This window comes from Seriola aureovittata, chromosome 2 (genome assembly GCF_021018895.1).
Source record: "Seriola aureovittata isolate HTS-2021-v1 ecotype China chromosome 2, ASM2101889v1, whole genome shotgun sequence".
Classification (NCBI taxonomy): Eukaryota; Metazoa; Chordata; class Actinopteri; order Carangiformes; family Carangidae; genus Seriola; species Seriola aureovittata.
Genome location: NC_079365.1, coordinates 12,760,783 through 12,904,961, shown reverse-complemented (window position 1 = coordinate 12,904,961; position 144,179 = coordinate 12,760,783). Strand labels below are relative to the sequence as shown.

The 144,179-nt window shown below is 42.8% G+C and overlaps 6 protein-coding genes across 14 annotated transcripts in view; 1 reads left to right on the top strand and 5 right to left on the bottom strand.

Annotated features, from left to right (window-relative positions):
* The window catches only part of mapkapk2a (MAPK activated protein kinase 2a), a 25,305-nt gene extending 20,809 nt beyond the window's left edge, over nt 1-4,496 (bottom strand). Inside the window, exon 1 of the mRNA XM_056403352.1 lies at nt 3,733-4,496. Within this exon, the coding sequence (XP_056259327.1) occupies nt 3,733-3,972 (240 nt within the window). The 5' untranslated portion in view covers nt 3,973-4,496. The remainder of the gene's footprint in view (nt 1-3,732) is intronic.
* A 16,506-nt stretch (nt 4,497-21,002) lies between these two features.
* On the bottom strand, nt 21,003-31,622 carry dyrk3 (dual specificity tyrosine phosphorylation regulated kinase 3). Its single transcript, XM_056400501.1, has 6 exons — nt 30,720-31,622; nt 28,582-28,691; nt 24,844-25,049; nt 24,438-24,744; nt 23,883-24,299; nt 21,003-23,781 (listed from the first exon to the last, which is right to left on the bottom strand). The coding sequence occupies exons 1-6, from the start codon at nt 30,760-30,762 to the stop codon at nt 23,050-23,052; spliced, it is 1,815 nt and encodes a 604-aa protein (XP_056256476.1). The 5' UTR covers nt 30,763-31,622; the 3' UTR covers nt 21,003-23,049.
* A 2,328-nt stretch (nt 31,623-33,950) lies between these two features.
* On the bottom strand, nt 33,951-61,604 carry rassf5 (Ras association domain family member 5). Of its 4 annotated transcripts, none has more exons than XM_056400384.1 (6): nt 60,717-61,604; nt 47,087-47,214; nt 37,874-37,984; nt 36,929-37,217; nt 36,727-36,842; nt 33,951-36,555 (listed from the first exon to the last, which is right to left on the bottom strand). In XM_056400384.1, exons 1-6 carry the CDS (start codon nt 61,501-61,503, stop codon nt 36,412-36,414), a joined length of 1,575 nt encoding a protein of 524 aa, XP_056256359.1. In that variant the 5' UTR covers nt 61,504-61,604; the 3' UTR covers nt 33,951-36,411. The 4 variants fall into 4 exon arrangements, with proteins under 4 accessions (XP_056256359.1, XP_056256358.1, XP_056256361.1 ...); XM_056400383.1 differs by having other exon boundaries at nt 37,874-37,987; nt 60,717-61,601; XM_056400386.1 differs by lacking the exon at nt 60,717-61,604 and adding an exon at nt 55,112-55,663 and having other exon boundaries at nt 37,874-37,987.
* A 2,033-nt stretch (nt 61,605-63,637) lies between these two features.
* On the bottom strand, nt 63,638-73,594 carry ikbke (inhibitor of nuclear factor kappa B kinase subunit epsilon). 2 transcript variants are annotated; one of them, XM_056365335.1, is made up of 21 exons: nt 73,361-73,594; nt 72,688-72,787; nt 72,299-72,436; nt 71,785-71,914; nt 71,525-71,706; nt 70,128-70,288; nt 69,395-69,505; nt 69,052-69,231; nt 68,160-68,356; nt 67,800-67,858; nt 67,558-67,649; nt 67,338-67,439; nt 66,951-67,008; nt 66,025-66,137; nt 65,863-65,939; nt 65,717-65,756; nt 65,498-65,599; nt 64,715-64,811; nt 64,435-64,529; nt 64,288-64,359; nt 63,638-64,181 (listed from the first exon to the last, which is right to left on the bottom strand). In XM_056365335.1, exons 1-21 carry the CDS (start codon nt 73,549-73,551, stop codon nt 64,118-64,120), a joined length of 2,361 nt encoding a protein of 786 aa, XP_056221310.1. In that variant the 5' UTR covers nt 73,552-73,594; the 3' UTR covers nt 63,638-64,117. The 2 variants fall into 2 exon arrangements, with proteins under 2 accessions (XP_056221310.1, XP_056221316.1); XM_056365341.1 differs by having other exon boundaries at nt 73,143-73,498.
* A 1,039-nt stretch (nt 73,595-74,633) lies between these two features.
* Nucleotides 74,634-127,925, bottom strand: srgap2 (SLIT-ROBO Rho GTPase activating protein 2). Of its 4 annotated transcripts, none has more exons than XM_056395531.1 (23): nt 127,391-127,925; nt 98,850-99,042; nt 93,768-93,930; nt 90,686-90,748; nt 88,919-89,134; nt 88,394-88,522; nt 87,065-87,286; nt 86,879-86,980; nt 86,551-86,748; nt 86,309-86,393; nt 85,706-85,733; nt 85,422-85,452; nt 84,635-84,695; nt 84,362-84,439; nt 84,031-84,165; nt 83,796-83,901; nt 81,075-81,299; nt 80,166-80,245; nt 79,610-79,808; nt 78,513-78,650; nt 78,099-78,312; nt 77,898-78,008; nt 74,634-77,811 (listed from the first exon to the last, which is right to left on the bottom strand). In XM_056395531.1, exons 1-23 carry the CDS (start codon nt 127,455-127,457, stop codon nt 77,257-77,259), a joined length of 3,399 nt encoding a protein of 1,132 aa, XP_056251506.1. In that variant the 5' UTR covers nt 127,458-127,925; the 3' UTR covers nt 74,634-77,256. The 4 variants fall into 4 exon arrangements, with proteins under 4 accessions (XP_056251506.1, XP_056251515.1, XP_056251489.1 ...); XM_056395540.1 differs by having other exon boundaries at nt 79,610-79,790; XM_056395514.1 differs by lacking the exon at nt 127,391-127,925 and adding an exon at nt 100,021-100,200.
* A 1,041-nt stretch (nt 127,926-128,966) lies between these two features.
* Nucleotides 128,967-131,195, top strand: fam72a (family with sequence similarity 72 member A). Of its 2 annotated transcripts, XM_056364622.1 has the most exons (4): nt 128,968-129,582; nt 129,817-129,894; nt 130,437-130,561; nt 130,654-131,195. In XM_056364622.1, the coding sequence occupies exons 1-4, from the start codon at nt 129,431-129,433 to the stop codon at nt 130,746-130,748; spliced, it is 450 nt and encodes a 149-aa protein (XP_056220597.1). In that variant the 5' UTR covers nt 128,968-129,430; the 3' UTR covers nt 130,749-131,195. The 2 variants fall into 2 exon arrangements, with proteins under 2 accessions (XP_056220600.1, XP_056220597.1); XM_056364625.1 differs by lacking the exon at nt 129,817-129,894 and having other exon boundaries at nt 128,967-129,582.
* The last annotated feature ends 12,984 nt before the right edge of the window (nt 131,196-144,179 follow it).

The following is a 144,179-nucleotide window of genomic DNA, read 5'->3' as shown; positions in this document are numbered from 1 at the left end:
TAATAGGCATGACAGTCTCAATACAAAATTCCAAAGGATTTATAGTATGTGGGTGTTGGGTGTCAAAGAAAAGACACTACTTTTTAAATACACCATTTAGGTGGAGTCGTGGTTCTTCTGCTCTACAATAGTCCAAGAGGAAATTTCAAAAATCGAAACCCCATAAACGGGAAAAAAAACTTCCATTTGAACTGGCCAGTGGTTCCAGTTCCTCTTTTCTCAGCCAACCCCTCGACAGGTGTGTTTACTTCACCACAGAGACTTGCACATCTTTCCAAATGTCAGGAAGTGCAACTTCAACGACTCAGAAAATGTGGCCAAAATATTTAGTCACTGTGTATGATTGCATCATCTTAACGACACACAGTTCACTGAGCTCCTTTCCAGATGAAGAAAACTACGCTTAAGGAGTCAGTGGTTAACCCATACTTTCTAATAAAGACTAAAATCTCTTTTTTAAAACACTTTGTTGGCGATCACTTCAACACGTGTTTGTTTGTGAGCCAAACTCACTACAATTTCTTGATGTGTTGATTGCATTTATATTACTAATAAACTGGTTATGTCCAGGGTTGTGCAACAAACCAGTTACCTTCCAAATCCTTTAAACAAAAATGTTATGTAATAAGTTAGAAATTAAGCTGCCCTGAGTCCATACACTGCTCAACCTTTGCCGCGGCACAATGCAACATTATCAGGCAACATAGTCTGTGGCGTTCAAGTGCAGCGTGAAGACAGGAAACCTTGTAACATGAACTGTATGATTCTGTTACTGTTTTTTGATTGAGACATTCCAAAGTTGTAAAATCACGCAGTGTATTGGCATCTGGTATGCCTTCAAACTAAGGGGTGTACTTTCAAACTGAACTTTATGAAATAACTTCCTTCCCATATGCTGTAGCCAAGGGGGTGACAAAAAACACAGTACTGCGTTTTTTTTTTTAAACACAGTGCTATTTGCAGTCAGAATGTGGCCATAACCTGATTGCTCCCAATAACCTGGTTTCTTGTGTGCATACAATTTTAGTCACTGTAAGATGATACCTGCAGATGCTTCACAACCTTTGAGAGTATGCAGGAGACTTAAAAGCAGACCAGTCAACACAGAGAGGTACATAGCTTTGTCTCAAAAACCACAAAGTAAAAGCTATTGATTATGTGACAGGCTGCATTAAGTATAATGCAGTACAAGGTAGTAAAATATAAATGTTTATGACTTTCGAGACTTTATGGTTCCTCCATTTCTCTGCAACAGTCTCTCTCCCACAAACACAGACACTCACTTATTCAGCTGCACTGTTAGCGTAAAACTTGTTCCAAGACACAGGTAAAAGTTTCACAAGGTGATGTCACCTTGGGCCAGGCTGGCAGATTCCTAGTGCTGGCATCTAATGCAACCCTAATGAATAAAAAAGATGCGATAGGGCTGACTCAGCTGACATCAGTGACGGGAACACGAAGGGCATTAGTTCATTAGTTCATTCAGTGAAGACATCAATCTGTTTGCCTACAGTCTGCTGAAAGACCATGAGAAGAAAGTGGTGAAGCTAGCATCTTACATTGCAGCTCCAAAGTGCTACAAGTTTTAAGAGTACAAGGAGCAATAGGAGGGAATTTATGTAAGTATACAGGCACATTATACAATCAAATCACTTGGTGGCCTTTAAATCAAGTGTGTATTTGTATATATTTGCATCTGACACAGAGATTTATTCCAGCACTGACAGAGGGGAAGCTCACAGATGCCATCTGTGCTCAAATATTCACCACACATTATTACGTGCGGTTATGCTGTATATCTAAATAGTGCAACATTTTCCTGCTGCTTTGCTATCATGATGGGATTTGTATTGTTTCTAAGGAACCAATGTCTTTTCTGTCCACACACATGGAGTCAGTCATTTTGCCCTGTTGTTTCAACAGTGCTATTTATTCGTCAATTTCGGGGGTTTCTCTGTGAGACAGAGGCAGTAATCATAAGTAGCAAGAATAGTCTTACATCTACAGTTGTTTGTTTATGAAAAACCTGTCTCCATAAGCACAGCCAAGCATACAGGTTTTACAATAATGACTGAGAAGTACAGTTAAGCAGCACCAAGTTTCTATGAGAAGTTTATGTTATGTGATTTAGAGACTAAACTTTAATTCCAGTTGCTTGTAGTTAATTATTCCACATTAAAACTTACACCATTTTAGTAGTGACATTTTTAGTAATTACAACTTATTTTTGCCTTTGCAGTGTCAACTCTTAATATTGATTAAACTCTCTGTCATTGTCAATATTTAATTATGGCATATGTTCATAAATCATTTCAAATTATACACAAAAGGACTGTCACAACTTTGAAAATTCGGGGTGCATTACTCAACATGCAGATTCCCTCGTGTTAATCTTCGTATACTGCTTTATACCCCACTGGAGTTGGACAGCAAAGACATAAAAACTCCCTTCATAAGCCATATCCACATCTATCTGCAATTATAAAATGATATTACACACAAACATTATTACCAGCTGCAACCTCCTATAATATGTAAAGTGCAACATGACTATGTTTAATCCTACTTATATATGGCTTACCAACACATAGCCCAACATGATGCCAAACAGGTTTGAGTAAAAGCGTGTCGGTGTGCTTACTCTACGTTTAATATGCACACACTAGTGCAGAGAGCTGTGACCCGGTTATTTAAGCTAAATTTCGGTTTGAACCACCACACAGGATGCTCCTGGACTGTGATTCAATTGGGGAAGCTTTTGTTTAGCACTCATTTGACCAAACTTTACACAATCTCTTCTATAATGAGCTTTTTCTAATTTACAGGTTACTGTGGCATAACTTAATTTAAATCAAAAACACGAACAGAGGGCTGCGTCCAACCAATATTTGCTTGTCACTGTTTTATCTTAACACAGTGACTGGCAATGGACAAAACAATTACAGCACATGATGCAGAAAGGCTTGAGCAGATTGAGAAATAATTTAAACATCACATAGCCTGCCCAGCAACATGCTTCAGACTCCACTGGACACAGCACTCTGCAACACCTGTGATAAGGGGCAGCACATCACAGCTGAGATGCTAGTGTACCCGTTATAGATTCATTCATTGGTTGCATTTAAAATACCCTTTGTTTCAACTTCATATACGAGTTTAAACTACAGATGTCCTGCTAATATCTGACAAACAAACATGCAGTTGTTTTTATGTTAGAGTAATTAAGACCATACATGAGAAACGCTAAAAAGGTGGGTAGACCAGTATCTTTCAAAAGCTGCTGTCTTTAGGGTTCTTGTTTTGAGTGACCAGCAGGCAGAAGTAAAAAGGCAGAGTACTAAAAAGGAGTGAATATTCACATTTAAAATTTTGAAAACAATGACTTGAATTGCATTTTTAATAATAATAAAAATAATTAAGTTAGCAAATGAGTTAAGCATTTAATCAGCTATCAACATGTTGAAGATGAATTTTCTGTCCATGAGTTCTATTTATTTCTATTAAAATTTGTTATTTGTTTTAGCCTCAAAAGCGGAGTTTAGATAGTTTGGACTGCGTCACTGTCATCGCAAGTGGTGACAACTCCAGAAACAGCTGGGCACAAAACGTCCACTAGAGTCAGTCAAAGTATTATTTTCTTCCAGAGTAGACTGATTTCCTGGCTATGCCTCTGTTCCGCAGTGACTTCACAGCCTTGACCTTTACCCAGTTTATTTGTCAAATATTACCTACCTTCAGCGCATACTTGTCTCCAGTCTTCTTCTGGAAGATTTCAAGCACCTTGCCATTGATGCCCAGCCCCAGCACCTGGCTGGTTACCTTGTAGTCGTCTGTTATGGCGTTCTTCTTGATCTGTAAGGAGGGTCTGGCGTGGAAGGGGAGGAACTGGCCCGTGGGGTTCTGCTGCCCGCCCGGGTTCTGTTGCCCCGCCGGGTTAGGAAACAGTGGCTGGTTCTGTGCGTTGGACAGCATGCTCTTGGTCTGGGCTGAGAGATGAACAACAGCCCCCTCTCAACAGTACTCCTCTGCCTTTTCCTTGTCACACAAACCGAGTCTTCTTACGGGGTTAGCTGGCCTCTGATAAACTATTCACTGTGTAGCAGCAAGGCCCGAGGAGGAACCGACAGTAGTTTTGACGTTACAGGTTAACAAGTCACTTAGTTAGCCGATAAAATGCTAAATTAGCTAGCTCTTAGCATGCTAGCTCGATCCTATTCTTGACCTATGATTCTCGGCTAACAACTCAGCTATCGGTTAGCTTATCCATCTCCGGTGGTGTCCGCCGTCCACCGGTTCCTCAAAGAGCACTTCAGGAACTTTCCTAAATAATCCCATAAAGCGACTACAGAACTGGCTTTTTGATTAAACCACGTAAAACCTGGCGAGCAACGTTACAAAACGACAAAAACACTCAACGAAACACAGAGGGAAAACTCCGATTCCAGTAGCACTAGCACGCCAAACTCACTTCACTCCCGGACAGACAGACACCCAGCCGGAGCAGGTTTTACTGCTGACGTCAAAGCTGGGGCTTTTTCGGCGCTTAAAGGAGAAGTAGCCTAAGACTGAAGAAACGACTGGATTTAAATAACAGCAGAAACTGACAGGACAGTCAGTTTACACATGTACATACAAATGAAAGAAAGGTAAGACATCAGTATTGTAATTTAGTCACAAGTAACCAACACCTGTTGGTATTGAAATTAATGCAATATGTTGTATGTTGTTGTAACTTCTGCCTTACATTAGTATTTTCTTTTCATGCTACTTTATGTTTCTACTTACACTTCAGAGGGAAAATTTATTTAGCAGCTATACATAGTGGTTACTTTACAATTTAAGATTTTACATTGGCAATAAAACTTATGAAATAAAAAACCTTAGAGCTGAAACTATTAGCTTTTCAGGAAATTAACAAACTTTTTTTTTTTTAACAATTAACAATTCTTCATGCAAAATTGCCAGCTTCTCATATCTGACGATTTTCTGTGTTTTCTTTGTGATTATTTTAATAATTACAATTACAAGACTATTGGTTGACAAAACAAGACATTTGAAGTTGGCACTTTGGGTAATTGTGATATGCATTTATCACTATTTTCAAAATCAATCAAGAAAATAACCAGCAGATTAATGAAATAATAAAATAATGAAAATATTTGTACTTAACTTATTGTTAAAGTAGTTAAAAGCCCAATCTCAACCAGCTGCAAAAGTAAAATGCTCTTTACATATTAATGTATCAGTAATAATAATCCAATATTATAATATTTAATAGTATAACAGTCACAGGGGCCATTTTCTACAGTGAGTACTTTTACTTTGATACTTTAAGCACATCTTCCTGATTATATACAGTCAGTGCAGTATTAGTGCTTTTAAAGGATCTGAATACTTTCTCCAACACTGTATCACCCTGCAAGCCTTAAGGAAGGGAAATCCAATTCATCACACTGGGGACCTGAAGTCAGTGGATTAAACCTCTCTGCTGTTCTGAAGAGACCCACTTGCAATGTTTTGATAGTAAAAGGGAAGGGGATAAAAACAGACCCAGTAAGCTCCAGTGTTTTTCTGCCTGCTTATAATTAAAACAGAATTCACCAATTTATGTCTAAATATGGTTTTGTTCGACATTCTTTCAATTTCTTTTCAGTTTAGTGTCAGTGCCGACAGCCCAAAAGGCAAGACTCTCTATTTCTAATGCAAAACACGGATACCTGAACCTCTTGTATATTTATTTTCTGGCCTAAAAGTAGTCTAAAAATACTGCCATTAGCCCATGAAAAAGTGCATGTATACATTTTGCCTGTAATCCCAGGTTGATAAAAACTCCAAATGGCCATGCAAAAATTCCAAAGACTTGACCTAAATATCATTGGTAACTGAGCCTGAGCAGTTCTGTGAATGTATTTATTAAATCATAGCACACATCATGGCTAGATTTTTGTCCCATTAACAAAATGCTCTAACTATTTTAAGATCATTTAGACTCTGAACGCACCATCCTTAGTCAAGTGATTACTGATTACTCTATCAATCTGCATTCACGTACAGAAATAAAATAGCCAATATATTGTTAATTGATTATGAATAATGGCTGTTTGGTGTGCTTGATTAAAGCTAGATTTTCAAGATAGTGGAGCAGCCAAACACTACACCTGGATGTCAATTTCTTGATCTGACATGACATGACATGAATCATATGTCCCTTTAGCAGTTCATGTTGTCACAGGTTTAATGGAGAACAATTCTGTCACATGTTTGTTTTCATGAATCTAAATTTGAGTCATCAAGTATAAAGCTGTAGCTACCATTGACAGTGAATAAATATCCTGAGTCTCTGCCTTTTATTTTCTAAATGTTCATCTTTAAACAAGGATTTGCATGAGGGCTATGAGAGGTCATTTATAAGGTGTTGTCTACCATGTTCACCATGAAATAATCTTAGGTTGCAATTATCACAGTAATCTCATATGAATACAGTCCATTTTAATCTTATCTTATCTCACACACCTGATATTCTGTGTTGTTCACTCTGACCTCACATGCTCAGCCTCTATATCTTGAGTTCATTGGCTGAGTCCATGTGGAACTTAAATGCAGTGCCTCTTCTGACCACTAGATGACAGACCAGCCTTAATTTTTATTAGAACGTTTTCCATACTTTCAGTAACATCAGAGGTAAATGGGTGTTTTTAAATCAACATGAAGCAGATGAAAAGGGTTAGCCACACAGGACAACACAGTGTCAAGTGAAGTCAAGTCAATTTTTATTTGTATAGTGCCAATTAACAACAGGAGTTATCTCAAGGCATTTTTCAAATACAGCAGGTCTCGACCTCCTTTCTACTATTTTATTTACAGAGACCCCGACAATTCCCACCAAGAGCAATCACTTGGCGACAGTGTCAAGGAAAAACTTCAGTGTGAGTCACATAATCACAAAAATTGTTTTAGATTGATTATCAGTGACCAGTTGTCTCACACTGAACCTGAATTGAATTGTCATGCCGCAACACACTCCAAACACCTCATTCTCAATCGAAATGGTGAGACGTTTGAAAACACTCCTGACCCTGTGAGATTGTTGGTAAAAACTTAATTGTCTTGATGGTGCTTAGCATTCATTGTTGAAATGCCTCTGCATGTAGGGTAATAAGACAGTTGTGTAGGTCAAGCTGTTGCCAGCAGTATCTGGAAAAATGTGAAAAATGTGTGCTACCCTCATTTCCCAACAATGCATATGCCTTGGTTTCTGTTGTCTGTCGTCTGCTAAGCAGTGCACCCAGCTAACCTCTGTTTATTTGTACAGTTGTCCTTAATCATATTGGCCTTCTCAAAGGGCTTTAGATCAGCTACATAATGCACCATTAGAGGATAATCACACCATTAAGAGAACAAGTAAATGTTTACAGAATTCACAATGCAAGCAAAATAAAGACATGTCATGAAATTGTCACAGGCCATCCTATGCTCCCACTCTACACACTAGTCTTGTGTAATACAATGTAAAAAATAGGATGGAGGGGCCAAGACCCAGCTCGCCAATTGCACTTCCACCTATAGGAACACACTTTACTTTTCTCCCAGTAATATCAGTGATAAAGTGACTAGCGAATGCCTGTGTCTGTAGATCAAAAAAACATTTATGGGCTCACTGCTCAATTCCAGTGATACAGTTTAGGCTTTTAGAGTGGATAACATTATTCAATACTTATCAATTAAACTGTATTCTAGAAATAGGCCATACATGAAATATATCTTACATAAACAGGTACTATAATGCTTGTCATTTACCACTGATGTGGCTAATGAGACCAGGAACTGTCTCTGTTTTATTTTAAAGGGGTAATCAATAGCAATTTAGTGCACTTAACTACACTTAAATAAAAATTATATTAATAAGGTTTGTGGACTCTCAAGAGTCATAATGGTCACAACCGATGTAACAAAGGCAGAGATATGCTGACTTTTAGTTCCAAGTATGCGTCAAGATCCAAAAATGCAACACAGTAAAATTCCCACAATGCAATTTGATAGCATCCAAGCTGAGCACCAGCTGATAAAATAACCCTGATGACGCCATCAGGGTTATTTTATCAGACTTTAAAGAGCTCCTCCAGAGCAGCAGAAGACATTATATAACTGTTTCTGTATTCCACATGACATGTAAACTGATCTTGACGTGCAGTGCTCCTATAATAACTTTTTTCTTAAAAAATGTTATGTATCATTGCTGAGTGGACTGTCAAGAATAGTTTCCCATGTAGTGCAGTGCAGCAACAGCTTGCTGAATACATACATAGGCCAGACTGACACCAAGAGAATGAGAAAGTATTCCTGAAATACTGTGTTGCTTGGCAGCTAGAAAAAAACAGATGCACATAAATATGGTTGATACAGTTTGTCCATAACAATGCAGATATTGCTCCTTCTGTGCTAGCATCCATTATGCACACATAACTTGACACGATCTGATAATTTCCTGTAAATTTGAGATATGCTGATATAATCTTTTGTTACACCTCTAATCCAACAGGTAATCCCCAGTTTTTCAATTAATGACCGTAATAATTACTGATCTTTAGGATAATAAATTCCTGTGTATATTTGATAAAATAATGTAGTATAAGGATAGTATATAATTTTCCTAACTTCCCAATCAATAGAAAGTTTCGCCAGCAGAGCATGAAGGAGTGACACGGTCCTTATGCCTAGGTTCCACTTGGATTTCACTGTTATTATCCTCAGTTACGTAAGAGAATCACATCACATGTCCTCATAAATTCCATATATAAACACAGAGTACACCTTTTAAAACACCTATAGACACACACACACACACACACAGTCTATGTGAGAGAGGAGTCTGAAATTGGAGACTGTTGCTTGAGCTTTGACAGCTTTGTGTTGATGAATTAACACAAGGTACAGAGTTACAGTAACTTTGCATAGCTCCGGGCGTACTTATAACTGCTCCCAGAAACTCAGGACGACGTGTTCCTTATGGTGTTCTCCTTGGGGAAAGTGTCGTGGCTCCAACCTTTATTCTCTTTATTTATTATTGGAGTGACCAGAATGCTTATATCACACCAACCATACATAGAGGATCTCTGCCCCTAACTGATGGGTTATTTGTCAGTGTCCCAAAGTTTGTCCTGGTCTACAAGGATCAGGAATGCATGGCCTGTGCACAGAGCTGCAGAATCTGGCATGCTGACATTTTCCTTTTCTCCACTCCTTCCCAGAATGCTCTCCTGACACTCTCTCTTGTTTCACCGCACTTCTTTTAACTTCCTGACAGGAAGGAAATCTCAGGGGCAAGAGGTGCATCTCCCTTCGCCTTTCCCTCTCCTCCCTCTGCTCTTCATTAGTGCGCGAAAGTCAGAGCGAGTTTGGATCAGTTATTTCAGGCTGGCCAGAACCCGTCTTTCTCAGAATAATCCTCCATCAGCGCCCGGGCTGAAACCCTAGCCGGCTCTTGATATAGACCCATGGTCAGCACTGGCTCTGATATAGGATTCTAGCACCTGAACACTCGCAAGCCTCCCACCCAACATGGGACCTGTTGAACCTGCTCACCCCTCTGATGCACGCAGATACCCCTGATGATCCCCTCGTATGATCTCTCACTTGCTCTTTTCTCTTTGTCTCTCCATCTCTCTCTAATTGCTAAGTAGAGCACCAAGACCCCATATTTACATATGATCTCATTTTACCCTGCTTTATCTGCATCCTTCAACCACTGCAATGCATTTGTTTACACATGGCCTTTCTTAACTTAGCCTTAAAAGAGACTGCAGAAACTAGAACTAGAAACTAGAAACTTTGTCTGTAAGTCAGTCAGTCTGTCTGTCTGTCTGCCTGTTTACTTGTTGGTCTATTTGTATCATGATCTGCCCCTGGCCTGGTTTACTTCAGTGAACCATGGTAAAACTCTTCGAAGACAGAAGAGGTGGTTTCCCCATTCTGCTTTCATTTGAGACGGATGTGCAGTTCGTCAGAGACAACAGCTCTTAAGGGCAGTGGCTGACTAAGATCCCTCTTCTTCTACTTCCTGCACTCTTTTCTCACATTCCCGCTCTCTTTCCCATTTTCACACACGTGCTCAGGGTCGAGGAGTCACGGATGTGATCAGCTCCAAGGCAATCCAGTCTTGTGATGGAGAGATACAGAGTGTGCAAAGTCACTTCCAATCACGGCTCTGCAACACAGGCCTCTGGAGGTGGAAGTGCACCATGGCCTGCAGGAGAATACTGTGTTTGTGTTTGTGTGTGTGTGTGTGTGTGTGTGTGTGTGTGTGTGTGTGTGTGTGAGTGTGTGTGTGTGTGTGTGTGTGTGTGTGTGCGTGTGTGCATGCGTGGGTGTGCTGAAGGATATTGAATATAATTTATTAATACTTCTCATATATTTTTAAGTACAACTGCAATAGTGGTTCATTCACATTATTCTCATGGAACACTTTTGCCTGCTAGTGCTTTGCACTTAAAAGCCTTGAGGACCAAGAACAAACGTGTTCATTTCTCTCTCTCTCTCTCTCTCTCTCTCTCTCTCTCTCTCTCTCTCTCTCTCTCTCTCTCTCTCTCTCACTCACAAACACATAAACACCTACACATGTGAAACCAAACATGAAAAGGCACACGTCCTGCACAGGTTGCCTTTAACAGAAGAACTGCACAATGCCATAGAAATCTGCACATGCATCCACACAAAGGAAACCATGTATGGTTTGTCATCCATGAAATGGCTGGCCTCCTCTATAGCCCCGCAGGGAGCATGTGACCGCCACTGGAATCCCCCTTTCATCTATGAACAGAGACTGAACCACATATGTCCCTGCAGAGGCATGAGGGCCCTCAGTGGTCTTGTGTGCAGGCCTTTTTCAAACTGACCCCAGGCCTGCTCTGGAGCTGGGAACAGAGAGAAAGTTTTGGATGACTGAAAGAGAAACAGAGATAGAGGGGAAATGTGAAAGTAATTGCAGTAACAACGAACAAAGCGCCTTGAAAATGAAACTGAAAATTGGTTTAATAGACTAGAAACATAAAAAAAACACCTTTCTCTCTCTCTCTCCTTCTTTCTTGCTGCTTTAGTGGGACAGCAAGTGGTGTGTGCGAGCAGTTGCTCTCACGTTTTTGTCACATGGACATTCCTGTGTCCCCCCTATAAACGAGAGACTGTTTAATGATAGGCGACGATGATTTAGCCTACTTCTGTTGCCAGCTTGTCTTCTGCCCTACTCAGCTGTAAAGAATGCCCTAATTTCACATCCACCTAACAAACAACCACACACACACACTCACGCCCACCTCTCTCTTTCACTCACACACTTGTCGCTCTGTCTCTCTTCTCACATGCACACATACGCACAGATACACAGGTCTGATTCCGCTGACCCAGTGATATGGGCTAGCGGGATGCTCCAGTTATCCTGCACAGAGAGAGTCTCTGCACTTATTGGTGCTTTGGCAAAACACCGACTTCCTCACAAACATAACAATGTCATGTTGCCTTTTCTCCCCATGATTCACTCCAGGCCGCTGACCCACTCTTGGAGGGAAGATACACACTGATACACTCATAGAGACACTGAATGTGTTTGTTTAGGCACTTGGACAGACACAAACACATAAATTCAGTCACAGACCTGCTATGATGACCTGATGGCCTTAGCTTATAAGGTGCATTTCATGGATAATGAGAGACTGTACATATACTGTTTGCAACTGTGTCTATCCTTGACATACTGTTTTTCATGTTGCTATTCTTTAGTTTACATCCATATCAAAAACAAAGAAGCTGGACTTGAGAAGATCAACATTAAGAAACCAGGGATAACCTTGCTTGCAATAGTGAAAAATATTGATCAAAGCCTCTGATGGGCAAAATGCCCACCCTGGGCACAAACATGAGTGGCTGAAATATGCCAATAGGTAAAGGCAACTTGTCAACCTTAGCACCCTTCTTCAGGCAGCAATAAAGCAATATGCAGACCATCGCGATGCAGACTCATGATCAGTAGACTCTAGCTACAGATCATGTCATCAGGCTCCCCACTTAGGGGCGTTTTGGGTCAACACCAGTGCACTCTATGGTGTCTTTATGGGAGGATTAAGGGGGTTTATAGTTGTCATTGCAAAATATGCCAATATGAGGCGCCACCAGGGGCACCTTTTCCCCTCGGGTGCCCCAAGCATTTGCCTGGTTTGCCTTTCCTGATGGTGCGCCTCTGGACATATGTGAATCGGTAAAAGAGTAATACTATTAATAATATCAATATGTAATACTACCTTTTCTTAATATAGTAATACATGTTTCCTGTGTTCTCCAAGTGTAAATTTTAGCTATCCTTTTTTTTTCTCTGTCTGTCTCTCCCTCCTTTGAGGAGGCTCTTGTAATCCAATAATCCATCTTAATCTAAACTGAGATTACATGAGGTGAAAGAGCCACTTTGTGCATGAGATTATCCTTCAATCAAATCAGTTTGTGTATGTTGTATGTACACACACTGGCATGTTTATATATATATATTTATTTATTTATATATGCATATGTGTGTATGTGTTGGGGAGGAGGAGTTAAAGTATATAATAGTACGTGCTGGTCCTTCTCTAATGAGCAGCTGTTCCTGTGGCCTCCCATTAGTTCTTCATCCCTCTCCTCTGTTCTGTGCATTAGTAGAGGTCAGTCCAGTGCTCTTTAATCCTGCCAGTCTGATCCCCATCACGTTTCACCTCCTACTCTCAACCTACTGCCCCACTGCCCCTGCATGTCTGCTCGGCTCACTTCGCCACAGACTCCATAGTCCTCAGTTTACAAGTTTTGTGATACCTGTAACACATACCTACCTAACATACCCATAACATCAGCACTAAACAGCAAACCGTGCACTTCTAGCAGTGTCTTATTTTTTAAGACAGACGACTCAGATAGAGCCATATTAGAAAACTCAGTTTAATCATCCTCCTCTCTTGTCTTATCAGTCATCACAAAGCTGAGAGAAACCCACTGTGAATTACTACTGGACTGGCGGTCATGTGTTCCTCGAGTCCCGTGCAATTGCAATCCTCCACTCCGCACTATTTTTAAGCTGCCCATCTGGCACTACCACCCCATCACTCCCTCCCCTCCACCACCACAGATGCACACACGCACACACCCACATAGATGTGTGTGCATGTGCCCGGCCCGTACGATGGTGCTCTGCCTCTACTATGCCCTTGTACGGTTGTATTACCCACAGACTAGCATGCCCCGCTGGTGTGGATTTCCATTCCTGGAGCCCACTCCTCAAACATATATTTCCCTCAGCCAATATCACGTCCTGTCATGCCTTATGCCTGCTAGCTGCCCTACTCCTGACATACATATACAGTATGTCCATGGGGACATGCAGCACATACACACCTGCTTAGCTATAAGACGTGAAACCATGTCATTTTCACATAAGAGACATAAATAGACGTCATTATGGACCTTTAGTTTATATTGCCCATACTGTATATACATAATGCTGCACTGCCTGCCTCACGTTTCCAGTGTATGTTTCACAAGGACAGGATTAGTAACATTAAGCCCTGAACTCTTGAACTCGGGACTTAATGTAGCCAGAGAACATAGAGGGTGGACTACCACTGTTCAATCCTGCAGGCCTCCCACTGTTTTGTTTTGTATGTCCATGTATGTGTGTGTGTGTGTGTGTGTGTGTGTGTGTGTGTGTGTCTGTGTGTTTGTATCTTAGCCAATATGTTGACTCTGACCTTGACTGTGTGCACTATGCAGCCACCATGAGCAAAGTTTCACCCTCCCCATGCATGGACACAGGTGTCCAGGCATATGTGGGACAACGATTGGTGTTAGCAAAAGCAAAAGTTAGATATTTTAGGAAATACGCTCATTTGCTTTCTGGCAGAGAGTTAGGCGCACGTAATTAATCCATTAACTTCAAAGCTACAGCAAATAGCCAGTTAGCTTAATTTAGCATAAAGACTGGAAACAGAGGAAAAACATCTAGCCTGGCTCTCGCCACAGGAAACAAAATCTGGGGGTTTCTGTGCTGGACTGTTTCCTGGCTCTGACCAGAGCTGTTCCTTGGCAACCAGCTCCCATCCCTTAGAACAGTTAGTCTGTCACATAACCCTAAATGTCAATGTTTGGATTTTGTATGAATTAAACAAACAACATATAATGTGTTAATTGCTGTCTTTGTGCTAAGCTAAGCTAACCGTGGCCACTGGCTGTGGCCTTGTGCTGAGGTAAAAGCCATCATGCCCCCCAAATGCACCTGCTATTCTTATAGCACTTCCAAAAATGTTGTTGCCTGTAACACTCTCAGCAGTTTTGTGATGTTGCCCCTCAACACTGCACTTCAGGTCTTAATATAGCACAGAGTTTTTGTGTTCAGCCACTAGTGAAACATAAACATTAACGCAGTGCAGAATGACTGAATTATTGATGCCCAGCTGATGGGCTGTGTTCAAACATTTCCCCAGTCTCCTTCTGTGTGTGTGTGTGTGTGTGTGTGTGTGTGTGTGTGTGTGTGTGTGTGTGCATGTGTGTGTGCGTGCGTGAGTGTGTGTGTGTGTGTGCCAGACAGAAAAACAGAGGGGAAGACAGACAAAAAAAAAAAAGAGAGAGTCTACCAAGCAAAGTGCAATCGTCATTTTGGCTGCTGAGGGAAACTCTTCTCCTCTCCTCTCCTCAGTAGGTCACCGTGTTTCCTGTCAGAAGCAGACGGAAACTGGCACTCCACACTGCTATGGAAAAAGCTCTCAACAATTCTCCCAGCAGCTGCTACAAGGGAGTTCGAGATGGATGAGAGACAGAGGACATCAGAGAGAATGAGGCCAATTGCCCCCCACCCCTACCCAACACACAAACATATAAACATATATGCATACACAGCCTTTTCCATGTGCACTGCTGGTGCCATCCTGTCTTGCAAACACTGCCATATAATGTACTGCTTAATAACTTCAGGGAACCTTTCAATGGAGCTTTTGTCCCTTGTGACAAAGCAATGCAGTGTGTCGCCTTCTTCAAACTAGATTTACTATAATTAGCACATTCAAAGTACAGATGTCCTGACTGAGGCGCATGGAATTGTTGTTCTTGTTGACCAGCAGTGGCACAGAATGACAATTTTACAGAATTGTTTGTTCTTGTTGAATGATACTGGCATAAACTGAATTAATACTTGGAAAGCAGTTCAGTAGAAGTACAAACAAGACGGAGCATGTGACAGAAACCAGTGAGTATGTGTTTACTCTCTGTGCATCCGAAGATGCAAACACAGCACATGAGCCTGTGCTGTGTACATACACACATACAACCACAAACTTGGAGGGACGGGTAATTGCATGTTCTTTTTGCTTCATCTTTTTTTGCTTTACAAATGCAATTGCCCCTGATTTACAAATACCTAGAAACTGGGTCGATTAATGTGAAGTAACCTGAATACTAGTGGTGATCCAAGACCAAGAAGGAGAGATAAATTAAAGGTAGCTTAGCAACACGTGCCAAGGTTCACACCAGCAGATGACTGTCTCCCAAACTCCAAAAATTCCCTGGTAAAGGTTGTCCTGTCTTCTCTGTGAAACCTGAAACCAACCATAAATATCCCATTTACCCAGCAACAGAAAGGTTGTGACAACAGTGTCCAGATTGTAGGTGCCTTACCAGACAATAGGAGTGTACAGCTTCACCACAGATAACCTCCCTGTACCATTCTGTGGGTGACAGCCACACATCTAGTTCAACAAAGCTTCTGTCGCATCACACTGACATGTTTAAAGTGGACAGTCTTGGGTCACCATGCTTATCAGAACAGTGTGTGTGTGTGTGTGTGTGTGTGTGTGTGTGTGTGTGTGTGTGTATGAATGAGGGAGAGAGTGGGAGAAAAACAAATGGCAAGAAATAATAAAGAGGAGCCAAAGTATTATCTGAATTGTGTTTAATGACATCTTCTGAGGACAGTAGTTTGACACTGCTGGATGAAGGAGGGAGGGAGTGACGCACATATGAGGATATACACTCTCCTTTCACCTTTTACCCTTTCATCACAGAGGTCGTGGAACATATAGAGTATTGGCATAGAAATACAGTACAGATGGGAGGATATAGATTCCCTTAATCACGGTTTCTGTCTTTTAAAATGCGGCTTAAATATTTCCTGTTTGACATACAGTGCGTCCATGCCTTTTATTAAATTAAATGTAAAACTAACCATTCATGTTCTACTGCAGTGCAACTGTACTATAATGTTTATTCACCAGTTTCACTTATTTATGTCACACTGTATGTCGCGTTGCCATTATAATTGCCATGTTGTTGAAAGATGCGATACAAGTAAACTTGTCTTCTGTAATTCTCCAGTAGATGGAAAAAAATATAGGTAATAGAGCATGTGAAGAAACAGTGGAAAAAGAGAGATGAATCAGATGTTATAAATTAATATTTGTTTATGGCTCTGAAAGGAAAAAGAAATGAGCCAATGGTTGCACTGTTTTTGTACAGTATAGTAGGATATTAATGAAAGACCAGGTGCAAAAATGCGGGGGCACTAGTCCTGAGTCATAACGATCCAATACTTTGAAAAGTCACAAAAATAAAACTCCAAACTACATGTTTTACACAAATATATTCACCTGCCTCTTCATTTATACACTCCAACAAGACCAGACCGTGAAAAACCTCCGTGGAGCTTTTGCGGAGGTGGCTTCACAGATATTGTGTCAAAACGGTTTCTTTGATGTGTGTGAGAGCTTCTTCTCAGAGTGTTGCTATGCAGACCTGCTACCTTGAGGCTATAAGAGAACTGGAAAGACACAAACATAAAAACACATGCAATCTTACACACAAGGACGCACATATAGAGAAACAGACAGACAGTCAGATTCATCTCTGTAGACAGGGGATGAGTCATCCTCTATTCCAGTCCCAACTGTGACCCAGCCGGGTCATGTAAACAAGACAAGGAAACTGAAAACCTAAATATGGGGGCTGCATTTGCAGGCAGCAAGTACAGTAACTGTAGGCACAGACGGAGAGCGGTTAAGTTTCAACCAGTAAGAAGAAGTTAAAGGTCTGAGTTAAAATGCCTTTTGCAGAAAAATCACATAGCATGCAAACGTGCACAGCTCCTCTACCCTGCAGTCAGTGTGGAATGTAGATTGGTGGGTTGGGTGGGCAAATGTTCCTGGAGCACAACCCCACCTCTCCCAACGATCTGCATCTGTTCAGCCTGTATAGACATGTGCTCAGCTGTGCATTTGTGTGTGTGTGTGTGTGTGTGTGTGTGACTAGTGGTAGCTCAGCTGTGAGTGTGTCATTGTGTGTGTATGAGTAAGGAACAGTAGGCCGAAGTCTGTGTGTGTGTGTGTGTGTGTGTGTTGGTGCAACAGAGGGACTAATGTGACATTCTCCTGCTGCTTCCATCGCCTGGTTCGTACCTCAGCTGTCCCAGTGGGCCGAGGCCAGACAACACACATAGCTCTGGTGTGTGTCTGCACTCTGTGACCCAGGACTGTGTGTGTGTGTGTGTGTGTGTGTGTGTGTGTGTGTGTGTGTGTGTGTGTGTGTGTGTATTGTCCGTTCCAACTTCAAGCAAAACTATGGAGGAGTGAAGTACAGAGGACGCTCTGGAGCGCAGTGGAGACATGAGTTACTGTTCTGGAGTTGGTCAGGTGGATCACAACAGAGCTCACAGTTACATAAAAAAATATTATAACGCAAATGAGTGAGCAAACAAATCATTATATAAGCACTGAGTCCCTTAGGGCAACCCTTAAAAGTTTGTCAAGACATATCAGTCACTGTCATATCCCTAATTACAGGTTAAACAAGTCTTCTGTCACGGAGAATTTACAAGGAAAATGAAGAAAAACTCTAGTTAGGATATTTTTGACACACACCTTTATGGTACAAGCAAATGTGCCTTAAAATATGTAAAGCAAAGTTAAGTAAATATCATGCAAATTTGTCTTCAAACTGTAAGATTAAAGACGTTTTCGAGGCAAAATGTGAAAGTTATACCCAGTAGTTTAGGTAAACTTGGTAAAACAGATAAAATGAAAGGGTTAGTTCACCTGAATTACTAAAAAAAAACATCTTTCCTCATTTACCTCGCTTGGTATCTAGTGATGAGGACAGTTTTGGTTTTATTCTCTTTGGTTGTGACATATCCGCTCTGGATAATCTACAGAACACACTTTCAGCTCTTTTCATAGAGATTGTTGCTTTGGTAAGAAGCTGCTCCAATGAGCACAGGGACATCTCTGTCTTAAACGGTGTAACTGGGACATTGTCTTTAACATGACTATTCAAGTGTTTAAATGCATTTTGTAATACTGTGAGACCCACAAACAAAATTCCATGAGCTTCTATTTTATTGGGTCTGAGGCGGAGATCTCAGACACGTACAATCACATCTTAAAACCTGGACAAATAAAACCAAAACATGGCTAGATACAGCTGCAGTGAGGTGAGAATTATCTTTTTATGTAACTTGGCTGAATTGACCCGTAAAACAAAAAATGGAGCTCTTGTTGTCTTGTTGGCCGGTGATATATTTCAAATGTTGTCTCGTCAAGAAATAACTAATCACATCACTCTATGTGATGTGATTAGAGATGTGATGTGATTAGAGCAACAGGCAGAGAAACACGCATATGTTTACACTTTGAGCCAAACATAGAGCCACAAGCAGGTCAAGATTTCCCAACCTGTACAGTAATCAGAGATGCCCCATCCACCCCCCACCCTCAGACCCACCCCCCTCCTCATCCACCTTCTTGTACACATTCACCACAAGCAGTCATGCTAAGGCTACATATGGTCTGCAGGCTTATACTTGTTGAGTCTTGCTCGTATAAAGGAGAAGAGGAGAGGAGAGGAGAGGACGGACACCCTCTCTCTACCATCTCCCTGTGTGTGATTCAGAGAATAAAAGTCAGTGTGCCAAAAGGACGAAGGAGCTTTAGACCATATGGTCAGAAGGTGACTGGGTTGGTGTCTAATGGGATTGATCTAATCTGCTTTTACATTAATAGAGAAGGAGAGAGAAAGACAGAATCATTTGCATTTAGAAAACAACTTACTGTAAAGTAGTTCACATGATTTTGAGAAGAAGTCGTATAATTGAAAAGGAAAATCTCGAATATAGAATATAGGAGGAACATGGCATTGGTAAAACATGCTCTTTTACATATATATAAACCAATTCCAAAACATTAATGTGCCACAGAGCAAGTAATGTCAGAACAGTACAACTACTGTATGAAGACAGATGAATAGGACAGGACAAAGACACATCTAAGATGATGTTGCATTAAGCTCATCAAAATAAAATCATCTGTCTTCTGTGTTTTACCCGATGTCATAGTCATTGGAATTAACAGGATAATGAGGGCGCTCTGACTTGCGGTAGAAGGAAACTCTGAGCCTCGCCCAGGCTAGTGGGAAATAACGATACCTACGTCATTTTACCATGGAGTGTCCTACTTTCAAAATCAGCTGGCATTAAACACCTGTGTCAACTTCCTGTACACATGCCCAACCACCACTCACCACTCACCACCTCTCTCTCGTATTATTCAGTAGGTGATGTTGCTCAACCGGTTCCTCCTCCTCCTCCTGCTGCTTATATACCTGACTTTTTTTTTCCTCCCCCACGAGACCAGTCTGCAAGTGTAAACATCCATGAATCATCAGTGTTACATGAGATGATCGGTCTATCGTCATTATTACCAGATAGTCATCCTCTTTTCCCACTTTCTTCTTCACAGGAGTATTTCTGGTGGTGCTGTGCATCTGTTCTGTGATCCATCCAGATGGGACACAAGGCGGATAGTTTGGCACATCAGGCACATAATGAGGAGGTGCAAAGTACTTTTAACAGATAGATACTAAAAACAGTTTTGGTGAAAACAAGATAAATATGGCCCGTGGTAGGACACTAGACTAACTCAACTGCAAGCAACCACCTTAAAATATGTGAATGTGGACCTCAGGCTGAGTTAAAGAGTTAATGAACTGCACAGGGTATCAACCAGTGGCAGAACCGTCACAATGGATGCAGGAAATTTCCTAGAGTTACAACACTGAGGACCTGAACTGGAAGTGGCATCACCACTCACCCAACAGACCTGTTTCATATATCACAGCAGGGCAGTCGCAGCTGCAGCTATAACTCAATAATACCAAATACTGTCATAAACAAACCTATACCCATCATTAAATGTACTGGCTGTAGCTGCTCTGGCACCTTTGTAAAAACTACAGAACAAAAGCATCGCTGTAGTAACATATCCTGTCCTAACTAATCATTAAGCGCTGTGTAAGGAAGAGTCAATTGAAGCTGTTGACGTAATACTCTTAGATAATATCTTATGACTAAATAGCTGAAAATCTTTACAAACGCATGTTACACGCTTTGTTGAGCCTGTTCTGTGTTTTTCCATGACTATCATGGAAGGGCATAATAACAAGGCAGTGTCAGTATCACACTCTGCCTTGAAGCTGTGTCACAGGCCACTGACTCACCAGTGTCCCAGTGTTCACCGAATCTGTAACCTTATCACTGACTGAAATCCTGTTCACTTTATAGTGAGTGACTACAGCGACTGAACCGCTGGGCCGTCCGGAGATACACTTTTGTTTCATAACACAGGCCCAAGGTATCACCTGGCAAACACTGGTTACCACTGGTTACAGGAGCTTCAGGTTAGGTGACAAATGAGAATTTACATTCCTTTTCATCTATTGTCTCACTATCTCTGCAGATCTCTCCAGAGAACAGAGCTTTCCCCAGAAATGAAGAGAAAATCAGATTAGAAAAAAAAAAAAAAATCTTTAGGATTCATGGGCAAGGGTTCTTATCTGGCTCTTGGTGGACAGTACTTACTGGATTTTGCAGGTCTTGGAAACTCCGGCCTGTTAAATAGATACATTTCTGCTTTTACAATGTAAGCTAGCCAAACCAGAAATCACCCGACAGCAGCACATTTCAGTTAATAATCATTTTTATTTTCTTTAGAAAAAGAAACTATCACAACTTCATTTGGTTACTGTACAGTTTCTCTTCTCATAGTCACTCAGTCTGATAACAGGTTGTGATTTCATTTCATGCTGGAACACCAAACACCCTCCTACTAACGCACACCACTAGAACAACATGACAGTATACAATTTTCTCTTTTTCCACTTTTTGCTTTTTACATCCTCTGATATTCTGGAGTGAATAGCAATAGAAACCACTTCTATAAAAAATGGAGACAGAGTAGAAATCCCTGACAGTTTCACTGAGAAAACACGGGACAAGAGAAAGAAGTCTTTGAGCGGTGTGGTCCATACCAACATGCACCGGGCGTGTCTGTGTGTGCGTGTCTGTGTGCGCGCGTTTTGGACAGCACCATAATTCACTATATATGTGTAAGTTTAAGAGGTTCCCTGCCCTACATGAGACAGAGTGGGAAAACCGAGAGAGAAAGAGGTGGTGGGGGAGGAGTGAGAATCTAGGTCAGATTGTGGAGCATGCAGACCCCCTTTGCAGACTCACTCGTGTCTGCATTCTCTCGCTCTCAGTGGACAGAACTGCATGCATGTTCATCTATAGTCGGGACAGAGGACTGTAAGTGGAACACAGTTAATATAAGATTAAGGGATGTATCAAGTATGTCTCCCTGAGAAACACGTCTTTCTGCAGTACCATAAAACCCCGCCTTTATCACTGGCCTGTCCTGTCAACTCATCTACACCTCCCCCAGAGAAAAAAAAAAAAAAAAGATCTTGGCTCATATTAAACATACTGCCCTTCATTTTACCCCATGATCCTTCTCGCCCTGCACCATTCTTCCATTAGGATTAATGCGCCACTGCCAACAATCACAGCAGCCAGTTAGGGGCATGGGCAAGTGACATTCATACAAACTTTAACTTTCCAATGCAACTTTCCTGTCAATCACCCCACAGGTGTGTATGTGCAATGACTTGCAGCTCTCCATCGCTCTGCCTCACACAACAGTCTCACGCAAACCAGTTTGTGAAGTACCGACTGTGACGTTGACACCTCTGTGACAGAGTTCGAGTGGAACTACTGTGCCCACCCCCCCACCCCGTTCCACTCAAACGGGGGAGTTGGGGGGAGGAGGGGGCTGTAAATAGGTTGTCCCAGGCCCTCTCAATGTCTCCCACAGTAGCACCACAAAGCTAAAGCACACACACATACTAACGTCACATATTGAGCTGACATGCAAGCACCAGGGTTCAGGAAAGGTAGAAAAAGAGCAAAATTAGAAACATGAGGAAGTGAAGACTTATTGCTAAAAAAATGTTTTCATAATTATTCACTACATAATGCCGATCCCCCCATTACCTGTGTGAAGGCATTTATGTTATATAAATACATGAGGGATAACTTTGTCAGTGTGTCAGGGCCTAAACACTAGAGCATGATTCTTTTTTTTTCTATTAACTGATGTTGGCTGAATAAATCTTTGTTTGCTAACTCTAACCTGATAAGAGTGATCTCTGTAGCCCTTTTCAAGTGTCACTCACATAAACGATTCCCCAGAAAGGGTGGCGTCCTATGAGTGTTAAGAGTGTGAAGTGAGGCAAGTGACAGTGTGCTTGAGTGTTTTTTACTAAAACACAACACTCACGTGACAACACACGCAGATTAAAAACATTTGCTCATTTATGAAGCTGTCCACTCACACAAGGAAGATTTTAAAAAGCATTATCTAAATCAAACCTCATCAGTTGGCTGTATACAGAAACTCCACAGCCGCTCAAGGAAATCCTCTGTATAAAAACCTTTTTTCAGAGTGTTTCTTTTATTGTCTCTCTGTCTGTATTCAGCTAATATTAAAAACCAGGAACTGGGGTGTCGACACCTCTCAGTAAAAAACAAATAAAAGAACAGCCAAACAAGTTTTAAAACCTAGGCTCCTCTTTCCCCTACACTCTGACTCCTCCTGAGAAGTGCAGAGGAGGAGGGAGTGGAGGGAGAGAGGAGATAAGAGGACTCTCTCTCTCTCTCTTTGCCTCCCCCTAAGAGACAAGTTTGGGAAGGACCGTGCGAAGAGGTATGGCCTCCCCTGAATCTACCATCATGTTGCTCCTCAGTTTGTTGTTGGCAGCTGTAGTGCCTAAGCCAGGCCCCCCTTTGGCCAGGATAGAGGGGAAGGAGGTGCTGTGGTGCTCAGGGAGTCGTTTTACTGTGGCCCCTTGACTCTTCTCTGTCCCTGGTAGGGGCTTGGGCAGCCTGCGATACAGCCAAGGGTGCCTGAGGGCCTGGCTAGGGGTGAGACGAGATGAGGGGTCCCAGTCCAAACACTTCTTTATGAAGTCAGTAAAGGTGGGGTCCTCGCAGCCCTTGAGGGCAGCACTCCACTCCTTGCTACCAGGAGGGCCTCTCATCTTGCCACGGCGGGAGCGAGACCCCGTCAGCACAGTGGCCCCCGTGGGCAGGGTGTTGGCTCCGCAGTAGCGAGGGTGGCCTTTGGAGTTGATGAAGTTCTTTGCTCTTTTGGCCTGCTCCAGAACCTTCTGTGGAGGCATGCCCAGCAGCTCCATGACACAGGCCAGCTGGTCACCCTCATCCTCGCCGGGGAACAGGGGGTAGCCAGTCAGCAGCTCTGCCAGTATGCAGCCGAAGCTCCACATATCAATAGGAAGGCCATAACGTGAACCAAGAATCACCTCTGGAGCCCGATAGAAACGGGACTGGATGTAGGTGTACACTCGCTGGTGTTCAAAACAGCTGGAGCCAAAGTCAATCACCTGGTACACACAGGAATAGAGAGATCAGTATGAGTGAACATCAACATTAGATGTACACATGCAGTTTCACAAGACATTCATGAATGTACCAGGTGTCTTACCTTGATGCCGCTACGTCCCTGCTGCTTGAGCAGGATGTTTTCTGGCTTGAGGTCACAGTGGATGATTCTGTGTCTGCTCAGGGCCTCAAGGCACTGCAGGATGGAGTGTGCAAACTTCCTGACCAGTGGCAGGCTGAAGCCCTGGAACTTGTTGCGCTTGATAAGCTCATATAGGTTCATGCTCAGCAGCTCAAAGGTCATGCAGATATGGTTGCGGAACGTGAAGTTTTCAAGCATGTGCACAACATTCATGGTGCCGTTACGATCCTGTTTGCGCAAGTGCTCCAGGATGCGGATCTCCTCCTGCGCCTGCCGGTGGAAACGCTTCTCATTACGCACCATTTTCAGAGCCAGGTGCTGCTGCAGTTTGTGGTCGTATACCTTTGCCACCTGGCCAAAGCTACCCTTACCGATAATCTGAAAAGCCAAAAGAGGGAGATAAAAATTTGGGGTGAGCAAAAAAAAAAAATCAAACATTATTAGCTTTACAGGCACTCGGTGTTATTGTAATAGTCTTTAAACACTTCACAGTATCAAAATATAAATGTGTCTGACCTTGAGAAACTCATAGCGGTAAGCCAGGTGGTCATGGGGTACGTGAATGTAACCGCCCTGCTCATCATCATAGCCACAGTTGTTGTTGCCTCCAGCAACGGCAGGCCTCTTCTTGGCATTGGGTCCCACAAAGTAGATATCTGGGTAGGAGTGGATCTCTGTCTGCTCCAGGGTGGTCAGTTGAGATCGGTACAGTCTCAGAGCCTGGTCAGGAGTGAGTGGGCCACACAGCTTCCCACTGTTCCCTCCACTCCCAACTCCATGTGTGCCGGAGGATTCAGTGGAGGAGCCCTTACTGGATTCAGTGCTGTGGCAAACGAGCAAGTGGTGTTACTGGTGCATCTAAGCATGCTTTGAGAGGTCTCTCTAAGATCCGAAGTTGTCTTTGTGTGTGCATCTTTCTCACCTTTCTACACTGTGCTCCTTGGACAGGCTGGAGACTGGGGCAGGTTTACTGGGCGTATGACCAGTGGTCCCACTGTTCTGAGTGGTTGCTGTAGTTATGGCATTGATCTTTCGATTATTGGTGGCGTCTTCATACAGGTACTTGACCTTCAGCTGGCCACCTCGCACAGTTACCTGATCCCTCATTACAGCCTTGTTACTGACAACCTATAAAGACGAGAGAAAAACAGACAATGGACAAAAAGAAGAAAATTAGAAAATCCACTTGGTAAACACTCCAATGTAGTGTATTCGGTCTTTGAACAGGGTGTAGATGTTGTACTTTATTGTGTAGAAGAAGTGAATATATTAATATTATATATTAGGGTTAGGGTAGAGTTAAGAGAGGATCTCTCTCCGAGTATGTGTTTAACTACAAACTAGTGCTACATTATGTAAAACGGGGCTTTCCTCAAGTCTGCGAGAACTCAAGTGAAAGGTCGCTGAACACAATCATGCACAATACATTCCTTTGTTGGATGGAATTTTATCAATATTTCATATATATATAACAAAACAGAAAATAGAGTAATTGCAATTTTCATGCTCATCTTACAAGCTAAAGTGTGTGTGTGTGTGTGGGGGGGGGGGGGGGGGCAGTGGCTTCCTCTGGATCTATCTATTTACATATCACCACCACACACTAAACGGTACTTCAGTAGAAGTGATTTAAATATGGCCAGAGAAGAAAAGATACCACAGAAAGAGTAATGATTCACAATGAACTCATGATTCACTGTGCAAACAAAGTTAAAATGCAGGAGATCTAATACAAGCTTTTGTTTTGCTACATACAGGATGAAATATTAACTGCTAGCTTCAAAGTCATGGGCAGTAAGCCCCTAGCAGGGATGCAGCTAGCAGTGGATGAACCAGCACAACAGGAATTTCAAGAGAACAACAGGCCCACCTCCAACCAATACACATGCAAAACAACCTATACCCCTGCCTACTTGTTTGTTTGCTAGTTGCTAACAATTTGGTAAAAAAGTATATGTAATCTTTGGCTGAGCATTGCAAAAATTCTTAAACTTCGTGAAGTCCAGCATTTAACTTCTTGAAAGAATTTGAATAGTTATATGGGGTTCAATATGACTGCAAATGGTGGCTAGCCATTGTTACTCAAACCTACCACTCAGTTGTTATAAATTAGCACAAATTTTGAACATATTTGCCCATAAACTTTAAAAGTGTCTGACCGACCTTTGCTTAAGAGGACCTGAAAGGTTAGAAGAGTTTATGGAAAGCTCTAGACTCTTGCTCTCGCCTGCCAGTAAACAGCTTCGTTTCAGCAACCCCAGGAATTCATTCCTCCTCACTCTGTCTCTCCCTCTTTTCTCTCTCGCACAGCGGAAAGAACCTTCCACAAGATTATGGAGCACAAGGGAAATGACAGTCATTAAAGTTAGATTATACTCTTAAACTGTAGAAGCAGTGTGGCTGTTAATAAGACACGCTGACATAAACTCAGCACGGCCTTCCTATATGCAGACACACTGGAGAGGCATATTGACTGAGTCTTTCTGACTGTCTCGCTTTCACATGAACACTTTCATTTTAATGGCAGAGTGGTTTCACCCATCTGAGGGAGGGGCTTAATGTTTTTGTCCTGTGGAGCTCCTGACTTCAAGCTTGTACACACAGCTGGGCAGGTCTATGGCTGAACCCATGTCAGCTGATAAAGACAACACAACATGGAAACATACATTAAAAGTAGGTGTTGACATGTTCTACTGAGAGAGGACTCAGCTTGGGTTGTGTTTGTGTTGTAAGTTTGAGTCCTAAAATAGAGGTGGAATGCAGGATGGGTTTCCATACATGTAACCATATAGTCTAAACTTATTACAACAGCCCTGCTGCTGACCCAGGGTTTCATGCAGCTGTTGTCCCAAGGCTGTGCTACAAACACAGTGAATGTCATTGATTGAGCCCCTTCACCCACACACAAACGCTGGCATAAAAAAAAAAAATCAAAGTTTTCTACATGTGGAGCACCAACTGTGCTGGATTATTGATTGACCGTGCAGGGGGCGCTATCAGAAAAGAAAACATTTTTAAAAGTGGCTAATGATGGGTATAAAAACAAGAGTGTGTAAATCTTCTTTAACAGTGGAGGTGGAGAGTCCTCTGTGTGTGCAAATCTGCATGGTGCAACAGATGGAGAAGAGCTAATCTCTTTGCTGTCAGAGAGAAACTAAGTATGCTTTTCCCTGTCTCTCAAGCGCACGCACACACACGCACGCACACACACCTCAACGCATGCAGGAGACATGCAGACTTTTGTCACACATCAGCAAATCATGCTCATGCAGAGACAGACGTTGGGTAACAGACATAAAATGATCTAGGGTGGTATCAGTTGCAGTGTTGAGCTGGACCAGGAAGTGCTACTACAATATATTTTATTAGTTTGTCCCTTCATCTTACAGAGAACCGGGATGACATCACTTTATTACTCTAATAGAGCACGAGGCAACTCTCTGAGCTCTGTACATGGTGAACTGGGGCGAGTTACTGTCAGTCACATTCAACAGAGGATATTACCTCTGCGAGCGTGACAGAAAATACAAAGGAAGAAGGACAGGACTAGAATAGAAAACTAGGCCTAACCTCTGTACAAGCCCAGTGATAGAGAATTACAAGAGACAGAAGAAGGGGAGGAGGGGGAGAATGTTGATTGGCGATTTTGTTTGTGGGTCACATTTTCAAGCCCAATAAATCTTTACAATATATCAAACCAGCCTTTTTTCCTCTGCTGGTGTGAGAGGACATGGTGTATCATTGTCTGTGTTTGTCCATTTTCTGCCAAAGGGGCTTTCAAGAAAGGCTAACATAGCAGGGAGATACCCCACTAGAGCTTTAACAATCATCTATTTTCAGTATTGGAAAAAAAGAAAACACTAATCGATCTATTAACGTTAAACATGTTGAAATAGACAAATGCCCACCATAAATTGTTACCAGATCTCAAAGGCATGTCCTTGTCTGGCCAACAGCCCAAACAGGTAATCAAAGTTATGAAACTTTAAAAGCAGCAACTATAACTATGAATCCATTGACTAAAGCATATAAACTGCATTTTATCAAAGCATGTATTATATCTGCACATCAAAAATGGTTTATGGCTGGTTCTTCTGTTATTTGTCTGACCAGATGACAATGATCATGTATGAAGCAACTGGAGACCATACAGTTACATAATGTACATTGGTGAATTAACAGCCTGTGAACTGTAAAATGCATTGTTATTAAATGATTTGCATGTTCAAATAACAAATGTCCACAGGCACAAATTGCTGTTTGATCTCTGCATTTACGTAAGCTTGACACAAAATGGCTACTTCACTTCAGCTAATGTGATACAGTCATGGAGAACTGCCCGCTGCAACACACATTCTTGTACTCCCCCCAGGCAGTCTATCAATATTACTCACATGATTACATTATTCTCACTGAATGGTATAAAACTTGACTGAATTACACAGGTTAGAGAAAAAAAGATAAGACAAGAGATAAGCTATTGATGCAGCAAAGCAAGACTGAGGAGAGGAGGAGGAATGCAAATGGGATGAACAGGAAGAGGGCTGAGTGGGGAATATCTCTCTGAGGAACAGGATGTCTGGAGACAGAGTGTGCTTCGGCACAGGAAATAGGGCTTTGCTGGCTTTGTGTGTATGTTTGTGTTTTTGTGTATACTTACTGTGTGTTTGGGCATTGGGGGCAGCCCAGACGGACTGTTTGTATCTGCCTCCTCCTTAAGGATGTGGTCTGTCCTCATGTACGAGTCATAGAGGCCGTCACCGTGGCGTGCTGAGAGGACAAAGATGAACAAATGAATTAGTGTGATAGTGTGGAATCGTCAAATCTGCAACACAAGACACACTCAGGGATAAAAGCAATCTAATCTCACTCCTCAGGGGCAGAAAATCCCTTGTTTGTTCAAACCAGGCAAAGTCTCATTGATTATTTCATCAATCGACCTACCAGTTCCAATAACTACCTTGAGACGCAAACAAATGATTTGGTTCGGCCCAACAAATCCCTAGAGTGAGCCTCAGCAGGACAGCCGACTGCAGACCAGTGGGGATGCATATTGTCTGCCACAACATCCTAACCCACATTTACTGTGAAAAGGCCATTATTAGCAGATACACCATTGAATCTATTGTGTCCAATACATTGTATCCAAGGCCAGGGCTCCGACCTGACCAGCTTAGATAGGGCTTAGGGTCTCAGATCGCTAGCGCTGCAAGTGGTATTATTGGCCTAATGGGGGTAACAGATGCCACTGTGACGACAGCATCTTTCCGTCTGCCCATCTGTCCATTCAGGCCGAGTCATGTAGTGCACACACCAGGTGTGCTCAGAAATAGAGCTCATATGGAAGGATGCGGGTGCCTGTCATTCAATAGTGCTGTGTATGCGTGTTCACCTCTGTGGCATCAAGCCAAGCACCTAATGTGACAAGATACAGACAAGAGTAGATGGATGAGAGGAGCAGTTACTGTAGGAGGAAGCCAGTTACTCAAATGGCAACCCCCCCCCCCCCCCCATCAGCCTGCTGTTCATCTCAACAGTCATTTAATGTAAATAACAAGTTGCCTGTAAAAGCTGCCAGAATAACCGCCGATAGCTTGAAATTAGGTTGTACGCCATTTACGGTTATTGTTTTGGGTTAACTCATAAGCAAAGGGTTGGTGTTCTCTCTAACCAGCCCCTGAGAGTGTTGCAGCCATGTGCAGGTGCGTCAGAGCCCATGTCCCTTGCGCTGGCTCGTCAACAGACCAGCTCCGGGACAGATTAGACCTGCTGCCTGGATACAGACGCATTAGACCTGCACAGCACAGCAAACAGAGGCATTAGGGCTCTACATACACACACACAATATTAGGCAAGCACAGACCCCATTAGCCCTCTGCAAACTCCTAATCACTCAGTGGGGGCTCAGCACTCTCTGTACAGCATCTGACTTTGTCGTCCAGGCAAACTTTCCGGGGACATTTTTTTTTTTTTTAAAGAGTCCAAACTTCTATGTAACCAAACATCCAGCCTACTACGTGCAGCTGGCGCTGAGCTCTCCGCACTGTGAAAATCCGCCTCTGTACAGCAAAGGGTGGAGAACAAGGTTCAAGCAAACAGACATACAGCTAATCATGTGTCATAAAACGTGTCAGTGGGGGTGTAGTGGGGTTTTTTGTCCTCCTCTTCCTGGTATCTCCTTACAGACAATATGTACATTATATAGCATAGGGTATGACTGAGGCTTGAGAGCAATGTAACAAAGATTTAAAAATTACTCGTGCCCCAAAACACAGGACACACAGACAAACAAAACTGAAGTCAGTGCCAATGTACTAATAAAACCATAACAACGATGGCAGTCATGGTGCAAATTACAAAACAGTTGTAAAAGAAGTAGCTGACAGACATGGAGCTTATCAAATCTTCCAAAAACATTCACAGGCACAAGTCTCGTGATTGATAAGGAGTCGCAAAGCAAAAGACAACATGTTTACAACCCGCGTCTTGTGAAATGCCCATGGCAGTGTGACATCAGCTACATCTGTCTGTTCTCCGTCCTCTGAATGATTTAAGCCAGGGGAGCCAAGAGAAAATTTTGTTAATCAGACATTTTAGGCACAAAGTATTTCTGTAAATGCCAAGAGCTGCTTGAGGATGAAACTAATGCCACAACATGACACTTAAAACACTTACTAATTTTTGTACAGTTAAAACAAGTCTGCATTAAACAAAAACAAGGCAAAAATACTTTGACAACGAAGGAAAACAAGAAAACAAAAGCTTCTGACAAAGAATGCAACTCTTTGTTGTGGTTACCTGTTGCTATTGGGCCCTCTGGTTTTCTGCTTATTATCATCATGATTGCAATTAATATGTGATGCCAGCATCCGAAGTGGAAAAAATCCCGAACAAAAAAGTGCAAAACAAAGGTTCAAACTAGAGTCACGTAGCAAACTTAGCTAACCTCATTTACAACTTTGCCGTGTTTGCTAATGAGTGGAGTCCCAGTACCTTTGAGCTGCGGTTTCGATTCAACTAACTCAAGTTATTTTCTCCTTGGGGTTACCTAGGTTTTTCTTGGCTTCGTGTGTAATTTATCCTTGTTTTATTAAAACCACCGAGTTGTGAATTCAGTGTGCTACTCTCACACTCGCCCTTGCTGACATGAGCCTTGGAAGCCGTTTGAAAAACCTGAGCAGGCGGTGGGGGTCGTTTCCCTCGGCTAGCTAGCCAGCTAGCTTGCACAGCCACAAAAACACTCGTCCGCCCGAGAGCCGCTCCCTCTGTTAAAAATAGTCTGAGTCCAAATATTACAGCTTGGTGGTCTGACCCGGGTGCCCCTCGCCTTTCTCTGTCGGTGCAGTGAGTCGATCCAGAGCACCATTCCCGTGCTTATTCCCGGTTAGCTGACTTTGTAGCTAGCAAATAGCGATGCTACCACTCGATGGACCCTCAGGATCGTGTCCTCCTTCGGGACAGCTTGGGGCTGCTTTCGCTCGTCTTCGGGGATGGCTAGCCAAAATAGGCTAGCTCGCTAGCTAGACTGATGCCCCATGTTAACTGCAGAAACAACCGGCGCATCCCCTCGCAGGAAAGCTTCACCTGTAGTCAGTGCAATAAAGTGGCAGTGTTTAATCCTTCTTTTCTGCCGTCGGAGTATCTTATTCGACTCAGCTGTGTGTTGTTGCTAAGGGCGTCTTCACTAAGCCTGGAGTCAGCAGGCACACAGAGTAGGGAGGGCGCAGGGCGGCGCTTAGCGTCGAGACAACAAGCAGAAGGGCGCCCCGCAGCGGCCAACAGGAGCACTGCAGAGGAGCCAATATGGATGTACTCAAGGTGCAATAATACACCGTACCTACTGTACTATAAAGCAAGAATTATGTATGAATTTTATTAGGTGCATACACCCAACAAAAAACACTAATGCAGTCTAATACAACAGCCAACCTTATAATGTTCAGTTTATAATATGGTTAATACGTTTACTTATCGGTTGTAAGCAATTAATGAGACCTGACTAATGAATCAAGTCGTTAATAGTCGCTATTTACATTATAAAGCATTAGATTTTCATAGATTTATTATTATCGTTATTATTATTATTATTAACAACATATTATTATAACACCATTAGTTACTAACTTATGAACCTTTTAAAAGTGTTCTTTTTAAGAAAGTGATGCCATATATATATATATATATATTCAGCTGTTTGCACACATGCCAACTATTCTTCATGTTCATGTTTTTCAAAGTGCAAAGCTTGAGACTGAAGGAGCTAGGTAGGACAAACAATTGATTGACTAATAAAGTAGTTGATCAGTATGCAACTATTTTTTTGTGGTTTAACTGTTTAGGTCCTTTTTTATGCAAAAGGGCTAAAGAAAAATTCACTAGTTCTGACTTCTATTTGCTGGTGTTCTTAGTTCTCTATTGTAGTAAATTGAGTATCTTAAGGCTTTCCAGTGCTGGTCAGACAAACAGACAATTTAAGATGTCAGCTTGGCCTTTAGGATATTGTGATGAGCAATTTTTTGACATTTTATAAACTGGACAAAGAGTCAGTTAATCAAGAAAATAATCTGCAGATTAATTGATGATGAAAACATCAGCCCTAGGGCTGGGAAGACCTCTCCTCAGGCCCTCAAAGTGCTGTTGGTCATTCGCTTTGCATACCCTGTGAGGAAAGCTGAACCGTAGATTGAAACTGGAGAGGATATGCCGATCTATACAGGTCTAGATATAGTTAGGGGCAGGGCAGAGGACAGACGAAGTGAGACCAGGCAGGCATGAGCAGGGGAACAGGCTAAATTCAGACAGTGATACATGCTGGGCAGAGGGTGATGCTAATCTTAGCTCTTTCTCAGAGGTGAGAAGAGGGGCCTGTCTATATTTGCTGCCATAAATAAGCATACTGACACAGTTTTAGGTGGTCCTCTGGGCAGCAGCCAGCCATTAAGGCCAGCTCGGCCATGCAGCTTATTCTTAGATGGTGCTGCATAAAGAGAGTAGGTGGACAATGCCTAAAAATTGATCTGCTTATTGCATTTTCCTTTCAAAGTAGAGTTCAAGGTATAAGTGTGTGAATTCTAATCACAACCAGTAAATTTACAACCACAGCATGAAACAGGACCAGGTGCAAAGCTACCTATAGGTCCTTGTGGAGGTTGGGGGCTGTAGCTGTATTTGGTCTGAGTGTCTGTGACAGACACGGACACCTGTGGGTTTATTGGTCTAGCAGCTTATTTTGAATGCCCTTTGAAAACAGAATCAGACTAAAAACAGTGATATCAGGATAAGAATTGAAGAAACTGTGAGTGTCACAGCAAAACCTAAATGCCTTATCATGTGTAGCATATCAGAGCATATGAGAACAAAATCACAACCACCTCTATTTGGGTATTAACACGCATGTCTTACCATCTGCATGGTGACTATTGCACTTACAGTTCAGATGAAGTATTGCCACCTGCTGGTGAGTTGAAAGCAATACAAGTTGGTGTAGAAAAGGAGACGAGAGACTCGGCACTTCCTACTTAGGTCATGTTTGGACAACACCCAAACAGTGGTGGAGATCAGTCCCTCTTAAGAAAAGCAAACAAATAAATAAATCTTATTCAACCAGCACTTAAATCCTGATTCTACTGTCTTCAATATCATGATGACATGCACATTGTAACTGTAATAAAAGTTAATGATATTATTTAATTTTCATTTATTTATTTTTAAAGACAACACACTTGAATCAATATTTCTGTAATGACTAGTTTGTTAAAGTAACTGAGAGGCATCTCTCTGGGCTTTCCTCTTGGATACAGTCTGCAGTTTATAACTTTCTGAGAATGACAGTTTCTGTGTGTGAAAATATTTTGTGTGATGTGATAGGCCATTCTGTGCCTCATGATGTACAGAGAAATACTGAAATATGAGACAATTAAAAATACAAAACTAAAAATCCTCTCACTGCCATAACTTCAAGTAATGTTTTCTAGTGCTGTAAGGCCTTAAGTGAAACCATGTACCTGAACACATGAGAAAATATAGACGTTTTCAATAAAGGGACGACCTTTTTATTTCATTTTGAAGTTCTGTACAGTTCTACTGGTATATTTATACACACCTCTTCAAATAAAACAAAATAAATTGCAAAAAAAGCATTAAGTCTCAACATCCTTCACATAATATCATGTGGATGGTGTGAACCATGAAATAAATAACACGCACGCACGCATACACACTCACGCACAGAGGGTTTGCTGGACAGACACATGAATGATAAGAATAGGGGACAGAAGAAAAGATACAACACCACCCAAGAAACGCATGCAAAAACACCCATACGTACACTCAGGCACCTGTGTGTTGAAACACACCTTACATAAATACACGGGGGCACGCGAAACAAAAGGCACTGCCAGCAGGAACAGCTTGGGCTTTGGGTGGTGATGTTAGAAAATTAACAGGTTTGGGTTTACTGAGAAGCATGTGCTTATGGACAATAGGCCTCATTTATCAGTATGTACATGGAATAAATGAAGAAACATAAGGATGTGTGAAAGTTTTTTTTTTTAAATGATTAAATGCATTTGTTTTATGATATATGCATGCCAAATACTGTTTCCAACACAACCTCATTTGCAGTTGTAATGTGTTATATTAAATGTGCACTCAGTGTATTTGATACTTGATAAGTGAGGCCCAATCAGGGAGCGCTGATTACACACAGACTCTTACTATAAAACGCTATTCACATTTTCCTCACTGCCCTAGAAGAGCGTGCGCACAGACACACACACACACACACACACGCACGCACGCACGCACGCACGCACGCGTACGCACGCACGCACGCACATACACACACACACACACGCACGCACGCACGCACGCACGCACACACACACACACCAGTAGGAATGATACCAAAAGAATATTAATATTTGTAATAACAACAAAGTTAAACCTTGTCACTCTTTTTCCAGTGTCTACATAATACATATGCATTGCAAACACATCATTGGTACATCATAGCGATTATCATGAATTTTATATATTTTCTGTTTCTTCTTTTTTTGGGTGGAAGGTGGGGAGATAAAAGAAAACAAAAACAGAAATGCATGCCCAGCCCCAGAGGTGTGGGCCATTCAGTGTGACCTGCATCAATATGTGCAAAACAGAAGCTGGTTTAATTTTTACATACACCACCTTCAATTTAAACTTCCAAATGTCTCTTTTCCCTTTAAAATAGTCTAAAAACAGATCTGTCCCTCTTAAAGCTTTGGTGTAAAAAACAAAACAAAAAGAAAGCCCTCTCACATTCAAATGCAACCCATATACCATAGGTGAATTGCTTCCCTCAATAGGCTTTATTTGCATGTAGAGTTCATGCACAGTTGGTTAGATCGCGATTTAAGGTGGGAAAAATGGGAATGAAATCACAGTTATCATCTGAGAAGAGGTTAGGATTGTGTGTTTGTTTGGAGAAGCAAGGAGAGAGGTGGTAACTGGGTCGGATTGAAGCTCTCTCTGTCGAGTGAGTTGCCTGACAGCATCATCACACTAGTCTATCATTTGGCGTTTAAATGGGCGAATAAGAACAGATAAAAGTGTTCTAAAATAGGGTGGGAAAGGTGGAAGAGGGTTTTCTTTCCTCCTTTAAGTTCTTTCTTTGCTCAACACATGCTCCCTGAGAAAAATCAGAGAATGGATCTCACTTTTTTGCTTTCTTGTCCTTCCACTCCTTCTTGTTCTAAGCACTTAAAACAAACCCAGCCTTCTGCTTCCTGCCATTACTTCAGGAGAAGCACCGATAGCCAGTGCTTCAGCCCTGTCCCTAGACACCTCTCTCACTAATTCACACGCGTTATATTCCAGCAACAAAAATAAAACATCTGGTGATAAACCTATACATCAAGTCCAAGGGAAAAAAGAGAAAAAGAAACACACAGTATGATTGTCCTTCCATCCCAAAGAGATGCAGAAAAAAGTAATCATGCCTTCTGTTTCTATTCTAACTCTATGTGCAGGGGGATGAGCTGAAAGAGACTCATGCATAAGTAACACTTGCAGTAGCAGCAGCAGCAGTAGCAGAAGAAGACGGAATCTTTAAAAACACCATTGATTCACATCAGTCCCAAATGAGATCTCAAGTTGGAGTTTCAGATCTTTCTGTGTGTGTCCTTGGCAATGAAAACGCTACTTGTCCAATCAGTTAGCGGACCACACACCCTGTAGCCTTTCACGCCGCTTTCAACCCCTGATTCTCTCCTCAGGGAGTGGACGTATGGATGGTGGGGTGGGGTTGGGGTGGGAGTGGGGTCTTGTTTGTGTCCTGAGAAAGGGTATGCATCTGTGTGTGGATGTACAGTGTGTTTGTGTGTATATGTGGAGGGTGGAGACAAGTTCAGCTCTGGCTCCAGTCTCTGAATAGATCATGGGGTCTGGAGGGGTCAGTGTTCAGAGGGGCAGTCTCTCCCTGGGTTGAGGTCATAAGGTAACAGGTGAGGGGTCAGGGGTCATGTTGTTGTAGGGCCTGCTGTAGTTTCTGTCGGTACATGGTATATTTTTGCTTCACTGCCCGCACGCGCTCCGCCTCCTCTTTCTCCAGGATTACCAGGAAGTTTTGTAGCTCAGGGACAGAGAATGCATGCCACTGTTACAGGAAGAGAGAAAACGAGAGGAACAGATTAATAGGCTATTGCAGATTATTATTTTATAAATGTTTCCCAAAACAGCCAATTGCCTTCTACAGATACACAGTATCTTCCTGCAAATCGTAAGTGTGTGTATATGTGTGTTTGCGTATGTTTCCGTGCTTTCTCACCTCCACCTCTCCAGTCTCGTTTTCCTTGAGGACAAAGCTGAGTTGTTGTGGGTCAGGCCCGGCAATCAACCTCAGAAGAAGAGGACGCTCAGGCAGAGGAAGCTTCTGAAACAGATCTGCACACGAAAAGAAAAACAAGATTATTCAATGCTGTTTACTTGAATTCTGAAGATGAGCTGGTTACCAGGTGTCATTTCCTCACCCTGCCCGTCGCGGTGTGTCTGCCTGTACAATGCAAACTTGCGGGGATTGTCCAACACCATGAACTTCTTCAGCAAGCCCTGGATGACCTCTCTGGTGGTGGTCAGAGAGCTGATGTGGAGTTGCTTCACACATTCGCGTGGTATGTAGAAGGATGATCTCTTTTCACTCTGCTCGCAGTCCGTCCCCTCCTGATCCTCTGAGCCCGACAAATCCACAGCGGGGACTGTGACTGGTCGACTGAGCCTCAGGTGGACCTTAATGAAACCTGTGTAGGATCCGTCCGAAGCCTGGAAAAGAGGGAGATATATAAGGACACAGTAAGAGAGTGGAGGCACATTTTAGTGTTTGTTTGCACTATAGCAGGGATAGAGAGCAGTATTGTATGTGGTTCTCTAAAGAAATCTTTTGTCTTTCAGACATGAAAGTGCTATCGATCTTCTCATCTACAGTAAGTAGTAATGAAAAAGTGTATTTCTTAGAATATTTCTATTTCTTTAAAGTCACAACAACATGGAAACTGTTTTTGTTTTTTCATTTTTTTCTCCTTTGCCAGTGCCCAAGTTATTACATATATAATAATTACAACATATATATATATAATTAGCAGAACATATACGTATAATTAGCAACAAAAAACAACAAATATAAAAATCAATTTTCTTCTCTATTGTAGAACAGTTACTTTATGTCATGAAATCATGCATCTTTAATGGTTATTTCACAGTTAAATCACTTAAATTCACTTTACGCCATGTTATTCTTTTCTCTTTCTAATCAATTTCCTACTTTTGGTCTAACATTTGTATGATTACTTTGTCCAAGCTGAACTTCCTGTTCTTATTGTCTAAAGTAAGAAAGAAAGGAAGTTCTAAAAGTCCACTTTCATTGTTGGTCTGACATTAAACAGTACGTTCACCAGCTCCAAAAAGTTCTCAAAACTCACCAGTTTCATGCCATTTTCAGTGACTTGAGAGTTATACGCTTTTATCCTGGTCTGCACCTCTTTCTCTGACAGGTCTTTTGTCCCTCTGGCCTCCTCCTCTTTCGTCTCATTCTGCTGTAGCATGAAAGAAAGAGAAAATGTCAGCCTTGCAATATTAGAGTACTAGTTTGTTTTATTTTTACCAGCAGATGGTGCTAAGTCCTGTAAAAAACAAATGGTTTATCTTGCTTTGCTCAAGTTTATGAATAGATATCTGAACACACCAGAGTCAAGTTAACTGAATCCGCCCTGCACCAATTTAAAAAAAAAAAAAAAAGTGGAGTGACTGATTCGCAGGCATGTTGGTCATCACATTTAGTTGAAAAAGACTAAACAGCATCTAGGCTTCCTGCTTTGTGTGGCCTCTCTCAACAACAATATCTCTTAACAACCTCTAAAGATAACACTTCCCTTTTCCATCCTCCGTTCTCAGAAAGAAAAGCTACTGCCCTGATTTTAGGAAATGAGGATTCTCATTGACACTTCACTCGCTCTTCCTTCTCAATTCTGCAGCTCTACATGGGGACAGGAAATATTGTGAATGGAGCAAATCACACATTCAGCATCACAGTCTCTCTCTCTCTCACAGTTACTCATTTCCCTCTGTGACTAGGAGAGAGAGAGAGAAAGAGAGAGAGAGAGAGAGAGAGAGAGAGAGAGAGAGGGAGAGAGAGAGAGAGAGAGGGAAGAAGCAATGAAAGGAGGAAGGGAGGGAAGAAGTGAGGAGAGGGTGTCATGAAGGGGGAGGCAGTGAAAGAAGCGAGTAAGGGGTAAGGACTGATGAAAGAGTGGCTGCTGAGCCAGCCTTAGCAACACAGAGTTTGACTAGGTTATTTATAGTACAGTGGGATGCATCCTCTCTATCTCACAATAGCTTTTTTTCCCCCATTCTCCTGTTTGTGTGCATTTTCTGGGGCAGAGACAGAGAGAGAGACAGAGAGAGAGAGAGATAGGGTGTGTGTGTTTGAGAGAGAGAGAGAGCGAATGCAGGGCAGGAATGGTTTTCTGTAGGGGAGTCCTCAGGTTGTGTGATGAAGTCACTGTTTCATTCAATACAGATGCAGTGTACACACACTGCAAGTGCATGCGTTTCTCTGTGTGCTCAAGCGTATAGATTGAGGCACATTGTGGAAATAAACTACACACACACACATACACACACAGAGCACGAGTGTAGCTTCGCTCATCCTGGAGGACAGTCAGCAAAAAGAGGAGATAACATTATAACATTTGAAATTCAAGGCTGGCGTTCGGAAATATGTGTCCGTTTGTGAAGAGAAACAATCTGGAACATGGGGATTTTGCTGATCACATAACTCATTCATGTTGTTGCAGCCTTTATCTCTCTTCAACACTTATCATCAGCCACTCCTCTGTGCAATGTAGTCCTGCTATCATGGTAAATACTCACACTGCAGTGAAACAGCAGTGAGAGAAGCTGATGCTATTATGGTTACTGCATGTCACAAATAATTGCCTTCTAATTAGGACAAAAACCAGATTTAAATGTAAGAGTTATCAGGCCTGGTTCTGTATCTGTGCACGCAAGATCTAATCACATTGATATATGAATAAAATGAAAAGCCACACATTTAATGAAACTCTGTTGGATAAACAAGTGTGAATGGTGGAATCTAGGGTTAAGAAAAGAATCTGAGGGACATGGAGGAGTTGTGGAGGAGACTTGTATCTAAAATTCCTCCCAGTCTAAATCAACAAAGTGGAAAGAACCTTGCAGGAATTCCTGCGTTTGTATGCAAGTTTCTAAATGTATCAGAGGCAGTGCCCTGCCCTCCCTTTCTGCATACCAGTGAGAGTGGTCAGAGGACAATAGAGAGGGACAATAGTGCAGTTTCCGCCCCTGAGAGTTCCACAAAGTCCTGGGACACTGCCCTGAATGGACCTGGTCATGATGAGGGGGCCAATGACCGGCAAGACACAGAAACAGAGAGATGTGAAGAGGCTCGAGATGTCTGCACTGTGGTTACTAGAAAACTACTAGGACTCTGGGGGGACTTCCTAGGTTTTCTTTTCACTCATTAGTATACACTGGGTGATACAGTAGCTATGAATATGCAAAGTAATACCACTGACCTTATGGTTTGCTAGCACATTCATAGATATACTAACACTATATCATTGATTCAGTGTGAGTGATGCAGCCAGGTTAATCTTCTGAAATATTCTTGGTACTTTACAGTCTTTGAGACTACATGTATAGTCTTCCATTGCCCACTGTGCTCACACCATGCGTTTATTTTATGATAATTTGTCCAAGATTTTCCAATCTCATACGCAAAACGGTCACATTTTGCTGAATGGCATTTTAACATTTTATCTATTCGCTATTCATCTTTAGTTTTCTTACGAGTTCTTGTTTTTGCACTTTTGAGCTCACACTTTATTGCTATCTTTTGTGTTAGTTTACTTCAAAATACACGGTGGCATTGAGCTCCACAGAAACAATGTAACTTAACTACAAATATTTAGTTTATACTGAATGAATATGACAATGAAAGGTCAATTTGATCCATTAACTTCTGGCTGTAACAATTGCCTGATAACAGCCTTGATAATAACAATAATGTTGCAGGTGAAATAGGCTGGACCAGACCATGCTTTCCAGTTTAATGGTGTCATTCAGGAAGATGCTAGGCATCTTAAATGTGTAAGATATCTAGGACTGTTACATAAGGGTCCCACACACACACACACACACACACACACACACACACACACACACATGTATACATGCCATCTAGATACACATAACCCTCAGGGTGACAATGGAAAAGTGTTGATGCTCTCACTCTGATGAGATCAGACAAGAGAGGTCATGTGACTGCTTGAAATGTCACTGTAAAGTACTTAGTGTTAAAACCTTGTGACAAACCTGTCTGTGCATGTGTGTGTTTCACCTGATCACCTTTTCCTTAACCTGAACCTGCTCTTGACTTTGTCAGTCAAACCTGTACCTGTGTGTTTGTGTGTGTGTGTGTGTGTGTGTGTGTGTGTGTGTGTGTGTGTGTGTGTGTGTGTGTGTGTGTGTGCCATTGACATCATGATCTTCAGCAAACACTAGACTCTTGGATCTATTACAACTGGCCTGTAAGTCAGAGGACATGATGAGCTCTGCCAGAATTAATCTAGCAACAGTCAAATAATAAAAGCCAAAAAGATGTGGACAGAATTCAACAATCACACATCAACATGCACACCACACACACACACACACACACACACACACTGCTAACAGCATGTGCTAGCATAACGCCTTTACTGGGTCAAGTGTTGAGAAGAAGAGGCACGATTGAGAACACACACGCTGATTCTATTTCACAGTTCAGAGACTGCTGCATGCCAGCACTGCCAGCAGGACACACATACAAGTGTACACACACACCAAACACACACATGCATACACAACAGTGAAAATATTCAAACAATTTGCCTATTTAAAATGAGCGTAGTACACTGTATAATACAAGATCACAAGTACAGGTCCTGCATTCAAAGTTTCATATACCTGTGAAACATAAGTCATTATCAAAAGTAAGTGTACTCTTAATAAAGAATAAAGCATCAATTCAGCAACTTATTTACTATAGTGTTGCCAAGCAGAGTTATGCATCATGTTTTAGAGTTTATAATATGTTTTGTACAAACAATCTATATCTGTGACATAACTAACTATTCCCAAAAAAAAGCAGTGGAGTAAATATATCATATTTGCACCTGAACTGTGGTGGTATGGAGGTGTAAAGTTGTACAAAATAGAAATATTCATGTTAAGTATCCCTACTTCAAAACGGCACAGTACATGATAAGTACTGTGCATAAGACAGCGACAAAACTGCACAAACCCCTACGCTCTACAGTGGTACACCCACGTATGTGCACGCACGCACACACCCACGCGCACACACCCACGCACACACACACACACACACACACACACACACACACACACACACACACACACATATATACACAAGACACATAAAAGCTGGCTGGCTTATCTGGAGCAAAAGGCTCAGCTCTGGAAATAATTCATAAAGAAAAGAAGATCTGACCTCCCCTTCCACTGTTTGATGAATGTAAATATCTCCCCATGTGTCTGTGTACATAAATGCATGGATGGAAAAAGACTTAACACATTGACACATATTGAATGCCTGTACAAAAAAAAACACGATGTCTGTATTCACAGGATGCCACACAGATCTTTGCATATCTCATTTCCATATTCAAACACAGGAAAGTCGAGGGCTCTTTCTGGGAAAATGCAGCACACCACAGGGCTACTTTGGGTGCCTACAATTACTATTGTCGATGTAGAGCAATTCTCTCTCATGTTCACTGGCTAATAGTCCAGCTTTATTGTTTTTCACACCATATTTATCTGGCTGTGTGGTGCCAGAGAAATCAGTCGCCATCAGCTGGCAGCCTCTGCGCTGACAGCCCAGACAAGCTAACCCCAATACCCTTGTGTCTCAGCATGGCAGCAATCCTAACTCCACGCGCTGACAACACAGCTGGTCAATTATTCAGAGATTATACCTTCTCCAAGTCAGACACCAAAAGCACTGCCAGGATAAGGACAGTAAGAATATAATGGGGCAGAATATGTTTTGCATGAGTGAAAATGTCTGTGTAGAATTCCATCTCCAGGTTTATTGTGCAGCCAGAAACACAGTCTCACTCTTCTCTCCTTCTTTTGCTTTAGAAAATCAATCAATCACCTAATGTGCATCAAGACCCAACGACAAACAAGCAGCACCTGACACCCTGCAGAGCCAGCAGCGTACAGTGTATACTGTAGTTAGAGGCCTGTATATGACACACTTCTGTGTGAAGTATTTGAATGTACAGTAGACCAAAACAAATTCTCAGGAAGTGCTCAGAGGGAGCCAACAAAACCATGAGTTGCTATGGTAACTAGGAAAATGGTTTTGCTACAGTGGGTAAGTAGTTGTCCTGCATACACACACACACACACACACACTCTCTCTCTCGTTCAAGTGCAAAAGTACTTGCTTTGTTTCTACGGAAACCTCTCCCACGCAGCGTAGAGAAGAAGCCTCTATGGAATCTGTAAGCTAACATCGTTAGCTCAGTATTTCTGCTAAAACACAGCACACACTTGAGCTCTGTCGACTGCTGCAGGATGAAACCACCCTGCAGTACGTCTTCAGTCTCCAAACAGTGTTTTCAGACTGTGATGCTAAATCTATGCTAGCCATTCACATGATAAACGAGCTGCCAAAAGGCATCAAGGCTGATGAACAAGGCTGACAGGACGACAGATCAATGTTGCACAACACATGGCTGACAGTAACCCCTTCCTACACTCTCACATACATTCACACACACCTAGAGGCCTACTTAAGCATGCACAAACACTACCACTTCCTCTCCACACTTCTGCTTTTTTGGGTGTATGTTTTTGATATAAATGGCAGTTTGATTCCCAGCCCAACTAAAACATCAACCATCTGACCCATCTGAGCTTGTCTAACTCTCACAATCTCATCTATCAGTGTTAATCTGATTCTGTACCTTCGGCGCAGGCCTGGGCTTGCGGAAGAACGAGGTCTTGGCTGTGAAGAAATTGAAGTCTTCGCACTCATCGTCCAGGCTGCAGTACCCGCTGCTCATACTGTTACTGCTGGTCATGGGGGAGGTCAGCACTGTATTGACAGTCATGGAGAGGTCCAGAGATGGGCACCGGCACAAGAACAGCACCACAGCAGCACGTTGGCGGCTTGAGGAAGTGCTGGTTTATCTCGAAAGGCAGGGCTGATGTGACACTCAGCCACAATCAGAGTCTACAAGCATCTAACTGTTCTTTACTCATCCAAGAAACGTCAGTGCTCCTCTGCTGATGCATCCAGGGAGCTGAAGTCCCACCTGTGAGGGTGAGACAGGTGAACTCGGCTCAGATTCGGCGCTTTGCCTGCCACCGGAGAGGGGACCAGGAAATTCGAGAGCAAGCACAGACGTGTCACTTCCTCCTGACGTGTGTCTGCGCGTTTGTGTGTGTGGGCTCTGACACCAGTGTCACAAACACGTACAGACCATACAGTATGTGCACCTGGTCATTTGCAGCTAAACATACACATATGTACACACTCTTACACAACAACTAACTGTGTCACATAAACACACGCACACATAGGCACACACTGGTGTCACGGAGTCGGTTTACAGGTTGGTTTCAAGTTAACCCCGCTCACCTGAGAGCACCTGTTATACCCGCAAACTAACACTCGTAAAAGCATGCACGCAATACCACATCCTGCTTTGATCTCGCTCTGTGTCTCGGTGAGGAGCCACTACAGTGCTGTAGGTTCAGTTCAAGTCCTGGTTGCAGCAGCAGCTCAATTATCCTGTCGTTTATGTGTGTGAGCATCCATCCCTCTCTTGAGTCCAGAGTCAACAGTAGCAGAACATCTCTTGGCTGCAGCTACAAGACGTTCACAGACCATATACCACCTCCTCTCTCCTCTTCTCTCCGTTGCTTTGGCAATACTACCAGAGAGACGGATGCCTCCCACTCAGCCTCTCTCGATTTCTTACTCCCTCCTTCTCCTCTCTCTCTCTCTCTCTCTCTCTGTCTGTCTTTGTGCCCGCTTTGCTCGCTCACTCTCTTGCAGTCTTGCTCAACCATCTGTGGTTGAGTGTGTTATCAGCCTGCAAGCACCCTCCCCCTTCTCCCTCCACTCTCTCTCTTCCTGCAAACGACTGCACCCTGCAGAGCACAGCCACTTCCTCTTACACAGAGAGAGAGAGACAGAGAGAGAGAGAAAGAGACAGAGAGAGAGAGAGAGAGAAATAGAGAGAGAGAGAGAGAGAGATAGGCATGGTTAAAAAGAAAGAGAAATGATGCTGAGTGAGAGATATGAAGCCTTGCAGCTCCTGTTTTACATACGTAAGAGCAACGGTGACAGGAAGCAGCTCAGAGGCTGAAGAAGATGGCTGCTTTGCTACTGACATTATAATGAAGCATGCAAAGGAATAGAAACCACTACAACCACTGTAAACATGTAGCACTTTTATGTACGTTTATGTAGGAACACAAAATAATTAGTACTTGCTCATCAACAACCAAATCAATCGGGGAAAGATAGGGTATAACAAAACTGAGAAGCAGCTGCACTACCAACGCTGAGTTGTTGGTGGAGGGGTGGGCTCACAGTGCTTAAAGTGAGATTAAGAAAATAATGAATGATTACCATCAGGATAGGGATTACTGTGACCTCTAACCCTCCACTGACCCTACATCTGCCCTCTGACTCTGGCAGTGACTCTCTTGTCAAAAAGCAGCTAATGCTGCTGCCACTGTTGAGATTGAACGCGCATGTGAGCGTCTGTCTGCACATGCTGTTTCTGTGTGTTGTAATATGATTTTGAAAATCTACTCAGGCATGATTATAGGAAAGCCTATATGCTGCTGGAGAGCTGCAGCAGACAGGGACAGTGTGTCACCTTTTCATCGGGTGTCTTTCTGTCAGGTTTGAGTCAGCCGAAGACTGATTACCTGCAGCTTTCCCCCTTGCTTCCATCAGTGTAATCACTATGGGAGAAGGCAGCGTGCAGGGGGTGGGATGCTACACACAAACACACACACATGCATACTGAACAACACCTGCTGGTTTTTAGTCGATGAAGCCTGGACAGTCTACCACATGTGTATTGTGACTGCGGCAGTGTCTGTGTGTATTGGGGGGGGGGGAAGGGATCAATTTCTGCTGATGCACAGACAATAAGGACCTGTAAAGACAGAGGAGAAAGAACACACAACTACACACACACACACACACACACACACACACACACACACACACACACATTCAGAGCTGCAACTATAAAACAGAGGGGAAGAAAGGGGGACTGCAGGAAATGAACTTTCATCTCTCCTCTTGTCTGCAGTACTGGAGAGTGTGGAGAGAGACAGGCCTTAGTCACAGAGAGTTCACATACCTCCAAGACAGACATCATCAATGCTCACTTAACTCTAAAAAAACTGACTCATTATTTTGTTCCAGTAGATTTTGTATATTCAAAGAAATGGCAATGGTTTTTGAGCAGTCCCTGCCTGGCCACAAACAACCGAACACATGTTTGGTAAAAGACATTTGGTAAAATTTTATGCTATTTATCTTCCTCCTCCTCACTCGCTCCTGTTCTCACCATCTCCATCAGCGTGTTTCAGAGCAGCATGATTGTGTATATTTGTTCACGCTCTCTAGAAGCGGAGTAGTACCTGGCACACTACCAGGGGTCTAATTCTGTGTTATCTGCCCCCTGAGCATAGAGTAGCTGCCAACATTCTGCTGCAGGCCTGCAGGGTTATCCAGATTTCTCTCGTGCATGACATGTGAATCTGTATATATATATTTGTGTATGTGTGTGTGTGTGTGTGTGTGTGTGTGTGTGTGTGTGGACCACATTGCGTGGGTGACTGAGGCTGGGATGCCAAGAGCAGTATGCAGGCTTACGCTCTCTCTGATTCCTGTACACACACAAAGAGTGGGTGCACATAATTACTGTATCACTGGATATCCTGTGGCTTGTACTGTACGCAAGTATGAAAGCTCAAATGATAGATTTTGAGTTTAAGTTGGTTCCAAACATTACAATAATGGATAACTAAATATATTCCACTAGGATACAAAAACATCTGAGAACAGCTAATAGCTAATAGAGCTATGCAAAAATAAAGACAGCAATTGTACAGCGGGGAGATGACAGAGAGACTTCAAACAGAAAGATGAGAGCCAGAGAGCAGGCAGGAGAGAGGGAGGGACATGAGATGCTGACGTTACGTAGCAGATTCTGTCCTGAGAACATTCTGTGACCACAAAAAGCAAATGAGCGCATGTATAAATTTATAAGCAGACAGCTGAGGAGTTGGGGCAGCTTGTTGTGAAAGAGGAGGATGGTTATGTAAAAGTGTAGGCTTGAGGAGATGCTGCAGAATGAACCCTGACATTACCCAATCCTGACTCATGCGCACTTCTGCACGGGTTTGCAAGTGCTTGCATTTCGTGAGCAGCCGAAAAATGCCAGACATACCCTAAAGCCCCCCCACCCCACCCACCCACACACACACACACACACACACACACACACTTTTACTAATGTAATATTCCTTGTCTTTGAAATGCTCACCTTGTGCTGAGGAGCTGTGGGAGAGGAGTTGCTTCTGGGAGATGGAGTTTTTTCAGGCTGTCTGTCCTTCTGGTTACAGTCCAACTGGACCTGGCTCTGACACTCCAGGTGACAGGTGTAGCTGCAGTCTGATGAACACAAGAACACACACTGATCAGAGAGAAGAGCACACACAGTTTGACAGAACCAGTCACTGAAAAGTCATGAAACCCTGATCTAACATTGTAGCCTGCACTCCTCTGCTGTATTATCTCCCAGAGTGCAATGCAGATCAGTCACCTGTAAGTGTGTAAGTCAGAATTTTGACTTGAAACACCAAACATGAACAGTCACGCAAACGTTCCCTTTACACAGAAAACTAGTGCCATCTAGTGGCTAATGTCAGACTCACACCCTCAGACAGTATTCCTTAATGAAACATAGTACAGTACACGCATGTGTGTGTGTGTGTGTGTGTGTGTAGAGTGATTTAGAAAATTATTTCATTTTTTGAAAAAGAAAAAAAAAATCTACAGAAACCTGCACACATACGAAACATCTATCCACATATTGTTATAATAAGGGAAAATAGCCCAACAATTCAAATACATCAATCAAGCAACTTAAACTACAAATTACACCTCTGAGATCAACGTCTCTTTTACCCATCAGATGGCAGGAAATACTCTGCTAAGTACATCTATCATAAAATAAATATCATATCCCCTTGTGCAAACACATTACACTGTTTATAATGGACATACTGTACAAGGTGCAGCAAAGAACTTAATGGAAAGAAACACATTGTGTAAAACAAGACATAATGTATTTTAATAATGGATGTGCATTCTTAAACATTCAAGGCCAACAAACTGTAACGGTATAGCAGCCGTGGCGTGGTCAACTCCCACCATACTGCTCAGTCAAAAAAACAGATTAGATGTAGGTACTTCCCCCAGAACTTCCCCAAATAGTCCACTGCTGTTCTTTAATTTTTAGTTGGTTCCACATATGACAGACTGGGCTTGTTTATACCTTGCAGACTTTATCGTGGTCAGAGGCTTTTCCATAGCCTCGCATCTCACTTCTCCTCAGTTGGTGAGGTAATCCATGCTAAAGAAAACTGGATGGGCAAAGGGAGGGCTGTAGTTTTGGGAAATTCTGAGTCAGATCCTTTTTATGGTCCTCAAGCAGGAAGCGTCTTAAATAAAACACTGTATTCTACATGCAATCGGCAAGATTGCATAAAAACATAAAACTGTTTAGACAAGATTTTGTTTACATATAAATAAACGGATAAATATAGATATTTGCTCATAAGAAACATATCGTTTTCTGGTGCACCTCTTTGTTGCTACGGTCAGAATAAGCTGAGCTAAGCCCTGGCTGTTTGTCTGTCTGCTGATATTAATGGCTCTGTGTGTATCCTGCTAAGAGAAAGGACACCACTGCATCTCTCACACTCAACATCAGCACCGTAACCACGGCAACAAGCTTCTTGATGACCACTGTGGAAAGAGCTGTGGTAGAATCTTCATGTTATTAATCAGCGCTAAATCTCAGGCTGATTACCAAATACCTGGAATTAAAGGTGTCTTTAAAGCAGCTTGTTCAGAAATTAAGTGCTCTGTGTATTTTCCAAAAGGAGGAGAGACAGGAGACAGGATAGGGCTTACTGACAGGAGAGAAATGTCTAGCAGAGAGGAAAGGTCCGATAAAGGATATTTTGCACGTGACAGTTCAGAAGTCGCTGCATTAAGAGAGGGAGACAGGCGTAAGTGTGTGTGTGGGTGTGTGACAGAGACAGGTTGGCAGAGAGACAGGGTGAAAGGGAAGGGCCACGAAGCCTCGCTGACAGTAGGGATGTGTCGAGGAAAGAGGAGAGTTCAGATAAAGGATACTCTGCTCGTGACAGTTTAGAGGTCACTGTAAAAAGAGTGGAAGAAAGGAAACATACAGGGGAAGGGAAGAGAGAAACTCCTTTCCTGTCCTGCTACACTTCATTCACTCCATCCAGGAGATTGTGCCTCTACCTCTTTACCCTTCAACACACACGTCTTTAGTTTCTTACCAAGAGGTGGATGACAAGGTTGGCTCATGACTGTGCAGTAAATATGAAGAGCTAGCCTGGTGTTATTCAAAGAGAATGAAATCCACCTAAATAACCCCTATATAACAACTAACAACAAATCACCACCATTAAGAGGTGCTGGTAGGTGTATTTTGTTACCTTTGGTCAGAGCCAGTGCTTGCAGTTTCCAGTCTTTGTGCTAAGCTTCATATTTAGCGTATAGCCATGGGAGTGGTACGGTTCTTTTCAGCAGGATAACCGAACAAGCATATTTCCCATAATGTCAACTTTTCTTTAATGATGTTCTGCTGAGTCTTCTTGTGAACAAACAACAAAGTTATGTTTATGTTCAGTATTTCGCAGCAGAATGCACTGTGTGTATCCTGTGTATCGTGTTTTTTTGTATTGTGCATGTGTTTTCATGCACATACATGATACAAAAAAATGGGATCCACTTTTGTAAAAAAAAAAAAAAAAAAAAAACAAAAAAAAACTCGAAAGCCCAACTAGTGGCCCAAAACTCCACAGGATACCTTAAAACTTCTACTGTTTTTCTCAGGACAGAAATCGTGTGTTGGATGGTGGCGACTTAGAGAAGGACGGCCCTGTCTCCTCGGCCTTTCTTCTGTGAATTCGTTTTGAAGACAGGAATTAGAAAAAAAAGCAAAGAAAATGGGAGCGACAAAGGAGTGGAAACCTTTTCCTGTATCCACACCTACAGTATGATACACCCCTGTCAGCAAGTCATGGTTCACCCATTCCCACACTGATAAGACAAACTGTCTCTGTCTGTCATTCTCACAAACACACACACGCGTGCACACACACACACACATACACACACACACACACACACACACACATATATTTACTAGATTCAAAACTGACAGACAAGCCCCTACAAAAAATTTGATTTTGTTTTTTTGCTGATTATTTTACAAATCCAGGTTAAAGATTTAACTAACTTATAGGATTTGGTTTAATTTTAAAGGAGACGTTAGATTAAAGGTAAAGGTTCTGCTTTCAGTGAATTCAAGGCTACTCTGTAAAATGTGGAACTGAAATGGTTGAGGTTTTTCCTTATATGTACACATGGGTGTGTGTGCAGGCCTTGCATTAGGTGGACCTCCTGGAGTTGCAGTATCATACATGCATGGGTGCTAATGACCAGGTGGAGACACTGCCGCAGTGATCCAGCGACCAGGAAGGTCTGTGAAGGTTACTGTGTGCAGGCATGCTGACGCAGGCACAATCACAGGGAACCGTGAGGGAGAGGAATGAAAGAGAGAGGAAAAGAGGAGGGAGTCAGCGAAACGAACACATTTCATGCGATGCTGGTTTGGACGCCTCAGACAAAATTCCCCCCTTTTGACTGCATGGTGGTACTTGCAGGGCTTCCCTTTTGCTCTTCTGCGGAAAGTCCATTGTTACACACACTGTCGAATGGGGAAGTTGCTTGAATTCATGACAGTGAAGCGGATTCCCCTCTCGGCTGGGGTGTTAGGAGAAGTTGTGTTCAGGTCCACTTGTGGGAATGCAACTGTTTTGTTGGAAGAGCCCCCAGCAGTGGATTCTGAACATGCAGAGGCAATCTTTTTTTTCTTTGAAACCGCATTCTTGCCATCCTGCTTCTGTATTTATCACTTCAAATTAGGCTGGAAACTACCTGATACTCAATTCTTCATGCAGGCAACTCCCTTGGACTGGAAAGTGCTTCAGTCTCACACAAAACCTCAAGCACCTCTCTCAATAGACTCTTTTAAAACTACTCTATTTATGATTTGAAGACAAGCTAATCTAGCTGTCAGTGTTCATAGACCATTTCCTTTGACTTGTCTTTTGAGACTCTTGATCTGGTAAACTGCAGAACTATGATTCTTCTCATACTCATAAGCATTTCAACAGATTGAATTGGTTTTCTACTTTTTCTGAAACTACATATTTGATACCATTTTACACAATCCTTCAGACCTGATTCTTTACATATCATAATTAATTCAATCTCAGTGCAGCATTTCCTTTTTTATAAAATGTATAAATGTGCACAGACCCATGTATCCGGAGGCAGGACACCAACAGATGACTATAATGAAGTTGAGCCATAAACACTCATCATCTGCTCCTCTGCACAGTCATCATGTCTAGAGTGTGTGTGTGCGTGTGTGTGTGTGTGTGTGTGTGTGTGTGTGTGTGTGTGTGTGTTGTCTCAACAAGGAGAAGGGCTGCTGTGTTATTTGTCGCCATGGTAGACTGGCCTTGGTTGCTCCTCCACAGCAGGAGATGCGTGCACAGATTCCCCCTTTGTCTCTCATCCCATCATTCCAGTCTGACTGCTTCTGAACTGACACTGCCTCCAGACAGAGCGGGACGATGATGCAGATAGATAGAGATGGAGACAGAGGCAGCACTAGGAAGTGGAAGGAGATGAGGGAGCTCAGAAGTACAGGATGTAAAGATCTATATGTAGTGGCTGTCTTAACTTCCATTGCTTCTGCACTTTGGTCGATAATGCGAGGAGGAGGAGGAGCTTCGATTACAGCGATCTAATGACGACGGGTCTGTTCTCAAAAGAGGCCAGTCAGATTGTCTTGGTGGAGGCTGCTGAATAAAAATTTTCTACGGTCATGTTTCGTTTTTATATCACCTAAAATCTTTTGTCCTCCTTCTCTTCTCGCTCTTGGAAGGCCAAGGAGCCAGAAAATTGCCCAGTTTCGACTTTATCTCCAGTAACCCGAGACATTACTGTGTGTGTGATCAAAACTGGACTGAGTGCTGTGTGTGTGTGTGTGTGTGTGTGTGTGTGTGTGTGTGTGTGCGTGTTTGTGCAAGACAGAAAGAGATAGGAAGATAGGGGATGTGGGTGGTTGTTTTTTCTTTCTGTGAGACAGTGGGTGTGGGACAGACAGCGGAGTGTAAAGACGGATTAGCAGTGTTTCTCAGGTCATGGAGGATGTCTGTATGGCACCAGATAGAAACATAGAGGAGACGGAGGGAAGGACATATTGTGTTTTCTCCTTGTCTGGGTGAGAAGGGAGGGGTTAAATAGGGGTTAGGTAGCTATAATACAGGGGCGATGATATTAACACGGTCACTAATGAACCTAAAGGGAGCTCTGCAGGTCTTATGAGGAATTAGGAGCAGCTTCAGGGTCTTTGAGGGGCTTTAAGCAGTCTGATCCCATCATAGCTCATTTGGAGCAGTTATCCATGTTCTCCTGCTGTGTAGATCATGCGCGCACACACACACACACACACACACACACACACAATGCTACTCATTCAACTGTGTCTCTCTCATTCACATATAAACCTGATGAACTCACATTTCCCCTGAATAAAATTTGACCCCTTCACCTTGACGTCAGTGTGAATTTGTGTGAAAAATAGTTTCATATTTGTTACTGACACTGTTTATCTCCATCACCACAGCATCTCTATCTTTGTCTTTCATCACCTACTTCTGTGCAGCTACAGACGCTCCCTGAATAACTAAACAAGCAAGAGAAGAACCCAGCTTTAATTTGTTTTTAAAGGCTTATTCTGTCCAATGAGCAACAAATGGTGCAGCTGAAAGCTTTAGGGTTTTATTTTTTGGCTTCTTGAGGAATATTTCTTTAGCTGATGATTATGTCATCACTGAGTTTTTGTGTTTTAGTGATTTTATGTTATATTTTCAGATGGATACTCTAACTGTGGGTTCATAGATTTGGATTTATCTGTATTAATTAGATAATAAAGTATGCAATGTTTAACACATTTCCGCTATGTAAGAGCAACGTGGCTGGTTAGACCTGAGCCTACAGTCAAAGTAAATCTGAGTGAATGTCTCTTTATTCTAAGGTAGTCTTGTTTGTTTGTCATCTACTTGCTGCAGTCTCCCCAACAAGTCTGTAGATATTTCCCAACGGTTTCACCATCTGTGCAGCAGGACTGGGTGATATGTCTGAAATCAGTTTCAAAATATTGAAAAAATAGCAAATGATGCAAAGATAATTAAATCAATGTGACAAAAAATATTCACTTATATTTCTTCCAAAATGTCAGCCTTGTCTCTTGGACTTACAGCCACCTCTTATTGTGTCAAGTCTCAGTATTATATAACATGATGACGACTGATCCATCTCCATGACAACTAAGCAAACTCCTTCAGCTGATGAAGGCCATGAGATGGGGATGAAAGCTCCAGAAAATGTTTTTTTTTCTTTATCAAAATACTACTACCAAAGTCATAAATGAACTGTCAAGCTCAATGACATTGATGTTCAGTGAGGTACAATTTGTGCATTTGATCAGATGAAACTTTTCAAATAAGTGCAACAAAAACATTTTAAATGCAGTTTGCTTGCATTGAAGGAGAACTAAAGGGATTTAGTATTGTACTAAATTTAGCAGCATTAACAAGGATTGGTCAAAGTCCAAGCAGCAGTGGCAGAGATATCCAAACTCTTAGCTCCTAACTTCTCCTCTGTACTCCTCGCAGAGTTCACTGACCTTTATATGCAAACTTGGTGAACTGCACCTTTATTTTGGACAACAGATTTTTGTAAAACAATAACACAATATAACACTACAATTCACTACAATAGAATTCCCCAACAGTTTATATGGAGTAATACTGAAACTATCCAGCCATGGTAGTAACACTAATCAAAACAAAATAACAAAAATGGGCCCTGAACACATACAACCTCATAACAGTACCCTCCCTAAAACACCCATCACTCCATCCCCTCTAACCACATCTGAGATGCTGATGACACTACAATTAACAAGTTATTATATTCTTAGTAGTTCAGAATTTAAGAGGAATTTCCAGCCAGTTGGCGTCATCGACTATTCTGACACACTTCGACAGAAGATAATTATAGATCAGAGATGCAACAGAAGAGGAACTGAGGAATCTGGTTTAGGCCAGTTTGTTCATAAAAGGATTAACTGGGTTTCCTTTACAGGGAATACCGTCTAAGAATACCCATTATCTGTCTGTGGTAGCTTGTGCTGCTGTTCCTGAAGCTTTTGAGGCTGCAGCATGATGTCACTCAGGTGGAGTGGTGAGCTCTAGATGAGCTGCTCCCTGACTCATGTTTGGTCAGGGTCTTATCAGGTTTACACAGGAGGGCACACACACACACACACACACACACACACAAACACACACACACACACACGAAAGAGCTGCAGTAAACATCTTTTTTTATTCAGCTGTCAGTCTCTTGCTGTGAATGGATCAATAATTCTGTAGCACCCAGCCATGTCGTTCCTTGCCTCTTTTTACACCAGCCACACTTTGTGCTAATGTTACATTATGTAAAAAACTGAATTAAAAAAAATTAGGCATTAGGCAGTCGTCTATTTGGAGAAAACATGGGAAAAATCGATGCTGCGCAGCCTCCAGCAGGCTCACACTTATCTCAAATTCCTGCTACAAATATGAAAGTCAATATGATAATCCACTTACATAGGATTTTCTCAGCAGATTGATAATGTAGGTTTTCTGTGTTTGTCTGCGTGTGTGGATATGAAAGAGAGAACTGTGGATGCTGCTGCTTTCATCTGACCTGTTTACTGGACTATTCTACTGTTTACATCCAATCTGTAGCCCCTGTCCTCACTGTTCACACACAATCTTACACACATAGACAGTATGTGCTCTTACACAAAAGCAGGGGGGGGGGCAGATCAGCCGATAGAGAGGGGGGTATAGACAAAGAGTAACAGGGCTTGAGGGCATTTCAGTTCACAGATAGACAGACTGACGCACACAATACCAAATATTTTGGCCCACAGCCGCCCTTTGAGGCCAACCCGGCTCAACCTGTCCACTCATCATCTTTCCCTTTTTTCTTTTTCCAAAGAACTGTCCCCTATTTTCATCACTACCAAAATGATTTGGATGCTTTGTACAACTTCTAAATCTCTATTCCCAGTTTTTACAACTTATGCAACCTCCATATTCCTCTTTTCTCCTCTCCATACCTGAGGTGGTGAGCAGAGATCCATTAGAGGACGATCGTCGGAGGATCCGCAGACTGTCACTCCAGGAGCGAGACTTGGGCAGCCTCTTCAGCAGCCGCCCCAGCCGCCGTGAGACCTGTCCAAAGCAGGCACTGCCAGCCTCCCCGTCCGAATCACCCCTGACCTCCTCCAGATGCAGCGACACCTGGCCGAGAAACGTTCTGCCCACCCTGACGCCTTCAACTCCACCGGACCCGACCCCCACCCCTGCCTCCCCCTTTGCCTCCTCCCGCCCCGGGACGAGAGGTGCTATCTGTGCCATGGATGGAGCATGGTGGCACCATCCGGCGGGCACCGTCCTGTGCGCATAGCCCTCGCTGGCTCTCCTGTCCTGCCCCCGGCTGCCCCTGCTGTCCCTCTGAGGACTGCCCCAGCGCCAGCCCCCCCAGTTCCCCCCTCTGCCATCCCAGCGCAGCCACTCTGCCACCGGTGCCACGCTCCGAATAAACAGCCCCCTCTCCACTCGCTCTGCCACCCCTCCACCTGTACTCCCCACACACTCCCTAATGCTCTCACCTCTCTACTTGCCTCGCTCTTTTCTCCACTGGTCGGCACCTGCCCGATCTTCCTCACACCTCACCGTGCGGACATGAGCCCTGATTCTCTGCTGCGCAACTTGTTCCTCTCTAACGTCTCTCTGTTATCAATGCTCCCTCATCCTCTCTCGTTCTCTCTCCCTCTCTGTCTCTACTGCAGCACCCACACACTCTGCAGTAACAAACAGCCAGCTTAAAGAGACAGAGACCCCCACATACAATCCTGGCTCCACTGTTCCTCTCTCCTCTCTTTCCAGCAACAGGAGCCTTTCTCCTTCCCAGTCACTAAGTGGTTGACTGTACACTCCTCACTCAGTCGCTGAGGACGTGGTGGGATCTCCATACAAGAGCACAAACGTCAAACACGACTGCAAAGCTGGTTACCGACACTACCTCCTCTCTCTTCTCACCCTTTTCTGTCTCCTTGGTCTGAGACCCCACAGTGTGGTCGAGGAGAAGTGACTCAGCCATCCTAGCTGCCTAACCCCACAAACAGTGACATATCTTGTCAGTGTGAAGGACTTGCATCACCTCAAATGTGTATTTGCGTGTGGATGCTTGTATATGTGGGTTGAGGTGATGCGCAGTCCGTTGGTTATTAATATGCGCAAAAGAGAGCGTGCTAATGGGAATTATCCTCCTGCCCTACTTCTAAAATTGAATAGTTATGAGGAACAGGATGTGCCTCACTCACAAGTGTATGACATAATCACAAGCAATGCTTTGCTCTGATGTCACCTCTTTTCCCACTGCAGTGCCTGTTGTGTTTATGAAGGTTGAATATGATGTAATGTGTGTGGGCTTTTTTTTTTTTAAATCCATAATTTCAAAATTTCGTTCGACTAACATGTGCTCAAGAATGTCTTTGTCCTGTCCTTTCTGCCCTAACCACCTCTTCCTCTGCAGTCCTCCTATCACTATCCACCAAGGGCGACCTAAATATAGCCTGCTTAAAAATCCCAACTGTTCTGCCATACATACAGCAGAGCGGCAATGCACAGAGAGGAGAGCACACAACACCATGGAGGTGTTTCTGAAGAAAGAGCAAAATAAGCTTATCTGTGTGTCCTATCTTGTCATTTCCTATATTTATCAAGGTCAAATAATGTTAAAGTGTCTGAGTGGGCGAAGACTCTTTCCATATGCACTGTTTGTGTCTGAGAAACTGAAAAAAAAAAAAAAAAAAGACTGATACTGAAGGAAAATACAGTATAACAGAAGTGTGATGTGGTAGCATGTTGAACATGTGTTCAGTAGCTCTCTTCAATGCAGCTTTGTATTCAGATTCTATGTTTTCAGCTGGAGATATATGAGCTCTGAAGGAATGTTTTGGCTGAAGTCTAGCAAAAACTATATTCATCGCAGGACTGGCAGAGCAGCAGCAGTGGTATGCCGAGACAAGAAGGTTATGAGCCATTTAACACAACCCTCCTCCCATGTTTTCTTCTTCCACTGTGAATGGAGCTTTGAGAAGACCAATGTGAAACGGATGAGAAGGTTCCTAAGAACAAGGCCTGCACTGTGTAGACCAGGGGAAGAGGTAAAATAAGGAAGAGATGTGAGAGTTAAAGGAAAAAAATACATCCCCTAGAGAGAGATCAGGAATGCCATGGGGCATAAAGAATAGGAAGGTAAGGTAGGGAAGGGAAGGTAGCTGTGAAGGTCTGTGACACATACACGTGTGTACGTGTGTGTGTGTGTGTGTGTGTGTGTGTGGGGTTTCCTGGCAGCCATGTGTCGATGCAAGTATCCCTCCCTGTCTCTGCAGTGACCAGCACATGACCTCACACTTGCTGCTGCTGCTGCTGCTGCAGATGCACTGTAACAACAAGGATCTCTACTCAGCTTGCAAATGTTGAAGCACAAATATCCGTTAACAGGGTTTTTTCTAAATCTGAGATCTATGTGAGCTAATTGTTGGGCTATTTCTTGTGAAATCAAGTTTCGTGGAACTCTGATCTCCAGAGCGTTCACCTTGTCATACAGTACTTTGACACAGGGAGCAGAGACATGCGGGCTGACGTGTAGGACCGATAACAAACCAAAGTACACAATGAGGGTGAGGAGGATACAAATTCACACAAACATGGCCACTTTGAACAAACACTGGAGAACAAAGTTCTCTGATTAGAATAGCTGATTAATTGATTAATTGAGCAACAGAGAATCAATTGGCATCTATTATCTACAGTAAGAAGTGTGTGTCTTCTTGTCTGACACAGAAACAAACTCAGCACTGGTGCCACACCAGCGTGGTTCCCTGAAAGCTTAATTAAATATTAATCTCATGTCTGACTCTGTCTGCCTGTCTGTAATCTCAACCTCTCTATCCCTGAGGCCTAATCCCCGGCAGGAGACTCCCAGAGCTGGGATTAAAGAGGCTGCCATTCCTGTCCCCCCAGTATTCCCTGACCAATGGCACAACGTGAAGAGATGACAAATCAAATCATTAGATGATTGATAAATAATCACTGTACAGATAATTACTCCTGTCACACAACTTTCCCTGCAGTTTTGTATTTTTACATGTTATTACTTTTTTGATAATAACATTTATCAATCTTTCTTCTGTATTTATGTGTGTTATCCTGTGCACTGGAAGGCATTGGGGGGGGGGGTCAATTCTCAAAATGAGTCAGATTAGTGTCAGTAACAGACATTCAGAGCTCATAGATGTCTAGACATGTCACACTTATCAGACATGTTGGTCATATGCTTCATTATGTTATGCCCCATTAGGGCCTGATGCCACATATGGTAATTGTCTGTATGTGTGTAGTGTTTTTAGGCTTATCAGCAACACAAACATGGACGAAAGCCAGCAGAAGAAATTAAATCAGATGCCTATATAACAGAGCTGGAGACTATGAGCCTGGGAGCTCTGGCTACATTGACAGATTCCACTGTACAGCAAGGCCACATCACAGCAGTCCCTCCTAGTCCTTGACTATCCCCGGGGGAAAAGAGCTGCTTAGCTGTTTCTATGAGCTTCAGATGCAACAAAGCCAACACAGATAGAGAGAGGGTGATAAATTAAAGACAGGCAGAGGGAGAGAGGCATAAAATAAGACAAAGGCACAGAATGATGGTTGTTTATGGTTGCAAGGCCTCCGTCTCTCACTCCCTGTCATTTGCTGGGTGTAGTTGAAAGAGGAGCATGTGTGCGTGTGTGCGCTGTTTCTATTTTGGCAGTTTTGGTCACATTTCTCCCCACAAAAATACCCTGAAATGCCTAAAATTGTATTGCTTGTCATAAATGTCCTGGTGACCCCCACGACTGTGTACCGCAATCACCTCTGATGTTTTCCGGGAAAAGGAAGCTTAAAAGGACGGTTTGCCCTGGAGGACAGCTGCTGGCAGCATACAGCTACAGCTAATTAGCTTGATCCATAAAGAGAGAGAAAAAAAAACTCAGTGAAGTTCTTGGGTTATAAAGAAACTCATGACTGTGCGTGTGTGTGTTTGTCTGGGTTTGTGTGTGAATAGTGCTCCAGTAATCTCTGCTCTCGCTCCACTGAGCTCTTGCTGATAGCACACTAAATCAGACAGCTCTGCAGTGCTGGAAGAACTCTCACTCTTTTCCCCTCTCCCTCGTTCACATCGTCTCTCTTCCCTCCCCATTGCTCTTGTTCTATCTCTCCATGTCTCCTCGTTTTTATCACCCTGCCTCCCTCCGCCTCTCCTCTGATTCTTTCCACCATTTTTTGTCGTCACCGTTTCATCCCTACGCTTTCCCTTTCCACTTCCCCTTGGTTTTGTTCTTCCGTTTTTGCTGGTCAGCCCTTTACCTGTCCCTTTCTTCACTCACGCCCTTCCCTCAATTTTAATCCCTTCAATTTCTTTATCTCACAATGCTCTACAGCCGCAGCAACCCCCCATGAGTGCCGCTGACACAATGCCAACTCAGCATCCGCATGCTCTCATGGACACACAAATTCCCACACACACACACACACAGCGCTTATGCATGTACAGTATGTGCTCAGAGAAGCCCCCCAAACACAGACACGCACACACACACGCTCTTCAGGCTGAGCTCATCAGCAAAAGGTGTGTCCGTGTGTACACGTGTTTATTTGAGCCAGATTAAACACATATCAACAATGCCAGGTCAAATTGGCTTGGCCCAAACTCTCTGTGTCCCAGAGCTGCGCAGGTGGGAGTGATGTCATCAGAGTCTGAGCAGCTCTCAGCAATACACTTTAGGCCATGAAGTCAGTACAGTCAAGTACATTATGTGACTCCAGAGATGTTGGCCTCAAATAAGCACTCTGATATACAATCAAAGAAAAATAAATGCTTTCCTCGAGTGTCGCCTGTTACATCTCTGTCACTCCTGGAACAAATACTTTGTTTTCATATCATCATCAGTTTAAAAAAAACATTAAAAGGACACTCACAGTTAAGTGTGAGCTTTACAGACATTTCCAATGTGTGTCTGGATTTCAGCAGTGCGTCACTGTGAATTCTACGATCTGTCTCTAGTTCTTTGAGCTGAGGCTGTAAATCACACAGTGAGGACTCTGGGAGGCAAAGCTGGAAGGACAAGATAATGAGCTTTCCATGGAAGATTTCTGGCTTTGTCTATGGAGCAAAATGCTCAGAAATGTCCTTCCCTATCATACTGGCTCACTCACACAAGCGCATGCTCTTTTTTGTGTACAGACACACACACACACACACACACACACACACACACACACACACACACACACACAGACACCAGTGTGGAAAAGTATAGCACATGGCTACTTGTACCCTTCACAAAGTAATCCTGTAGTAACAGGTCAGTCACTCATAACACCATACATTCACCAACACAGCCTACTCGCACCATCTCAATGAAACTAAAACACAACCAATCACACAAGTGAAATAATTTGAACTGTATTCATGTGCATGTTCTGGATTCACATCATATGAAAACAGTGCAGAGCAAGTCGCCGACAGAGCCTATATCACTGATTTCCATTGAGCATGTACAAAACTGTAGAGACAGATAAACATGTTGGAGGACTCTAACTACTTACTTTGACATTTGAGTGCCTGAGCTGTGATCTTACGGCTACAGGCGTCACACCAGTCCTGTGTGACCGGCTTGGCATCGAACCGGTGTCCTTCGCCCTTCTCGGTCCTCACCCGGGGGTCCACCCTTGGGGGAAAGATGGACCAGGCCTCCCTGCGGGACGGCTCGGTGCGAGCCAGCTTCACGACTCCGGTCTTGCCCTGAGTGAGCCGCCCCAGCGGCAGACTACTGGACGAGGAGATGAGCCGATGTCCGCTGTCTCCGTTCCGAGAGTCCCGTCTCCCATGTGGCGCGTCCCGGTGCCGGTCCGCTCCTTTGTGTCCACCGGCAACCAAATCGCCTGTCATGACATTGATGCCCGACCTCTTGAGCGAAGTCCCCCTCCGAGCACCAGTGTTATGGTTCGAGTCACAGTCGATGTTGCTGTTGCGGTCACCGGTGATGTGCCCTCTTTGACTTTCTAGGCTCCCGGTCGCGGTGTGCCCAACGCAGTCCGTGCTGCCCTCCTCTCTCTCCCGGTTCGGGCTACGTGGCGCAGCAGGGGCGGCCGGAGCTCCGCATCCTTCACTCGGCATCATTCCTGCCCTCACCGCCGTATCTCCCGCAGGTCCTTGAGACAACGGTTGAGTTTCCAATTCCCCTTCAGTAGTGACGGACCCGCACTCCCCGCCGCTCCTCCTGAACATCATCTTCTCCCTGGAAAATCTCCTCGACGGCGTGATTTTCTTCCTGACGCCGGGCAGTTTAAAGTGCTGACCCGGGTGTTGCCCCACCACACTCGCAGACGCCATTGTCCAGTTCCCCTGTAGTGCGTGTGTGTTCGGCTGTTCAGTGTGTATTAGTGTGTTTTCACTCCGTGCTCCGAATGTAAACTCAACTCACGCCCGCGAAAAGCGTGTAGTAGTGACGCAAGGGATCTGACAGCTTTAAATGCCGCGAGCGCGCTCCCTTTAAAGCGACAGGAGCGCGCACTAATCCCTGCCTCACACTGTAGGTCTGCTCTGACACTGCTTTATCTGTTATTAAGCACTAATTCACTGGATGACAACAATAACATGTAACTAATGAAACTGATTTGTGGGTATGAAACAAGACTGACACAGAAAGACTTACAGTATGTTGTGAATATTGCCAGCATAGAACAGTGAGGAAGTCTAAGTGATTAAAACACAGTGTCATACTTGTTTGTGTAGGCTAGAAAAAAAAAAAATTCCACTTTGCAAAAAGGGCATGATCAAAACCCCTTCAGTCGAGAAAGCCCCTCAGGACACCCACATCACTCCCACACAGTGTGATTGAGAACCTTTCAGTTTCACTCTCTGTAGTGTCACAACAGCTCACTTGTTTTCTGTTTTGTTTGCAGTGGTGGAACAAGTGTTGAGATCCCTTACTTATTTAAAGTACTGATACAGCAATGTGAAAGTAGGCCTATTCATTACAAGTAGAAGTCCTGCATGAAGAATACTACCTCAGTTGAAGTCAAGTATTAGCAGCAAATGCAGTTGAAGCATTAAAGTAAAAGTACTGATGTGACATCATTAGGCGATTAATACTGAAACATCAGTGTGTAGGGAGCATGTTACTGTTGTGGCTGCTGGAGGTGGAGCTAGTTTTAACGACCTCATGAGTATTATATACTTATATACACCAGATAAATCTGAGGGATGGTGAGATGATTAATGGAAGAGGAAAGAAGAAACAAAGTTCTCATACACAAATGTGTTAATCATTTTTGGACTTTTTCTCGTGAAAACTCACGATGTGATGGAGGTGTTAACAACTCACAGACATCTGAAATGCGACTCAGACCACACACTGCTTTTTGTTAGATGTCAGAGGCTAAAAAAGGTTGGCCACTGGTTTAATATTTAACAATGTGTTGTATCTTAAATTCTTGTTATATTATGCATTGTGTAAAATCTTCATCTTAAAAGTAACTAGTAACTGAAACTGTCAAATAAATGTAGGAGTAGAAAGTAAAATATTTCCCCTCTGAAAGTGGAGTGAAAGTATAAAGTAGCATAAAATGGAAATACTCAAGTAGTACTCAAGAACTAGTAGCTCAAAATTGTACTTAAGTACAGTACTTGAGTTAATGTACTTAGTTATTTTCCATCACTGTTTCCTTGAGACCTTTTATCTTCCCAGCCTATTTACAACCACAACCACCCAATTTGAGTATAAACTAAATATGAGAATGCAGTTATCACAGTCATTCGGGACATTATTGACTTCTCAGAACATGGCGATTCATCCTCACAGAGGAACTGCCAATTATAAATTCACAAGAATGGACATGGAAAGGTTTTTACTTCCACTTTTTAGCCTACATTACTTCATCAACTGAGATAATCCCTTCTCAAGACAGAAATGAACAAGGAATTAAAAAAATGGACAAAATGTTTATAAAGTAAGGTAAAAGTAAAGGGTATTTCACAATTTTCTCTAAACTCATATATAGCCCGTGACCCCTTCATGAAAAAATAAACGGTGGGATTTCCCTACCTTGTTAACCACACTGGCTAATGTCATTTCATATGGTAGGTTTTCTGTACTAGCCTCATTTAGTTGTGTAAAAAAGGACACACTGTGGTGACTGCTGGGATTCCCTGATTTCGTTTGTCTTTTAAAGTAAAACCTACAATAAAACAGAGAAACAACTTCATCATTACCATTAAACATCAACGGGAAGGGAAATACATATAACTTCAGAACTACAGTACTGTATTGTGTTTGGAGATTCTGCCAATCGCTGATGTAATCAATCGCTACTCATTCATTGAGTTTACAACGATATACTCTCGGTAAACCTAGAAAGAAAGTCAGATGGAACCATGACTGATCAAGCATTAGGAAGAGGACAGCAGATGACTCAACAAAGAAACACTGACACACATACATACACAGACAAAGAGATAGTGCCAGTGAGGTTAAATTTTTAATTTAAGGTTCTCCAGATTCCTCAGTGCTTCTTCTCTGGGACACACAGCTTTTGAAAAACACTCTAAAAGTTGACATGGCATTCATTTTTCTTTATCTTGACAGTCCATCACTGTGGCAGCCTATTAGAAATACAATAACACTAAAGGCATTAATGAGGTTTGTATTGAACTGCTTTACTGAGTTGCCAACTCCACACGCACACGCGCATACACACACATACACTCAAAAATCCATCATCAGCATTTCCTCTATATCCAGTCCAAGCATCTTATCTTTAAATTGAGGTTCATGGTTTATTGATCGACTTCAGTCACTTCCTCTTCATATAAAACCAACTGAAAGAAGACCCAGTACATTGTCCGTAACGGTTCATTGAAGGCAGTTAAAATGAGGTGTTTGTCAGAGAGAGGGTGAAGGTGAATTTGTGAGTTTACATGCAAAGATGCTGCACTTTCTGCACTGTCACAGTGTAGAAGGTCTGGCCAAGCTTGGCTCCAGAGCTGCAGCAGGGTTCACTGCTCCCAAACTAAAAAGGACAAAACACATACAATCATCGTTCAAAGCAATTTACTGTATCCTCTACTGTTTTGACAGAGGAGATGTATAAACAAGAAGCTGGTTACTCAACTGACCTCTCTATAATGGTGTTGTTACACTGTAGTTCCCTCACCAAAATCTCCATTTCCTCCTTCAGATGGTGCATCCTAGAAAAAAGCAAGATATATTATCTGGGCTACTGTCTCACAGACACGCACACACACAGAAACAAAGACACACACCTGGAGACCATCTGGCCGTTGTCCCTGGGTGTGATTCCAGGCTGCTGCCGTCCTGGTTTTTTGGACTGCAGCGTGATAAGGGTTCTGTCCAGAGCCTGCGGAGACAGATGAGATGTTGTACCATCACATCACTGAGATGCTACATCAGTGAAATAACTAAGAATGACTAACACTCCCAAACCAATAAAGCAAAAAAAAAATCCAAAATAATAGAGCACAAATGCATGTTAGACTGTTTGTGAATATGGTATGCTGGCAGAGACTTGAGTGAAATGCTGACCTTATTCTGGCGCTGCTCACTCATCTCCAGGTCGGCCAACAAGCCTGTTGAGAAAGAGCTGAAGTCCTGCAGTCGCGTCTGCATCTCCAGTAAAACACTGCAAATAAAAGAAGAGACACACTTGAAAAAGTCAAAGCTAACATTTGGTGGGTATATTACTTAAGAACAGTTGTATGTTTGTGTCTCTGAAGCCTTGTTTCAATGTGAAATATACAACCATGTAATTTAGAGGAGACTTGACTGACTTTTCTTACAGTTTATTAATAATCATGGCGATACGTATAGGGTCTAGATTTTACATCAGGATATCCCTTCATATAAATCGATTAAATAGTACTTCTCTTAAGTGTTCAGAATGAACTACAATTCATTTGGAAGTTTTGGGGAAAAAAACAACAGTCGCTCCCACCACATCATACTGCAAAAATTTAATTTAAAATGTAATCTTAAAATGTTTTTTTTATCTGTACAAAATTGAAAGGAATTAAAGAATAATAAACTGAAATGTACTAAAATATGTAATCTCACTATCACTTACTAAATGTGAAGTGAGCATTAATAATGCAAATCAATCTGTATGAGTGGGACTGCTGATAAGTAATGTCCTACTCTCCTGGGTTAATCTTCTTCCCATAAGCCTCCATCATCTGTGTGAATGGCTGTTAAACCAAACAGTAATTTTACTGTAAACAGTCCAAAAGTGGTGGTTGGGATAACAAAGCTGAACGGGAATTTGATTCAAAGGTTACACAGTGTTTGGAGTTCAGAAATGTGACTGAGAACCTGCTCCATGTCCTTGTTGAGGCCAAAAGCTCTTTGTATCTCTGCGCGGACTCCTCTCTGAAGAGAGATTTCACTCGCTTAATGTGGGACGACAGGTGGATTCTGGGAAGGAAGAGTGACAAGCAGATTACAGGCAGAGCTCACAGTAACACCGTCATAGGCTGGGTGAGTAGGACTGCAGCTGTGTGGACACACAAGTAGACAAAGACATATACTCACTTCTCAAACTTGTGGATTTGTTCATCATTATATGCCAACTCTGTGGTGAAAATAAGAAAAATGTTAGGAATTGGCAATTTTACCAGGAGCAAAAAGAGGAATAAATATATAGTATATACCAAAAAAAAACAAACAAACACACATACTGGCAGTAAGTCTGTCTTTACGATAATGCTGATGAATTGCTGTTATCTTCTGGAGCAGCGTCTCCATCTTCTGACAGCTGTAGGAGACAAGAAGTCAGCGTTTCAAAATCAAAAACCCATGAGCCTAACCTGAAGTTTTGATTCCCTGCTTTCCCAGAGTACCTCTTGTCATTGGCCAGGGTCTCTGCTAGCTTGGCCTGTTCTATCTGCAGGTGGTCCAGTCGGTTCTGAAACTCTTGGATGCCTGCAGCGTATATAGGCAGGTGCTCATGGACCTGTAGAGGCAGCAGCAACACACTCTCATGACTGTCAACAAATCACAAGTCTGCCATTAACTCTATTTCCTGTTCACTTAAAAAAAGTGAATAAGAGGAAATACCCAGGGAACTGCGGTGACAATTTATCCCGCTAAGTACATATTTTTATAGCATAGTATAGTATAGTATAGTATAGTATAGTATAGTATAGTATGGTATGGTATGGTATAGTATAGTATGGTATAGTATGGTATAGTATGGTATAGTATAGTATAGTATGGTATAGTATAGTATGGTATAGTATAGTATAGTATGGTATAGTATAGTATGGTATAGTATAGTATAGCATAGTATAGTATGGTATAGTATAGTAGGGGCTACAATATAGTGCCCCATAAACCTCGGATTCAGTGTCCCCCTCAAGAACATACCATAAGGGCTGATACTTGACATTAGGTGACCTTTAAAACATGCACTACGGTTAAAGGCTGGTTTCCCCTTTTCTCAACGAGTCTTTATGATGCTTTTGTGCATGTCATATGTTTTCTTGTCTTTGATATTTTAATCCCCAACTACATAAAATTGCAAGTTTATTAGCTAACTGAACTTTTATAACTTTCAGGTAAATAGGATTTATTGCATAATTGTTGTATTGGATTACTTTAGTTATATAGTTATATTTCAGTGAACCTAATAAACTGAAATCTGAGTGTATATACTGATGAAGAAATGACATAAAAGGAAACTTCCAAAACTCAGTCCCCAGTACCACTCACAACGAACACATCAGTCAAGCTGGTCTCTGTGATGTTGCTTGTTGATGGCACTCACCAGCTGAAGCTTTTGACTATTATCATCTGAGCCTTGGTTTTCTGGAGTGTGATAGCCACTGAGAAGCATAACAGATGTAGGAGGAAAAAGGGGGAAAAAGAGGAAGAGGTTATTATGAAATCACAAGAAATTTTAGTGATGTTTTTGGTTTACATGTGTCATGCTGCAAATGACATATGTCAGAATTTACTATATTCATACGACAAGACCAAGCTTTATTGATCAGGAAATTTACCCTCAGGGAACAACTTGTCCTACTGTTGAGCATCATAATGCTTGTCATACAAACATGTATCAATCCGTTAATTTATCAGTGCAATTTCCCACCTCAAATGTGACTTGATGGACTGATTGTATTTATCTCAGAAAGTGTGAAGATAAACTCACAGCGTGTGAACTCTGTGTTCTAAGTTGAGGCAAGACTGCAGTCTAATGGTGATCATGGCAATACTGTGATTGGCTTCTCCACACTCCCTGCGCAGCGACATCCTGAGGATGAACAACAGGGTCATCATGGAGGAGAAAATGAGGGGAGAAGAGTTTGAAAAAGGTAAATAGTCCAGTACAGTCGAAACAAATATTTTTAATTTAGCATGATGTGTCTCACATGTAGCTGTAGTATCCTTGCAGTAGCAGCTCTCTGTGTGTGTGCAGCAACTGTACTATCCTCAGATACTGGTGGACCACTCCTACTATTAGCTAGAGACGACAGGGATTAAAGGAAATGGAGAGAAGAAGAGAACAAATTAAGGGTTGGAGGGTTATAATACGTTCAATTCATTTAAAAATTAACAAAATATTACGCACAAGTGGGACAAAAAAAAAATCAGTGGAGCAGCAATACACTACCTTGGAGAAATTGTAGTCTGCCATGATGTCAAACCTTGATGGGATGACAGGAGTCTCCGCTACAGAGAAGAAAAGAAATCCACATATAAATATGATTACTTTCTTTTTTAACCAACCTTCACCCCTCATCTCTTGTATTTCTGTTGTCTATATTGGCATTCAAATAAATATTACTCAACCTGAATGAAACAGCTGATTCACAAAGATAATGTGTGTTAAGTAAGTGAATGTGACACTAGAATACGCCTCATATCAGAACTCTTTCATATCTGCCTAGGAGAGCAACAAAGAACGAGGAAGAGAAAAGCCCAAGACTTCACAGAAACATATCAAAGATGTACATGTCTTTGTTTGTCTTACGTTCTCTAAAGGGCAAGCTGGTGTTCGCTTCAGGCCTGTAGCTGAGCAGAATGAGGGGCCGTTCAGGTGAAGTACGCGGGAGGTTAACCACCTTCATGTTGCCCTCCAGAGGGAGGTCATGCCCCAAGTAGAGCAGATGTTGCTGCTGAACCCCTATACCAGTCTGAGACGCCACCTCCTCAAAGAACACCGACACTCTGTGTGAGAAGGGGGAGAAAAAAATTCCTGATTCACGGCAATAAAATTTAACCATATTGTTTATAGCCATGATTGAGCTCAGGTCTGCCGCAGGGATTCAATTAACTGAGAGAGAAAGTCTTCACACAAGCAATTTGGATTTACAGATATAATCTAGAGCTCAGTGCAGCCTCTACTGCCGTTATCACATTAAAAGTATTACACACATTATTCCACATTATTCTGAAACTGCTGCACATTTCTGGCATGGATTTCATGTTTTGCTTGTTGGTGGAGTCATCGGCTGAATAAATCATGTTGTCAGTGACTAGTGTAACCTTCTATCAAAATGCCAACATCCCACCTTACACAACCACATTTAGATGGATCCACTTTGATCTAAGTCCCCTCCCACTCCTGTGCCATACCGTAAAACAAAAACAAGAAAACAGAACACGAACGCAGCAATGGGCAAGGCATATTTAAAGGTCAAGAAACAACAACTTGTCATTGTACTGCCATGGAAACAATTCTCTCTCATCTCATGCCAAAGATCAACATTATTAACAAAGCTGAAATCAGGACAAATACAAGTAAAAATCTGCAGTCTGAAATGTTAGTTTACAAAAAATAACACACAGGACCTAAGCAAGTTGCAGCATCCTCATCATCTTTCCTGTTTCTTTTTATTTCAGTCTGTACACTGCAGACTTACGTGTTGTAGTGGTGTATGTAGATACTGTGCGCCATGGCCTGCTGCAGAGAGAAGAGGTGAACTGGCTGCCGCTGCAATACATCTGTGGTGGCTGTGAAGAACTGGTCAAAACCCCAACACCTCTCCTGGTCAGCCTCCAGTATACCTGCTAACACTGGGACTAGCTGCACCCTCAGGCCCCTGCAGACAGACAGACAGACAGACAGAGAGAGAGACACACAGAGAGAGAGAGAGAGAGAGACAGGAGAGAAATAGGTGAAGGCAATCAAGGAAAAATTAGCATCCCATGTTCTCTTTAAAGACTAACTGATGTGTTTGAAATGCTCTTTTTTAAGTAACATACTGTGACAGTTGGCAGCTGTGAGGTAGGTGGTAGCTCCACTCTATAGGTCCACCCTCCACTCGCTGTACTCCAGCTATTGCACCCACAGGTTTCTCTGTAGTTATTTTGAACCTACACAACGAAACACACAAAACAGGCTGATGTATCATCGATGGATGTTCATATTCTGACTGATACCCTAGAGGAAATCACATCCAGCAAAATATCTTTCTTTAAAAGGGAAATTCTTTAAAACAGCTGAATGGAGCGTTCATTAACACAAACAAAATGTCATCTATTGACTGCATGGTGGTATGCTTTCCAACAGTGATATGGACATTGGCTGGTGGAGATGGAACTTTAAGACCAAACTCAGTGTCATAATTTCATATAAATATGTAATAAAAAAGAAAAACAAACGACCCTAAATTGGCATAGATATTTCATTAGCTTTGGTTGAAGGGCTGGGGTTTGAAACTCCACATTACTATAAGAAATGTGTGGTTGGGGCGCCTCAGTGGCTGTGGTAGAGCGCATACCATTTAGGCTCAGTCCTTACCGAAGTGGCCAGGGTTTGAATCCAAATCAGACACTTTGTTGCATCTCATCCCTTCTCTCTATTCCTTAACTTTCTGGTCTCTCTCACTGTCCCCATCACAATAAAGCGAAAATATAAAAATAATAATAATTCTTAAAAAAAAAAAAAAAGAATTGTATGGTCTGTGAGTTTTTGACAACTAATGATTTAACTTACATTATGGGCTTGTTCCTACGGGGTCCTTCATACGGTGTGAAGGGAAGACTCCCAGTGGCAGCATGGTAAAATGTCACACCAATACTCCACAAGTCAACACTCACTCCATAGGACTTCTGATGAGCCTTGCGCAGCACAGCACGTTCATACATGTCTGGATGCTATACATATACACACACACACACACACACACACACACACACACACACACACACACACACACACACACACACACACACACACACACACACACACACACACACACACACACGTTTGTTAGGTATGTCACACATACTGTATATGACATAAACTATATTCTCATTGGTTAGAAATATACATTATATTGTGGCCGACTTATACAGTCACTGCTTGGTGGTCTGTCAAATTCTTTTGTATATGCAGCATGTCCATGCTCAGGTGTTTAATACCCTTATACTTATTTGCCCTTTTGTCCACTAGAGGGCTACCCAGTCTTGATAATGTGAGTTGCTTTGAGGTATCCAGATCAGACCTTTACTCACTATGCAAGGTCAATAAAAGTCATTTTCACATCACGTTTGAGTGGAACGACACACAATGGTTGGGTTTGTAACAAATCACCAACCACATGCAACGTACAGAGATTCAAATCAGAGAATTAAGGGTTGATTTTCTCAGAGAGGAAATGCGACTTTTATAGCAAATGCACAATAATCTTATAACTGGCCATCATTAGGGTGCATGGAGCATACTTTTTTTTTATGCATATCAATGCATATTATTCCATCACATTTTCTCAGTAATTCCCCTCTCCACTGCAACAGTAAAAATATTTTCTTCATAAAGTCACCTATTGTTCTTTGAGGCAGCAGTACTGGAATATGAATGCAACAGGTGATGTTAAACTTAGGATAACTTGCAGTAAAGATGAATTAAGAGATCTCTGTGTATACCATATGTTGGAAACAAATCCCCAGAAGACAACTGAGACGTTAAATGGTTTTGAAAAAAGTAATTTAAATCTGTGTTTCCTGTTAGCATCAAACTTCACCAAGTGGACTATGTTCTTAGATCTGTTTCTTGTTTAATTAGCAGGATATATTAAAAGTACTGCACTGATTTCAATGAAATTTGGTAACAAGCTAAAGAAAATACTTCCTGGATTGTTATATTCCAACATGTGTAGGCACCACTAATTTCTGCCTACAAAGATTTTCATGCATTTATAATTTTTTGTAAAATACCATTTTCGCTAGACTAATGTAATAAATTGTAATCATAGTATACATAGTATTATATGTGTATATATAGTATATTTGGATGAATCACCAAAAGTTTAAAGGACTGTACAGCCTTTGCTGAAGTATTTTGACTGCACAGCATGAATACAGGCTTATCAAGTTGGTATGTTATCTTACCAGATACTCTTCTGTTCCATAGATAGAAACAAACTTCTCATCATCCTCCAGCTCTCTTGCTGCTCCAAAGTCCGTCAGTTTATAAACAGACCTGCCGTCCTCCCCGACTTGCCGCATGATGTTGCCTGGCTTAATGTCCCGGTGTACCACTCCGTTTTCACGCAGGTGGTTCATCCCCTGCACTAAAGAGAGCAGACAGAGGAAATACTTCAATAACAGATACATGAAATTATTCAACAATATGAGATACACACACCCACCTACACACTGTAACACAGTGAGGAATTCTGTTTCAGGCAGGCCAAAGGCGTTTTCTGGCTCCTCCAGCAGGCTGAGCAGACTTCCTCCTGAACAATACTCCATCACCAGCACCTTCTGCTTAGAGGGCAGCTAGAGAGAGCAAGAGAGAGGTAAGGAGGACACTTGTTATCTACATTGTAAACATTATGAAAATATTACAAAATCCATCTCATCAAATTTTCATATTAGATAAATAATGAAATCCCAAAGTCACACAAAGACAACTCCTTAGTTTATATTATTATTTGCCAGTTAGCATTAATTTGGATTGTTGGATTTCCCTGGCATCATAGTGGACTCTTGTTTTGTAATCCCAGTCCAGCATCCCATAGCGTAAGACCAGGGGTGTAAATGCTATTTGATGACAATCTTAAATTAATCATCTCATATACTATATATAATATATCCTATCACCATGTCTGTCTTCTCTCTTTGTCCTTGTTTTTGCCTCTCCTCCTCTAATGGCAGCCTTACCTCTTCCACGGTATGCAGCTTGACAATATTGCTGTTGTTGAGTTTCCTCAGCATCTCAAACTCTCTCATCTGGACTTCACGAGGGCGGCTGTAGCTCATGAAGTTAAACACCTTGACCGCTACCAGCTCACCTGACCTCTGCACGTACAACATGTTTACAGTTTAAGTCACATAACACACACAGCATCATAAAGAACGTCAGAAACAACCCACACATCAGCACTGCAACCACAACCTCCACTTATGACACATCCTCTCACATCTCCTTTGAACCAAAATGTAGGCTGAAAACATCTGCGATGATGGCACCAGTGATGTGAATGAGCTGCTCAGTGAAAATTAACTTGATAGATCATGTTAAAGATAAATTTATCCTTAGCATGGCTTACCTTGTTGCGTGCTTTGTATACACTGGCAGTAGCCCCTTGCCCGAGGACATCCTGTAAAGACCACAGGTAGCTTGTTGTACTGGCTGTCACCCCTGACATACTGGAGGGAAGAGACAGGGAGAGCTTTATACAGAGGATTGGGAAACCATTAACAGAGACAAGCTCTCTGTGTCTTTGTGTTCTCTAAGATGCAACAACTAGCTAATTCATGACAAAATTTAAATCAAAGTGCAATGAAAACTCGCCAGTAAAAGAGACAGTCAAGTTATAACCCACACTATATAAAATGACAAACTCAAAGTTACTATCATAGACAAACTAAGGTGATAACATGATGCTCTGGTGATTTTTCTCGAGTTGTAAGCTAACGTTAACTGACAGCCAACATGACACACTTAACTCTTCATTTCAAGTTCATTCTCCTGACAGAAACAATAGCTGTAACGTTAGCTTACCTGGACCGACGCAAGCTAAACCAGTGACGTTAGATCGTATAACGTTTACAAACTCGTAGTAGTTATTCAGGGTTCCGTAGCACGGTTGTTTATCCCGTCTCATCTGGCGTCAAACTAAACGTCGGTATTGTGAGTCACAGGTAAAACTGCACGCCAGATTTACGGTAAACAGACGCCTACGCGTGAAGTTTGTTCCGTGGTGACAAACTGCTGCCTACCTGCGGAATGGCTGCTTTCCCAACAGGTGAGGTGCAGGAAGGAAGTACTGTCCAATAATGGCGCTATCTCTAAATTTCTTTCTGACGTGGATCCAAACTAGGTCATGGGTTTCTTCAAAAGCAGCGGCTGCCGTCAGTGCATGGTGATTTAGGAAGTGTAGGGTTCTCTGGGGGCGGACGCTGGTCTGCATATGATTGCGGAAATACAGCAAGTGTTCAACTAGACAGTTTCATTCTCTCCCTGAACTTCCCACCGTTTTAACGGTGACGGTGTGCACTGGGGGGGGGGGGGCAACAACCGTGCTGAGCACCCCCAGGTTTGACTGGAAATGGCAGTAAATTTAAAAATATCCACACTGCTGTTCACATGTATCTGGAAGGAAATTCAGCACATCAACAACCACATACAGTTGTTTCCCCAAGCTAGATGTCATGGCCACCAACTGATGCTGCATGCCATCACTTTTTAGAGTTCAGTGAAACAAACACTCAATTTTTGTTTTTACATATTTAACCCAAATGCGCTTCTGCTTTTATGAATATGCAGATGTGAATATGTTCCCATGTCTCATGTAAAGTCTCCATAAGTATTCCCATAAGACTGTTTTTAATGGTGATAATAATAGGGTATATATTTCCCTTAATGAACCACTGGCAACTGAAACCACACCATTGAATAGTTTGAGAAGAGAGACTGATACATGAATTTGTCCAGACGAGAACGTTTATGACAGAAAGTGGGTGTAAGTGCGTCTTAGTGCCCAGTGCCCTATTTGTCTATTATTTGAAATAAAAATTTTAAATGCACATGCTGGCTCTGTGGCTCTCATTGAAATTTCAAGCTTACAGGTATATTTAAGAGTCAGTCAGGCAATTTAGTGTGCATCAGTTATTTTACTTACCTTCAGTAAATAATAATGTATACTTACAATGTTCGATGTGATATGTAATACAGTATTTGGATAAACCCTCTCCACGCTCAATCTGATCTGATATTGCAGATACTGTAGTTTGTGTCTACCTGTTGGTTTCTGTTGTCACTTTGTAGTTACCTGACAGGCTGTGCACGTAGCACAGCTTGTTTTGTGTCAGGCTTTTTTTCTGTCAAGATAGCTTAAGCAAGTTTTGTTTCCAATGGACCCAAACCATTTCTTCTTTATAATAACTGTACTTAGTTTGTATGGATACAGACTTTAACATTTTCTATTAATATTTTTGGTGATTTTCTGAAATTAAATGTATTTTCACAGTAACAAACATCAAAGACGTTGAGAATCTTTATAGCAAGCAATGTTTATTAAAAAACAGATCTACTACAAGAACTACACATAGAATTATATAAGGCCTATTTGATTAAACTACTATTGCTATTACTGTACAATATTGTACCAAAAAAAGAGTGTACCTCTGTAATGTACAACATTGTATATACAAAGTACATCTGAACACAGGATTCTCCAGTAATACAGAGACAACTATAAATAGATTTGACATTACAGTCTTTTTTTCTTTTTTTTTAGTTCTGCTGTTTTCAAATGGACACAAAAATGCATATTTAACAATATTCAGTTCCGACAAATCATCCCCACACAGTTAGTCCACACACAAGCCAAGTTGTTCAAGTGCATGATGATTGATTTGAGAGGGTCCCAGCTCCTCTTGACAGCACAGCCAGGACAGAACACACCAACCACCCACATGCATGTGCGTATGTGTGAGAGAGTGCGTGTTGATAAAGTGAGTTAATCTCTCGCCACAAACACTCACACAGTCACAGTCCCTCCAGTTGTCATGATGAGGTAAGAGCAACACAAATACACCAGGTAATACACAAACAGTATACAGAGATTAAAAAGAAAACCGTAACAGTTATAATTCATTACCTGGTAAAGAGCATACAGGAAGTCAGTATGTGCTGTATTTTTGGGGAAACAGTGGTGGAGAAGGGGAAAGATGCAATAGTAGGGAATATAAGGACACCAGGGTAAAATAAGTTCAATACTTTCTCAAGAAAGTGAAATACATCAAAAAGGCTTTATTCAGTTTACCCTGAATGGCATATCTCCAAATTTGAAGTCAGTATTCGAAAAATTTATACACTTATTCCATAATTCATCATCAGTTCTAATTTTGCAAAGGTATACATTATCAAATAATATCAAAAGAAAGAAAAGTCTAAGTTTAAGCTCTTGGATTTGGGTTTCCTCATCCTCAGTCTACTTAAAGCTGGTCTGCCACTGTTGTTACAGCAGTGGCTGAAGACAAGACGAGATTTTATGTATTCCTGCAGGCTTTTTATCTGATCACACGTACACAGTGCATATTTATTCAGGCCCCTGGTACTCCAGAATGTAGGAGCAGTGTTTTCCTGTCTGCAGACAGCCGTTGCTGTCGGGTGGCATCCCTTTATGATGAGTGGGAAAGGGTGGGGTGAGGTGCATACATACTCTACATCCACGCATGCTCACACAGGCGCACACGCACACACCCAGACGGTTACACAGTTCCACATTTTACCATAACAGGTTCTGAGCATTAATAAACACCTGGGAAAAAAGTAACAACAAAAGCAAACCTTGCTTAAGAGCGCATTGGATGAGGTGGTTGGTTGTGCTTCTATCTAAACACACTCAGGAGGATCCTCAGCTCCATGCTTCCAGTTATCACGAATATTAAACATACATACACACCATTAGAATAATAAACCCTTTTTTTACTGTTAAGTCTTAAGTATATATTTAAAGGAGCAAGCTGTAACTTTGTTTGAAGTCGTTCTATAGCTGGTACTGCAGATACATAAACTGATGCGATCAGGCAGCTTGCCACTGTGGCTGCCGTCTGTGGCCCCAGCATGCAAGGAAAACCTGAAAGGTGTTTAGCTGCCACAAAACACCACCACACACAGATTTAGAAAACGTGTGTGTGTGTGTGTACAGTCCAACATTACATATAAAAATGCTGGGTTTCAGTGGTCCCCTACACACATAACAGAGCTGCAGGAGAGAAGCAGCAGGATGCTTCAAACTACCAACTTTTTTTAATTTTTTTTATTGCTATATATGGAGTTAGAATTACTGTTGGCCATGTTAAGTATATTGGAGAGCACTGCTCCTGTTATGCTCCTGTAATGGTACTAGTACTGAACAGTAATAAAAAAAATAAAAAAATATCACCAACATATCAAACACTGGAGGAAGAGATAAAATAAAGCTCTTGATCACATGACCTACACTGATATTTGGCCCAGTTTTCCTTCCTTTCATCATCCAAAGTGTCCACCTTTATCACCAGTCTTCCACTTCTGAAGCAGCAAGTCAGTGTGTTTTAATTTCTACACAGAGCAAGAACTTAGCATTTCACAGTCTATTCTTAGGAATCAAACACTCCCTTCCAGTCCGCTAGCCATGGGGTCATTAAAAAGAAAAAAAAAAAAAAAACTGTCATGTCTACTATACAAAATCAAACAGTGCTTTTTGTTCCTCACATAGATCTGTGTGTAAAGGCAAGTAACACTCTTGCACGCCCACTCAAACACAATTTCAAACATCACAAACTAGTGTATGTAAGCTCCAGGTGCTGTAGGTCTGTAGGTGTCCATCCTGAGTCCTGTTCCCTTGTGAAAGATTTTAAAATCCAGTGATCACTGGAATCTGAGAAAAAGACGTGTCTTTGAAGGGTGTTCACTAACCTACACCTTGTGACAGTGAAGAGCTGCCAGGACAGCGCAGGAAAAACTCTAAAGGGAACATGGCGTCTTAAGAACTCGCCTGGACACCAAGAAGTGAATGCTACACATGAGTAGTGGGTTAGGGGTCTTATGTGAAACTAATGAAGTGCTTCAAGCACCTGGTAGAAGAGTTTGTAAGGATCAGTAACGTGATTCAGATCGAGGGGTATTAAGCCGGGCAGGATTTGTCGTTAGACTGGGGCGGGGGTGGAGGAGGAGGAGTGTGAGGGAGAGAGTGTGTGTGGCCTGCAGGTGGAGGTGGAGGTGTAGGGGGAACAGTGGAGGTCGGGGAGCCCATTGCCGGGCTGCCACCCCCTCCTCCGCTCTTTGGGAACACCACCGGCTTGGGTCTTGTTGCTGGGGGGCGCAGCTCTCTAAAGGAAGGTACAGAGGAAGAGAGGGAGGAGGAGGACAGGGAGGGGGATGTGGCGGAGGGCAGGGGGCTCCGCGGCTGGCTCTTGGCGGGGCGGAAGGAGGAGGGTACATCGCTGGCTGAGGAGGCGCTGCGCTGAAGTGGGTGAGCATGTGAGGAGACCCCCTCACTGTCCCGCAACAGACGGGAGTGGAGGGGACTGGAAGGCTCTGAGGCTCCTCCTCCTCCTCCCCCACCACCACTCACACCTTTCAGCTGCTCCAGTGTGTCCAGGACCACGTCAGGGGTGTGTGTATGTTTGGAGGTGCTCTGTCGCTCACTCAGGGTAGAGCTCATTGCCACCTCGATGTCCTGCAACAAACAGACATAAAGTAAACACACACACACACGTACACAAAGTTTCAAGCACGGCGGCAGGTAACTGAAGAGAGAAGTACCTGTGAGCTGTGCTCCACCTGGGCTATCACCTCTGGGTCCAGTGGTCTGTGGTTGCTGAAGCTCTTAGAGCGCCCTGCTGTAGTTGTCTTCCTTAACTGCGGACTCTCCACCTAAATGTTCACAATGGCCCCAGATATATCAACAAAACCAGTCCATTCACTACATTCGTTTGTAGGAGACACAGTGAGATGTTACAGTACCTTGGTCTTGAGAGAGGAGTGGCGAGTGACTGAGTTGAGGATGCTATGAGCGCTGACGGGTCGTTTGTCTCCAGTTTCCTTCACCAGAGCCCCTCCAACAGGAAGAGAAGCTGTTCTCACTCCTCCCCCTCCGCTGGCTCCTGGACTGGTGTTTTCGCTCTCTGAGCTCCGGAAAGCTCTTCGGATGCTCCCAGACTCCGGACGTTTCCTCAACCTGAATGAGACAAATATTTCAGTTACATATTTCTATTATTTACTGTGTTGTTGTGATTTGATTAGAGGGCACTCAGTAAAAAAAGTCAGTTCAGGGTCAAAAAGTCTAAAAACAACAACGACAATGGAAAAAACAATGTTTTTGCTTGTTGATTTTTTTTCGTCAGTCAATGCAAAAGGAAAACTGAAATTGCAACACACTTGTTCAGGTTGGCCAGGTAGATGTCAGCCACATGAGCTCCAGTAGGAGAGGCGGCGCTGCCTCTAGTGGACACCCTCTCCTCCAGCAGATCCCTGGAGTCAACATCAGGCTTTGGACTTCCCCGTCCCCCATCAGACCTGAAACAATCATTCAGTACTTATGAAATCACTGCTATGAAAGACAAAGCTGACTTTAGTGCCACCTTTATTCTAATTAACAACTTCTGTATAGACTCTTTTCGACGTTTTTTTTTTCCCTTCACTAAATGAATAATTCCAACATGAACACTAATCCTCATCACCTTTATCACTTTTCAAAATTACACAGTTTCTTGCACACTGGAAAGCACCTTCAACTTAAAAGGTAAATTCCTGTATTTGTCAGCCTGGGTATCATTCTTATATTTTGATATGACAGTTGGTCAAGATAACTTTCTACTCAGTCTATTACTGAGTTTTGAAAATGTGGACCAACAACTGAGCCTCGTGCACTTGTCTTACTTGTTAGCTTTCATGCGGAGTCACTGAAGGTATTCAACTCCAAATCCCTGCAGTTATTGTATTCTACTTCTTAAAAGCTGTACAGCAGGAGTCTCCACACAGTGTGTACCTTGTCATGTTATTTTTTTCAGTTGGGAAACTTGGGCACCTAAACCATCTTCTCGTGTTTGCTACTAATTAGCTAGCATGCACAGAAGTGTAAAAAAAAAGCCTGACATTTGTGGCCTGCATGAATACAACAGCTGAAGTTGACAGGGAAATTGATCTGCGGTGACACACAGTTCTTATCACAGAAGACCAACTTCCTTAACTATGGGGATTTCCAGTGGACCGCTTTCTGTGTTTGATTTTGGTCAGTCAAATAAACATGTGTTCATTGTTTTTTGTATTTGTATGTAGTTTATGTAGTTTGCATTTTCCAAAACTATACAACAGAGGAAGTAAGAAAAATATTGATACCAAATTTTCATACCAGACTAAAATGTGAACATAAGAGACATGTTGACTACAACTGCAATTCCCTTTAAAAAACTGTATTATCTTGCTGTTCCTTATACGAATATTTGATAAAGACTAATGACTGGAAGACATCTTACGTGTCTTGGACCACAATATACTGGTGTGGCACCAGTCCATCCACTCCATTGTGTCGTCCCTGCCACCAGTCATCAGAAGCTCGCTGGAACAGAAGCAGAGAGGCTCCCTTTTTGAACGACAGCTCCCGACTAGTCCGCCCGGAGTAGTCGAACCGAGCGATGGCTTCGATTGGGTCGGACTCTGAAACAGCCAAGGAGCCTGAGATTCAGAGAATGGTGGACAGAGACAGGAAGTGACAGAGAAGCAGAGGGCAGCAACAAATGAGAGAGACAAGAGAGGTGGAAGAGAGGGGAAGCCAGATTAGTGCATAGCAGGTTAGTGCTGCTGTATTTGGTGACTGTGCCAAGGTTGAAAAATGCTGAGCAGTAACGAGGCAGCATAATAAACACGGTACTGAAAGCAGGATGTGAGCTGGTTTAAAAGGTTAAAGCCAGAGTAACTGGTGAGGAAAGCAGCGTGAGATCTCATAAACTAGTTACAAGAGGAAATTGGTTCCTTGAATTACTACATGTATTTGTGTGTGTGTGTGTGTGTGTGTGTGTACGTGTTAGTCACCATCTTCGCTGTTGTGGCTGACAGAGACGGTGTCAGGAGCAGGCTCTTCCACAAGGGGGGGCTCACAGTGTGGACTGTCGCTGAGGTGGACACAGAGGGCAGAAGAGGTTAGACAACACAACTACGCAAGTCTAAGACTGACTGCACGTGTTGATGACATACAGCTTGAGCTCTTCTCCTCTATCCAGTCACATGAACTCGTGCTGTACACTGTGTTAATGCTGTGTTAACCATCTTGCAAACTTTGTATTAAGATAGGTTAGGTTTTTTCACATCTGTGATTCCAGCCACCCATGACTCTCTCCACATACACATGGCATGTGAGCATTTAGTTCAGATGGATTTGAAAAAAAATAAATCTGAACCTATCCTTTAATTGTGGTCCTGGTCTTGGCCTTCTGGTTGCAACCATGCCAGTGTGATAATATTTTCTGTCTACACTTTCTACAGTCGAGACTCAGAGCTTCTCCTCCCGTGTGACTTACAGTCTAAACAACTGCTCTGACTGGCAGCAATCATAATAACTGGTGCCGAGGCTTGTCATTACAGTAAAACTGAAAGCTGGCACTGTCGTGCATTTTGGTGTGTGTGTGTGTGTGTGTGTGTGTGTGTGTGTGTGTGTGTGTGTGTGTGTGTGTATTCTGTGTTCTCCCACGCTGATGTGGTCAGGAGGTACTTTAATCTCCTATGTGATGGAGGGTAAGCCGATCCTCGTGGCCCCCTGGCCCTGAGCGGAGCAGACAAGCTGAGAACCCCCATCACTCCACAGCAGCCCCTAAATCAACGACCTGTACCCCCCCTCCCCCATTCACCGCCTTCCCACTTGCTTCCTAGTTCATATCCTACACGACCTATCACTCCTTAAACTCCCCTCATACATATACACCTTTTCTCCTCCCCAGCTCTCACCAGAAGTCATCACCACTTCCAGGGATGATGTAGACGGGGCCCTGCAGGTCCTGCGGTCCAGGGAAGATGGTGTCATGGTGGATAATGATAGTTTTAATGAGCTCGTTGACGTGAGCCTGGCAGGAGACCTGGTCGTGGCCCTCTGGGACAGACATCAGTGTGGGACCGAAACAGATGGCCAGATTGTAGGGGTCCATCATGTTATCCTCGCTGTACTGAGACAGGCTGAGCAGAGGGGAAAGCAGAGTTATTTAGAGGGCATTGTCACTAAAAATACATATTATATATATATATATATGTACAAAACTGACTATGCATACAAACAACCACAACATGTCATTTACAGCCTACGACACCCCCAGCTTGTAAATAAGCTGTGAACGTATACATGTATCTGCGGATCGCATGAGGTCCAACAGTAAACACTACCAAAGCCCGCATCACTTCATCACTTCATCTGTACGATGTGGTGATGGAGAGACTCTGATGATGTGTGAGTGTTTCAGTGTTTGAGAAGAAGCAGGAGCTTTGGGGTGAGTGTAAATCACTTCACCAAAAGAAGAAGCTCCCCTCCTGTCTCCGCATGAGCTCTCTGGGACGGCTTGGTTTACCCAGGCGTCTCAAATTTCAGGTCTCCCACATCCCATTTCGTTTCATCTTTCACTCCCTTTTGCTACCTCTCTTTACTGGAAGGCTTTGTCGTGGATTGTAGGGATTGATGGGACAGCATGGAATGTGCGAGTGATTGTGTGTCCGTGTGTGTGTGTCTGAAACTGACGTTGAATGCATATTGGGTATTGAAGTGATAGATCAGTTGCCTCTTTCAACTGGCAGCGTGCCGACCCGAATCTACTGCAGGTAATACACTGACTGTGGATAACTCACACAACCCTGACGTCAAATAACCCAAACTATCCCTTTAGCATATATTCAACCACAACTGCAACAAAGCACACATGCAGAAAAATGTGTTACTACCGTTGTCTTAAAATTACGGCGATATATGTGTCTCTGTTTGAACTGCCTCTACTGATGTCTCCTCAAATACTCTCTTCTGTTCATTGTTTTTAAAGAGTTTGGTTTGTGGCTGATGTGTGAAGCCCATTGAAACACTGTAAGTGGTATTGGACCATATAAATAAACTTAAACCTTAAGTGGGAAATTAAACTGTTTCTCAAGGAGGAAGGCTTCCAGCTCCTTGAGAAATGCAGGGGTAGAAATATTCTTTGCACTTTGGACTTTAATTAGGGTCCATACTTGACTTTCCACAAAGGTTAAAGGATGTTTATATTTGGTGTGAGAAGGCCAAAGGAAGGGTCTCTGACCTCATTCTGGTGTTTATTAAACTAATGTGCAAGTATCGTGCAATTGTAGCAGATTGGAAGACAGGATGTTCCTTAGTTGCTGAAAGGTTGCATATCTATTATTTTTTAAATAAAAGTTTTTAAGGTTTTAATTCACAGTTTCTTAGTGGCATCCCTTCAAGAAAGACCATCTTTGAAAAATGTAAATAATAGTGGATTTGTGGATAGTTGATCAGGTTTTTGTAGTGCATTTCATTCTGTTCTGCTTTGACTCCTTTATTTAGCCAAAACAAGTGATAAGTTGTTTTTTGTGGTTCACAGTGATTGAAATTATGTTTGTTATTGTGTGTGGATTAATGTATAGTGAAAGATGTTTTTGAATATATTGACCTAATCCTCCATGACTTTTTGATTGATGTGAATCAATCAATTGAATCCCAACTATTCTTTGCTCTTTGTGTGAAATCATTGTTAAGCAAAGCTGGTGAAACCTTTGACACAAAACATAGTTCACACTGTTGCACATGTGATTTAATAAATATTAACTTTTGGGAAATACTGACGCAAGCTTCTCAGTGTGCAATCATCTACTTTTGCTTAAAGTAGAAAGCTTGTTAATTTTTTTTCCTGAGACTATGTCACAATTTTGTTGGTTTAATTCAGTGGTTTTATTATTCAGCTGCTACATTGTTATTTTCCAACTTGCCTTTGTTACCTTCAACCACTGTTCGTAGACACTCTGATCTATCCATGTTAAGCACCAGTGTTTCTACCATTTTTGAAACTACGACAAACAAAACATGTGGCCTCCTTTGAATTGTACGCCTCAAGTCTGAGGTTAATCTGAAACTCAAATATAAACCAGAATTACCATCTCGTGGTTGTATGCCTCCGCCAGCCAGTAGGAAATGTGGTCACAATCTCCCCTCACTGAGTTACAGCATTGAATGATGGTCAGAAGTGTTTTTGCACAACATTATGATGTCACAGTGAAATTGACCTTTGACCATTTGGATGTAAAATGTCATCACTTCATCATTTCATCCTATTAGATATTTGTGTTAAATTGCGTCATAACTAGCGTATGAATTTGTGAGTTATGGCCAAAAATGAGTATTGTGAGGTCACAGTGACCTTTGACCTTTGATCACCAAAATCAGTTCATCCTTCAGTCCAAGTGAACGATTGTACCAAATTTGGAGAAACATGGCTAACTGCAGTTCAGTGTGTAGCTGCTTTTGTAACTGTGATTCATTTCTTTGATGTTTCTGTGATGTAATTATTAAAATATAGCTACTAACCCAGGTCTTATTCCAGCATTTTTATTAACTACAGATTGTTGATTTCTCACCAATTAGCTTGGTCTATTGTCTTGCCATGTGTGTGTGTGTGTGTGTGTGTGTGTCCTGCTACTCACTGGTTGAGGAAGGCGAACAGGTATCTCATAATGATGAGGGTTTTGCTCAGCAGAGATTGTAGAACTTTCTTAATGTGGACTGCCCGCTCCTGGAGGCTCTCAATTGCTGGGAAATAACAAAACCATAAGACCCAGGAGATTACTCACACAATCAAGCGCATACACACACACACACACACACACACACACACACACACACACACACACACAAAAGACAAAAGGTTGCAACACTTACAGACACAGGATATGAGGTCATGGAAGACTTCTTTAGGGAAGAGAGCATGGTCCAACCCTCTAAAATAGAGCTTCAGGACCCCAGCAATGGAGTCCATGTCGTGGTCATTCTGGTCCCCTGCCAGCGGGTCCTCACCTACAACCGGATGAGAAGAGTGAGAGAGTGAGAGAGAGAAAGAGAGAGAGAGAGAGCGAGAGAGAGAGAGAGAGAGAGAGATATAGAGAGAGAGAGAGAGGAGGGGGGAGAGGGAGTGGATGAGAAAAGATTATAAAGCATGGGGTAAACACATTCTCTAAAAATGCTCATGTTTCCTGTTGGATAACAGTTGTACCTCTCTCAAAGGCATTCTTGATGTCATTGACCTCCACCTGGGAGCCTGACACTCTGAAGATGCCCTCATGCTGCAGACCTACACAGACATACATAACCACAGTTTTAATTAAAGACGCCCTATTCATTTTCAGGATTGTACAGTTGAATTGTGACATAGTCTCCCAGTTTAATTGTATCCCTAACCAATCACACTAGACATAACAATGCAACCAATCAGTACACAGGGAAAGCTGATGCTAAACCTATCACTTCGTTGGAGAATTTCACTCACCATGGCGACTGATGAAGCGGATGCAGCTCTCAACCATCAGAGGAATGGCCTCACCTGATTCCTAAAATAGGGGGAGAGGAATTACTCCCGGTATAGGAAGAGACAAGACAGGAGACTGGCGTGGAAATAAAACACAGCGCACTTCTTGTCAGGAGGATTTTCACACACACGTCTGCACACGCACATGCATCGGTGCACACATTTGGGAGGAATGGGTATCAGACATGGGGGAGAGAGGGTGGGCGCAGTGCTCAGCTGTTGCTAGGAGACTGCGCTTTTCCCTTTTCCCTTTGTTTGTTTGGGGTTTCCAGAAATCTCTGGGAGGTGAGGCTGTGGAGCGTATGTTGGACAATATATGCACATAGTTGTTGTTGTGTGAACACAACTGTGCTTTTATATGTTGAAATGTGACTATAATTTGAAATGAACAATCAGCTGATCAGCTTATATCTCCGTTAAGTTAGAGCGTTTGACCAAAACACAAATCACCCACAAGAGGGAGCCACAAACATGAGATAGTCCAATTGATCAGCTTCTTTTGATCACTCGTGTGTCACTTCAGATTGCTAGCTATAGATGTATACTGCTGATTGGGTCAAATTAATCAGAATGATGTGATGATTATAACCAAAACACTGTCAACATATGCATCCTGTGAACGGAGGATACCGTGAGAAAACATGTGGCTTGAGTTAAAAACAAAGCTACAGCAGCTCTGCAGCTCTGACTGAAAAACTCACAGCCACTCAGAAACACACTCGGACACCAACTTGTGAGAGATAATTACCTGCTTCCGTACTGTCGAGTTTCTCCGTCCACTACACAGACGGAGAGAGGGGAGAGGAAGAAACGGCACTCTGTCATTATGTGTACAGACAAAGTCTATTTATACTCACAACTCTGGTAACGCTCTATTTGTACACTCAGAGACATATGCACATGTGTTGAGAATATCTATAAACAGTGAGGGGGGAAAATAATAACCCTGGTTGCCAAGAAGTCAAACTTAAATGCTGCTATGGTATATGCAAGTGTGTGCGAGAGAATGTTTCCTTCCTTCACCACACCTACCTGGCAAGGCAACAGTCACTCTTCTGACCTAAAGGAGGGAGAAACAGGAAGAGTGGGAGGGGGGGGGGGGTGGTATGACAGGAAAGCGAGAGAAAGAGATAGGCTGTTATAGTGGAATCAGGACACATGAGGAAACAGCTTCAGATGGAACAGAGACAGGGAACAAACGTCTCACTTAAGCTGTGCACACACAATTTTGGGAGGCTTTTTCCTGTAAGCTTATGGAAACGCAGACACATTCAGCCCTGAGGAATACACCCTCCCCCCGTGCCCCCCCCATCCCTGCCCTAACACACACTTACAAACATACAGCTGCATCCACATATGGTCACTGTCACTGTGACCTAGCCCTCCACACACACACAGCTTGTGATTATTAGATGTATTAAACTCATTCTGTTGCACTGCATGGGTTCTGATGTGTCCCACCACACCACTCATCTCTCTGATCTGCTTCCTGCTCTGCCTCCAGGCACCAGACCTTTTCCTGAATCCATCTCCCTCCTGCTGCGGAGCTCCCAGAGCACAAACACACACTCGCACATACAGGACACAAGGACGATGTCTTAAATGTATGAAGGACACTCTGGCAGCCCCACTCACTCTCTCCCAGGGTCTTCTGGATGAGGTCATGCTTGGCGTCCAGTTTGGTGATCAGGTTCCTGCCCTCCAGAAACTCTTTCAGCTTCTACAACACACAGAGACACACACACACACGCTGGAGTCACAACATGTGCATATTATGCTCATATATAACTGCAGTAAAGAAAACAGCTTTGTCGGTTAGAGGCTTGATCCTATTAATGCTTATGAGAAATCATCTATGTCCATAAATGGCAGCTGACCGTGAAGTAGAACTGCTCCGTCTCCTGCTGATTGGCCCGCCGCTTGGCCAGGCTGGGCTTGCTGAGATAGGATTCACTGAAAGTGGACTTGACCGACTCCATGCTGTTGCTGTGGTGGAAGCACTCGGAGACGTCGTAGTCCTCCACTGTCACCATGTCCTGGATGGTGGACAGAGTAGCCTCCATGGTTTTCTTCACCTGAAGGGCAGTAACGAAGAGAAGACAAGATGTGAACAAAAGCTGTGATTAACACTCAAGACACTTACAAGGGGTTCGAAGATGACACAGATGAATGAATAATATTAGAGGAAGCAGAAAGATGTCCGACCTCTTCATTCTCAATCTTGAGTGTGGAGAGACGGGACTGCAGCTGCTGACATCTCTGGAGCAGCTCGCTTTCCAGCGGCTGCTGTGCACACATCACTCCCATCTACAAGCGAAAAACATATTATAGCACTGATGTTTAACAACGCACTCACTCTAACAGAACCAAACGCAAGCGCTTGCACTGTACCGTGTCTCCCATGTGGGACTGGAAGTCGAACCGAGCCGGGGGGCAGAAGACGTTGTTGTAGGTCTCCATCAGTTTCTGTTTGTCCCCGTTGGGCTCCAGACTCTCTGCGGCTCCCTCCAGTGTCTCCAGGCCGGTGTGTTTGGATGTTTCTACGTTCTGTTCTGCAGATAAGTAGGTCCTCAGGGCACGATGCAGGCTGGCATGGTAGCCCAGGTCACAGCACTGGTACACACACACACACACATGGACACATAATTTAATGGCATGAAATGTAAGCATTGTTGAGTAACAGAAAATAAAGCAGAAAGAAATGACCTATGACATATGTATAGTTTTGGTTTTTTTAGCCACTATGCCTTTGACAGTCCAGACATACAGGGATATTACATGATATCCAGCCATGTCACCAAGCCATGCAGACACACTGTTTACCTGTATATATAGTGCTACTATAATCAGTTTAACAACTATAAAAAAATACTGCACCACAAGTTGCATCGACATCTATACAATAGTCTTTGAGATGTCACATGGTACATCTTCCTTGCTCTCAAAATGGATCATTCTTAAATTGTAAAATGTCTGTGCTGAAATATTTTGCATGTAGGATGGATAAACTAATAAACTAAGAGACAAAATAAACAGGGTAGTTTAACTGAGATAAACCCTCTCCTTCTCAGCATCGCCCATCTAACACGCACACATTCACAACCGGAGGCTGCACAGTACGACCCCAGTCTGCTCCGTTATCCTCCACTGGATAAAGGTTAGATCGAGTAGACACACAGTGCATATTTTACAGGTGAGATTCGTTGTTTATCAGTTCATTAGACATGGTTGGTGCCTCCTTAATTTCTTTCACAACCTACATGGGCAACACTGTCTCCAGCTATTACCTGCCAGAACGACGTACGGCAAAATCGTATTAAAGAAATTAGCAAAACAATTCACTAACATTGTGAACGTCACTGGGGGTTTACCAGAGCACAGTTTGTTCAATTAGTGTGTCAGCGCCATCAACCGGAGTGAGAGAATGAACACCTCGATTGACAGGTCCGTCAGTCCAGCAGGCAGTGAAATGTTTTTATTGAGCAGAGAATGATTAAAATGTTTTGGACACTGGCTTTCTATGAGGGGCCCAAACACTCGATACAAAGAGGAGAAAACATAGAGAGTGACCAATCCTCCTTCATTAGGAGCACTGAAGCTGATGTGAAGAGACTGACCGAGGGACCACCCCTGGCTCCAACTCACTGGGACACACGCACACACAATATGTCTACAAATGTTAGCCGCTCCCGCCGAGTAACAGAGAGTGTTTATACTCACATCAATGATGTCGGAGAGGTCATGGATGTAATATTTGAAGACACAGCTGTTGGTGGCCTCAAGAGCTAGCAGGTACTCATTCCTGGCCTTGATGGCCTTCAGCTTGTTCTCTGTGTACTTAGCTTGTCTCTGATAGGAGAGAGAGAGAGAGAGTGAGATAAAGACAAGGGATTGAAAAGAGGAGAAGTAAAGAAAAACCGGGCAAGAATGAAAGAAGCAGAGTAACGACAGGTAGAGAGAAGGAGGGAAGGGAGAGGGATAATAGGTGTTAGAGTGGAATGCCTCAGTATTGATTATGGATAATAAGAAGTGGAGAACCATGTAGCTGTGACAGGCCCCAGCTGTAGTAGACAAGGTTAGCAATAAGCCAGTCATGCCCTCATAAATCATTCATGAGACACACACACACACACACACACACACACACACACACACACACAGTCAATGTGACAACAGGTGGAGCGCTCTGAAACAGCTTTCCTCTCGTTGCCCTCCATTTCCCCTCCCCAGCCAGGCCTCGCTCACCTTCTCCTTCATCTTCTCGATTTTTTTGACACTGGAGCGTCGGACTGGTTTCTCGTCAGTCTTGATGCTGGCCAGGGTGTCGGGGGAGCGCGGCGTCTGACGGTCGTCCTGTCGACCGGAGCGTCCCATCTGCTTCTCCTCCTGCTTCTCCGCATCCTTCAGCTTGGACTCGGCATTGATGCTGTCCGTGTTGTACATGTGGTATGTCTTCATCACCTGGGAACAAGGGTTGAGATTTGTAGACAAGCATGAATATGCGTGTTTCTCAGTGGGTCTCCTCCCTTCAGTTCTGGCCCCGGATCAAAAGTGGGATTATGCCACTCAGCATCATGAAGAGAGTGTAGCACAGAGGCTCGGTACACAGACAGACTTTTCAGACAGAACCCCCGAGCACTGGCACGCCGCAATATTACAGTCACAAACAACCTCCTCTACTGTACTTGGACATGGTGGTATGACTTTAACATGAAGAGTTAAACACATGAAACGAGTATGTGTGTGTGCAGTGTCAGCCTTATTCTGGTGACCACCGCCAGAGCCATCATTATACGGCTCAAACCCTCCTCAAAACGCCACCGTCAGACACACTGGTCTATGAGTATACATGTGAGCAACTGCGCGTCACTCAAACCAGATCTATTTCTATCTCTTACTACACACTATAATTACAGCCTAAGATCTGCTTTTATGGGCCTTGCTGGGCTGAAGCTGTATGGTTGCTTGCTGGTCAGAGGCATGATGTAGTAGGAAACTTTGCCCACACACAAACAGACAGTGAAACACACTCTGATTGCCGCAGTCCTTTTGGCAGCACCATGGACATGTGTAACCGGCATTGTGATGCCCCTGACAGCGTGAGAAGACCAAAACAACAGACAGGCCAGTGATGATGTGTGAAATATCAACAATCAAGTCAGACTGTCCCGTTTGTAAGAATGTGCATAACAACGCTTTACAGAAGCATGAGTGTATCAGTATATATCACTCCTTTAAAAACATCAATAAGAGCCATGCTAGCAGCTCTGTGAAGCTGTACTTGGGCACAGTGTTGCTATGAGCTAAATGCTAACATGCTCACAATGATAACGCTACCATGCTGAAGTTTAGCAGATATAATGTTAACCATGATCACCATGATTTATTTAGCATGTTAGCGTGAAAACATTTGCTAACAGAGGTTGAGAATTGCATTAGTTTTGCAGGCATTGCAGGTGATTATAAACCAAATTAACTGACCTGATGATGGCTAAAAACTGAAAATTTAGGAGTCACTAAAGTTGTCAGAATTCATCTCAAAGGCGACCATGAATATGTTTACCAAAATTCAATCTAATAGTTAAAAGAAATTTCATTCAAAACTATTAAATGTGAACCTGCTGGTGAAAGAAAAAAAGGGATCACTGAAGTCAGTACGATTCATCTTCTAGGGACCGTAAACATCTGTAAAAAGGTCATGGCAAACCATCCAATAGTTTACCGCTGTGATATTTCACTCTAACCCACAAAAGTGGTGGATAGACCGACTTTGCTTTAGAACCAAGCTGCTAGTGTGGCTAAAAATCTTATATCCTAAAATGATTGTATCTAAAATGCCTCGTTAATATCCATGTTTTTGTGTTGTCTATAAGCTTGTTCTTGTTAGCTCTTGTTACATTTGTAAAATTATTTTTATTTGCAACTGGTCCTTGTAGTAAAGTACTTTGTACCTTTGGTTTTGAAATATGCCGTTAAATATGTTGTGAGTGTGATGGCAGTGGCTTCTCTTACCGTGTAAAGCTCATTAAGAACTTTCATCATGTCTTCCTGCAGCTGTACGCCAACCTCTTTGCTCTGGAGAGACAGAAAAACAAGACACATTCATATGGATGAAAAGTGCCAACTATTCACTAAGTGTCATTATTCACAGATTCTACCCACTGTCCATCTACCTGGTCATCTCTCTGTCAACTAATGACACCCATACCCACTCAGGCTCAGCCAGTGATCAACAGCCCCATCATCAATCAAGATTAGACAATCTTGCTGAACAGGAGTGGATGAGTCACTGGTTCAGATGAATGAGCAAGGCGGTAGTGGACTTGATGGATGTGGAGACAGAGGAGGAAGCTACAGATATGGATCGCTACATGATGGCACGGTGGCAGAGAGCGTAACGCAGAGGAGGCAAGAGGAAAAAAAAGAGCCAAAGACAGAGAGCAAGATGACACAGTTAGACAAGATTAAAAAAAAGAGACAAAGTGGGAGGAACAGGGAGTAATACAGGCAGTACCATTCTCCAGACAGCTACTAATGACTGACGACTTCACGGGAACCCCACGCATCAGCAGGCTCCACACACATTCACAAATGTACACACATAAACACACACATTTCACAGCTCCTCTCATATTTTAGCAGGATACGCTGGGATTCACCTCAACTACTAAAATCACGTCATTCGGACTGGGTTTTAGTAATGATGAAAAGAGAGGCATAAACCAGCTACATATTACACTTTATACAAATTTGTCAATTTGGGAATATACAAATGAAACTGACTGAAATTGAAAGCAGACAGGTAAGATAAAGCAAAAGACAAGCATGGGGGAAAATAAAAGAGAAAAAAAAATAAATAGCAGAGACAGCCAACTGAAAAAAATGGATAAGGAATGCAGAGAAAAAGCAAGAACAGATTTCGTATGTTGAGCATCTGTCTTCTGCTGGAAGAGGGCACAGCAGAGGCGTGGGTTGTGGTGAGGTGTGAGAAAAGGATGGTGGGAAAGAGGTCAAGGGGTTTATGGAGAGCAAGGACTCCAAAAATCCTAATGATGAATTTATGTGGGAGAATTACAGAGAGCAGGAAGGTCGGGAACAGAGGGATATATGCTGCAGAGGGAGAAAGTGACATTAGAGAGATTTAGGATTCTGCTGTAGACGAAAAGAGGTAACAGGATCACTGAGGCTGTCCCGCCCTCACTCTTTAAAGTGCAGTACGAGGCTCAGATTAGGTGACAACCAGCCAGACTACAGCCAGTCAAAAAGCAATAAGCCATGGCTGAGCCCTCATATCTATCAACCATGGATCTTGACCTTTGGACTTACCATTTTGCCTGTGGACATCTAGTCTGGTTCACAACAGAAACTGGTAACTAGCACAGTTCATTAGCCCTGATGTCTGTAGTCCAGGTTGAGACTGTGTACTCATTAATGCAGTCTGACTCATTAGAGCTTTCTCTGTCAGTGACAAGATCTCACACACACACACACACACACACACACACACACACACACACACAACACACACACACACACACACACACACACACACACACACACACACACACACACACACACACACTGCACCAAAAGTATAATTTTGCACTACTTTCCACACTGGCTGAAATTAATGTGTTGACTTCTCTAATATGGGTCGTGGCGTTGGTCTCCATGAGTTGTGTACACATGAGTTGTGCGTGTCGTGGCCCCTGGCACTACTGGTATTCATGCTGCTGACTGGAAATGTTATAAATGAACTAATTATCTACTTAATTAGCCAACAGAGTATTCTCCTTGTGTATTTGTGCAGCCTGTTCATGACCCAGACATGATGAAAGCAGTCCTCGTGCCAAAGAAAAACCAGTGTTTGAGAAGAATGAAAATAGAAATCAACGTCCATGACTCAACCAAGAAGTGAGAGGCAAGGAAAAAGAGAAAAAGTGAGGTTTCCTTTTTTTTTTTTTTTTTGCACTGGTGTATCAGACAGGCAGTAAAATGAGGGTGAAGGTTTGTGTGTGTGTTCTCATCGCCTGCGATCAGACTGTAAATGTAGTTCAAAGACAACCTATCTGGTTAGAAAATCAGCAGCCTCTGCCATGACATTCCACTCACAGACTGCTTCACTTTGCCTTCCACACACGCACACACTTATCTTACTACACTTGTGAGGGCTTTCTCTTGATAAGATTCTTTTCCATCCTCACTACGAGCTTCACTTCCATCTTTACCTTAAACTTAACCCGTGATAGTTTAATCTAAACCCAAGTCTAATCTTAAATCCAGACCGAAGCTGTATGAATTCATTCTTTGAAGACAATTAGCAGAAATTACCTCACCTCGCAGAAATGTTCTCGCTCTGAAACTCTGAAAAACATGAAAAGTTCATATCTGTGTATGTTTACTAAACTCAGTCTCCAATCCTCTGCACTGCCTCTCAAATGCTCCAAATACTTGTGTATTTGGTTTAACTTGTCCAGCCTGGAGATGAATGACCGTCTCCCAGGGGAGAGCTCAGCCATGGTATATTGCTCTACAAGGTCAAGCAAGCTCTGATTTCCAGAGAAATCACCCCCCCCCCTTGTCTTGTCTTCTCATGATGCCCTCTCTTTCTACTCCAATTCTCTTCCTTTTTCTGGTCTCCCCCCGCATTTCCTCGGTCTCGTCTCTTTCTTCTCTATGTCAAGCAAGGCAGAGATCAGAGGAGACAAGAATGAGGCTACTGTATGAACAAATGGCCTAAACTCTGCTGACCTGAGGTTCAGCTGACTTGCTGTCAGTCAATAAAACAGCCCAATAGACAGAAAACAGATGCAGGGGAAACAAATGGACAGGGAAAAAATATGGACATGGTTTTCAGCATATCAGTCTGTAGCTGGTGCATTCTTTTTCTCCTTTGCACCTTTTCAAAAACACTCCTCCACACATGAAAAAGACTTTGAAAGAAGTGTGAGCCATACACTGTGACGGTAACCTCAAAGAAACCTCAGTGAAGTCAAATTCCACTGTGTGTGTGTGTGTGTGTGTGTGTGTTTGTGTGTGTGTGTGTGTGTGTGTTTGTGTGTGTGTGTGTGTGTGGGTGTGTGTGTGTGTTTACCTTCTTGAAGAGGCGTCCTGAGTCCTCGCTGATCTGTGCAAAGCGGGGAATGATGTTGTTGAGGTAGAGGTCGGACAGAGTGGCATGGTCGCGGCTCTCCCTCTTCACCTGAAGCAGCAGCAGGTTCCAGCAGTTCACTGGTGATAAGATGCTTTGCTCCTTCCTACAAGCGCACATGCACACACACACACACACACACACACACACACACACAGGGAGAGACTTAAAATGTATTCAAGGAGCTCAAAGCAAATGTTTAGACAAAAGACTAGCATAAAGTCACTTTCATCTTCTAAAGTTTCCGTCTCATGCTGCTGATAGATGCATACAGACATATACACGAAGACTTTCTTCATGTAAAATGTAGACAGGAATACTGCATAAAAAACACACTATTCAACACAGTGTTTTTGTAAAGATCAGACAAGGCATTGGGATAACAGACAGGGAGGGAGCAAATGCCCAGACAGATTTATGCTCAAAACAGCCACCCTCTTGCTCTCACACACACACACACACCTACACACACACATACACCCACACACACAGCCAGCCCAAACAGGGAACAGGGGATTCAGCCAGGATACAAAACCCAGCAGGAAGAGGTAAGACTCCCCCCCCACAAGTACAGCTGTCGCACAAAGGGATAAGAGAAAGAGGAGAGAGAGAAAAGATAGAGACAGAAAGAGAGAGATTTAAAGACTGTAATGATTTCAGTGTGATAGTCCAATAGTGTTTCATTGTCTTTTGTCAGGTCCCCATAAAGCCAATATATAAATGCAAGGCTCTCAATGTCCTGCTTACACGACAACATCAGCACCAGCATGTGTGACTGTGTGTGTGTGTGAGTGTGTACAGTATGTGTTATGGATGATCCATGGATGATCTAGTGGGCAAAATGGATTATGAGTGAGTGTAAGTGGATGAAAGAAGGTCTTTGTGCCGTTAAGAGCAGCTTTAACTGGATAGAGAGAGCAAAGAGCTGCAAGGCATTTACATCACACACAGACACACACACACACACAGACACACACACACCACACACACACACACACACACACACACACACAAGGGTCAGGAAAAGTAGAGCACTGACCCAAGCATACACAAGGTCGGAGACACAGAGAAAGTCTTTGACCGGGGGGTATAAAGTGGGGGTAGTGTCCGTGGGGAGGTGTGTGTGTGTGTGTGTGTGTGTGACTGTGAGAAAGTGGGATCTGATGAGATGAGTCATAAACAGTGATGTGATTTGCTGGTACTGGCTGTCACTGGTCAGATGACTAACGGAGTGTAATGATTAAAAGAAAAAAAAAAATCCACCTACACACATCACAAAGCCAAAATAGTTCAACTCCATGAACCACATTTTGTATGTTAAACTTGAGCAATGATAATGTGGGCTCACGTGTGTTTGTATCACTTTCTACTGCAACTTCTCTCTGCTGTCTGTTTCTTTTCCGTTGTGTCTGTCTTCACTGTTTGCACAACATTTTTTTTTCCACCAAAACAGGGCCACAGTTCCTCTATTTGCTCAACTGGCCAGCCTCCCTGCCTCCATGTGACATGTCACCCTCAGCCCACCGCGGATGATCACCATGGCAATGGCACTGCAGCAACTGGGTGAAATATCACCTAACTCTCTCTGATCCTCAGCTATCGCAACGCAAACACTGAAATGTCATTGGTCCTTCTGGAGGTCACATGGTGCACGCTGGGAACACAGTGAGTCTTAGGGTCAGGTGCTGTCAGTGGAGGGAAAATGCTAAATAGTCATTTACATTCAGGATCAAACTGCATAGTACTAAACAGGGCATCACTGCTGGCAGTTTCATACAACTGAAGCAAGCTGAGCAGGCAAATTGTTCTTGCACTGACCAAACTAAATACTAGGACCAGCTGTACCACAGAAACACTTGTTGTTTGAGCACAGCTTTAATGATTGGACTAACAACAGGATGCATGAAGGGAAAGGTCCGGCTGCACAAAACACTGACACAATGTGCACAAAGACAGTCAGAGCAGGCATATACTGACATGTTTTCCATATTGTCCTACTAGATTACATACTGCCTGGTATTTTAGTTATAATGATATTTTGATTGTAAATTCTGTCTTTTCTTTTTCTCACAAAAATAATCAAGGCAGTCATATCAAAAATCACTTTTTAATTATATCATATTCCAAGTTTGATTAAATATTGTATGAAAGGGTAAGCAGAAAACAAAACAAAAAAAGAAAAAACACTTGACAGATTTAAATGAATACAACCACAAAAGATACAAAACAGCAATTTTCCGGCCACGTGTGGTCATACGATCCCAAAAACCACATTGAAATAATGTGTAGCTGTCGCCAAGAGTTGTGTAAGGGGCTGCAACTTGTTAACAGTGAAACTGAGCTAATATTTAGCATAAGGGTAGGCTTTGAGTCAGGGTGCAACTTGTGAGGGCTTCTTCATGTGACCAATCTGCCTGTCAGCCTCAGGGCACGCACACACACACACACACACACACACACAAATAATACGGTTAAACCGTCTAACCCCCCACCATTGCTGTACGCTGTCTGCCAAATAGCAGGAATACCAGGAGTCTCCATGGGATCAACACAAACACACACAACCATCACACCCCACAATTCTTGGAGCACCATCAACGCCTGGCTGTATGGAGAAACAGACCCAGACCCACACACATACGCACACACACACAAACACACACACACACACACACACACACACACACACACACACACACACACACACACACACATACACACACACATACACACACACACACACACACCTACATTCAGACACACATACAAAAATACACACACATAACCGGAAAATAGCTGAAATTCCAGCGTGGCACCCGGACTGAGCTGCAGCAGATGCAGGGAGACTGTTAAATACACAGATGTTAGAAGAACAGAGAAGCAAAAGGAGGGTGAGAGAGGAGCAAACAGAGATATGAAAATGGAGATTGAACACTTGTCAGTCAGTGAACTGCTGTATTTTTATTGCATTACGACATGTTGATAGATTATGACGTAAGGAGACCTGCTGCAGTAGCTGAACAGCTAAACCACATATTTTATTCTCTGTCCTTTGCCCTACCTTCTCCTCTGCTCTCCTTCCCTCCCCCAATACGCAACAGAGGGAAACATACACTCTGCAACTGGCTCAGTATTGATCTGAGCTAGAGGGTGTGCATGTGTGTGTGTGTGTGTGTGTGTGTGTGTGTGTGTGTGTGTGTGTGTGTTGTAGATGTGTGTGCATGTTGGGGGTATGTCCTCTTGGCTGGAATTGGGTTTCGTTTAGAGGACCTATCGATTCCTTTCAGTCTGTGCCTGCATGTGTCAGAGAGCAGGGGTGTGGGTTTGCCCCCAGCAGAGAAATTAATGTTTCTGGTAAATTGAAAGATGCATAAGTAAAGACCAGGGGGAAAAAAGAGGAAGTTGGCTGCAGAGGAGGTCATAGTTAACAGGAATCCAAGAGGAAAGAGTCCAGTCCTTCTCAATAGTTTTAGTAATTCTGGAAGATACAGTCTATTCAAGAGTCAGGAGATGTTAGCAAATCAGGTTACCAAATAAAAACAAAACAGTTCCTCCTAATTATTGTCTCTATTCTTTCTTCATTCATTTTCTCTCACAATTCTCCCTGTTTCCAGGGGCACTTGTGTCTTAGCTCCTTCCAGTGGAGATGCAGGAGAGAGAAGCAGGGAAGGATGGAAGGAATTTTATTGACCTGAGGGGTCATCGCTGTTCAATCCAACACCATCATTTTGAAGAGTAAGCAATTACTGATGAGGCACAGCTGTCTCACAAATCATGACACAATTTGGTGAGGCTCCTCGTGTCCCTGTAGGTTGATATTAAAAAAAAAAAAAAAAAAAAAAAACGGTACTGCAGTAATGATACATTAATGCTACTGCAGCTACAGCCCCTTCACATCAGTAGCAGTAATCAATCATTAAAATTTAGAGACAGGAAAATTTCCATCAAAAGGATGTTGCCAAGCGGTTGAACATTTCTGCTTAAGATACATTTGTGTTTTCTTGTCAAAAGTTCCTCTGCAAAGCGCCTTTTTTGATGCACCCGTCAATTTTCAAGCCACAGGCTAAAAGATAGAGGAGTGAGGATGCAAAGAGTCATAATTAACTAAACTGAAAGCACACTCTGCCTCCATTTATGCATTGCTCTGCAGAATTTGTGTGTGTGTGTGTGTGTGTGTGTCTGCACGTGTGTGTGTGTGTGTGTGTCTGCACGAGGGTGTTTAGCAGTTCAGTATCCTTCCCCACATGGAAACAGACTGCTCTCTCCCACCAAAAACTGCCAGATAAATTATACAAGAACATATCACACTGCTAAAGCTGATAAGCTCCAGTGTGTATCTGAATGGATCTTATGTGTCTGTGACAGAGTGAGAGTGAGAGAGTGAGAGAGAGAGAGAGAGAGAGAGTGAGAGAGAGAGAGAGAGAGAGAGAGAGAGAGAGAGAGAGAGAGAGAGAGAGAGACCTTACTCAGTGAGGGACAATCCCTGTTTGGGCAAGGTTACATTCACAGCAAGACACTGCAAAAGAGTCAGAGCACAAAATCACCACCTGCCCATTTCTGGCTGCAGTTACACTTGCGTACACTCACACACATACACACGCACACACACACACGTGCGTACACTCACGCGCACACACAGATTCACAACAGAAATGAGGATCTTAATGGAATCTCCCAGCTATAAATCAGTAGATGTTACATTAGATCAAACTGGAAAGTGATGTAAGTCAGTACTTTACAGAGTGACTAACACCAATGTGACCTCCATCCCCATGCCTCTTGGCCATTCTTCTGTTTCATTTTCTTGTCTGCCTCTACTTCTCTTTTCTAAGGAAGTAAGTCACCAGTTTCCCCTGACACTGTTTAAAAGGCTAAATAAGGAAATTGGGTGAAGTCTCATCTTACTTGGAAACTTTCACAGGGAAGAATATCAGGCTGTCTCGGACACTTGTATACAAGAATACTAAAATGTAAACGGTAAAAATCTGCAGCCCAGTGCGGCAGTGCAATCTGAGTGTGTCATACTTGAGTAGATGGTCCTTGGTACTGCGCGTCTTGGTGAGGAACCTTTCAGCTAGCTTCTCCAGGTTGCGGCTGTAGTCCATCTCAATCTCCGCCTTCTTCCTGAAGAAGTCCTGCAGATCCTGAAGCAGCTGCACCCTCAGCTCACACTGCTGGTCCAAGCACTTGAGCTGTTCCACCAGCTGGGCACGGATCTCTGCCAGGGACAAGAGAAGAGTGGGGGAGAGAGAAAGAGACTGTCAGAGTTTGACCTATTTGTCGGCTTTATTACGGTGTAATCCAGGTGTAGTCAGCACATTCAAGCTACAAAAGAAAATAAATCAAGAATCAAAGGCCTCCTTCCTCTTAAAAAATGGTAACAACAGGCAATGAGCCATAGAACTGGGAAGTAAGCTGCATACATTACTGTTGACAGTACAGTGATATCATCATATGATACATGCCACAACAACATGTAAGATGTTAAGATCTTACAGTTGATGAGTATGGACCCAGCTCCAGTGAAAACACCTGCCAGAGCCCTGACACATCAGCCTGGAGTCTTGGCTGAAATCCATTCCCCTCCCACCAGTTCCTAAAGCACAGACTGCTGCGTATGTGTGTACATCATATTCATCCACATGTGTGCGGCAGTCATTTATCCCAGCTTATCACTTTTCATTCTCCTCCTGCCTCCATCCCCTCTCCCTCCGCCATGCTGCTCTCCAGTCTGGCCTCAAATTAATAGAGTGCACTCAGTGCAGACACACTCGGTAACCATATTCAATCACTGGCTACAGAAACGTCCTCTGGAGAGTCCTGCCCATTGCAGTTATAGACTGAGACACACAAAGCATCCGCAGCAACACGTGCACACATGTAAACACCCAAGGACACAGACACACACGCACACAGACACACACACACACCACACACACACACACACACACACACAGGATGGTGATAAGCTGGATCAGTGCTGACAGCTGACAGATTAATGCTATGCTCTCATAGCTGCCTGCCAATGCTGAGTAGGCTGCGCATGCACCCTTTTAAAAAGTTAAGAAAAACAACAACCACACACATGCACGCAACCCCAAACACACACACACACACACACACACACACACACACAAACCCCAACTGCCAGCCAGTGCAGCTCCATCATGGCAAGTCTATACTCAAGATGTCCTACCTTTACAACGCTGGCTGTACAGAAAGCGGACGGTTTTGGCCTCCATCCTGGCTTCAGTGCAGTATCGACTCCCCTCACATACACACATTCATTCAAACACACACACATGCACACATACACCCTCACAGGCAGGCAGAAACTGAGCCTCTGGCTGACGGCGACTGTTAATGCTGCCTTTGTGTTTAACAGCTGAGAGTGCAGTTTCTCATTACCACAAAGAGAAGTGGGATATCTAAATGTGTCTGTGACCAACCCGCTCCTCCCACCCCCGTCTCCCACTTCTCTCTCGCTCTCTCATAAACACAGACCTAAACACTGTGCCACTAACCAGCGGCTGTGTCCACTCACAGACATTCTTTGCTGATTGAAAAGGCTGGAGCAGAGCAGGTTTGTGGCATTATGACACTACGGCACAAACACTCAAGTACTCGCCAAATAAATGCGTACACACACAGCCAGTGACTGTGCTAATGACCTGCTGTGAATATTTGCTTTGACAACATGTGTTATTGTCCCCGTGGTCGGCACATGTGTGTGTGTGTGTTTGTGTATAATTTCCTCATCGCAAAGCGTCGTCAATGATGGGGGCTGAGTCAGTGTACCGCCTCTCAAGGCTGTGACAGAAAACCTCGACATGGCGGCCTTGTAATTAGACAACCGGAGACGACAACACAAAAAACACGCGCACAAACACCGCAGTGAAAACAAGCGCTCGCGTCGCATCTTTAAAGGAGCATAAGAAGGTGACAGAAAGCATAAGGTAATCAGCAGGTTGAGGGGTGAAGGATATGTAGAGGAAAAAAGCGACAGCAGTCCCATGTGGTCTAAATGTTTAGAAAGCAGGTTTAATGGGGGTAAAATGAATTTAATAGGGAGGCCATGCCCTGAACCCCCTCTCAGGCCCCTAACTGTCACATTAGGATGAAGAATGATTCTGGCAGCACGCTCCATTTACAAAATATATGGGAGTATGAACCAACCAAAGCTAACCCTGAGCTCTGCACACCATACCCCGTTTATACTGGCTGCTAAACTGAACGAATCCCTGCGAGGGATGTTTAAAAAAAGAAAGTCTTTCTCCATCTAAACGCTGTTATTGACATCAGGAGAGGAGTGTTAGCTGAGAGACATGGAGCTTGGTAGAGCAAAGAGGAGAGAAGCCGTCAGAAAAGATCGATGCAGGTCTTCCTTTCCGTCTCATCCCCCTGCAACGGTCGTCATCCCCTGAGCCAGTAAGAAGTGGGATGTGAACTGAAATGTGACGCCTCCACCCCCTCCAGACAGCCCAGTCACATTTTCCAGGCAGATGAGAGCAGGTCTTGTAATCGGGCTCTGGGATTCTACTTTACTGATGCTCTCCTCTCTCCCCCCCCCCCCTCCCCCTCCCCTCTACGCCTCCTCAGTCTGTAGTGCCGAGGGCTGTCTGGCTCCGTCTGCACGAGCCTCGTCCATACACTTATCACATGCGCACCAGTCCCACTGCACCACGACCAAACACACAACAACTCAGCAATACCGGACGAGCTGGTCTTTCTCTCCGGTAGAGCTTCATGTCCCTGTATCAAAACCCGTCGACATACTTCACTTGTCTACATATAGAAGGTGTGAACCGTCCACCAAGGTCCAGTGAAACAGTAAACATCTGCCGTCATTCACAGGAAGAACCCGGTCAAGTTGACCAATCAAGACTGGGCAACTATACCCCTTCAGAATTTGTTTAGTGTAACGTTACTTCACATTTACGCCTGTGTCGTGAAAGTACCTTTTCTTTTTCTTTCTTTGTTTATTTTCCTCACGTTACCGCAATTCTATCCAGTCATAGGAGCCACCTGTTGGTTTTTCTTTTGGCACTCAGTGTAGGTGGGGGGTGGGGGGTGAGGGTGGTGTCGTGTGAATAAGTGGCATCAATGCATCCATATGTCTCTGTCTATGTAGGAAAACGGCGACTTTCACAAAATTGAAATGGTCGAAATCTGAGGAGTGCAATGTCTTTTTTCTGCCTCACCCAAACCTGCCGCTCCTAATCATCCATTATTGATTAGTTTGCTTGTCCTGATCCCAAGAAAGGAAGGCAAAAATAGAGAGAGATGATGGATGTAGACAGCATAACCACGCTAGAATGACATTGCCACCACGGTCAGTGCCTGCAGTAAATTTTGCAGTGGGCTGAAGGCAGCTGGTCTGGGTTGCCTCAAAGCAAACTACAGTCAGACATGTTGCTGCATACAAATGTCTGGATGGACGCTCAGAAGGAAACAAAACTAAAAAAGGAAATAGGCACTGCCAAAAGGCGATCCAACCAGTCACATAATATTCGAATCCCATTTTTGGCAAGCACAATGTGGAACCCAAAAGTCATTTTTTTCCTGCAACATTACATTTTGTAGCTAAAGTTAGTTTTTCTTTTGGAGCAACACAGCACCAGCTTTAGGGCTGTTTTCTTGGGAGCTGACAGAAGTGACGGTTGCCCTGGATGCTGTTCTGAGCTGGCCTAGATACAGGAGCCACACACACTGCTGCGAGCACTCATTATACCTGAAAACAACCAGGCTATGGGCACAACACATACACACTTACAGCGATGGGACACAGCGAATCCAAACTGTCACTCTGAGCCGTTTTGACGACAGCTTTCCAGCTAGGACAGATCTGTCCTCCTCTGTTATTGGACTGGGCTTGAAGAGACACACACACACGGCAAGTGTTTACAACTAGACGTGATGAGTGTTTGAGACAAGGCTTGAAATGGCTGGAATGGGAGTGTGAAGGGAGCGTACAAACGACAGAGGAACAACAGACTGGCACAGACCCAGACCGAAACATCAATTCAGTTCACTTAAAGGTAGTTTCAGTTCATTGCAAAATGAGTATTATTTTTACAGTTTCAACCATCTTTCCTATCAGTAATGAAACACAGCTGCTGACAGATCTAAGTTACAAAGTGGCAGAAGTCATTTTAGATTCCTCCGGTTCCTGGAGTAAAAGTCCCATTCAGTTTCTCCACAGATAATGTTACGCAACTCACATTGGAAACACTTCCACAGTTTGGATGGGCATGACACTCTCCTGGTTCACTCATCAGTACAAAAGATGAACAGCTGCATTAGAAAGTATCCAGTTCTTTGACAGAAGGTTTTCAGATCCGCTACAGCTCTACTTCTCAACAAACTGACAGAAAACACTTCATCGCTCAGAAGTTACATTCAAATAATTAAAACTATTGTCTGTAGGAGTGTCTCATTATGTGGGAGACTCCTGTGTTTCTATGTTGCGTAATCTTGAAGATATTACAAAAAGAAACATTTGCGATGAGAATCCAGATCACAACTCTACTGTGAAAGTCTGGGAACATGGCAATATCACTACAAACAAGTCAGACCAGGCGGGAAACACGAGAAGTCTGATGATCAAACTGGTTTTAAACAAACCGCCAAGTTAGTCAAACTTATTTGGTGGAGAGGAATGAAGTGGTTTAGATAAATATGGAAACTCAAGTCTTGTTCAAAACCATTCTGTCTGACCACTTTTGTATCTTGTTGTGTTCCACATCGTGGTGACATATCCGAGTTCACAGATCTCAGCAACTGACATCAATATGTCATCGTAAGCAATAGGAACGACGCCCACGGCAACAAATGTGAGACTCAAGTCGTAATAAACCAGGATAATCCTTTAAACACAAGCTGCTTTGCCGGCATTGGCTGTGACTAACTACAACCTATGCCAGGTAATCAGTGAACACAGCGTGAACACACACACTAATACAACAGTTAAGTAGTTCTGAGAAATCCAACCAGGAGATCTAGCCACCAGCAAGGTACACTATTACCTTCTTTTTACCACTCTTCTTTTCCTGTTTGTGTTTTTGTGTGTGCGTGTGAACGCGCGTATATGCTGTGTTTATGCAGTAAGGCCTGGTCTTTGTTGCTCCAGGGGCTGATACTGCAGCACAGAGCGGCGGAGAAGAGGAGGGGGAGCAGAAAGGGGGCGGTAATAGTTTTGAGTTGTACCACTGTGAGCTCATACTATTGTCCTCTGAAGAATGAAAGAAACAGAAAGAAAGGGAAAAAGAACAGAAAGCAGTGTAAAGGGTGAGTAATTGGGTGGTGGTGGTGGGGGGCACTGCGTCACAGTGAATAATATGTCCATTCATCCCTGTACACACAGGAAGAGAGGACAGAGAGACAGGAAGTCAGTAGGACCAGTTCATCGCCAGTAGGGAGCACACGGGAGGGGAGGGTCATACTAAAACAACTACAGGAAGCATGTGTATGTGTGTGTGTTGTGTGTGTGTGTGTGTGTGTGTGTGTGTGTGTGTGTACAGACGGAGTGCAGCAGGATGGGGGGATGGACTGAGGTGTGTGTGTGTGTGTGTGTGTGTGTGTATTTGTGCGTGCGTCTGTTTCACCAAATGAAAGAGCCTGAAGAAAAACAGGCAGCTGTGGAGTTCACCGATATAACCCTCTGAACCTGAAACTGGGCAGGAAAAGAGGAGAGAGAGAGAGAGAGAGAGAGAGAGAGAGAGAGAGAGAGACTGCAGGAGAGAAACTGGGCCAGGGGTTTGCAGTTTGAAGGGGGGCAAGCACCGTGTGTGTGTGTGTGTGTGTGTGTGTGAGTAAGTGTGTGTGTGTGAGGGGATGGTGGGGCCAGGGGACGTGATTTTTAGGCAGTTGAACGAGTCGGTAGTCTGAAGCCTCAGGTTGCAGGTAGTATTTCCTCACAAGATTCTTTAGCCGGGTGGAATCTATTAGTTCCAGACATGCCTGCCTAATACTGCTTCACTGTACACACACACATGCACACACACGTACACGCACGAGCGAGGGAGTGAGAGAGAGAGGAAGGGAGTAGAGGAAAAGATAGAATTACAGTACAGTAAGTGTTGGAGGGAAAACTATTGCAGGAATGGGAAGATTCCAGCCAATGTCTTTTCCTTGGATCTGGGCCTTTCCTCTGAAAACAAACACACACACACACACACACACACACACACACACACACACACACACACTCTAAAACTTATATAGGCATTTCCTCTCTCACCCAGAGCTTAAAAATTTAGGAAAAGCAGTGTCGTCTTAAGGAGGAAATTTTACAAGCTTCTTGACTTTTAGACATGGAAAACTCTGCTGAAGCCAAACCACGGCAGACCTGCTGCGTGTGACACAGGAGAGGAGACACACAGGCAGAGAGCAGAGGTATGAGAGGAATAAAAGCTACTCTGCGCGATGACAGGGCATAAATAAGTAAAGAACAGGAGATTTCAGAGGGTAACAGTAAAAGTTATTGGCGTCTTTCTAGTACTTTAGAAATTTCACTTTTCAACCCAACTCCATAATGGAGAAGAGAGTGCTGAGGGATGCTTTCAACAGACTCCTGACCTTTCAGCTTTCAGTTTTCTTTCACACACATACCCACACAAAAAAACAAACAAGCAGCAAGCACCAATTAAACCACTGATGACCCAGGAAATGCAAAAATGGGCTATGAAAGTGGGACTCACTGACATAAAATGCCACAATATGAGCTTCAGGAAATATTTCCCATCATCATTTGTAAACATCTTATTAACAATGGATGAGGAAAAGAGCAGCCCCCCCCCCCCCCCCCCCCTAAAAGTTAAGTTTGACATTTTTGGAAAATGCATAAAGATGAACAACATGTACCTACACTAAATAAAGATACTGGACATCAAACGAGAGATGCTTCAACTAGCAAATGTGACCGAATGCTTAAAAAGTTCATACAAATGTAAAATAATTACATCCGTCACAATGACCATAATATAACTTCTAAGTGGCTTTGCTTTTTTTTTTTTTTTTTTTTTTTAACAGGGGTGTCAGGCATTAGAGATCTAAATATTATATTTATTTTTCTAGATCATTATGTGTTTTTACTCCCAGTGATAAATGACAACTGGGGCCTGCTGATATACCTTGCCTCCCCCCTAAATCATAGCTGTGTGTGTGTGTGTGTGTGTGTGTGTGGGAATCACTGTTCCTTGTCCGTGTTGCTCCCTTCATGGTGAGGGAGCAGGCGGAGGAGGTGAGTGGAGTGAAAAGGAGGTGACAGGGAAGGGGCGGGGTGGGGGTGGGGGGTGTAACTATGGGGGGTGGCACTAAGTGTGTGGGGGGGTAAATTCCTCTGCACTACCCTGCACCTCTCTGGTCAGATCAGAGTCATTAACCCTTTACTGGCCAGCAAGATGCTTTATCTCCAGCTGGAGGAACGACGCAACAGGATGCAGAGAGGAAGATGAGATGTGTGTTTGTAAGACAGTGTGTGTTTGTGTTAAAGCATCTGTGGCCCACAGTCTGAGCCATGTGAGCTCTCATCGGGGGTTCCTTACACTCTGTGAGCTTGGAGCAGAGGTCAGGGGTCACAAAGCTACTGGAGGGGGGTCAGTCTCCCGCGTCAACCAACTGGTGGAATCCAATCCATCAGTTTCAGTTCGGACTAGTGCTGAAGGAGCGCCAAGTACTGAATCCACTCTTCTACCAAATAATCGTTGTATGCTCTGATTCCTCTCATGTGGTGGCACAGGGGCTGGTTGAAGATTGGGGGCTGGGGTCTCTATGCATAATGAAATAGGCTGCTTATCAAAAGTTAACTAGCTCCTCACCCATTTACAGCCTCTGCCTGTTCTACTAACCCAGTCTGGAAAAGAAGCTGACAGAGTGTGTGTTGGGGGAGGGGTGTGTCTCACACAGATGCAGACTGGGGATAGACGGAGGGACTCCAGATGAGATCATGGTTATTTTCAGTATCACTTAATCTCTCAACTATGTTTCATTGATCATTTAATCTGTAAAATGTCAGCAAATTGTGGAAAAATGCACATAAGCAAAAGGTGGTGTCTCTAAATTTCTTGTAAAGCATCCATTATACCAATATAAACAGAGAAAATTAGAGAAATCACACTGCAGATACAGGAACCAGCAAATATTCTGCACTTTTACTTCATAAATGACAAAAATAAATAATTCTTTATCAAAATTGAGGGACTAATTGAAAGACTACTTAATAGTGAATCAATTTGTCAACTGCATCAGCACTAAATGAGATCACACGCTGGTTTACAACTCATCAAGTCACTTGATTTGAGACAGACCTCCCTAAATTCTTGGCTTCTAGGCGTGTGTCTGTCAGTGTGTATGTAGTTCATCCTCAAGGGTACCATCCACCTGGTGTCACCTCTATTTCCTGTCTCTGCTGGACACAGCCATCTGGACCTCAGTCTGTTCCAACAGCCTTCATCATCTCTCTCTCTCTTGCTCCAACACACACACACACACACACACACACACACACACACACACACACACACACACACACATATAGTGTTCTCCGCCATCTGTCTGAGGAGGTATGGATAGGTATCAGACCAAAAAAAAACGCACACACATTATTATTAAAGCACCCTGGTCCAGCAGGAGACACAATATTAAGTGGAGCTGACCCACTGTGTGTGTGTGTGTGTATGTGCGTGTGCGTGTGTGCGTGTGCGTGTGTGTGTGTGTGTGTGTGTGCTCTTTCCAGTGTTTCCAAATGGCCAGTGCATAACACCCCCCTTAATCAGCTTAGCAGCCAGTCGGGGGATTTGAATAATCCACAACACAAGCATGGGAAGGAGCCCGCTGAGTGTATGTCTGTCTGCGCGAGTGGTCTGTCTGACAGTGTGTGTAGTAAGTTAAATCAACCCTCGACAGTCGTGGACAGCACTCTCTCTAAGCATCGAGCATTACAAGAATCATCCAGGACGACTTTCGAATAGCGATGGATGGGCGTGGACACCTCCATCCCTATTAGCAGGTCAACGCTTGACTCCCTGCTTCTAGATTAAACACTCATGAATCGCTCACTCATCCCGTCTCATTTTTTGTTCGTCTTCCTTTCACTTCACTGTCAGAATTACATCAGTCAGCACCGATGATTCACGGGGGACCTTGAGGGCTTTTGTGCATGTGCGCATGCACATAAAGGCCCCCCAGAGGGAAGCATCAGCGCTCTGAAGCCTAACACAGTGTGTAATAGCCTCCCTCTGTCATCTAATAGTTGTGTATGACAGCCTGTCACGGCGAAAACTGTACACACATACACGCGCGCAAACACACAAACCCCAGTGGGAAAAAGATGCATGATACTAAAACGTGTACGTGACTGGTATGAACATCCTTACGCAGCAAACTCTTATCACTGCATTCCAAGAGACAGCAGTGGCATGCTGAAAATGGCCGTAGGAAAATGGTAGAGATGCAGACAGAGGATACAGTGAGAGTGGAGAGGAGAGGAGAGGGCGGGCGGGCAGCAGCACGGCGAGTTAACAGCTGTATCTGCTAATGTCTGCCGATCCTTATCTGAGTGCCAGTGGAAGGCAGGGAGGCTGAGAGAACAGAGCAGGGGAATATGTTCCGTCACACAAAGGATGAGACCCAGAACAGCAGCCGATTACATGAGATACTATCGCCGCATCCACCTTGAGGTCACATCGTCGCCGTCCTCAGCTGCAGCCTTCTTCCCAGACAGCGGAGGGGAGGGCCGGGGAGAGACTTTATGGGGCATGTGCACAAGATCTTGTGATGCAGTGGAAGGAGTGGCAGGCACATGCAGATGTAGCCCACTTTAATATATATTGTGTGTGTGTGTGTGTGTGTGTGTGTGTGTGTGTGTGTGTGTGTGTGTGTGTGTGTGTGTGTGTGTGTGTGTATGTGTGTGTGCGTGTGCGCATAATGAATGTGTTGTCAGATCCTGTGACGGAATATATTCTACCTTCTTGCAGCCACATATTTTTGCATTCTGCTGCCACCATCTTCTTGTGGAATCTTAAAAGATTTTTAGAATAATATTACTGCTAGATAAGGGAACTGACTGATAAGTTGACAGGCAGAAAATTGATAAACATTTATAATGTGATAATTTGCTTTAATCGCTTATAAAGCAAAAATGCCAAACATTTTCTGATTGCAGCTCATCAAATGTGAGGCCGCTTCTCTCCGATTTATATGTCACTGTAAATCTTGAATAACTTTGGGTTTTGGACTGTTGGTCGGACAAAACAAGGATCTGTAATAGCCATTATTCATATTGATAAGGAAAATATTCATTGGTTGCAGCCCTGAAACACCCTTAAACAGCATCTGTGGAACACATCTACACACACGGATCTATAAAGAAAAGAAACTGCCTAAGTGTGCAATGGACGTATAAGTCTTACAATAAAGCTGTGGAAGCTAAGGTTATGGTGGAGGTAAAGGTGTAGATCATTATTAGAGAACAGTGTGTGAGTCAGAGAAGAACAATGTTTGGTTCTAATCCTTTCATCACTAAAAGCAGAAAAAAGCTGAATCAGGATCAACCTATGCAGCAACTGCAATCACAAACCCCTCCTTCTCTCCCCTTTTCTGCCTCCATTTCACCCTTCTCTCCAACCCGCTGCTCCAGAGGTATAACTCATTCTCATGCCTGCTAATGTCTATACATGTGCATGTATGTACGTGTTTGCACACTACGGAGCAGTGGCCTTGCTGTGTAATGACTCCTGCAGAGGCACGGCTCAGAGAGCTGGGTTTCCCAGCAGTGACGGGCTGGCCGATGAAATATGGCCACAATTTCGACCAGGCGGCAGTCAGTCACTAAAACCAATGCAGATATCACAGTCTGGGTGCATGGGACAAGATCGGAGCCCCACCCGACCTGCCCCTCACCGCATGGAGAGCGTAGCGTCGTGGTAAACATGCTATCACTGAGAAACAAGAGGCATACAGAGCTACGACTATGGTTTCAGTGCTACTATGCAGTTAACTCATTGCCTTTTTTCCACCGTGAAGATCACATTCAGATAGCAAGTTGAATTCTTCTTCACTCTCAATCCCACCCGCTCACATTCCCACCCAGGCATTTGTCTGAGTGCTGCAGAGACATGGGGGTGGGGGGATAGCGATAAACTGGGCCAAGCTGCATGAAGAGGCTCCCAGAGAGGAGGACAACTCAACACCTCAGCACAACAAACCACCGCAACAACAATTTTGGCGAACAGCACAAGAACGACTCAGGGGACTCGGCTGGGAAAAAGACTCTTTTGGCTCCTCTCATTCTGTTTTTGTGCAGCATTGTTCCATCTTTAGGTGGTTTTACATTTAGTTCCTTTCATGACAATAAAACAACCCTGCTCTCCTGAGGTAGACCAACTACAGGACGAAGTGGTTCATGTAGTGCCTTTTAAACCAAGCCTCAGTGTGAGAGAGTCGTCCCTGAGTCAAGGAGAAGAAACAAGGCGGGAGAGGTGATTATCAACTGGCTGAGATAGACACAGCATATATTCTCTAATGGTCAATAGCAAAAACTGAACTAACTGAGAACGTAGTTTCAGGTCCACACAAACCAGAATGGAGAGAAATGTCAGTCTCACTATTTAATGAATTTAATGTCTTTATGCATAGTTTATGTATAAACAATAAGAAATGGTCACTAAAAGGTGCATCTAATTAATTGGATGATTTATTGTTGTCATGTGAAGGCATGATGAGATGCTTGCAGCATCAAGTGGGTTAATATTATCCAATCACCAGTGAAGGCTTACTAACAGCAAATTAATACACTTGTTCTGCTGCTTAGGTCTGTGGGTAATAATAATAATAATACAGCAGGCTACTGTTTCAATCCCTCTCTCACTTTCATTTCATAAAATACAGAGCTGAGGTCCTTCCTCTTACTAGTGAGAGGGGTCGTAAGCTGTGAAGATCACATTTAGCTCCTCTGAATGTGATCACAGTAATCCTCAGACAAAAGTAATTAGTAGAGGACGTGTCATAGTCTATAGGTGTGGCTGTACACTGCACTAATATACAGTAATTGATATATTTGTGACATAGGGATACCATGGGTCATCAGGTTTAGTGCAACAGAGACCCTGTGCGATAAGAATTGACTCAGGACATTGTTCAGTTCACCACACTCTTAGGTTAAAGCCTCAGACCTTTTCATAAGAGCTTAGCCCTTAAATGAATATTTTAGGCTTCCAGACATCGTAGGAGAAGTAGGAAAATGAGCTTATAGAAAAATGTATAAGACAGGTCTTTCATTTCAGCATGCTTACCATGAAAGTGAGATCAAATACACTAATCAGTGTCTGCAAGCTATTTGGACAAAGTCATTGCCTACTCATATGGATAAAATGAAATAATACATATGTACATAAAATATATACCTTATTAATTAATGTGATTAATAAGGTTTTATTTTGAGCATTCAAAGATGCGCAGTGACACTGGCTGAGTGAAGCAGGGTTTAGAAGTAGAGCATTATGTTTACTAATTCCTCTGACAGGATGAGCTGCACCACAGAGACACGGTGTTAAACTTCATTAGGTTGAATTAGAGATTACCCCTCCACTGAGTAGCTTGACATCACTGGAAGAAAAAAACAGAACAACAAACCCAAAGGCCTGGAACTTATATAAAGACCAGGCCAGTAGTATAGAAAAAGGACTCTGCTACACTTCTTTACAGCTTGGTATTCTGTGACAGCATGGAGCCATTACAACGTCAGTAGAAGTGGAAAACCAGACAAGGTTGGCGGATTAGCATCTTGCTTGTTGATAACAGTTAGAGCTGCTTTAACATGATTGTTTGTTTGCAAAAATGTGTGAATTTGGAAGTGGACTAGTAACGCAGGTTGTTGTATACTGAGCAGCAGAGCCTCGTGCAAGGCAGGTGTGTGTGATTTGGTGTACCCTCACTGAGTGGTTGGGATACATCATGATAAATTCATGTCCCTGCAGCAGGGCAAATCGGGGTCAGTTTGAGCTCACTGCCTAAATAAAACTCCATGTCCTTACATAGCTTAGTGTTACAGGCTGCATCATTCCACAGTGTGAAAGTAAACACTCAAGTAAGCCTTAACAAAATCTTCCCTGCACTTGGAAAGTATAAACTAGAACGCCAGCACTCAAGTCAGAAGGAGGACTTGATCAAAATAAACTACCTCTCCCCAAATCCTCAGAGATAAAGTCTGGCTGAGAGGAAGCTCTGAGGATGTGTTCGTAAACCACTGCAGGGTGAGGAAAGCTCACCTGAGGTCACCCTGAGGACACCCTGATACACAATAAACACAGCCTTTGTGCTCCTCAAACACACACACACACACACATACACACACACACACACACGCTGTTGTTTTGCTTTCTCACACATAACTGCCTACTTAGCAAGCATTACCACCCACATGATTGTCCCTACAGCTCAAATATCGCCATGTCATGAGCCATAACAAGCATCTGATGGTCACCACAGTCAACCAAGGACAGGACTATCGGCTGACTATCACTCCTGGCTGAACCAACTGAGTGGCTAACCTGGGAACTGGTGACATTCCTGGATCGAATGAGACCAGCAAGTTGACACAATGGGGGCGCCACCACATTGGGCTTCAAAGACATGCAAGGTCATCAAATTTTATAGGTCCTGGTTGAAATTTTATGACAGTGCAATCTAATGTCATGCAGCAACACACTCTGCAGGCCAATCATAACACTTTGCTGTGTCATGCCAATTCTGCCATTTACCTCCTACGTGCAGAGACGGGATTAAATTGTTGCTGCCATGATTGATTTCTGGAGTTGTAAAATCCTGCCTCAAAAGAAGTATAACCTGCTGAGCAGTGTTTTTTGGCATCTGATGAACCTTCAAACTCTTGGATGTATTATTCAAACTGGACTTCCTGGTTCATGTTTTAATTTTCTTATGAGTATCTGCAACAACACGCTCACGCCCACGCAGCTCCTTGCATTCACTTGCCGCAGTGCGAGCCAGTCAGTTGATTAACGTTCTGTGTTCAATCCTCAACGACGCCTTCAAAGTGTCTGTTGGAATGTGCATGAGCAAGACGCTGAGTAAAGACTGGCTGCTCTCTAGCTGACCCTGAGCTTTGACCTCCCCGTGGAGGAGGGTCAATGATGAGGCACATTTCTGGAAGAATTAGACTATTAGACTTAGACTAAAACGTCGAGTGTCCTCCGCCTGACATCCCTATGGTAGACGCTGCAGTCAAGTCCTACTGTTCAAGCATTCCTCTCTCTGTCTTTCTGCCCTTTGACACCATGGGAGCCCGATGTCTCGCGAGCCACAGATTTATGATAGAAAACAAAGCTCTCTGTACTCAGGAATGGACTGCCTTGATACCGAGAGACTACGCCTCTCCATCTAGAGAGAGAGTCTGGGACATGATGACTCGACACAGCGTGCGTGTCCTAATTTGTGTGTGATGTGATGTGTGTGTGTCAGAGAGAGGACGTGTCAGAATCAGTGCAACACAATAGAGTGCTGCAGTGTGGGCGGCCACACCCTTTCCCTCCTAGCTCCCCTCCACGGCCTCCTCTCCGGCCCCTCAAAACTGCCTCAGTGAGATTTTAAAAAGAAAGGGACAGTGAAGGGAGAAGGGAGGGAGTGCACACACAGGCAAGTCAGGAATGAAATCCCTGATATAAAAAAAAAAAAAAAAGAAGAAAATCAGGGATAAGAGAGTGAGTAGGAAAACAGGAGGGAGAGGAAAGAAAAAATAAGACACTAATGCATGCAAGAAAAAGTGAGAGGTTTGACAGATTCTCAGCTCTAGTAGCGGAAACATGACAGCGAGCGGAGAGACATAAAGTGGGCAGAACTGAGCAGACTGGGGGAGGGGGTAAGAGAAACAAAATGGGGGCATAAAAACAGTCTAACAGGAGACAGATAAATACTGAAGAATCTAGAGGGAGGGAAAGAGAGAAAAGGCAATGCCGTGTGTAGCATTGTGCTCCGCAATGTGTTGCTGAATTATTGATGCTGCCTCAGAGTTGAAGGGCGAGAACAGGGAGCACTTTCACACTGTGTAATCTCTGCATCATAAACATACACGCACACACAAACACACACACACACGCAGAGCTGTCAGGTTGTGGCAAATATATGTACAATGATCGTCCCCTCTTAAGGGTAGGCTTGAGAGTTGGAAGCGGGTCCCTGGAGAGTGGGGGGGGTGTCTGTGGCTGGCAGGGGAAGAGAAGAGGTCAAGGGTCATGGCAGACCAGAGAGAGACATGTGGCCCACACCTGTTCTCAACTTGCCTCGCTGGACTCACACAGACAGATCAGCGTGAGCTAGACGCAAGGTAAAGTGAGATGGTCATTAGTGCCGTATACTGTTCAAGGGTTCTCTCTAGTTTGAAACACTACCAGCTCTCTTCTTGCTTCCCTACATCCCTTCCCCGCCTGCCTTATTCTCTCTCCCTGGCTGGCTTGCTTTCATATCTGCAGAGGAAGCCTGTTTGATCTATAGCAGAGACCTCCTGCTGTTCTGACTCTCCTGCTCCCTGACGTCAGGCATACACTCCTCTCTCACTCACTCACCGAAGACGAGATCTCCCCTCCTTTTCCTTCTATGCTTCCACTTCTTCACAAAAACAAGGAAAAATCACAGACCCCCCCCCCCCACCCCCACTCCACCCCTTGCTAGGAATCAGACACATTCTCCCCGTTGTACCAAACACAACAATATAATTCATGAATTCAAAATGGCCTCGATGCCGTAGACTCTGTGGTGAGGCCAGCTGTGTTGTGAGCATATGGACCATGTAGAATGTAATCTATGACAGCGATGTATTTCACCGAGAGGACAGTGGGCATCATTGTCATCCCCGAGCAAGAGCGGGACACAATGGAGAGGGATACAGCCAGGGACCTGACTCACACATACTGAAAGTGTTCCTGGCCATTATCAGTAACAAAGACCCTGAAAACAATGGGCATTAAGTGCCAATGTGTCGTGTGGAGATACAATAGCTGCTTTAGTACAGGACAGTCATGCAAAAATATTTGATGCAAGTTTGTTTTTGTTTTTTTGTTTTGTTTTGTTTTACTGGATTCAGTGTTTTTGCACATTTTATTAACTACAGTATATTTAACTTTCAGCAAACTTTCAAAGTAAACCATCTACTCAAAGATGCTCTGACATCCAGGAGCTTAGAGTCAGCTGCTGACAAACAATGAAATGTTGTTGAATACTCCAACTTAAAAGACAAAAAAAAAAAAAGGAGTGTGAGCTGTATGGTAGTGATATTCCTTCAGATCAAGCGTAATTTTAATGATATTTATGGCAAATGTTTTTCAGCAAATAAACATTCATGGTTATCATATTCTGTAAAATTACGGGGGTTACTAGTGGAGTCTGCCTGTCTCCCATAAGATTCAAAGAAAACAGCAAATGCACATATCGGACATGATGCAGAAGACAATAGTCAGTCAAAATTAAGTTACACAGTTATTTGGCTTCTTAGAGTAGCTGCTCAAGGTGAGATTGTTGCCCCCAGTGCGAAACAGGCCTGATTTTGAAAGAAACTGTTGAGTCTGTATTATTGAAAGACACTTGCCATTACCACCAGTAGCTACAGGTGACCCAGATCAACCACTTAAAGATTATAACTTTTAAAAGGTTGCAGGTGAAACATACAAACAATTTTTCCAAATAGGACATTTTCACAGCTAATGTACAACTGATGGTTCAATGCATGTACAAAACAAATGGGTTCCTGAAGGCTTACATTCATGCTCAGACCAAGCAGTGGGAATCCACCACTCCAGACTGGGGAACTCTCTCCTCCACATTCCTCAGAGGGAATACCACCAGCACATGACAAGAGCTCCACTCACACTCAGCCACTTAGCCTGTTTCCTCCCACTGCAACCTTTACACAGAGAATGCCTGTGTGTATATGTGTCATGGACAGCAACCTTTAACATGCAACACTGCCCTCAGACAGAAAGATTTCACAGACAGACGAGGGGAGTGGGAGAGGCAAAATTCAGAGAAAAGAGAAAGAAGAAAAGAGTGATGGGGCACCAGAACATACTTGTGTCAAGATGCTATGCAACAAATGTGATGAGGTGATTGATGGGAAGGCTGTGCGCTAAAGGGCCCCCCCCTTCCTCTGTACCCTCTCCTCTTTTCTTCCTCACCAACCTCTCCATCAACCCAGTACTCAGGGCTTGTCTTTGCTTATGTCAAAAGGAAAACTACTTGGTTTTATTTGACTTTCAGCTCAGCACAGCGCAGGCCTGGGCAGAGGTCTACTTCCTGACAAAGTGACTATATACTGTCTAGCACACTGTGTATAATCTATATGTGGAGCACCGATCAGCTCCACGACCAACCCCTGTACCACATGGGCCACTGCACAACAGGAATGAGTATGTGTGTGTGCATGTATAAGGGGAGGGATATTCCCATTTCCACTCTGTTTGAAGCACATGGTCTGAGTCGGAATGTAAAGGGGGAGGGGGGCAGCAGGGGGAGGGCAAGAGGGGAGAGGCGAAAGCGGTAATCTGAGAGGGGTATCCCACAGTGCAGGCGAGCACATGGTCTATGCACTCTACAGCGGGCCCAGTGCACAGAGAGAGGGACACTGGCAGAAACCATTTCCCTTTCAATCACAGGGCAGAATGTGGAAATACAATACAATACAAACTTTACCTACTGACGACACTTGGATGATGATGATAACACGTCAACACGTCATTGCATCACCTGAGTTCATTTCTTCAGTATATACCCAGTTTTAAACTTCAGCCCAACCTAGTATACACTGTGCATACAGTATATGAAAATATTAGAGTGGCTTGTACCTCAGTTATTCAAGAAATGTCTCGGAACATATTACTGCAATTTGTTGTCAGTAATGATGGAAAGCTGTTGGATCTTGATTCTTTAAGCGCTCTGTAAGCTCCGCCTCACCGTTTTGCTCACTTAAAATACTTTGACGATGACCATTTTGGCATTCAATACAACACAGTTTATCCTGCATAATCACACACACACACACACACACACACACACACACACACACACACACACACACACACACACACACATCCACTCGCTCCTGTTTTGTGGGATTCTTGCTAACACTATTTGACTCTGGTATTGGCTCACTTGGCTTATAGTCTGGCAGTTGCATCGTTGCAATTAGCAAGGCTGCCTCTCGAAAGTTTAAACGTTACAATCTGCAGATAGGCTGCACGTGGATTACTGTCTGTGATTGGATCTTGATATGTCAAAAACTGGAAGTGAAAATACTTTTACTAAAGCATTCTCATACAGAGCTAATACGACACAAAAACAACACCTGGACTGAATTGAAAGAGAAAAAAGGAAGTGCAATGAACCATGGGCAGAAAAGAAGGTCTCTCAAACGTTTTTTTACAAAATCATGCCGTATCCGAATTTACATACCACTTCTGTATTTACTGCAGTTCCAACACATAACAAAAGGGAATAAGAGTCATCTTTGCACCAGCAAGCCGGTGTTTCTTTATGACAACTCTTCCAATGAAAGTGTAAAGACAATAGCACAGTAAGTACAGCACGTACACTTCAGTGGTTGTTGATTCAGAAAAGATCAATCAACACTGACACAGTGTCAACAAAAACTGATCTACTGAAGCGTCACAAAGATATGATGTACTGCAGGGCGATTGTACTGAATGCCATTAGCTTACACATGTGTATCTAATAAACTGTTAAATCAGTGTTTGTGATAATCTTCAGTATCAACTGACACCATGCAGATCATGTCGTACTTGCCACCGAGGCGTGGTGGTTTAAAATGTATTGTGTAGTGGCACGACAAAGATCCAAAAACTGTATCTTCTGTGTTTGTCCATGACAGGTTTAGAGTCTTTGACAGTACATATTCCACAGCCCCAGGACACGCTTAAACATGCATGAGTGAAGAGCACATATCAGCATGTTCTTCACACACACCATTGCCCCCTGGCCACGCTCAGTGAGCGGCAGAACAAGAGAAAGAGTCTGCTAACAGGCGCCTGCAAACCGGTGAGATAAATATCAGGCCTCAGGTATGTGCCGCTGCTCTTAACAGCTCCAGTCCAATGTCTGCTGCAGGTAAACTACATTTCCAGGGTGGGTTCATCCACACCAAGCATGTCACCAAAATACATACACACACAAATGCATGAATTCAGGAAGGAAAGCAATCAGACATGTTCATACAAACACACCCTCCAACATGTACTGATGCGAGACTGGAGACGAGTGTATACATGATGCACCTCCCCTGACCGTGCATTTAACTCAAGTATGGGCACATTCATATGAAACCTCTTGTGGTTACTGTTCACAGAAACCCATTTCTGTAAATGAAGTTCGTTACCCAATAAAGAAATGTTTCAGTTTCAGTTGTCTCCGCAGGCCCACACACTCACACTGTGCGCTGGCTCTTGTGTTTCAAATCATTGTTTAAATGTTGTTGGTATGTCAAAGAAACATTCAATTAGCCTCACTTTTAGAGTACCGGACCCATGTGCAACCCATGGTTTGGTGGATGGTTTTGAGACTTTAAAGTTCAGATCAACCACTAATGCAGGTTTTAATTCATGTCACTGTGTCCGGTATGTACGACATTTACCCTTCATAGCTATTGGACCACATATGTCTACATGCCCGTTTTGTTGTTTGTACACCGCAGGGCCTTCTGTCACAAGCTGAACCACATGGTCGAGTGAAACGGAAGCTGACGGGAGGAAGGAGGTTTGATCTCCACATCTACTTCCTGCTGCTACATAACAAGGTAATAGTGACCTCCATGTAACCTCCAGCTGAGGTCCGCATGTTAACAGCACACACACACAAACAATACCCACACAGCCATCATCACTGTAGAAGTGGTGTGTGTGGTTGTGTGTAGAGGTAGTGCGACTGGTTTGAGTGTGAGGTGAGGGGATATGAGGGGACTAGGGCAGGGAGAGAAGGGCTGACTCCTACATTTTTCAGAACCAGAGCAGAGCTCCTCTTCAGGGCAGCCACCTAGCCATACAGGAGAGCGTGCCGGTTTTATCGTCATACTGTAGAAAAAGTGTGTCTGTGTGATGACTGTGGGAAAGAAAACTACAGTATTCCCACACTGAAAGTAGGTTTAAAGTAAAGCTAGGACTCTGCACTTTATCCGAGCCTCTCTAAGTCTGCATATGTGCGGCAACAAACACTGGGAGTTAAAATGGGAGAAATCTCCACCAGAGCAGCTTTGATGCTGGGAACAACTAAAATAGAACTGGTGCATCCACATAGCAACCAGGGGGAAGAACACCGTGTCCTCACACACATTAGTAAAGAAGAGAGAACAGCGAGAGGCAGTGTGTGAGTGTGTAAGTGATGCAGATTCAGCTGAGAAGAGGTGATGAATGGCTTCATTAAAACAGCATTAGCAGAGGTGTGAACCCGAATGGTGAGTGCCAGCATCCAGTGATCGCTCAGTTCCCACACACACACACACACACACACACACCACACACACACACACACACACACACACTAATGAAATTCTCTCCTTGATACCAGCACAATCCACCCAACCTCTTAGCTCTCAGTTGCTACTCATTTACGACGTTTGATGCTAATGCAAGTTTAAAATGCAACCTCAGGCTTTCATAAATATCAAGCCTGAAACATCAATGACAAGCAGAATTATTTTCAAGAAACAACAGCAACGATTCAGAATTTCCTTTAATTAAACTGCGCTGTGCTTCATGTCTCTCTCTATCTCACACACACAAACACACACACACACACACACACACAGAGCATACCACCCCACAGCCTGAGGGAGATGAGGAAACTGCAGTGACACCAAGGAGAAAGAAAGCGATGAAAAGAAGAAATAAAGGAGGTGGAGGAGATCAATTAAGGAGAACAGAAGTGCAAAGCAAGAAAGCAACAGAGAAGGGAAAGAAAACCTGAAAAGACCAAGGTCTGAAGGTTCAAAATGGAATTGTGTGTATATGTGTATAGTGGTAACCTGATTAGCCAGAGCCTACAGGGGAAACAAATCTACATTATTCTTTCTCATTTTCCCTCTGCTCCTCACAAACCCAGAAAAATGGGGGCAATTCAGTAACCCTAGCAACCAACTCTGCCTACGTGCAGAGAGAAGCTGCTGATGGAGGGGGAAGGAGAGAGGAAGAGAGAGACGGAGATGGGGAGTGAAAAGGCTAATACGAGTGCATACTGTAACACACAAATATAGTAAATCGAGCAGATGGATTATAGAGTCTGGGAGTAGCGGGGTTTCTTCCCTCCTTTATACTTCTCAAAAAGTCTCTTTTCTCTATTCAGGTCACTTGCATGTTTCCCAGATCCCTCCTTCTCTTTCTTCTCCTTTTCTTTTCTTCTTTTTGCCCCCCCCCTTCCTCCTGTTTCCCTCCTTGGTCAGGCTCCTTGCTTTTTCTCCTCCTGCTCTCTGGCCATGTATGAGGGCTGTTCAAACACAACCTGTTTCCTCTGGCGTCCCTTGGGAGCATTATCCAACCTTTCTACTGTTGTGTTTTCTCCCCTTCCCTTCTTTCTGCCTCTCTCCTATTTATTTACAGCTGGATGTCTGTTCTACAAATTGATTGTTTTACAGAGGATATGAGTGTGCTTTGTCTCTGCCCTGCTCGGCTTTATATAGATCCCTCTGTTCTTAAAGATGTTCTCACCAACGCACACAGACACACAAACATCCTCTTTCTCAGCTGGTTGTGGGTCAGCGTCCGGCACAGAGGCTCATGCATGCACACACAATATGTGTGTCGCATATGCTGAAATCATAAAGTGGTGATTATTGGTTTAAACTGCCATAGGCCGCGTGACGAAAACCTGTGTGTCACATTTCATCACAACTGACAAACATCATGAGAGAGAAACACAGTGAGACAGAGAAGGAGAGGGGGAGAAAAACAGAGAGTTTTGAGTTGAAGACCAGCAGTTCTTTTCACAATGGTCTGATTGTTCATTGGATGTAGGCTGAGAGAAAGATTGAAAAAGAGGGAGAGGGAGTAGGGGATTGACAGACAGAAGTGTGTGTGTGTGTGTGTGTGTGTGTGTGTGTGTGTGTGTGTGTGGGGGGGGGGGGGGGGGGGAGGCCAGAGTACGGCTCTGCTTTTTACATTTTTACACACTCTCACCGGTTGCTCTGCTGTTGCTGTGTATGTGTGTGTGTGTGAGTGAGTGTCAGATAAAGAAAGTGAAATTTGAATGAGGCACCCTAACAGGGGTCAAGGCCTCTGTATTAACTATGGGCTTAAATCTCACACACACACACACACACACACACACACACACAGGGTTGGGCGATGTGATCATATATATTTTGCAGAAACGGCTGAAACAACAAGAAAATTAACCTGCAACAGTTCTGATGAATGTTTAGTTAATTGTTTGAGCAAAATGCCCAGAATTAAATGGTCCCAGCTTATAACATGTGAACACTTGATGGTTTATAAGCTTCTGTGATGGTAAACTAAACATGTCCTTTCTGGGTATTTATCTATACCTCTCATCTTCATCTGACAGAAGCCAACTGTCTGAGTAGAATGCTACACTTGACATTATGCAAAAAAAACCTTCAGCAGGTAACAACAAAGTCTGCCAGACTAGACAGCCTGTCTGTGTGTGTGGTGTGTGTTTTTGATGAATAAATATGACATCAGCTTTATCGTGTTGCATAATGTCAAAGTAAGAAGCAACCCACTGACTGGACACGGACACACACACACACACACACACACACACACACACACACACACACACACACACACCCCTTCAACATCAAAGAAGAAATCACCTGAAAAGAGGGAGGGAATATTTCAGCCAATCCCAACATGCCTCAGTGCTGAAGGTCTAGTGAATTAATAGCAGCCACAGTGTTAGGATAAGCCAACCAGAGCAGACGGAACATCTGTTGCCCAATCATAGCATCTGGAACATCTGGCACCAATGAACGGCAGTCATCTAGCAGCTGAACTCTGACCTTACCCCACTCGGCTTTACTGGCTGTCTTCTTCTTCTTCTTCTTCTTCTCCTCCACATTTCTTTCTTTCTTTTTTTCCATTCATTCTCCAGCCCCCCTCAATCTATCCCTTCATTTCTCTGACACCGACGTTAATGAGCTGTGGGTGTTGTACAACTCTCCGGTTCATCTGCATATCATGGTGGTAGAAACTACAGTTATCATAGCAGACATTCCTCTTTTTATCTCTCATCTATTAACTGTATCCAGAATGTAAGGGGGTAGGCAGAGATGGATTACACATCACAATCCAAATCACAATAACACACTCACTGACTTATAGCCAGCGTTCTGTGTGTGTGTGTGTGTGTCGCCACAGAAGGAGGCCAACTCAGCACTCAGTCTCAGAAAATTGTGTTTTCACTCAGGTGCCGCAGCAGCTCGGTAGTAAATTGTCATATTGAATGCTAAAGAATGAGGAAGCAGATACGTAGAGGAGAACAGAAAATCAATGAGTGTTTTCAGCCACGTCGACTCTGGTGCTGACACAGCACACAGCCACTGTTACTGTTTATACACTCACCTAAAAGACAATGGGACACCAGGTATGGAACACATTGTTCTATTGTGACTTATCAAAGGGAATAGAGAATTTTTGTTCTTAAAAAAAAAAAAAAGAAAAACTAATTTTTTCTCTCCACTCCTTTCTATTCTGAGAGGCTAGTGTGCTGACTGGAGTCACAGCCGTGGGCCCAAACAGGAAGCATTACACACTCCCTGTATAATCCGTGTGTGTTCCAGCCGGACTCCTGAACCTCAGTTTTACACAAACATCCTTCCTTATTGTAAGCTCTGTCAGCAATTTTAATTCATCTCACAGTACAAAACACACAGATCCAACACACTCTGACAGACATCCACACGCTTGCACAGTGTATAGCGACTAAACAATACCAACTTGTGCGATTAACTTGTGGTTGGTAATTGCACCACTGGACTCAGTCAATACAGTCCAGGCCTAATTGACAAGGGATTGTTAAAAAGATCACACACACACACACAAAGCCCTAAATGTACTCCTAATTGATTTGCTTAAAGATGTCTTCCCACATCCTTCCAACCACACACGGCTGATGTGAGAGCACCAGTGGCAAAGAGGTTAAAATAACAATTATGCTGCATCCATCTTCCCTCTGTTTTGTCATTTCTTCCCTCTGATTCTTACTGTATCAAGAAACAGAACCTCCCTGCCATTTATGTCAGAGGATCCCTTTTTCTCCTCTTGATCAAATATGCATCAATCAGCCACAATACACTTGCAAAAAAAGAAATATAAGCCAGACAAAGAGCTTCACATACACACACAATCCCACAATCGTGCATGCAGACAGACCTCTTGTCGTGTCACCAACTTTTCTATTGTGTGCAATTCTAAGCGGCCCTTTATCCAAAATCATGTTTCTCTGGCTGCCTTATAAACTGGCAGCTTGGTAAAGTACATGCAGGCAGACACAGTTTTAGTTTGCAGCCACAGGCACTCATCCCTCTTCAGAGAGAGAGAGAGAGAGAGACTGACATCCTACCTGCAGAGCTGAATGAGTTCATTAGCCAGTCTGGAAAATTACAATCGCTAAGAGCTGTTTGGAGATACTGCCTGCTTCTTTGTGTGTTTTGAGCCGTCAGATTTTAGTCTCAAAATCAATAAGTTATTCAGAACATCATCAGATTGAATGACCATGCATACCTCACTGTATTTTCTGAGAAACCACCATAATCAATACATTTCATCAGTTGTAAAAATGCTAACTATTTGCAAAGGGAATCACTCGTTAAAACACTAACAGATGCTGAGGCACGGAGCCAAAATGTACTTGAAAAATGTGACATCTGTCAAATTTTTTTTAAAGACTCAGCACTCCCTAATTTTCCACTCAAATGTTTCCCATTGCCTGAATTAAAGCTTTCCATTTAATCAATATAGCGAGCTTTCAGACTGGTAAACGAGGGATGGTGATAGCTGGTAGATGTGCACTGAATGGTCAAACGTAATGAAGCCTATAATAGTGACAAGGCTCAGAGTAATTTGGAGTCTTTCTAAAACAAAAGTAGCTTTCTGGATTCAATTCCAAGTAAGTGCTTTGTGAACTACGACTGGCGGGCGATAAGCTCATTCCTTAACTCCATTTCAGCGCTGTGTAACCATTTACGTCTGTGTTACAACATTCCTATCCCTCTTTAAATCTGTCTCACTTTCTTTTTCCATTTTTCTCCTTCTTTCTGTTTCTCCGTCTTTCTCTCGCCATCTTACTTCTTCCACCTTTCAGTCGATCTGTGTCTTTCTACATGCACACTCTCTCACACTCTCACACACACACTCACACACACACACACACACACACACACACACACACACCCTCTTCCTGAGCAGTAGGAACATTCCTTGCATCAGCCAGAATCCCATATTAGAGTATCAGCACTCCGCCTGTGAGAAAAACAGACTGAGAAAAGGATGGTGGTGTTCAAGCATGCAGTATTTTTCAGCTCCCACGTCAACAGTGTGAGGTGATAGTGTCCAATGACATTCCCATAACTACTTTAAGGAGCAGTCATTTTTTTATTTTTTTTCTTCAGATAGGTACAGGGGGGTAGACAAAGTGTGTGTTTTCAAACTTTAAAAACATAAAGCATTAGCAGAGTCCCATTTTAAGAGGGTAAATCATCTCAGGCATCTCGCCAGAATTCCAGAGTACGTTGAGCATGAATGCCATGTTATTATCACCAAATGTTGTACACGGCATACTGCATGAGAAATACACGTATAACTATTTTGAATGTAGTACAATGGTGCTACAATGGAGTACAATGGTGCTTTAGTGGAGTACATAATACTACAGGAAAGCATAACAGTGCTGCAGAAGTGTTCAATCAATGCCAAATAAAACATATAATTATAGTAGTTGATATACCAAGGGAGAGTCTTAAATAATTAGGACAAATGTAGTCATCAAGTGCTTGAGTTATTTTGTCAGGCCCTTCTCTGTGCGAATGTGTACATGTTACAGTGTATCATGCATCTTCCTCTCCTGCTGCAGAGCTTTATGAATGTAAGCCATGGGAGGATTTACATTTATTTTCGCCCATGATGCTGCTGTGTATGGCTGCAGCATCTTCAGACTATTCCCGCTGGCTGGTTAGAGAGGAGACGTGCAGGTATGTCTCTCACCTTAGCTAGGTGGACTGAAACAATGAAGCACGGCTATCAAAGATGTTTCAGCAAATACAAGAGAGGCATATGTGATATGTAGCTGCTTCATGTATTGCTGCTTGATACCCTCCATTAGAGAATCTCTAACAGCAGTGCACGGGGTAATGACAGACTGTCTGTGTCTCCCACAGAAGGCAGACTGTTGGGAATGTCACAGCAGACACACACACACACACACAGCATCTAGAGACGACTCTCGGCAGATGGAAAAACACATACACCTCAAACAGTTATGTGGATGCGCAGGTTTACCCTTTCGTCTGTTCATTCCAGGTGGGGAAGATGGTATGTGGAAAGAAATGTGGACAGAGTGAGGAAAGGAAAGATAGTCCAACACAGCTGTTCACTAGGGAGCAGTGCAGTAACTGACAGGAGGAATCAATGCAGAGGGTCGATGGACAAACATTAAGTCCACGGTCTGACAAACAGCAGACAGCTCTCAGAATGTAGCACAGGCAGAAGGCCTTACACAGGCCGCCAAGCATAAACAGCAGTCTACAATGACACTAATGTCACTGTGGTGACAGCTAAATTAAGTTTGCAGATAGGCAAGTAAACAAGAAGAAGCAGTTAATAAGAGGTGGTCCACAGTGAGCTGAGTCGAGGTGCCCTGGATTGCTCTGTCCATTAGGTTAACTTACAGGACTAACCATTAGAATATGCCACCAAATCAAAACCCAGTGCAGATTGCTGTGCAGATGTAAAGATAAAGTGACAAATCAGAGAAAACAGGGATGACTGTTAGGTTTTCAGATATGAAACTGACCTCAATAGTGGTGGCGTTCATAGTCATCAGATGTCAACTCAAATGAACACATCTGAAAATCTTTTAGAAGACTGATGTTCATACCTCTGGTAGAGTTCCAGGAACTTGCTGACTCTACGCCATGCAGCATTAAAGCAGCTTTTGGCGGATACACACCTTACTAAAACACTTGATGTTGGTTTTTCCTTTAATTTGTCACCCATCTGTACGTTAACACCAGGAATTCCAGTATGACAACATAGTGATTTATGATAACTCTCTCAACAACCACTTTGTTTCTCGCTGACTTGCTGCCCTATCAAACAAAGTCACAGGAGACAGCGGCTGCACAGGAGAACAGGAGGGCGGTGAGGTGACAAAATCAAGAAAGGGCTGGGGAGAGGACTTGTGTCCTGTTCCAAAATGTAAATGAGTAGATGTAATGATGACAAAAGTAGTCATCTTGTCCCATCTTATCTAGTGATCTGGCATTGCAGGAGTAGTGGAAACATGCTGTTCTTGAGGAGGGCAATATCCTGTCCTCTCTGTCGCATCCCTCTCCTTCTTCCTGCCACCTCTGTGCTTACCCTCTCCCTCCCAGCCAACTATATATGCCACTAAAACCGTAGATCTGATAAGCAACGGCTGTCACCCTGACTGTCAGTGCCCAGCCAAATAGTGTGCCTGCCTGACAACAAAAACATCCACACACCACACACACACACACACACCAATCGGCCAGCAAACAGTTAACATCTGAACGCCCCTTTCTAACCATTACAATCTGCTCTCCCACGTCCTTGATCGCCGGCAGAAGCGACACCAATGGGCTGTGATCAATGGACAAGCGTTAGCACAAATTGATCATTTAATTGCTATCTGAGTTTAAAGAAACGCACGCGCGCACTCTCACACACACACACACACACACACACGCACACACACATTTGCAGCATGAACGAATAGCAGTGCACACCAGCAGAACAGACACGCAGGAGACAGAGAGGGAGAGAAAACGCCCTGCCTTGTTCCATGTCGAAACCCCAGCCCTCTGGGTAGTCTACACACACACACACACACACACACACTTAGACATACATACATACACACACGCACGCACACACACACACACACACCACCTTCACATAAGCTTTTCTTTACAGACCATATAGAGGCCACATTTGGACAACAACGCCGGTTTCTGAGCGATTTTTCCCTGTCTTTGTTGGCCATCTGTGTGCTGAGTTACAGGCGAGCGATCACACGCTTGGAGACACGTTGATCATGATGTTCTATTTAAGATTGCAATTACCGATACATTATCGATCCGCCACGTCCGCACAGTGACAATTAACCTTCACAAACGGTTGGTGAAATACAAAAGCAAGCGTACCCTTTACGCCTGATAGGAGAGGTGAGGGTCCACGACAACCATGCAGTCAGCCAAGTCAAGGGAAACACAGCATATAGTAAGAAAGCACAGATTTAAGGCTACATCGATGTAGCTTGCCCCATCTTTTAACACGTGAAAATGTTTTAAAAAGTTTTACCTTTAACTTGAGTTTCATATTCGGCCACTATCTCCTTGTCCTTTCGGAATTTCGCCGGAGACGTCATGGCTGAGTTTGGAGATCAAACCACTTGCTCTCGTTGCGAAGTCAATTTTGTCTCAATCAATCAATCAATCAATAATTCAGCCTTGGAGGAAGGAAATGCCACTCTGGAAGAGGTTTTGAAACGAAAAATAGAGCCCAGATGAGAGATTGCAGCTCCTCAGTGTGCCCGCGGATCTGTATTGTCTCCCTGCCTCTGTTCACTCCGGGCGCATTGTGAGTTTGGCGCTGCTGCTGCTGCTGCTGCTGCTGTATGTTCCCATCCGCTGCCGCGCCTCAACTCCTCTTCAAAACCGGTTATGGTGCAAACAACTTCAAGTGAAAGAAGATTCATTCCCCCTTAAAACCAAACAGTAATAGCTTGTCAGTCAGCACTTCTAAAAGTTTTATATATAAACATATATATATATATATATATATATATATATATATATATATATATATGTGTGCCTGTGTGTGTCTGCCTTGAACGGGAATCGGTCTCGCAGCAGCCCTTCCGTCTGACTAAACTAAGCTGCTCCCCTCCTCTCTCCTGAAGTGAGAGAGAAGGAACCGAGTGGAGATGGAGGGGCTGGCTGCTGGTCAGCCCCAATGCGCAGGACAGGCAGATACACACATGGATGGGATTCATTTGGGTATGAACCACATTTGCTGCAGTTTCAATTAAATTTTCATTCAAATGTATGGCAATGGCAGTATAATCACAGGGATGTTCAAAAACAAAAAAGCAAAACTGATATGTCTCACATAGTTATATCATAATTTCTCGTAGGATGATAGACCAGTTGCAATGTGGGGATAATGTATTCCAGGGTGGGCAAAGTAAAGAAAAGTGGGTTTAATATTTATAAGATAACGTTATTCCTTAGTTGTCTTTCACTAACACTCCTGACAGGAGGCAAGCTATCTGACATGTGTCCCCCTGCTCAGTTTAGGTGACTGTAAAACTTCTAACAAACAAGCAAACTAACTAACTAACTAACTGACTGTCTAACTGGCATAAACAGCAAATTACCACTATAGGTAACATTAGCCCAAACTTAGTCTAAGAGTCTATCATTAGCTTTAGCTTGCTAGCAAAGAATTCCATAACTAGTCATCTAGACTCACTGACAGTACAATGGAAATACATTAACCTTGTCTTGTGTTTGGACGATAAGAATTTGTACCATAAAACATTTGTACAGGTTATTAAGAAAGTATCCCTCCTCTTAAACGTCAAGGCATCAGCTTTTCTTTCTCTTTCTTTCTTTTTTACACCGACAAAAAACTACAGCCCCGCCTAATTTTATAGGACGAGAGCAATTCTTCCCACACCACGATTGGTGAAACAGAATTTGAATGACACGGATGATACCAATTGGCTTTCAGGACCGTTGAATGTGGGCGTATTTTCTCTAATTTATGACCAGTCAGTTTTAGACATTGTAATGGAGGCGGCCAATGGTGTCAGTTACTATGGAGTGTATCCAATCAAAGTCAAGTCATAGGTCTTTTAAAGATAGTTTCAGGAAGTGCCCTTAAATACCAGGAAGTTGTAAACAAAGCTGACAGCTATTCAGTTAGTTGTTAACTGCATCTGAATGGATGCTGAGCCAGTCGTGTAAAACGGGCTAGTTATTCGCCGATATCGCGTATCGATCAATTATATAGCTTACCGTTTTCTTTTATATAGAGATCGTCTCGCGGAAATAGATATTCGTCCGAGCGTTTGTTCAACAAGCTAACGTTAGCTGCCTTCCGTTTTGTCGTTAGGGAAAAGCTAACGTTTGCACAAGGACGTTACAGCTAGCGTTAACGCCTGCGAAGTTAACCTTAGATCGATTGTTTTTATCCGGATTTGAACGGATAGTGAGCAATAACAGTTCCCGATTCTTGTGTTTTCTTTTGTTTTGGTTTTTTTTTTTTTTTTTTTGCTGCATTTGCTGTCTGGGGGCAGAAACAGCGAGCGAGTTCGTCCATTTTAGCAGGACAACAATGTCTACATCCAACGCTAATTTCAAAAACAAGTGTGTGACACAGGTGAACTGCATTTTTTGTGACAGTCTGCTCTGCACGAGAGGCATGAAAGCAGTGCTTCTTGCAGACACTGAAGTTGAGCTTTTTTCCACTGACATACCTCCCAATAGGTAAGTGCTAATTTAGCTAGCCTTTGTTTATGTCTGCTGTTGCTGCCAGGGCGAGATGTACTTAACAAAACTGAAGCTCACCGATAATATGCAGAGGTACAGTGATAGGAGGGACAGAGTATTGGAGCTTAAACCTTGATTATCAGGTTTTGTTTGCATGAAAATGTGAAATCAGTGTGGGTTTTAATCTTTCATGGCCATGTTTGTTTCTCATTACACGCACCCTCCCCCAAGAACTGTTGACTTTGTGGCCAGCTGCTACTCTACTGAAAGCTGCAAATGCAAACTGAGAGACATTGCATGTCTCAAGTGGTATGTAAAGCTCTTTTGTAGCCTGCAGGGTTTTCTTTAGGAAGACCATCTGCTGATGAGATGTTAAATAAAAAAGCACAGCCACTACAGTTAGCACAACAAATAAGGAAGTCCAACCTATATAGATGTTTTTCATAATATGCACCTGTAGAGCTGCAACTAACAACTGTTTTCATTGTTGATTTATCTGATTATTGTCATCTTGTTTCATCTGTTGGTCAATTGAACACCAGAAAGTAGTCAAAAATGTGCATCACAAGTTGAAATCTTCACATCTCGTTTTGTGTGGCCAACAGTCCAAAGATATTAAACAAATTCTGATATCTGTCATTCATTTCTGATTTTAACATAAAGCTTGGGTTTGCAGTGAGGCTTCATGGAACCTCTTTTGTATTCCCAGGCCTTTGTTGTTGTATACAGGGCAAAAACAAATATGTTAGATAATAGACGCCCACTAGTGGAGTTAGCACTTTTCAGAAGTGACCCCAGTAAAGTGCTGACACATGTTCCTTCTTTATTCTCTCGCCCCCCCCCCCCCCCAGTGGTAATGTTGTGGGCTATCATGTTGTGGCCCCGTGTAAACCCTGCCTGCTTTCCTGTAACAACGGCCATTTCTGGATGTTTAATAGCGATGCTGTGTCTACTCTCAACAGACTGGATGCGACAGGTCAGTATAAGTTCCCCCTTGAAACAACCGGAATTTCAGTCTGTTAATTGTGGTGTTTATAAGCTTTTGTCACCTTCCAAATGTGTCTGCAGGTCTGAATCTGCTCCTGTGGGGAGATCTTCCCGAGCTTGATGACAGTGAGAACGAAGAATCAGAAACCCCGTCAGAGGAGGAGTGCATTAGGTAGAGAGGGAAGCGGACAATGTGAGAGATTTAGAGGGCCAACATTTGAGAGGTGGAGCTACAAGAGTGTACAAACCATGCTGAGATGAGAGAGAAAAGAGAAAACTTAAAGGGTAATTGAACTGAATCACAAAGGGTTGAAAAGTGCTGCTTTACTGCTCTGCATGAGTTAAAATATTAAACCATGGCGCACTTCTCTCCACACCCCAAACAGTGATGTCACAGCAGGTGTTTTGCCTTTGACAGCTGATGGAGAACACCTGTCTTGACATCACTGACTAAGGTGTGGGCATAAACACACCATGCTCCACAGTTTTAAGATGGAAGTAAGAAGTGTTTGGCCCTATGTAATTCAGTGGCGAATTACCCTTTAACCTGTGAACATGTCTTTTCTCATCACTATTCACTATTTAAAGCACAGACACACACACACACACACACACACACACACTGTCACACACATTCTCCTCTCTCTTTTTCTCCTTTTTGTATATTTGCGTGGGCTATTATAAAACATGTGGCTGAAGTAGACTGAAAATAACAGACAACTAGACTCCTTAATCTAGTGCGTTCTACTTTTCATTAGAGTCTCCACTGAGCTCATGGTTTTGATTGGCCTCATGAGAAGTTGGGAGTGTGGTATGATAAGTCAGTGGAACTTACCAGTGAATGCTGTGCTTTTTTTTCATGCTGTTTACGTTAAGTCCAATTTTCTGATGAGATGACCGCAATTCGCTTACTTTCTTTTTGATGGCAGTTCTACAGTAATCTGTACATTCGAATATGCTGTAATAAGCAAAAACTCCCATTAACAGTCATGTCTTAAAGGCTTGTATTCTCTCTGTGTGGCTGGGTGCTGACTGAACGTTTGAGTGCTTTTTGAATCCCATGTATTGGAGAAATAGCACAATTACTGAATGATATATATATATCTATGAGTTCCTTGCTTTTTAAGGGCGTATATGATTTAGGTTGCATTACAATCTGACAAACTACAAATGATATGTTTTGATAGGCTAATATAGTGTTTGTTATACACCTGACAGCAGCAGTATGTGTTTAACACCCAGATGAATCTGACTGTAGCAGCGTGAGATACTAACATGCTAACTTATGCATAGTGCGTGCTTCCACAAAGGCCTGGAGCAGCCGAATTTAAAGTCCTACTTTTATTAAGAGTTCAAATAAAGTAAAACGTTACTCGATCAATGATATAGGAAAGCTAGGATGGAAATTAACATAGGTGGGATTTTGCGCAACTCCACAGCTTTTCAATGTGGATTATTAGGCAAAATTATAAAAACAGTTCTAAAAGGATTTTAATGTCCATGCACTGTTTTTGTTACACCACTGTTCAGTTTTATGTAGCAGCATAATTGTAGCATCTAATGAGAAGAAAAAGTCAACTCCAAAGAATCATGTAACGTATCGATATTGAGCTTACAGACTTGCTGCCCCTCTAAAAAGATACTTATGTCATTTTTAGCCAGTTTATAAAAGAGCATTACACATTTTTAAGTCATTTGTGGTGAAGTTAGGCTTAAGTCAGTAGAGCTGGCCACAAAACCCTCAACCCTCAGTGTTCTATTGGCCTTACTGATGCTGTGATTGCAGAGAAAGAACCTTTGTCAAGCTGTGGACTCGGAGATGATGCTGTATGTTAGTTGGTCATCACTAAATGACCAGGCCTTTTTGTCAGCCTGTTGTGCCAGACACAAGTTTCAGCATCCTCCAGTCATAAGGGACTTAACTCAAATCAGTCCTTTTTTGGCAGTGCCATCCTCGAGCTCTTGTTATTGTTTCACTGCTGTGCCCTGCGAATACTATGATCCTGTCTTAAAGTAAGTCTTTCTGTGAGTGAATGAGACTTGCCTGTATTCTCGGCAAGGATTTCTGAAGATGCAAGCTTAGAATGTCACTTCTTACCTGAAGGAAAAGGATAAAGGAAGTTGGTGTTTTTTAATCAATAATTGGCCTCTGTGTTTATCTATGCTATAGCCTTTAGTTGTGGGAAAACACACATAGAGGGGGAAAACTTTGTCCAGAATTTCACGTCCTTCACCTTTAAAGTTATAACTGACAGTCTGCTACACGTGCACACCAAATACTGTCTTATGTGGTAAACTGATAGGATACAGTGCATCAGCTATGTATTTATTAAATCCACAAACCAAATATCTATAACCACATACTTCCTTTTTGTTTACAGATTTTGTTTACAAATGCGTTGGTTTGTATTGTGCTATAGTACTTATGTTTTTGTTCATGTATTTAATATTTCATTTGTGACGTAGTGCTTTGTTTTGTACGTTAAAAGGTTGGATGTGTACAGTTTTACCTCATGAAGGTATCACTTGCGAGCTTCCTCTGGCTAGGACAACTGTCAAATGATAATCAAAAGAATTATTTAAATGGCTGTTTCTGACGTGAATAACTTTGATTAACATGCCCTGCTGAAAATGTATATTTTGGAATTGCACTGAAACTGCATTGGTAGTTTGAAAAAATGATTTGTTGTTTTGTATGCTTGTTAAATTAATAAACTTTTTTTTTTTTTCCAAAATACCTTAAAAGCTCGTTAGGTCTGGTTCTTTTTTTCTACTGCTTATCCAGGAGTCCACAAAAAAAATGATTGTCAGACAAAATTGACATCACATGACCTACACACTCAAGTTGCACTACAGAACATCATGGAAAAGTTCTCCCAAATGCCATTTGTGTCTGGTTTTAATTATACGTCATCACACTGTTGTACACACAAGATCCCATGATGTGAATGAGACAAAAATGTCTGTGCAAAATGCTCTAAACATTGCTGTTATGAAGTGGTATATTGCACTTCCTGACACTGAGTTCTCCCTAATTCACAATACAGAAATGACTGCCAAGACTGATGAACTTATCAAATAGTCAAGTCAGTTTTATCTATAGCCACAAATCGCAAGTAACTCTTCGAGGGCTTCACACCTTGGACAACATACACCAGCATCCATCGGCAGAGCTGTGTGGGATAAGGGAAAAACAGAATAAAGTAACTCCAAAGCAACAGGAACTCCAACTTCAACTCCAAGGATGGAAAGACATGCAACAGGTAACAGGTGAATTGCAATATTACATAAACCAGAAAAGTATCATCTAAAGCACATACAGCATAAAGTAAATATTAAATGCAATAAATCAAACTGTTTAGGCCCAAGTGTAAAACTCCCAATTCCTCCCACCCAGCATCTGTAAATTAATCAGATGTTCAACACAGTATTTGTGATTGAAATGGACTGAAAATGTGAATGATCTCATTGGTGGACATTTTGATTCCACAATTGTCATTATGATGTTTGAAATGTATTTGCCAGGGTCACTACACCTAGCGAGTAAACATTTAGAAGGAAGAAACTGGGTAAAATTATGCTCCCAGCAGGGGCCTTTATTTGTCTCTGACCTACAGAGTTTATGTGCATTCTGCTTTTTGCGGTTTGGAATTGGGTCTTTTCATTCATGCGCTTTACAGATTTATAATATACATCAACAACAGTCTTATGTTTTGGAGGTGAAGCGCTTTCATAATGTGAGGGCAGCATGTACTGAAAATCCTGATAATTCATATATTATATACTATAAAGAGAAAATATACTTCAACCTATAATACATGCAAATTATCAGATTTGGGAAAATAACTGCTATTTACCTTTGCTATTTTGCCTGGCAAAAAGCATGCTGTAATTTCAAATGTGTTACGTGATCTGTGGCCCTGTGCATTGTGTTCTCTTCAGAACTGAGCATGTGTTGGTGACCACACAGCGAGGAAAAGAAAGTCCTTTTTTGGAATGATCTTACTCAAGTTTAGTCATTTGTTTCACACACCTCCCTCTCAGGAATTCTCTGCTGCTGTTGAAACATGAACAGGGCAATTTAAGGTAGTGATGGCAAGAAAAATCAGAAACAAATACTTGTGGCTTGCTCTGTGTTTTTATTAACGCAGAGCAAATTACAAATCGTGCCAGCACAGCATCAGCTCCATGTATGTGTTTTATCTTGCATAATTTCACAGTCTGTATCAGCCTGTTCTTTCCTGTGCAATACAATAACTTCTCCACAGACTTCCCTATAGAGAGTGAAAGATCACGGTCAGGAAAAACCATGGTTTGGATGTTCCCACCCTCCTTCAACACAAGTTACTCCTGTAATGGGGAACTACATATACTCTTGAGGCATTTTGTGGCCTAGAAGAAAAACACTAAACTGTCAATGTTCCCTCAGGCCAGTGGTCAACAGGAGAAGACTGATTGCTCTAGGCAGCTTCCAGGTATGTGTGTGTAAGTGATTGAATGAATATGAAGCAGAGTGTTGCTGAATAACAGAATATACAGTTCTCTGTGCACGGCTGCCTTCCCTATAGACAAATAAAGGTTAAATGAAATGGAGTATGCTGCCTCGGTGCCTGCCAGGCTGGTTAAAGAGGCAGAGACTCAGCTTTAAGTGGCAATCTCAAAGATCTTAATTTAAATAAGTGTCTTTTAAGTCACTATCTATCGCTGAATGAGGTAACATGATGGTAACTGAGCCTATGACCCACTGATGAAATTATATAGAAGTCCTTGCATTTTACAGTTTTATGAACTGGGTGTCTGGTATGACTAATGCGCAAAATTACAAGTAACATGAGTGACTATCACAAAGTTAGTGATGTGTAACATCATAAGTGTGGTTCATGAACAAACAAACCTTCAATTACCATGCATCACCATAGGTTTCGCCAAACAGATGTCACCAAACAGAGATTTTTGAAATTGCTACATGAAATAACAACATGCAAAGTCCAGCAGATCCTGTCTCATCACACCTGTGTGAGACAAATAAACAAGTAGTAGTCAACTAATGTTGATGATGAATAATTTACTGTTTCACAGGACATAACAGCTTTAAGTTTTAACATGTACAAAGCTTAAATCATAGCATGTTCAACATGGAAAGCTAAAGCTCAGTATAGACAGAACATCATCAATGGAATTGTACGGTTTTTTATATTGTATGAGCCAGTGGACTTCAGAGTTGGCAATTAGAGGACAACCAATGTATTTACACCCAAGACCTTATTTACTAAGGTTTGACTGTTTGAGTGGTGTTTATAAGACATTCGTAAAAGCCCAAGTTTGTTATTGACCATCGACAATGATAGGATTAATAAGAAGATGACATTTAAATGACAGAACAGCACAGTTGACGACTTAATTTTCTTGTATTTTTCCTTTAGTTGAACCACGTCACTGTTATCTATGTAGATCAGTGGTTCCCAATCTGGGAGCTAGGATCCTCAGAGGAGTGCAGGGTAAATACCAAGGGTTGTGAGTTAATTGATGGGATGGGAAATAAGAAAATATTTGGGGCTTTTCTCAAATCTTTGCATTTTAAATTATGACATACTCAGTAGTTTCCTTCTTCACACTTATAAAACATATTCAAATGAAAGCCTGAGAGGGGAACATCGTACTTTGTTTCGACACATTCATTCAAGACCTTTAAATGATCATAGACCAACAGGGTTGGGAATAGCTGGTTATCACGATATAAATTAAAGTGACATAATCTAGTTTGTCTTTGTTTCTACCATCTGTTCAGCTTTTCAAGGCTGAAATGAGCCTGTTTGTGGTGTCTATAATAAAAGCAATGACGTAAAGATTACTGTGCTAATAGTGTCAAATAGATTGTCACACCAGGTAATAGCAGAGGTTGACTGTTCTTGAGTCACACACATCAGCTTTCAGCTAAGAAGGAAACCAGGCAGACAGGTATGGAGCTAATATGACAGCTGTTTGAGTGAACTGTGCATAAATGGTGGACAGGTGTGTGGAACATGTAACAGCTAAGAGGGCATGTGCACAACTGTTTAACAGAAACAGCTGCCAGGTGTATACACACAGGCGAGGATAAGGCGGCCTCCAGCTGGGAACAGATAATTCAAATGGCCTCATCAGTTTAGGATATGCTGATTGTAACTTAAGTTCACTGATTTGCCACAATAACATATGGCCCCACTCAACATTATTATGTTTTTCAAATGAGAACATGTTCACAGACACTTTATCTTATTAGTTAAACATGGAAAAAGACTGTGACTCATCAAGAAGCACAGGTGTAATGAATAACACTAATGACGGTCTGCTCAGTTTAAATGTCCTTGTATTCATACCAGAGACAGACATCATAATAATTAATGTAGTTCATTACATCTCTGTTTCTCCTTCTACGGCAGGGCATAAAGTCTGAATGGAAAAAAAGCCCTTTACTATTCAAATATTCAGTGCCTCAGGTATAATAAAACTCAAGTATGTAATTAAATAAAAATCATTCAAAATCTTTCCATATTAAAAAAATCCATTTTGTCTGGTTTTTAGGTTGTTGGGTTACTATAACATGACCAGAATTATGCCAAATGGATCAGTTGAAACAAAGTCACTAATATAAGAAGAACTTCTGAGATAAAAGTAAAAACAGGCTTCGGGGAACAATCAGTCTCAAAATATTCTTACTGGCATAGCACGTCCCCCACAGGTGTTTTCAATCCTGGCTGATTAGACCTCTCCTCAGACTGAAGTTGGATGGAGCTGCGCTGGAATCACATTGGTTCACAAGAGAGATAAGAGAGATAAGGGTGTGACTTGCCCTGCTCTAACAGGTGAAATAAAACTAACCAGAGAACGGGGGAGATATGAGTCAAGCATATAGTGCCACACAGTCCTGGAGGTCTAATCTGACAAAAATAAGCAAAATCATTTTGTAATCTCATTATTAGTTAATACTGAAGTCAGACCTACAGTATTCCATCGTGCTACATCACACAGTAGTCCAGTATACAGGACATATCTAATGCCTCCTGGTGCTCAGGTGGAGAATCTCAGAGTGGGCGCTCTGGTGCTCTCTGCTGGACGCCTGGTGCAATGACACACACAGAAGTCTTGACAGAAACAACCCATCACTGAAGATCTGGTTAACTCTAGTTCACTTCAGGTTTTTGTGTCTTTTTATCAGTTACAAAAGTTTGTGTATTAGAGATGGTAAATGTGTCTAATTTAAAGTAAGGAATGTATTTGAGTCATAAATTGATTTATATGTCAGTGAATTTATCATTTTCCAAACATGAGTATGGTGAAAATAGTCTGGGCTCCCATCACATTACATTACAACTATAATTTTATTTTAATTGACTGTTGAATGTATTTGCATGATTCTCTTCAGAGATTAATTAAGGGAGAAAACACAGCTGGTTTTTGCAGCTTTTGTAGATTCCTGTCAGTGCTATGGTGATCTGTAAGGGGAAAAAAAGATGATGTTCTGATACAATTGAGATTTGAATTATGTCAGCCTTTGATTTTTCTATAAATCAAGGAACAGCGTTGTTCTCAGGTTGTCATGATTGGCCTACATCCAAACACAAGGAAAAATGAATATGTAAAATAATAATGAGAGCGCAACCAATAACCATTTCTGTGGTAAACCGTAGAGCAAGGATTGATAAATATTTAAATAAATGAGGAGGGAAACAAGTGAATAAAGAATTTAACAAAAACATAATAAAATGTAACATGTGACAAAGAAGCAGCTGCAGCAAAGGAAACATTATCAATGGAGGTACGGATTTTAGAGGAAGAATCTCGCTGTTATTTTGGAAAATAAAATTGTGATTTATTGGTTATGATGCTAGCTGCAAATGAATTTGTTCAGCTGAGAGCAGAGTGCTCATTTCTCAGGCCTCAATGTCCCTTAGGTCTGGACAATAATAAAAGCCAAAGTCAATATGAAATATTAATAATATTTATCAAACAATATCAATGTTATATGTGATGTGTAATGAAATATTCCAGTAATCCCAGCAGAACACAAATATCAGAAGAAAATGTAAAACATCTCTATATCTACCACATAAAGGCTTATTATAGTGTGTAGTTAATGTACTGTATATGTATCATGTTGTGTGTGTGTGTGTGTGTGTGTGTGTATATATACATACATATATATATTTAGAGAGAGAGAGAGAGAGAGAGAGAGAGAGAGAGAGAGAGAGAGATTTGGTCTGATCTCTCGACCATATAAATTACATTAATTACATTATATTTACTTTGTTGTTACAGTTTTTTCGACTGATATTTTGCCACAGCATTGGCAAAATTACATATTCAAACAAATCAATGTTATTAACAGAAAACATTAATAACCTAGATGTAGTTTAGTTAGTGTCTGTTAGTTCTTCTATTAAAAGACCAATTAATTTTTTGCTTACATTTGGGTCATGGATTGTACTTTCAAGATTCATTAAGCAAAACTCAGAAATGCTCCAATGGTCTCCCAATAAATTAGCAAGCAATTTCTTATAAGCATTGCATAATGAATGCAGTTGGTTTCCCTTGCAAAATGCTACTAATTGTGTTTTCTTAAAATTGCTCCAAGAGTTCAGGGCCTCTGCGCAGCCACAGTTACTTTATCTTCCTGACACTAGATGGAGCAGTTGTACCACTTATGGAAGCTCCCACCAGGCAATGGTACAGGGTACACTTACAGCTAGACTCAATACCTCAGTGTCAAAGAAACAAATCCGAATGAAGACAAATAATTAACTCTGAAAAATGTATATTTATATTTGCTGTGTCACTAATAGTAGTATGTTATTTCTGGAATGACAGAAGAGTCTCAAGGACACATTTTTTTCTTACTAGTGAGTGAAGTCAGGATTTTCATAAAGACTGGTTGTGAAATATATAAAAATTCTAGACGATTTCACTCAACTCAAAAAACAGAATTCTATCCCAGCCATTAAAATGGACTGAACTACTTTCCCCTTTTATATAAAATAAAAAACTTTGCATTGAAATACTCCAGATGTCATTATTATACTTGTTAGGAAAGATGAAGAGGATTGCCATCAAATTAGCGGTCACCTTGATCATTAGAGGGAACAGAATATTTTATAAGAAATATAAGGAGGTTCATAAAAGCTCTGCAGTCTGTCATGGTCATCTCCTGATAATAGACCTAAAAGGCCTAGGCTAACGTCCAGCTTTGCTTGATTATGCATATTAATGACACCTCCTGAATTCATCACAAAAATCTTTTTTTGTTGGGTGAGGAGGGCAAACTGTAATAAATGGTTGAATTTATTCAGTTAAGGAATAATCCTTTTAATCAGGAGAGGGAACTTTCATGAGACTGGTAGGCCAGGCTGCTTGAATTCTTAAATAATTTAACTAAATCAATTTTATATGTTATATGATCACTTAACCACGAAAAACAACAAATCTTTTTGGAACTAATGAGCCCATAAGCTTGAGAACATTAGCTTTATAATTAAGGGATAATAAAAACAATTGCTTTTCCATGCTCCGTCTGGGGAAACAGAGCTGCAGGTTCCACATGCAACAGTGCAGGTTTGCAACAACTGGGCTGCCTAGTGGCCCAGCATTATACTCCGAGACAAGCTGCAAAGGGCTTTTGTTGAAGTGCTCAAGATAACACAAAGAAAACTTCAAACAGGCATCTTATTGTATTCTATTCTTCTGGGCAAGCTGATTACAGTTAAGGATAAAAGTTGTTCCTATATGGTAAACTAATGCGGAGAATCAGAGAGCACTAATTAAGTCATGGGGGATCCGAGGCGGTCGGCATGGATGTGTTCCCCAACGCCCAGACCATGGGGGTTTAGTGGGAACTTTACAGCCCAACAGCAGTCAGCATCAAACGTGTTTATTGTCAGCTGAATGTCCGGTAAAGGCATGAACCGCTGGATCTGCAAAGCCACCTGGGAAAAAGAAGCAGAGGCTTCAGCTTCTTAGCCTGAGCACTGATAGGCTTGTCTACCCCCCCCAAAATTTCACTGCCCCTAGCAGAGCTTAGAAAGTTGTTCCGAATGCCATCTTTGTGTGAAGAGAAAACACAGCCACTGACTGCGTGTCAATGCAGAAAGTGTTTTTATATTGTTTTTATATTTTATGTGATGTGAAGCTTTTCTATCAAGATATGAAGTCAGCCGGGTCTATACAAAAATCTAAATACATGTTAACATAATGAAGCAGAAAGGGAAATTTCAAAGACTGCTGTGTTTCCATCTTTGGTTTAACCTGAATTTTCTCCACTTGCCATGAAAACTAAATCTGATTTCTTTTTTTTTTTTTTCCTTAGTGCAATGAAAATTACACAGATAGAAAGAACATTTAGAATTTTAATATCTCCTGTAAAATGTAAAATTGTGAAGCTATGAACCTATGTTTCAGGTCAGTGTCAGCGTGTTGTATCCAATTTTCAAATACAAACCAATGGGAGTTCATAGAGTGGCGATTACTAACTATCATCATACTTCATGATCATGAGCTCTGAATAGCCAGCACTGAAGCATTGTCAGTATTGTTTGTTCTATGACCTCGGTAGACACTGAAGAGACAGCACTTGTAAAATTGTGTGTGTGTGTGTGTTTGTGTGTGTGTGTGTTTGTGTATGTGTCTGTGAGGTTTATGTAAATAAGCGAGAGTTTGTATTAAGTGTATGTGATTTACTGATCGTGTCTTTGCATTTGTATATCTTACATGAATATGCATCAGCTGGTGCGATGTCACATCACTGACAACTGTGACTGACCACATATATACACGTGTATGCGCGCGCACACAAACAAACACACAAACACACAAACACATACAAAGAGTTTAAAGGGTTTGGTTTATCTTTGTATTTGTCCTTATGTTAGCATGGCCTTTTTGTGCTCTCACAGTTCCTGGATGCATATTTCTTTAATATTTCTTTGATATTTCTACCCGGGCTTCCTACCTTATATCCTCTGCTTTTGATATTTTTAACTGATTTGATGTACTATGTAGATCTCACCTGTCATCACGCCCAACATCAGCATCAGTGTTAACAAAAATGTTTAAATGTACTTACACACATGCCATTGCTTGTTTCTCTTTCCAACCCTGTTTATCTGATTTAATTCCCTACTCTTTGTTATATTAATGAGAGTTATTGAACTACAAGCGTATTCTTTTTGAATCCTTACGCAAATTATGTATGAATGAGCAGCTTTTGGAGCAGGGGGGAGTCTGCTGGGAGATTATTAACAACAGTTTAAACAAAATGTTGCTGTGTTCTTTTGTTGTTTTTTTTGTTTTTTTTTTTTACAAATGTAGCAGTATCTTGTAACATTTAGTTGTGCCCATTTGTTGTGATGTGCTGCATGTTCACATACATAAAACACACACACAAGCAGATGCACACTATTTGTAACCCCTTTTCTCATTATTGGGAGGGCCTGTCCCACTGCTTGTAGCCACCTGCAAATTACAATTTAGTACTCCAAGAGTTAAGACTGTGTTCTTTCAACCCATTGTGTGTGTATTTGTGTGTTTGTGAGTATGTGTGTGTGTGTGTGTGTGTGTGTGTGTGTGTGTGTGTGTGTGTGTGTGTGTGTGTGTGTGTGTGTCGGGGGAGGGGTAGAGAGAGTCTGGTAGAAAACCTTTAATCCGGGTGCTGTCAGGCCCAAACCCGGCTTGACGTCCCATTGATGTGGAACAGAACAAAACACAGGGCCCCTTGCTAAGCTCCCACTGGCTCACACACACACACACACACACACACACACAAACACACACACACTGGGCCCCCGCTCTAAAGCCCCCAGCCTGGGCCCCTGCTCTCTAACTGGGAAGGGCATTCCTCAGCCTATATACACGCGTGTGCATACGCAAACTCACTCATTCTCAAATGCGCACATAGGTCTACAGACACACATGCACGGGTGTGCACACACACATACACACTGACCTGAAAGAACACAGTTTTAACTCTTTGAGTGCTGTACTGTAATTAGCAGGTGGTAACATCTTAAAGGTTTTTCTCTCTGCTATTTGGTATGTGCCCATTCATTTCCATATATAAACTTGAGTGTGTGTTTGAGAGAGGTGGAGGAAAGTGTCTCAGCCAACAACCTATTTGCGCACGAACACACGCACAAATACGCACGCACGCACGCACGCACGCACACACACACACACGCATGCACGCACGCACGCACACACACACACACAAACACACACACACACACACACACACACACACGCATATCATAAGTTTGTGAGATGCTTGGATACAGTTAACAGAAGCCAGATGCTCCAGTGTGTGTTGCCAGTAATGAAAGTGTGTATCCGTGGTGACAACAAACAGTTATTATTGTCCTGCTGTTTGGACAGCTCCCAGTCCGCAGCATCTCTGTTTACTATTAGCTTATAGAGAGAGAAACAGAGAGAAGGAGACAGAGAGCAGAGACAGAGAGAGCGAGAGGCAGCTGCATGTCTGAGCAGACACAAAAAAAAGACTTATATCAGAATAAACATGTGTTTTAGTTAATGGTCTGGAACTGTCTGGGATATTAATGCTTATTTGGCTGTTGTTCTATGGGTGGCCAGCAGGTGGAGTTGTGGGCAGCAGGCAGTCAAGGAGCAGAACTTCCTACTCCAACTTTGACCCAAAGTTGGCCTTAAGGTTGAAACATTTTGTTTCATCAGCTCAGTTTCAGTCTGTCCCACTAGAGCTCAGGTGGTCCTGAGTGGTTCAATTTTAGATCTGAGGTGGCTGTCACAGGTTATCACTCTGCACTGGGAACATAGCCCAACACTTAAAACTACTATTAGGGCATAAGGGAGCCACACAACGACTGTATGAAAAACATTCCCACCTGTGGCCGTACACACCCACTCACACCTACATGGTCAACTCGTTTCCCCGCTTCACCTTCTCCAGGACTAGACTCACTCCTCGGTTTCCGCTGTTAAATTACAGAGATCTTTAGTCCCCGACACTGGAATTCTCCTGCTTCCGTTTTGGAATGTCAGAACTCCAAGTGAGCCGTTTGTTTGGGCTGGGCTGCGGTCCAAAGAGAGGCCTTAGCAGTCCCAACCAAAATGTTTTTATTGACGGGCGAAAGCAGTCAGGCCGACAGCACCGATTGGCTGTAATTGGTCGGCAAGTCAGTGGTGTGTTTGAAATACCCTATGTAAAGTGGCAGCCTTTATAAAGCGCACACACACACACACACACACACACACACACACACACACACACACACATATACACACATTCGCCCACCCCTGTTTCTTCCCTCCCGTCGCCTTAAGAGAAGCCAGATGGGCCACGGGGAAGCAATCACCCCTCTATTTGTCTTGGTGCTGATCAGGTTAGTGAAGTGTTCTCAGGCCTGGCCAGGAGTTGTCTACACACTACTGCCTGTTGTCCCCGTGGCTCAGTCAGCTGCATGACTTGAGCCAACTGGCCCGGTCAGACCGCTCTGGGACTATCTAAACAGCAGAACAGTGAGTGGGGAGAATTGCTCTATCACCAGTAAAGGGCAATAAATGGCAGAGGTAATGTTTTTTGTCCGTTACCGTCTCATTGTGGAAGT

Coding starts and splice junctions, on each gene's coding strand:
- ikbke (XM_056365335.1), bottom strand. CDS start 73,551: ATGCAGACCAGCGTCCGCCCCCAGAGAACCCTACACTTCCTAAATCAC. Junction 72,437..72,687: donor TATACAAAGCACGCAACAAG/GTAAGCCATGCT, acceptor TTGTACGTGCAG/AGGTCAGGTGAGCTGGTAGC. Junction 64,182..64,287: donor AACAACACCATTATAGAGAG/GTCAGTTGAGTA, acceptor TGTCCTTTTTAG/TTTGGGAGCAGTGAACCCTG.
- dyrk3 (XM_056400501.1), bottom strand. CDS start 30,762: ATGATGATAATAAGCAGAAAACCAGAGGGCCCAATAGCAACAG. Junction 25,050..28,581: donor CCCCAATGCCCAAACACACA/GTAAGTATACAC, acceptor TCGTCTTTATAG/GTTGTCAGTAACAAGGCTGT. Junction 24,300..24,437: donor ACCGCTATGAGTTTCTCAAG/GTCAGACACATT, acceptor TTGGCTTTTCAG/ATTATCGGTAAGGGTAGCTT.
- srgap2 (XM_056395514.1), bottom strand. CDS start 100,108: ATGTGTGTATGTGAGGGGAGTCGATACTGCACTGAAGCCAGGATGGAG. Junction 87,287..88,393: donor ACCTCTCCGACATCATTGAT/GTGAGTATAAAC, acceptor TGTGTGTACCAG/TGCTGTGACCTGGGCTACCA. Junction 79,809..80,165: donor CAGCCACAACAGCGAAGATG/GTGACTAACACG, acceptor TCTGAATCTCAG/GCTCCTTGGCTGTTTCAGAG.
- rassf5 (XM_056400383.1), bottom strand. CDS start 61,503: ATGGCGTCTGCGAGTGTGGTGGGGCAACACCCGGGTCAGCACTTTAAA. Junction 37,988..47,086: donor CCACAGCTCCTCAGCACAAG/GTGAGCATTTCA, acceptor TTCATGCTACAG/CAGAATGAGACGAAAGAGGA. Junction 36,556..36,726: donor ACGAGACTGGAGAGGTGGAG/GTGAGAAAGCAC, acceptor TTCCTGTAACAG/TGGCATGCATTCTCTGTCCC.
- fam72a (XM_056364622.1), top strand. CDS start 129,431: ATGTCTACATCCAACGCTAATTTCAAAAACAAGTGTGTGACACAGGTG. Junction 129,895..130,436: donor GACATTGCATGTCTCAAGTG/GTATGTAAAGCT, acceptor CCCCCCCCCCAG/TGGTAATGTTGTGGGCTATC. Junction 130,562..130,653: donor CAACAGACTGGATGCGACAG/GTCAGTATAAGT, acceptor ATGTGTCTGCAG/GTCTGAATCTGCTCCTGTGG.